Source organism: Sorex fumeus, unplaced genomic scaffold, assembly GCF_029834395.1.
Source record: "Sorex fumeus unplaced genomic scaffold, SorFum_2.1 ptg000130l, whole genome shotgun sequence".
NCBI lineage: Eukaryota > Metazoa > Chordata > Mammalia > Eulipotyphla > Soricidae > Sorex > Sorex fumeus.
In genome coordinates, this window is record NW_026606187.1 from 3607729 (window position 1) to 3751907 (window position 144179).

The following is a 144179-nucleotide window of genomic DNA, read 5'->3' on the forward strand; positions in this document are numbered from 1 at the left end:
AGGAAAGGATACAGAGCATCAGTGAGCAATAGAGAGATGCAAATTCAAACCACAATGGCTTAGCTCGACACACAGAATAATCCCCTTACCTGTCCTTTCCCTTTTTACAGTCTTAGTGGTCCCCCGCTTGAAAATGCTATACTCAATAAGCTGTTGTGAGAGAGAGACATATTCATATTCAATATGTCAAAGTTCATATTCACAGAACTTTCATTACCTTATTCTAACTCTTCTAATTTTTTTTTGTTATTGGTACTAATCTTAAACTGTGCCAAGTTTCTAAGTTAAACTTTATCATAGGTATTATCTGTATGGAAAAAAATACACAACATGCATCATGTTTTATATTACTAGAAGTTTGAGACACAGTGTTGGAATGTCAGACCTGTAGATAAGAGGGAACTACTATTCTGATCAGAAGGGCTGATCTTTAAGAAGGAAATAAGCGATTTCAGCAAAGGTTGACAAGCAAGTCTGGCCAGACTGTTTAGCCCATTATCATATTGGAAAAGTGGTTGGGAAGGTTTTTACTGATTTTTAAATTTTTAAAAAATTAAAAAAAAAATTTTTTTTTGCGCGCGCACACACACACACACACACACACACACACACACACACACAAGTGCTCAGGGATCATTCCTGGCTCTGAGCTCAGGATTCCTATTGGTGGACTTTTCTATGAAGCAGGAAGTGGGTATGGAGGAAGCAAACAGATATCCTGAGGTAAAGATCTGGATGCACAATCCTTAAGACTTTTAAAGTATGTCTCTTTAAAGACTTTTAAAGTAAGTCTCTTCCTCCATGAAGTTTAATGCCACAGATAAACTGTATGTCAGTTCATGGACAAGAGCCCTTTGAAGAAAGGGCTCATTTTTGTCCCTCTGGGGGCACCATGTCCTCCACCAGGGATGAATGCCTTCGAAGCAGCCTAGTGAGCACCTGGGGACATCTTTTGACACCCTAGAGGGATGTGTGCCCCCTTGAAACACACTGGTCCAGCCAAGCATCTATTCTCCACTCCTCAACCATTTTACATAGTCTCTTATAAGCGGAAGTGTTCTTACTTCCTCTTCCACCATTCCACCCCAGGTCCCACTCACCTGGCATCAGGTCCCAGCTAACTTGATTGCTCATCTCCCCAACACCTGCCACCTTCCTGGACTCACCTCAAGATACCAAAATGGTGATATTCTCTAGCAAGGGCCCAGACCGGACGGGGCTCTGGAAGCAGAGAGGTTAGGTCTATTGGGTATGTTTGTCAATCGTTACACCTTGCACATAACTGGCACCAAAGAGCATCAATGAAGGAACCAAACAACCAACAACTTGTCTTCTTGCCTCCTCCCACACTGTCACCTGTACCGGTGAGCTACTATATCCCCATAGTCGTTAAAACAACTGCTGTTAATTTAGCTCACACTCCCGCATATTGGTTGGGCAGCTTTGCCGGTGTAGCTGCTCTCACCTGGGCTCATGTACACATCCTTGTTTAGTTCTGAGTTGGCTGGGACCTGGGTCTTGGAAGAGCATCATCTGGGACAGCTTATGTCTGCTCCATCTTCTCATTCCTCAGGTGAACTGGGCTTATTCTCATGGTCACCAGTTTCCCTAGAGTAGCTAGAGCAGGCGAGCCCCAATGCACATGCGTCTATCCACTTGCTGTCTATGTCTCATTTCTTATCATCACTTGGCCAAAGCAAATCAAATAGCCACTCCCCAGTTGTAGAGTAGGGCATCAGTCTCTGCAATCTATGACAACGTGTCACCAGCCAAGGTGAAAACTGCCCTGTGTGACTCCTTTGACTGCACACAATTTCTGTAAGGTTCCTTTTAGCCTGATTTCACCGAGATATCCCCAGGCTCCATCTCATTTCCACTCAAGGACCCCTCCTCCTCCCTTTACTCCTCTAAGTTCTCTTCCTTCTGTCTGTGGAAAGCTGTGATCTGCCCTCAGACTCAAACCTCCAGCACTCAAAGGCATTCACCATTGGGAAACATGCGTGGGTAAAACCCAAACAATAGCCCTGAGCTCTACCAGATCACCGGCTTACTCAATCACTGAGTGTAGCAAGTTCTATTTGCAGACCCAGCAAGATGATTTCTCAGACATTGAGCTTACCGAGATCCTTACATCATGTTTGGAGATAGGGCAAAAGTTTCCCTATCTCCTGTTACCTCCAGCATTTGAGATGCTTCTCATAAGCAGAACTGCATTACTGCCCATTGCTGTATAGGAGGCATCATTCCCCCTTCCCCCTCCTTGGACCCTCTATAAACTGACAAATGTTAAGAAAGTGTCATCCCCACAATCTCCTGGAATGACTGTCATTGTTTACAGTGCCTAAATCCCTCTCTTTCCCCACTTCTAGCCAGCTGGATTCCAAGTCTATTTTCCTTGAGTAGCTATTAAGTCAAGTCTTGATAAAGGTATAATTACATCGTTTTCAATTTTACTTTTTGAGTCATCAAGTAGCTAATAAAGCCTACTCTATTAGCACCGTCATTATTTGGTTTATTTTTTTCATGTGTTTCCCTGTCTCTCCAACAGATTAAACAACACAGGATGTGAGGGAGCATGTCTGCTTTGCGCATCAATGAATGGTCCTTGAATAGTAGAAAAAAGGAGCCAGGAGGATTGGTCCATGGTTGGAAGCCTGACTCAGCTGCTGGGGGGAAAGGCAGTTGGGATGGAGGACCATTATGATAATAGTAGGTGGAAACAATCACTCTGCATGAGAACTGCATAAGAACTGCAACTGTAAAGAGGCACAGAGGCAGATTGTCGGGGTTGAAGGACAGGTGGAGGGAGGGGAACTGGGAACACCAGTGGTCGGAAATGTACACTGGTGAAATAACATTGTGTGACTGAAACCCAACCATGAACAGATTTGTAACTGTGTATCTAAGAGTGATTCAATTAAAAAACACACACACACACACAAAGAAAAATGATATGCCTAAAAAAGTGCCTGATACAGAGCGAGGTGCTGGGCAAGTATTTGTGAGGTGAATGCGGATGATAAATTCAAGCAAAGACAGCAACGCAGCAGGATGTGAGTTCCTACTGGAGGGAAGCTTCCATAGCATGATGAGTTCTTCTGAAGAGGTGATGTTTAAACTAAGTTTTGCAGCTGAGTCAGTACGGCGACAGCCAGTCCAAAGACCCACTGAGCGCTTGGGGAAGGAGAGAGCTCAAAGGGGTGGAACATATGTATCTTGCATGCATGAGAGTGTCCAAATCTATTTTATCACATGGTCCCCCAAGTATGGGCCAGGTATAGCTCTGGTGGCCCTCTGGCATTAATGGGTGTCACCAAGCAGCATAGCATTGCTGGGCCAGAGCACGAAATTGTCAGCCCCCCCCCCCACACACACACACACAAATCAGACCTAGAATGACGGAAGGAGTCCCCAGATCCCTGCCGGGGAAACCCCCTATGTCCACTAAATGCCTAATAGGTTAAGAAGGGAGAAAGCAGAGGAAAGAGGAGTGTCATAGGTCAGGAAGAGAAGCTTCCAAGAGGTGAGGATGGTGACCCATCCGTATGTCTTGGATGTCTTGGAGAGTTTTTATCCCCACACTAGGCCAAGGGACCAGGTGATGTTAGAGGTCAAACTCAGGGCCTCACACATGCAAGGCAAGTGCTCTAACGCTGAACCACATTCCTGGCACAGTCTTGGAATGCTGTAGACACTAGGAAGTTGAATTTCTTACCTAAGGGTAAGGAGGTTCTTGGGGGGGTTTAAGAAGGGGTAAGAAATGGCCCGTTGGGCATTGAAAGCTGCTATCTCTGAAGTGCTGCCTCTAATAAAGGCTTTTTTATTTCCTTCTGTAAGTTTATGAAAACAAAATCAAGCTTGAGCACAGAGGAATGCAGGGCTTCCAATTTGCGCCCACAACTAGTACCTACGGGAGAAAATGAAACATGCACATCTGTGTTTCTTCTTGAAAAATGGATGTTCCAGCCCTCCAAAGCATTCATTTTGCTGCCTATGTGGATGCGGTTTTCTCATTATCTCAATTGTTTTTGAGGAATCGAAACCAGGAGGGATATAAGGAAGTAAAATGGGATAAAACTCTATATCCCGTGAGAGTTGGCATTTTATTCATGACCACCTATACCTCCCCTGCACGAAAGGAAGTAAAATTCGCCAAGATGAAAATATGGTTTAACACTGCCTTGAATTTTATAAATTTCCTGGTCACATGCAGGCCATTTTCTTTACGTGGTAGAAGAAACACAGTCAAGATGACTCCACGTTGAGTGGTGGCTAAATCGAAAGCCTCCAGTTTCTCCCATGTTTATCACAGAACAAGACTTGGGAAGCCAGACACTCTTTTTTTAGGCACAGTTTTAAGGTTACCAGATTTGGCAAATAAAGAGATACCCCTCTTCCATGTCACACTGGATTTCAGGTTAACACAAAATGGTCTTTATGTAAAGATGTCTGAAATATTACACAGGACATACTTATACTGAAGAAAAGCATGCATCAGTTCCATGAAATTCCATCCAGACATCATGTACCAATCTAGCCAACTTGCTCACTTCTTACTAGGAAAGGAGGAAGTAGACTGGAGTGCACTGGGGAATTATTTATTCTTGATAAAAAAGAGACCTTTGAAGAAAAGATCTATCTTTTTCTCCCTGCAAGAATGCAGTTGTGATACCTGCCACTCAGGCAGGAACTATGTGACCATATGGCAATGGGGAAAAGGTTGAAAATCAACATGAGGAAAAAATGAGAACACAAAGAGCAAACCCAGATTTTTGACCATAGTCTTCAATCAATATATTACTACTAAAGCTAAAAGCATTCTCCATACCCACTGCTCAGGTTTAAAACAAAATAAAAAAAACTATTTCTCCAATTAAACACTCAGGAGCCTAAACATTCTGTTTTTATTTTTATTTTTTTAAGATCGTAACTCTTTATAAATAGCATCTAAACCAACCCAAAATGGAAAATGAGACATTCTGTTCAATGAAAGAAAAGTAAATCAGCACCCTTAGCAGTGGGCAATGTGTTTCAGTTTTTGTTATTTTGGGGGACAGAGAGATGAGACACATAACATAGCAATTAAAAGCACAACTTTCAGGGCTGTTTAAATAGAGCACTTGTGTATGTGAGCTCCTGGTTTTAATATAGTGCACTTATCCACCCTCACCCATAAAAGAAAACAAGAGCCTGCTTCTATATCCAACCTAAGTAGTTTTGAGACCAGTTCCATCATTTCTGGACAAATGACAAAATTTCCATGTAAATTTATTTCTTCATATAAATAAGAATACAAACAAAGCACACTGTAAAGTTGCTAAAGGAGAACTGGTACAAGTAAAGCGAAAAGAAACAGAAATACATAATCAGTCTATGAGGTTTTTTTTGGGGGGGGAGGGGTCAGGGAGATAGACATGCACACTCACACAAGCTTATCCGTAGGAAAGATTCCTTGACCAGAGAGGCAAAAATGATTAAACTGCTTCTGTTAGGTGATGCCATGGCTTTCCCACTGAACATTTTCCATGCTTCATGGAAAAGTCTGTTGTAACTGTTACCAAGGCTTTAGGGATGAAATCTGGGGAGAGCGAAGTGTCAGGAAAGAGACTAGCAATAGATAAGGTCCAGCTGCCTGGAACATAGATTTTTCACAAAATAAGACTACACATCCCGAACCATTGCTAAGAACTTGATGTTCAGTTGTTAAGCAATGGGGCATTCCGGAAAATCAATTATCACGGGCACGATGTACCCAAGGAGCGGGAGGAGATATGTCATGAGATAGAGGAGTCTGAGCATGAAGGTCACATAGATAAAGCGTGAGATAGATCCTCTGATCCTCTGATGGAGTCAGTCTGGCAGGAGAACATGAGACAGGAATAAAGGAATTATGGTGGTTGGGGGCTGGAGCGATAGCACAGCAGGTAGGGCATTTGCCTTGCACATGGCCGACCTGGGTTCGATTCCCAGCATCCCATATGGTCCCCCGAGGACCGTCAGGATTAATTTCTGAGTGTATGAGCCAGGAGTAACCCCTGAGCATCGCCGGCTGTGACCCCTCAAAAAATGAAAAAAATTATGGAGGTTGAAAAAAAAAACCATGAAGTAGGGAGTTAATAAATGAAAAATTCACGTGCAATGGGGGGAATCACATGGAAAGAAAGCAGGACTTGTTAAAAAAAATGTAGGAGGTAGGAGCGGAAAGAAACTTATTGGCTCTAGAGATGTGGAGCATTTGAGGAGTGAAATAACCTAAGATAAATAAGATAAGCACCTGTAGAAACAATGTGAGAGATACAGTCTTTGAGTTAAGTTCTGGAATAAAAGTTTCTGGTAAGAACTACCAGCTAGAAGATCAATAATGAGAGAGTACTTACTTGAGCAGCACCTGAAGCAAACTGGACCTGAGAGGGAGAGAGAGAGAGAGAGAGAGAGAGAGAGAACAGCAAAATGTTTTTCTCAACTGCACATAGAACATTCTCTGAGACAGAGTACACGATAGAACACAAAAGTAATCATAAACTTTAAGTTAGAAAAAATCATACAAACGATCTGTTCTTGCTGTAATGAAATGAAACTGGAAATCCACAACTGAAGGAAAACTCAGCCCCGATCTGAGCAGGCTTGGGACCTCCACCCAGATCCTCCAAATTCCAGTAGGTGGGGGTCACACCCACCAACTGGCCCCCTGGCGCCGTGTAATCCCATCAATGGCCAAGACTCAGAGACTGTAAAACCCAGCTCCCGGAAGAGAACAGCGCAGAGTCTCCTGCCCCTGCGCCTGGCTATCCTCGCTGGGGCCTCTTGGAGGGAGAGGATTGAGTTTCCTTCCCTGCCCCGACCAGGGCTCCGGCAGCCGAAGACCTCCAGAACCAGCCACCACCATGCTGAGACCACTCTCCACACGCATGAAAATACCAGCAGAGGAACAAAGGCATGCGGGTACCGGGGCTGAGATCTCCAAGCCTGCTCAGATCGGGGCTGAGCATCCTCCACCCAGATCCTCCAAATTCCAGTAGGCAGGGGTCACACCCACCAACTGGCCCCCTGGCGCCATGTAATCCCATCAACGGCCAAGACTCAGAGACTATAAACCCAGCTCCAGAAGTGCGCGGCCACATTTGTGGCCATGTGACATCTTACTTTCTCATTCCTACTTTGGACAAACTGGCAGGCTACCGAATGTAACCTGCCCACACGGCAGAGTCTGGCAAACTCCCCATGGTGTACCCAATATGCCAAATACCAGTAATAATGATGGGTCTCATTCTCCTAACTCTGAAAGAGCCTTGAATATGGCACTTTTTAAAAAATCTCAGGGCTAGGACGAAGGAGGCGTTACTGGGTTCTGCTCAAGGCAATCGACGAACAACAGGATGGTCGTGATTGTGAAGGAAAACTGAATGCTCTTAGCCAAAGGATCACAGAAGACACACAAAAAGGAAAATTAGAAAATGGCCTGAGAAAACCGGCAATGAAACACAACTACCAAAACTTATGGAATACTGCAAAGTGAGTGCTAGGAGGGAACTATACAGCTGTGACTGTACATCTGAAGATAAAGAGGCCAGAGGCATAGCTTAAGGAGCCGAGTACCTGCTCTGCACACAAGAGGGCTCAGTTTGATGCCCAGCTCAATAGATTGTTCTGAGCACTGCAAAGCTGAGTCCTCATGCACAGAGCTTGGAGTAGCTCCTGAGCACGATCAGGTCTGACCCCCAAACCAATCCCTACCTCTATCCCCCAAACAGGAAAGAGCTCACCTAAACTTCCATTTTGAGGAATGACAAAAAGAGCAAATCAACCTAATGTTAGAAGGGAGGAAATAAGGATTAGATCAAATAAAATAGAGAACAGAAAAATAAAGAAAATAAAATGAAAGCTTTTTATTTCAAAAACTCAACCACATTGATAAATCTTTAGTTATATTTTGGGACAGTGAAAGTGAAAGTGAGACACAAATCAGATTATTAAACTCAGAAATAAATGTGAGAACTAAATTATTACTGAGCAGAGATAAGAAGAGTGAGATGGTTCTACTCTCTATGAACAATTAAATACCAACAAATGGGTAGTCTAGATAAAATGAACAAATTTCTAGACATTCTTTTACAAAGATATAGAAACCCGAACAGACCTGTCATTATATGGGAATGTAATCAATACCAAAACACCTTCCAACAAAAACAAAATTAGCAAGCACCCACAGCAAGGAAATAAGATGGGAATTTTAAAAAAGTGTGAACCAGATAGTTTCACTTAGCAGAGTTTTAAAACTCACCAGTGAGTTCTACAAAACATCACACACACACACACACACACACACACACACACACACACACACACACTTCCTTATTACGTACAGGTCCAGGGAACAGATACAGACATTTCAGGGCATCATTTAGCTTGCCCGAACAACCAATATGAGGACATAAACAGGCCAGTTTGGCAAGGGCAAAGGGCAGAGGAGTTGAGCTGCTGCCAACGTGCACACAGAACCCCCCACTGGACCAAGGGCATGAACCTGATCCATAGGGAGCAAGACAAGAGCAACTTTGGGTTCGGGAGCTCTGCTCTAAGCTGCTGGCAGGGTACACACTGGCCCACTGGAGGAAAAGATGAGCCACACGTGGGCACTTGGCAACTGAGATTTATTGAAAACAACAGGTCAACAGGAGTCGGCATGATGACTTGGCAGCTGAGCTCTGAGACGAAGCCTGGCCGCCGCCACTCGGGGAACTCCGGGTGTCAACTCCAGGGAGGTTGAGTGGCCATGGCTTCTGGCTCCACGCAAGCCTTGAACAGGTTAACAAGTTATGTCCTTCAAACCTGAGGGGAGGAAACACAGAGCGCTGTTGAGAGACTCATGTCTGGAACCAAGGACACGGGCAGGAGGATGAAACTGTGCAGACCCCTGGCCCACAGTGCCTGGTCCCGGGCACCGCCCTTACCCTGAATGCTGTGGCTCTGGCCTCCTGTTTTGTAAGATGAGATTTCACAACGCCGTTGAGACGGGGTGAGACGGTGCTTACGGGGTGGTTTTAAAGGGATTAAGAAAGCTTTCGAAGTTTATGGGGTCTCTGCAGCCAGGGCCGGAATGTCTATCCTTTAAGTGCCTGAACTTTGAGCAAAGGCACACGTGGTTCTTCAGCAGACAGAGGTCTTTGCCAAACAAAAGCAAGCACTGATATTGAAAAGCAGTCAAGTGGGAAATGGGGACAAAGAAATCTCTTTTGCAAAACGTTCCGCATCCCATCATGGCTTTATAAAAAGCTGGAGTGAACTCATTTGTGCTTACAATCTACGTTTGCAAAAGTGTTTTGGTCATAATTTCATGCTAGAGTTTTATAACCATTAGTATTATGCTTGTGGAGTCTAATAGCAAGGGCAAATGCCCAAATTATACTATTACACTAGAAAGATCAGTAATCAAGTTATGTAAATTTAGAGATCAGCTCTGCTAAAAATAAATAGAAAAAGTGAAAGAAAAAAAGGATGTTAGAGGCTATCTCAGAATGATGATGGGCATTGTCCTATTTTTATTGTCCTATCTTTCAGAGTGTTTCCTAAGTCTTAATAAAAATTACACTGATTTTAAGAACCAGCGAGGAAAGGTAATGCGAAAATACACAATAAAGTTTAAATATAAAACAAATCCAAGAAAATAACATTCTCTGGGATGAACAGTACAGCTGGGTAAATCTATCAACTACTGAAAAGAGAATTCAAAGGTGAAGATTAACAAATTAGGGACAATCTGGAAATTTTACAAAGGAGACGGTGTATGTCTCTGCTGAGCTGCTTGGCATGGGTGCCGGCCCACGGCTATATTATTTGGACACACACCTGCAGGAGGCCGTCTCCAGTAGGCTGAAAGGCAGCTACTGAAGACCTATCTAAGCATCATTTCTACAGGCTGTAGACACAAGGGTAATTCCTAGGAGAAGCAAGAGCGACGTGAGGCAGCCTGTCAAGAGAGAACTGGATCAAGACCAAAGTATTTAGAAATATGAGGCCCAGATCCATTCTCTCTCCAACAAAAGCCCTACTCTGCCCTTCTGGAACTTCACATTAATCACAGGAGAGGAGAGGGAGAAATCCAATGCATGGCTGCACAGCTATCAGGAATGATGTCTGTTTACTATCGACTAAGCCTGGTTACACGTTGACTGAAAAAACAAACACTGGCTACTTTTATTGAGGTGATTATTAATAAGACTCTCAAGGTCTTATCTTCCAACTGAGGAAATTCCAGAATAGTCCTTTCTAGGGTGTAGGTTGGTTAGTTTGTTAGTTTTGGTACATGCGGTTTATTTGAACAGCTCTCCTAGTTTCAGGGCTATGAAAACAGAGGATGTAAGAGCAACTTCTCTGGAAATGCACATGGATACACGTATACAACCCTCTAGTTCTTTCGGGGCCCAGAGTAGCAGGCACTCTTTGAAAACACAATGTTCTCAGTTTCCAGATCACATCAATAAAAGCCCAACTCCATACCTAATTCAGTTCCACCTTTGGTCGCCCAACACAGGCAGTAATGCTGCATGAGCTGCTCAAGAAGCTCCATCTCGTCCAGGAACTCAAGGGACTCTATTCTGTGGGGAGAATGAAAACAAAACCATGACAATGCATCCAATTTAAAATAAGGACAATGGGTCACCGCTAGGGAGATTAGCCGAAGCTGACTACGAAACAATATGTACAATGTGGTTCCAGTCTTATTTTTACTGAAAAGAAAAATACCATAAACAAAGTCAAAAGACAAATAATATGATAAAATGAGGAAAGAAGCGTTTGCAATACAAATGGTAAAGGGTAGATTTCCTTGCTATATAAAGATTCTTTGCACATCAATGACAGCTTTAAAAAGTCATCTAAAAGACAGATCAATAATTTTTTCTCTCTCATTTATGAGAAATGTAAATTAAAGCACAAACCACCAGCTTTCAAATGGAGAAAGATCAAAGAAAGCTGACACTTTAGCAGGGACACTGGAAAAAGGTGCTCTCCTGCTTACTTCCAGTACTACAAAATGTGAAACTTCTTTGGGGGGGGGGTCATTTGATTAGATCTACTAATGTTTAAAATCTTATTCTGTCGGACCTCAGTGTTTTCAATGCTTTGATTCCATTGACAAAGATAATAAAAACTAAAAAACAACAGAGCCTCAAAAAGTTCTTTCATGACAAAAGAAACTCAAGCTAGAATAAAAAGACACACTACAGGATGGGAGAAAATACTGGCACACAATACTTCAAAAAAAAAAAAAACAAAAGACTAACATCCAAGATATATAAAGCACTCAACAAAGCTCAACAAAAAAACCAGCAACAATCTCATCAAAAATGGGGAGAGAAGAACACTTTTCAAAGCAGATACACGGACAGCCAACAAGTATATGAAAGTGTTCACCCTCACTTATTATCAAGGTAATGTAAATCAAGGTGACAATGAGGTTATCACCTCACACCAGTGAGAATGGCATAAATCAAACAGGCTGGAAACAATCGGTGTAGGCAGAAATGTGGTGAAAATGGAACTCTTATTCACTGTTGGTGGGAATGTTTTCTGGTTAAACGTTTGTGGAGACTACGGGGATTTCCTAAAAAGCAGCAGTACAGAGAGTCCATGTGATCTAGCATTTCTACTCCTTGGCATCTACCTCCAAAATAGAAAATATTCACTTGAAGAGACATATGCACACTTTATTTTTAATGCCTACAGTACAAGCGCTAGACTACTGAAGCAACCCAAATCCCCCACACCAGATGAATGGGTGAAGGAGTTATTGGAAATACACACACTGGAATACTACACAGCTATAGAAAAAAATGAAATCAAACAGTTCACTCCAACTTGAAGGAACCTGGAGGGTATAATGTTAAGTGAAGAAAATCAGAGGGAGGACAAATGATCTCATTCATCCGTTGTTTACAGAGAAACAAGACAAGGGAGTGGAAGACTGAAAAGGGTGACAAACTCTTGCTCCTGAAATACAGAACTGAGAATGCTAAGTAAGGGCAGTGTGGGATAGCAGTTACTGATGAGGAGGGCTGGATGCTACATCAGGTGGAGAGCTTTGGGCACTACGCTGGAGACAGGTCAACTGTGTACATTAAAACGATACACATTAAACTATTATAAACATGACCCCAACCATAATTAAAAAAACCATTACCAAGTGGAGGCTGTTGGGAGTATTGAGACATTGGCAGAGTGAGGCTGATACTGCGGAGTTGGAACACTGTTTGCCTGGAACTACATCACAGTGCCTGAGTAAGTAAAAGTCTGGGAAGAAAAAAACAGGCTATGGTATACCCTGGGCCGGAAAGGCTAACCCTCACAAAGAAATAAGTTTACATGCTCTGCACACTGGTGAAACCAAATGGACCATGAGCACTGCCAGGACTGACCCCCAAGCACTACCAGACCCGGCCCCTAAAATATAAAATGGGCCCCGGGGGGTGGCCAAGTACATACTGTGAATGCAAGAGATCTAGACTTGATACCTGACACCACCATAAGTAAGACCCTCAAAATGAAATGCTCATCCTTTTAATAATTCTGTTTTAAAATAAATTCACATTTTTTGGGGGTCACAGGACAGAACTGGAATTTCTGTGATAAACTTTGTCTCCACACGCTGATTTTTCAGTGATATACACATGAAACTTAATGTGTGAATGCAACATTATTTCAATGAAAGAATTTATACTAGATCTGTGCAAAGAAGTATTTTTAAAAAACAATTGCTGCAGCAGTATCAGAAGAAAGACAAAGCACCAGATGACTGCACTTTATATGCAGAATATAAAGAAAGCAAACAGACACACCACCCCTTGGATTCTGAAAACAGGACTAAAGTTACCAGTAAAAGCGGGGTGGAGGGTGGGAATAAATGATGGCAGGGGATCCAAGAGACTGTGGTCCTCAGCACTTTGCCAGCGAGGATAAAATGCATTTAAACAAGTGTGAACCTACACACACACACACACACACACACACACACACACACATATATCAAAATATATATATTTTGATATATATATATATATATAAAATCACTGTCACTGTCCTCCAATTGTTCATCTCTCTCTCTCTATATATATATGTGCTATAAATATATCCAGCTCTATAAACCAATGTACCTGTTTTTAAAAATTGCATATGCATCGCAAATAACTGCAATCTGCATGAAATGGGTTAAATCCTAGCTGCTTCAACTTGGGGTTACAACTCCACTGGAGGTGGCATGACTGAATGTGTGGAGCAGAGTACAAAAATGTTGTCAAGTAAATTTATGACCATTAAGTCATATTTGATTTGCACGCCTATTTTATGTGAAAATTTCTTGGGAGAAAGAATTGGAAAATAACATATTAGAGACATCTGGAGTGAATGTGGGAAGCTGCTAATCTACTTCCGTTCTTGAGAATTGTGCTCAATTGCTTACTCATTTCATGGCCTTTCAACAGTGGTTTTATATACTTTGTCTAGCCTTTGAAGTTCTTAATGATATAAGTCAGATACCAGTTACTTTATGATGGACCACCTTTAAGGCAATGTGTTTATTTTGCTGACATATTCATCAAACGTGCCTTGAGGCTTGTTACATGTTACATAACAATTAGAATACTTATAAAACTGCTAAAAGATGCAGATTTCTCTTTCTGCTTGCAGAAAACCTTTTTTAAAAAATAGAAAATAAATATCTTTGCAGGAAATTTTTTTTTCTTTTTTGATGAAAAGAGGTCTTAGGCAAAACAAAAACAAAAGTTCAAAATGCCTTGGGTTAAATAAACCAACATTATTAATAAAGAGTATGAATTGGAGGTGGAGAGATAGTACAATAAATTGAGATCTGCCTTGCATGTGGTCGACCTGGGTTCAAATCCTTGGCATTCCATATGGTCCCCTGATCACTGCCAGGAGTGACTTCTAAGTGCCGAGCCAGGAGTCACCCTTGATCACTGCTGGGTGTGGCTCAAAATCAAAACAAACAGAGAGAACATAAATAGATGTATTAACACAGAACAGCCTTTAAGTATTACAATGGAATTTAAAAAGCAAGTAATTCAGTAAGTAACATGCACAGCACATTACCTATGTAAAGAAAAGTGGGGCAAAACATGTTTTGTATTTGCAGATTACTTCTGGGAAACATTAAATAAACTTGCTGGTCTCTAATTACTGAGGAGACAGCAAACAGACACTCTTCACAATAAACACTCTATCCTAATTTACTGTTTCTTTTTCTAATCAAACGCGTGTACTTCTTACAAGTAAGTACAAGGTAACTGTAAAATGTAAATATGTGCAAATACAGAAACATGCATAAATATGTGAAAACAGCTTAAAATAGTTTTTTTTTCTGCCGAAGTTCAGGCAGAATATTTTTTTTTGGATACTTCCTAAAAAGTAACAAGAAAATAAAAATGGTCCATATTCCCACTATTTACTATGCCTCTTACCAACCTTCTGGCATTTCCCATTTGTTTGGACGCCGTTGTGAATGCGGGTGTACACGTGCCTTTGCCTGTATGGGCACATTCATTCCTGTCAAGCTACGCAGAACGAAGGGCCACTGCTGAGGTGAGAATCATTACCCATAAAGTACTGTTTGCTTCCCCAACTAGTATTACCAGATGCTGTGCGGGACAAATTTCCTGGAGAAGACCACCACCATAAGAGACACTCCAGGATGATTACCAGGCTCCGGCTGGGGGAAGATGCTTACTGGGGGCTGCTCGTTAGACCCGACCCAGGGCAGGCACCTCTGGAGGTGTTGGGAGACAGGAGCCTCTCACATGGTACTCAGGGGTCCCAGTGGCTACACTGGTGGTTCTCAGACAACCAAGGATGCGGTATAGCTCTGGCCCTGCATGCCGGGGATCCCAAATCACCCCGATGTGCCTGGGGCAGCCCAGTGGCGCCGGAGGCCTCCAGGGCTGCACCCAGGGATGTTGCAGGGACCATGGGGTGCCGAGCATCAAACCGGAGGTGTGCCCTGTCAGCTGCCCACCTTGGGGGGAGGAACAGTGCCGGGGGCACAGCACTTGCCAACTCTCCCAGGCCTGTCTTAGAGCCCTTTTCACGCACAAATCTGAAAATTTTCTTTTTATGTATGGAAAAAGCCCTTTGTAAGTGCAGACACGAATTCTGACACATCTGTAGCCTGGGAGGGCCGTGTGCAGCCTGGCCCGGGGAGAACAAAGCCCGCCTCAGCTCCTGAATGGTCACCTAAGGAAGGGCTTCTTTTTTTTTTTCTCCTAGTGACTCCTTTCGCCTGAGGGAAAAAATATTTAAAAAAAAAAGCAAACATGTTTTTTTCAGGGGCTGAAGTGATATAGTACAGCAGGCAGGGCGTTTGCCTTGCACGTAGCCAACCCGGGTTCAATTCCCAGCATCCCATATGGTCCCCCAAGCACCACCAGGAGTAATTCCTGAGTGCAGAGCTGGGAGTAACCCCTGTGCATTGCCAGGTTTGACCCAAAAAAGAAAAAAAAAACCCAAAACAAAACCAACTGTTTTCCAGGCACCAGGTTTTACAGTACCGTTGATAGCATTTTATGCATACAACTTGCCAACGCCATTCCCCCCGCCCCCATGACTCCCCACTGTACATCTCCCTCCATCACCCTGCCACGGGAAGCTCAGTTCCGTGGACCACTTCTCATTTTCTGTTGCCTGTGGCCATTCGTTGCCCCCTTTCTATATTGCTTTTATGTCCCACTACAGGAGAGGGAACCTTCTGGATCTGCCCCCTTCCTCTCTAACCTACCCAGCACACTGCCACCCGAGAAATGTTTTCCTGGCCCTGTTTTTCTAGGTATACAAATCAACCACGGGATGACAATTAGAGAAACCTGCGTTATAACAAGTTTTTAAGATTTCTCACAACCTCCCCTTGAAGTTGCCACGTGGGCTTGGCGTCACAGTTAAGCAACTCGGCTCTAAAGGATATCTTCTGCCTACAAATGGCCAGGGGTCACAAGAGACAAACGCCTGTGGAGAACGGCGGTGTTCTAATGCCAGTCCGAGGGCCAGTGACAGGTCTGTAGATGCAGAAAGGTTGAAAACCACTGGCGGAAGAATAAGCTGTTTCCCCTTGGGCCCAACACAAACCACGGACTCCGTGCTGGGAATGTGGAGGAATTGCTGGAGGATTTCCATCACGGATGCCAGAACAGGGCTATTCAAAAACTGTGGTTTGCCGTGGAACACCAAAATCAATTTGCGGGAGAGGCAAATTCTGGAAGAATTTAGGAAGTACTGAGATCATAGCTTTGTAAAATTCAAGTCTCTGACACATGCATGATTTAGAAGTGAGACTTCTACAAGGGTAGTAAGAAGCTCTGTGAAGATGCAAAGCCTAAAAAGTGCTTCCCTTATCTTTAAGAGAACAAAACCCATAACCCCATGCCTCCAAAGGCAAGAAGAAAGCAAAAATCAGGAAGTCAGGAAGTACATAGTAATAAGGAAGGAAGGAAGGAAGGAAGGAAGGAAGGAAGGAAGGAAGGAGAAAAAGCTATCATTAGCAATATCCAGAAAAGTACATGGTAACGATCTGTTACTATTGTGTTTTTTTTTAAATATTAAAAAAAAAACACAATAGTAATCACATGAGCTATAGTTACAAAGCTTCCATGTTTGAGTTTTGGTCATACAATGATCAAACACACATCCCTCCACCAGTGCACATTTTTCACCACCAATGTCCCCAGTATACCTCCCCTTTCCAACCGTCCCCCTGCCTCCATGGCAGACAATTTCCCCCAAACTCTTACTCTACTTTTGGGCATTATGGTTTGCAATACAGATACTGAGAGGTTATCACGTTTGGTTCTTATTCTACTTTCAGCACACATCTCCCATTCCGAACAATTTCTGTTACTATTGTGACAGAGAAATTGAAAGAAAAAAATTGGGTCAGGGAGAGGACTCAAAAGATCAGAGGGCATAAATTGTTGTTCCCTGAGCACTGAGCTGGGAGTAGGCCCCGAGAACCACTGGCTGTGGTCCCTAGCACAAAATCAAACTACACAGGACAATTAAATGCCTGGCTACACACAAAACTTTTCAGTCACTAAGCTTTATTATCATTGTCCATCTATCCACACAGCTTAAGAAAGAACATGAGACCATGCTCCATAAGAGGAAACGGCAAGCTTCACTGTTTAGTTATCAGAGACAAATATGATCTATCGCTAACTTTCACAGAGAGCAGTTTACAGACCGACACGTGTAATATGAACCTGCTGCTTCAATCCAACAGCAATCTCTGCATACATATTTGTCTTTACAGACACGAAGAACACAACTCCTGCTTATTAACAACAGCTCACTGACGGCAGGGGCTACAAAGCACAGTTACAACTAATTTATACTCCACTGCTCTGGGAAATTTTTTTTTTAGCACGTGCATGAATTTCTTTTACAATGAGACAAAGGTGATTTCCAAATCTGTGAGTGGAATCTTTTCCCGCCTTAAGAGTCCTCCATTATTCCCTACCCCCTAGAATTTCCACTGCACTGGTTGCTCTGGGAATTTTCCAGGTGCACTTGCTTATTCTCACGAAGGCTGTTCCTTTTGGCATACACTTGACCTTAGGTAGGGGCTAATGGGTTATCTACAAGGTGCTATCAGTGTTTAATATTCTTAGCAAGCGACAGCACAGCAGGTAGGGCATCTGCCTTGCACTCAGCCGACCTGGGTTCAATTCCTCCATCCCTCTTGTAGAGCCTGGCAAGCTCCCGAGAGTATCCCACACAACAGCAGAGCCTGGCAAGCTCCCCGTGGCGTATTTGATATACCAAGAGCAATAACAAGTCTCACAATGGAGACGTTACTGGTGCCCACTTGAGCAAACTGATGAACAATGAGAGGACAGTGCTACAGTGCCACAGTGCTTCAACACTTTGGAACTCTAGGGCTGAGAGACCGTGCAGGGGGTAAGGGGCACGCCTTGCATGTGGCCTACCCCAACTCAATCCCAGCACTGTCTGGTTCAAACACTGCAGGGAGCAGCCCATGAGCGGAGCTGAGAGTGGCCCCCAAAGTGCAGATGTAGCACCCAGCCTCCCATCACCCCTCCCAGACCACCCCCCCCCCCCCACCAAGGATACAGGCTCTCTCTGAATGCCCTTACAGCCCAATTAATCAGCAGGGGGGAAACTTTCCCCTAGCCATACCTGCTCACTTCAGCTCGTGGCAATCTGCTGTACAATTCCATCATGTCCACCGCCAGGGCCGTTTCCCACCCATTCAACAGGAGGCGTTCTTTCTGAAGTGGGCAGCGAAGAGAGAGACACCACAGAGAGCTGCCTACAGGCCCTGGGACACGGGGCACACTCCATCCCTCCTAGACCCACTCCGGCTACTCTCCCGGTCCCGCGGTTTACCTTGCAGTTTCCTAAATGGAGCATCAACCTTACACAGGGAGTTGGGGGGTGGGGAGACTCACCGAAGCATGAAGAACAACAAGGTGCCTTATCAGAGTGGCATGGGCACAACCCTTGAAAATGGGAGCCTGCTGGGAGTGGTCTCTTCCAGCGAAACTAATGGTTCTGAAATGGGGGTGGGAGGCTCCCGATTCAAACACTTTCTCCATCTTTTCATATCAGCTATACACTTTTTAAACCATCGGAGAAAACTGAAAAAGGATGGGTATTTGAGGAGATGGAGGGTTACTACTGATTTACTACTGATTTATAAGGGGCAATAGTGGTATTACTGTTAGCTTGGGGTGAATAAAAGTTCTTACTGGTAGAGTCACACTGCAGCATTTTAAGGGGGAAGTGATCAACTGCCTGGGGCTTCCCTTAAAACAGTCCAGCGACAACTGCAACAAAAATCTGGCTGATAAATACGGTAATTGATAAAATATCAGTAGTACTGAAGATGAGGGAGGGGACACTGGTATTTATTTTGCTCCTCTTTCACCTTCCGTGCTATTTAAAGCACCATTTAGTAAGTTCTGGGCTGTTCAAAGCGTAACTGGCACTTTGCCTCGAAGTGGCAACACAGAGCATGGATTTCCCTAGCACGAGGCACTGGTGGCCACGGGGAGCCCTGCCCACCTCCGCAGCAGTACGTCGGGAGGGCACCTATCTTGGCTGAGGAAGGGCCCAAGGGGTGTCCCCATCTCTGCTGGCTGACCTGTGACTCTAGGGACTTGCAGGTTTCCACTCCTGCCAGGTCACACTGCCGTCTCCGTAGGTTTTCAATCATGATCTGCCCAAACCGGTCATTCATGTTCACCTGGGGAGTGAGAGAGGAGGTCTGGCATCACCACAAGGCTCAGATTCTTCTGGAAGCAATACAAAACACCGCTGTCCTGTTTACAACCAGTCAAGGCCAAGCCTCGCTAGTACCCAGCACACTGCAATTACGGGGGCAGCACTAGCACAGCAGCAAGGGGAGGTGGTACAGTTGTTTCAAGGGCCGCCGGGCAGCATACATCTATTGGAAGTACCGCCTGTGACCTACCTAGTGTCCCACAAATATCTGCGTGTACATATGCAAAGATGAGGGATGTTACTGCAGCATCACATATAATAGGAAGATTCTGGAAAGAACTGAAATAAGCAATCAATGGAAGATGAAAAATTGGGGCACATTCTTCTGATGAAATACTATACAGCCATGAAAACAAGAAGAGAAACAGATATGAAATGATCTCGAAGACAAATTCTTAAAAAGGAACTCTTAAAAAGGGGGGCTGGAGAGATAGCTCAGGGGCTTTAGGCGCCTGCCTTATATGTAGCCAAGAGATACTGCATAAGGTCCCCCAAACATCATCAGATGTGATCCTGGAGCACAGAGCCAGGAGTCAGCCCTGAGGAACACTGGGTGTGGCCCAATCAACTCCACCAAAATAAGAAATAGGAGGATATGTGGGGAAAACAAAAACAAAAAACAAACAAACGAAACCTCTCATCAACCTTTAAGTGAAAAAAATCTTGGGGGCAAAGAGATAGTGCAGTGGGAAAGATGTTTCTCTTACATGACACCAACCCAAGTTTGATCTTTGGAGCTGCATATGGTCCACCAAGTACCCACCTGGAGTGATTTCCCTGGAAAGAGCCAGGAGTAAGACCCAAGCACCACCATGCATGGCCCAAACAAAACAAGACAAAAATAAGAAAATACATACATTTCTGAAATACTTCCTTGATCAGAGTGCTGAAGATTACATAGGACAGAGGTACTTTTCCTTGTATTATTTACATTTGACATGTGGTTTTAAGTTGTTTTGTTTTTGTGTGTCTGAGAGTAAGTTTTTAATTAAAAAAAAAACTAAAATATCATCTATCTCCCTATTATAGACAAATACTACAGCATACTATTAGATGACTGCAGAATATACACTATTATTTCTCTCTAGATAACATAGCAAATAAATTATATATGGTGTTAGAGTAAAGCAACAGCCCAACTTCCTCTCTTCAGAGGACATATAATGCCACGTGGCACAAGTGACCAGCCCGCACACTCCCTGTGGGGGGTGAGAAAGGGGCCAGCACACACTTTCTCATTTTATTACTTGGATTAGGATCCTGGCTTGACAATTTCTGTGGAGCGTGGGCAAGATATTTAACCTCTGTTAAATTTACTCCTTTTACCTGTGAAACTGGGTACGTCCCCATGGGAGTACCTTGTGTGAGCTGTTATGATTATTCAAGCTAAGGAAACTAAGCCTGAGGGGTGCTGATTACTCTTCCCCCAACTTCCTCTCTGCACACAATTGAAAATCCAGTCTCACTTCCGACTCTGCAAAACCAGTAGCTTCCTCAATAACATGGACGCCAATTAGAATGTATCGTGCATGCTATACACACAGTGTATTGTTAAAATGAACCAGAGAAAAGGAAATGTTATGAAGAAAACCATTATGAGGGGCCGGAAAGACAGCACAGCAGGGATGGTGCTGGTCTTGCACGAGGCTGAGCAGGGTCAATCCCTGGCGCCACACTTGGGGGGATATTTGTGCATAGAACCTGGAGCGAGGGCCAAGCCCACCATGCATGGCCCAAACAAAAGACAAAAATAAAATATATAAAGACCATCACACCTGGTGGTTTCCTAAGCACCACCGGGAGTGACCCCTGAGCACAGACTCTGGGCAAGAAGCCCTAGGCACAATAAGCTGTGGCCAAAAAAAATCAAAAAGAAAACCGTAAGAAAATCACCCCTAAATTTCCAAAATACTTACCGGAAAAAATTTACATATAAGTGGATCCATACGGCTCAAACATACATTTCGCTCAAGGGCCACTCTCTAGGAAAGTACCTGACAAACAAGCAAATTCTAAGAATTTTTATTAAAAGTATGGAGATTATCAATACCTAAGTTGTGCTATCACTTTAGGAAATAATGTGAAGCAAGCAAGATATGCAAGAATGCTGACAATTCTGTAACTGCTATCAATTACGCTCCATGTTCACATATTCCCCCCAATGTAAATAGAGCAAGTAAAGATGGTAGGTGAGATCTGAACATCTGGAACACGGTCCATTCCCAGCAGGCCCACCCCCAGTGGCACTGGCTCTCAATCCAAGTGGTGCTGAATCAAAGAACGCACAAAGGCAGCAGGCGAATGAAGGAGCCCACGTTGGAAATGTGTGGAAATGTGGAGAGTTAGAGTTCATTTTCTCCAGGTTTGGTATCATGAAAGCCAAAGAACTGCCAGAACTGAGCCACATTTCAAAAGATAAAGAGGCCAACAAGTACAGCAACAGGTACAGCAATCACCGGAAAGTGACTCTGAGGAAAGAAAGAAAATGCCAAAAAAAAGGAATTGCCCAGACAGGAACCCGAACTGGGGCCGGAGAGGGGAGAAGGCCAGAAGACCAAGTTATGGGGGGGGGGGGGGGGTTGAGAGCGAGTGTAGGATGCAAGGCAGCTGAATGGCATCTGGGCACCATGTTTGGGCATCTGAGTGCCACCAGGGCTAACTCCTGAGTACCATGGGGCATGGCACAACATCCCATCTGCCACCTCCAGGCCCTGCGAAGGAGCCCTGGGCCTCATTCCCTAGACATCTGTCCATAACTACATGACACTGGGAAAGAACTACCTATCGGTAACACATTTTAAATAGGAAGTGAAGGAAAACAATAAAAATAGCTATCAGGTACTCGGCGCTCATGCTGACTACTATATGGCATCTCAGAATTCCCTGCTAAAGCTTAGCAGGCACATTTATCCCTTAAAAACAAAACACAAGGGTTTGGAGAGATTTAAAGAGATACACATAGTGAGGTGTATGATTGGGCAGCACTGACTACTTCTACAACCCTACGTTGTGGGGGACTATCATTATCCTCATTTTTTCGGTTCAGTAATCAAGACAGAGATAGCAGTCATGTGACTTGTGCAGGTCACACAGTCAGGCATCGTACCTCCTCCAGAGCACGGATTCCCAAACCACCATGCAACTCCTCTGGAGGTCCATGGCCAATAAGAGGTCGGGACAGGATTCAGCTCCCAAGCCCAATAATTCCATAGCTCTTAAAGGTAACCCTAGGGGGCTGGAGAGATTACGGCAGATAGGGCAACTGCCTTGCATGTAGCCAATGCACGTTCAATCCCTGGTATACCACAGGGTCCCCTGAGCACTGCCAGGAGTAATTCCTCAGTGCAGAGCCAGGAGTAACCCCTGAACATCACTAGGTGTGGTCCAAAAAAGTTAAAAACATGAAACAGAAAGATAACCCTAGATTAAAAGAGCAAGTGATCAATGGATCAAACTCAGTGATATCAGACCTTAGAGTGTTTTGTGTAAACATCTTGCCTTTCTAAACTCTTTTGAAAAGCCAGAGCATTCTGGCAACTCTCTGTTCCCTTCCCAGGCAGTTCCAGTGACTAGAACTGAGCAGTGACGGGTGCACGGCTGGCCAGCTCTTCACTGACCCCACCTGGAAAACCCGTCTCCTTCCTCCAGACACATCACTGACCCGCCTTGGAAGGCAGCCAGGCTCACTGTCCCTAAACTGCTGACAGCCACACATTCCCGCCACCAACATCTGGGATCTCAGAGCAAGCCCGGTGATGGAACAGGACGGTAAGACACCTCTTTATGTGCAGAGAGAGGAGTTCCAAAAAGTGGCGAAAAGTATAGTGGCAACCAAGAGATAAGGAGTCCCGGGGCCGGTGAAACTGAGTAAGAAAGGAGTGGTGTGGGCAGCTGAGCAGAAGGACAGGATCGGGCAGCGGCCCACGTGGGGGAACCCTGTGCAAGAGGCAAGGCCTGTTACCTGTTCGTAGTTGATGAACATGGCTGTCTCAAAACGGTCGGCTGCCCACTTGATGAGGTTTGCTGACTGCTCCGGAGTCATGTAAACCAGCACACATTCCGTTACCAGGAGTGTTGGTAATCTTAAGAGAAGGGAGGAAAGAACGTAAGGCTCCGAAATACATTTCCATCAAATTAGAACTCTGCACGGTCAACTTCCTTGCCCAGGGAAATCTGCAGCAGCAAACAAGGACACAGTCTTATCAGGTGAGTGCCAGGGGTGTCATCCTATCATCACCTGGAGTTTCACATGCTACAACGCTGAACAATGGGAAGTGACTGGTCTGGTGTATGAAAGCCGATTCACTGCACGATGAACTGAAAACAGGCACGGACTCTCCCCTGTCCCACATCACGAGGTAGAAATGGGTCTCCCATCCAAGTGGCATCTGCTTCCCTTGCCCTGGAGTCTGGATTAGTCATGGAGCCTGCACTGGCCAAGAAAACAGCTGCCAACACAATGCGGACAGAAGCTGGGAAACCACATGCATGTTGGCGACTGCTTTCTCAGTGCGCTCGGAAGCCGAGAAGCTTTACTTTTGGGCCTTTTGGGGAGGGAGGGCCCTGTGGCCCGGAGCGAAGCAGCCCAGCTCCCAGATCACCTGCCCACTGCCCACAGCTGAGGAAACGCCAGGGGCTCAGCACAACTGCCTCCCCACACCAGACACACTTCACTGAGATCAGACGAAATCTGGGAAAGTCACAGTCACCTGAGCAAGTAAACTGTGAGTGGTTTTGCATCACTGAACTTCCAGTGACTTTTGACACATCACAAGCTGACTGACACAATGCGGACACTTAAACACAGAACAAAATGAGCCTTCTTAGACAAATGTTGACCACTAAGGATGTGAAACGACACAGAGATATCGGCTAGTACATACTGAGTTACAGACCCAAGGTCATACATCAGTAATTAAGAAGTGACACATTTTCACAGAAAAATCCCATTTGGAAGTCCTCATTTTGAAGAACCCTTGCAACTCCAAATCACGCAGGCCAGAGGACAGAGCTGTCGGTGCGCATCTGTTCTGGGTTACATGGTCTAGTTCTTTATCTTAGACTACAAGTTTCGGGGAAGTGGGGAGCAATTTTTTCTCCCCTCCCACACACCTGAGACAGTTATGCTGATAAGACCAACACGGTCTAAACAGATTTTGCCATCTTTAGATCTCTACTGGCTTATAGCTCGCTCTTCTTGTTTCATTGTTTTATGGGCCACACCCGGTAGTGCTCAGGGGTTACTCCTGGCAGGCTCAGGGGACCATATAGGATGCCGGAGATTGAACCTGGGTTGGCCTCCTGCTAGGCAAGTGCCCTCCCTACTGCACAATCTCTCAGCCTCCTCTACCTGGCTCCTTTCTCCTCCTTTGCCTCCATCTCACTGGTTTCTCTTTCCCTGTCTGTCCTTATCTACGTTCCTCCTGGATAAGAGATGATTTCTGCCATAGAGCAAGTGGGCAAATTTTCTCTGGCTTTATTCATGAAGGATCTTGGAAATCCTCCCAAAACCCCCCAAAAACCAACCAAACCAAACAATGTATGATGGGACCCAGAGACACAGCTCAAGTGGCAGAACACACGATGATCATGAGCATGGCCTTGGCACCATGTGGCCATCAGAGCACCACCGGCTGTGACCTCTGTTGGGAGCACTGCCGGAGTAGCCCCCAGAGTGCCTGCTCTCGAGAATCTGCTACCGGGGCTGGAATATAGCTACATGGTAGAGAGCATGCACCACATGTATGAGGCCTGGCCCCCAGCACCAAATTTGGTGTAAATTCTGGTGGTTTTCCCTGGCCCCCAAGTGCGGGGGACTGAACCTGAGACCTCACACATGCAAGGCAGATGCTCTGTCGCTGACCTACGTCTCAGGTCAGGATCCAACTTTCAGATACCTCAGTGATATGTACAAAAATCGTGAAAACACAGTAGTTGAGAGCTTGACTTTATACATTTGGTACTACACTGTGCAGATTATTCTGCAACTCCTTTTTTGTTTTTTTAAAACGCACCCGGGGCCATACATTGTATGTCAACTCATCCATGTTCCTGATGGTTGTCTTCGTTTTTTCAGATCTAAAATGAGGACTGCTGGGGCTGGAGCGATAGCACAGTGGGTAGGGCGTTTGCCTTGCACCCAGCCAACATGGCCGACCCAGGTTCGACTCCCAGCATCCCATATGGTCCCTCGAGCACTGCCAGGAGTAATTCCTGAGTGCAGAGCCAGGAGTAACCCCTGAGCATCACCGGGTGTGACCCAAAAAGCAAAAAAAAAAAAAAATGAGGACTGCAATGAGTATTTTTTTTGGGGGGTCATACCCGGCAATACACAGGGGATACTCCTGGCTCATGCACTCAGGAATTACTCCTGGCAGGGCTCGGGGGACCATATGGGATGCTGGGAATCAATCCGGGTCAGCTGTGTGCAGGGCAAATGCTCTACCTGCTATGCTATTGCTCCAGCCCCAGCAATGAATATTCTTGTACGCACAAGCAGACCCTCTCCGAGAGCATGCAGCTGAAACTGGAATGGCTATCTCCAAAGGGACCCACATTTACAACTAACTAGTGCGTACAGCTGTTCCTCACATGGTAATTGACTCCTACCCATGGCACATAGACAACTACTCCTCTTTCCCCACATCCTTGCTAACACTCAGTACCGTTAAGACCTTTACACTCGACCAACTTGGAGAGAGCAACACAGAATGCCACAATTACCACCAAGATTTAATATTCTCTTCAAATACACCTCACTTTTCAATTCCCCTTCTCTTAAGGGGAACACCGGGGGAACCACGCAGCTTCTGGGTACAAACCCAGGGCTCCTGCCTGCAACCAGAAGCCCCAGCCCGTTATCTGTCCAGCCACGCAGCTTCTCATCTTTATCTGCCTGGTCACTGCTCCTCTGTACACTTTTCTAAAGGACTTTTTATTTTTTGAACACTATTCTTTGTATATTCTCAATTATAATCTTTTCTCCACATGCTTCGATTCTATGTTCCTAAGCATATAGCTATCTTCTTTTGTTCTTTACATTCTGCACCAGTATGCTGCAACAGCAGGACAGGTGTTTCTGGTATAAAAATAAACTTGAAATTTCCTAAAAAGGTCAGATAACTACCCAAGATAGAAACGAGATGATGAAAATGAAGTGAATAGAAAAGTGGGACACTAACATCACGATGTATTTTCACTGGCCTTATAATTTATGTTCACATGAAAACACCAACATACAACGTTCTAAAAAAGAAAAAATCTCACTGTGCATTCATGTTACATTTCTTTAGTTTCTCTTCCAGTTCTGGTATATCTCGGAGATCTGCTCCAATAATGGCGTATCTCTTTGAATCCAATATACTCCCATCTGTAAACACAAGAAGAGATTATAATTTCAATAGAAATAAAGAAATTTGAACCACATGAGGTTTATTTTCTTAAATACACTGGAGTTTTTTTCCATTATAAAAATAAACTAAGACCAAATAGTGGTTGTTAGAAATAAGGGCAGTGAGTGAGGGTGGGTAAATATGGTAAAGGGAGACCACTGTATGGTAGAGAAATGAACTACTAGTGATACAGTAAATAGATGTGTTGAATTTTAATTATCTGTACATCTGAAAATGTTACAATGCAATGTTACTTTAATAAAAGTAGTATTTTACAATGAAGACCGAGCCTTTTTAAAACTTCAAGGATCTACAGATCCTTCACTTGACTTCCTGTTAATCATCGATTTGCTCGAGCAGGCGCCAATAACGTCTCCATGTGTCCCTGTCGCATGCTAGTGTAGCCCAATGGCGGCTGTTCGCTCTAGGAACACAAAGAGCCTCAAACCGATCGTTCAGGGTCTTGATGAAGAAGTCTGACCATCTGGTAGATGGGCGTCCACAGGGTCTTTTGACGTCCCATGGAATCCAGTCGGTAACTGCTCTAGTCCAGCAGTCGTCTCCAAATCTCATTATGTGTCCAGCCCATCTGATTTTTCGACGTCTTGGCAAATGAGACAGCATCCCTGATTCTTGAGCATCGACGGAGGTCGGAACTCCAGATTCTTTCTCTCACTTGAGTGAAGTGTGATACTCCAAGCATAGCTCTTTCGATTCCTCTTTGGGAGACCCAAATAGAGTTCTCATCCTGTTTTCGTAGGGCCCAGGTCTCTGAGGCGTGTGTTTATGCAGGAAGAATAGTGGAATCCAAGAGATGTTCCTGGAGCCAGAGGTTCTTCATCCTCTTAGCTATTTCTTCGACGCTCTTGAAGGTGTTCCAAACTGCTGTCTTCTTGCTGTGCAACTCAGGTGCCAGGTCATTTGTCATGTTGACTTCTCGACCTAGGTACACAAAACTGTTGCATTCGGAGATGGTTGTTCCGCTGAGAGTGAATGGAGCGTCAGGAACGAGGCTGTTTCTCATAAACATCGTCTTCGTAAGATTCAGCTGTAGTTCGACCTTTCCACACTCACGGTCAAAGTCGGTCACCATTTGTACTGCTTGGCTAATGTTTGGTGTTAGAACAATGTCATCAGTGGTGGTGTGGTTGCCAACCATCTGTCTTCACTCCCATTCCTTCCCATTCCAGTCGTTGCATGATGTTCTCAAAGGTGGCACTGAAGAGTTTCGGTGAAATGGTATCACCCTGCCGAACCCCTCTCTTGACATCAATGATCACTTCTTTGTAGAATGGTGAGATCCTGGTAGTGAATCCATAATACAGCTCACAGAGGATCCTGATGTATTGAGTTTGAATGCCCTGATTGGCTAGGGCTTCAATGACCGCTTCCGTCTCAACAGAATCAAAGGTCTTCTTTAAATCAATGAACGTTAGAGCGGCATCTTGAACTCCCGAGAAACCTCAATGAGCTTGGTTATCGTGTGGATATGATCCCCTACCGGTACCAGATAAATACCTCACCGGCAGACCTCTACTACCTCCACTACCTCCACCACCCAGCCGCCACCACGCTCCAGGATGCTTTCCGGGCCCTCACTCACGCATGACTGAAGCCCCACAGAACAAGATAAGCGGAACTCTGAGACCTTGGACTCCAGGCTCAAGGAACCCAGGGACAGAGATTCTCTGCTTGCTCCCACCAACCACAGGTGACAAAGGGATTATAATCAGGAGCCCCACCCTACACTGCCCTGTCTGCTTCCACCAACCACCAGATCTACAGAACAGCATCAGTAATTCATTCCCCCTCCCACCCACCCCCCCGAGTCAGTCATAAAAAGAATTAACAGGATAAATAGGGCTGGAGGGTACTTGCCTTATATGTGGTGGACCTGAGTTCAATCCTAGCACCTGATATGCTCCCCACAGCCCAGCCAGGAGTGATCCCTGAGTGCAGAGTCAGGGGTAAGCCCTGAGCATTTCTGGGTGTGACCCAAAGTCCAAACTAAAAAAAGTGAAAACACGTTTTTGGGCAAGTATAGAGGATATGGAGCGAGAGTTGAAACAGATGTGGGGAGTTCAGAACCCCCATAATCTGTCTGAATTCCATGAATTATCTAACCTCTAAATTTCTGAGTTTTCTTCTCTGTATATTGGAATACGAGTGCCCACTTAATATATTTTTGCAACAGTAAGTTACTATGTCATTTTTAAATGCATATAAACTAATAAAAAATAAAAGACATTGTTACGATGGTTCAAAGAAACATTATTTATGAGTACATGCTCATAAAAAAATCAGAGACGAAGAAAATCACATAAAACCACACCTTACAAAGATAACTATTAAGTGTTGTGGCGTATAACACTCCAGTCTTTCTCATTGTTACACTGTATATCTACAACACAAACACCTCTTACATACACTCACTGCACAGAAAAAAAAGAAAATGGGCCACCAATATTTGAGATTATTTTTCCTACTTAACAATGGCACCAAGGACACCCTTTTCTGTCACAATCTCCTATCATTCCACAGTAGAGACTAATCTAGTACTCCATCACCACGAGACACGGTATTTCCAAGTTTTCTCCGTCTTCAACACTACAAGAAGTACCCCTATTTTACGTCAAATTCTCTTTTAAAGTAGATGACTATTAGTAAAGAAAACAATAACCCTAATAGGTAAACTATGAGACCTCCATAAAAAATAACTTTTTAAAAGATGATATCATTACAGTGGCTCCTAATCCATTATGAAGTTTCTTTACATTAATCACATCACGACCATCCTGTTATTCGTCGACTGCCTCAAGCAGGCCCCAGTAACGTCTCCTTCGTCCTAGCCCTGAGATTTTTTAAAAAAGTCCTATCAACGGCCAAGACTCAGAGACCATAAAACCCAGCTCCCGGAAGAGAACAGCGCAGAGTCTCCTGCCCCCGCACCTGTGCCTGGCTGTCCTCGCCGGGGCCCCTTGGTGGGGAGTGGGTTGAGTTTCCCTCCCCGCCCTGACCAGGGCTCCAGCAGCCAAAGACCTCCAGAACCAGCCACCACCATGCTGAGACCACTCTCCACACACACATGAAGGTACTGGCAGAGGAACAGAGGCATGCGGGTCCCGGGACTGAGATCTCCAAGCCTACTCGGATCGGGGCTGAGCATCCTCCACCCAGATCCTCCAAATTCCAGTAGGTGGGGGTCACACCCACCAACTGGCCCCCTGGCGCCGTGTAATCCCATCAACGGCCAAGACTCAGAGACTATAAAACCCAGCTCCCGGAAGCACACGGCTGCATTCGTGACATCTTATTATCTCATTCCTACTTTGGACAAACTGGCAGGCTACCGAAAGTAACCTGCCCACACTTCCTTACATTAAAGGGAAATTAAAAAGAAATTGGTACAGATTAACAAGTTGGTGACTCTTAAAAGGTTGTGCCAGTTGTGAGAACATAGTTTATCCTGCCATATTCAAAGTCAGAACACCAGCTAGGAGGAATCTGAGCTGTAGATTTCAATTTGAACTGAATCCTTGGAATTTGGTTTTTCTTGGCAAACAGTATCATAGGAATGTTTGGGAATATGACTACTTGGAAGATCTGCAGATGACCTGTAGGTCTAGAGAGATAAAAAGATTCAAGAAAATGTAAGGCAAATGTGCATATATACTATGGTATTTATAAACAAAACAGCTTTATTTTTTTCAGACACTCCTCTGAGCTGGATGGAGTGGCATTCATGAGGGCCCCTTACACCTTTTCCACTCATGAACACTTTTTACCTGAGAATTTTTTACATGACCCTGAGTACAGAGGTTAGATTAAAATAGGTTTACAAATCAGTAGTCAGTATATATCATAAAAAAATTATTTTAAAATAAATCATCAAATGATCTGAGACCTCACATGGGGCTGAAACTTTTAATTCAAGAATATAGAGTAAATCCAGGTTCCTCAAGTTTGAAGAGGCTCTACACCACTGAGTTTCTGGTCCAGGCCTTTCAAGAAGAGAAATCTTGAAGAATCCTGCATTCCTAACAAGTTCCCAGTTGGTATCGATTCTCGTGGAGCCTGAACTAACTTTTGGAAATGAGCATTGATGAAGAGAAGTGGAGAATACACTTAATAAAGATACAATCAATTTGTGCAAGCCTGAACTGTTTTTCAAATAGAGGGTTAAGAAGTAGATTATAAGAAAAGGAGTGCAAGCTGTCTGATGGTTTACCCGAGGCATTTTTCCCTTTACTTTTTCTAGAGAACCATGGGCAGAAGCAAAATATCTGAACAGCAAATCTGTACCCTGCTGATAACCCAGGTTCTTAGTTCCGAGAATTCACAGTGGAAAGTGCTGAACCACAGCAGAAGTAAACTCCTCTTATAATGCTCATAATTTAACAGATTCAAAATATACGTGGTTACAAAACAAAGACAAAATAAGCCACCATCATCTCATCAGAACATGCTAAATATCAGAAATTTATAAAGGGCAAATGGGGATCCTCAGCCAGCCTTCGGGTATCATCATGTCCAAAGTAGATAAAGAATATAAGAAATATGAAGGGACTTGTTGCCCTATTATGAAAACAGTAACTCTTAAATACCTGATGCCCTCCTGCAAATAGCATTAATAAACACACCGAAAGAACTTTCTATCCAGGACCTATATTAAGATTCTTTAGAAATTTGCTTTTGGCATTGTCTGTCCCCAGTCACTGCCCAAGGACTCTGAGAAGCTGAAGGACTACGCAGGCGCAGACTTGAGGCCAGCTCGATCCCTAACGGTATAGAAAGGAGCAGAACCCTATGCTCCGCTGGCCACCTGGACCACCTGGGCAGTGCCAGGGAGAGTGACCTCTCTGGGCAGCCACGTTGGAATGCAGGAAGATTTTTCTGAACTTGCAGTTCCCAAGGACCCCATGCCATTTAGGGGAGACATCTTCCTCCGAGATCAGAATCTCAAATGCGCACATGATGTAAAAATAGGTCATGAGCACTGTTAAAAATCAAACCTTGGAGCTGGAGTAGTAGTACAGGGGTAGGCGTTTGCCTTGCACGTGGCCAACTTGGGTTCGATTCCCAGCTTCCCATGTGGTCCCCTGAGAACTGCCAGAGTAATTCCTGAGTGCAAAGCCAGGAGTAACCCCTGTGCATCATTGGGTATGATTCCACCCTCACCAAAAAAAAAAAAAAAAAAAAAAAAAAAAAAAAAAAAAAATCAAGCCTGAAGAACAGGAGGGCTGAAGAGGTCAGTGGTTTGGGGGGGTGGGGGGGGGCGGAAAGGCTGCCACAAGCTGCATGCTGGAAGCGTGGGGTCACATCGTGGCCCAGGGCCTGTGTGTAATGACAGGGCTTCATGCTCTGTCACCTCTGAGGTGTGGCCTGTCCATGACTGTCCTAGGAAGGAGGGAAATCTCACTTTTATGCTAGGGGGACAGAAAGCATTTGTAGGGGAGACAGTCACAGCACACTTCAGTGAAGGTCACTAGTCCGGAAAGATGGGCCATTTTAATGAAAACCACTACTGAAAAAAGATCACAGGAGCCACTTGAAGACATCTGCAATACTGGTTTGAAAAAAACAACGTGCTCACCAAAAAGAAATTCACTTTTCTTGCCCCTTCCCATGTCCATCCCCCACTCTGCCCTGTAGTCTATTTCCTATGGGAAGGATGGGCGGGAATTCAATGTATTACTTGACAAAGAAACTTCTAAAGAAACAGAGCACATTTCACCCTGTTCTGGAAAGCCAACAAAACCCCTGAACCGCTACTAAAAATTCTTTTTCTGATTAGTACTTCTTCAGATGTTTTCTAAAAGGACTTAGGAGGGAGAGGTCCCCCAAACCTAATACCATAGTATGGTTAAGAAAACTAAAACCAGGGCTGGAGCAATAACACAGCGGGTAGGGTGTTTGCCTTGCATGCAGCTGACCCGGGTTCGATTCCCAGTATCCCATAGGGTCCCTCAAGCACCGCCAGGAGTAATTCCTGAGTGCATGAGCCAGGAGTAAAGCCCTGTGCATTGCCGGGTATGACCCAAAAAGAAAAAAAATCTAAGAAATCAATTTCTTTTGGGCAAGAAAGAGAATTCGGTTATGATAATCCCATTCCTTCTGCCCGTCCCTTAATGACGGTCCCTTCCTACGTGCTGCCAGTGTGAGCACTTGGTTCCTGACTGCCTTGAAGCTGTGGCTCCCTGTCAAGGCCCCTTCACTCTGAGACAACATCTGGAGTGTCTGGAGACGCTTTTGGTTGTTGGGCAACAGGAGGATGCTACTGGCATCTAGTGGGGAAAGGCCAGGTCTGCAGCGACTCAACATCCAGGACACAGGCCAGTCCCTCCCAGGAGGAAATGATTCCTTCCCAAATGTCAATGGCGGAGCCTAAGAAAGTCACTTAGAATCATCACTCAATATTAAAAACGTTTAAGCCTTTAATAGTCTAATTGCTATCTCCTTGGGAAAACAGATGTGCTGAGTTTTCCGTCCCAGAACCGGTTCTGAGGGTGAACCCCCAGGGGAGCACCAACAGTGGGCTCCAGTCTCAGTTCTAACACTGAAGTCCTACTCTGTAGCTCTGGGCCCTCAAGGTCACTTTTCTGATGCATGTAATGTGGGCAATGTTGACTCTAAATTATGGAAAGGACTAAAGACAAAGTGCCGAGTTCTGTGGCACGCAAGGTGGAAATCAGGGTGGCAGAGCAAACCCACGAAAGGGCAGAGGAAGACACTGCAGTTACCAGAGAGGAAGCAGACACTCGACATGGACGAGAAATAAGCAACTGCTTGCTCCAACAGACCAGAGTCTCAACAGTAGACTTCTCTGTTCACCTCCTGACGTTGACTGCTCTGTAAAACCGCTTTCTGGAGACTGGGTGGTGAGGAAAAGCTGAGGGCTATTTAATCTGACTCCAGGGGGAAGTCACGAGATGTTCAGTAAGAGGCTGTATATACAATTAGAAGTAACTGGTTAGGGGCTGGAGCGATAGTAGAGCGGGGAGGGCGTTTGCCTTGCACACGACTGACCTGGGATCTTTGATTCCCAGCATCCCATATAGTTCCCTAAGCACTGCCAGGAGTAACCTCTAAGCATTGCCGGGTGTGACCCAAAAAGGGAAAAAAGAAAAGTAACTTTCCATTCATATGTATTATTTCTTCTTGAGAAATGACTAGTAAGTTGTTAAGACATAAATACTTACAATGTTTGAGCCCAATTCATTAATAAATAGAACTGCTGATATGTTTTTGGAGCACTGTGAAAAATTACTGAAACATTTAGAGCAATGTGATCCAAGAAAGATTGGGACTCCTTGGCCTAGCTTGCCTGGTACAAGTGAAGGTTTTCTGTGAAGACAAGACCACAATGATTAAATCCAATGAGCCAAGCTAAGAAGTTCCACCCAGATGATACCAGCCCAAACTACCATGCTGTAGAATTGTGAGCTAAAAAACACTGTGGTTGTTTTAAACACACTTGCTTTGTTTTGCTTTGCAGTGGTTTGGTACAGAGTAAAGGCTCGAGTAAAGATTTAATTATCTGCCTCATCAAACTCATGCCTAGCCTAAGTGTTACCCAGTCTAATACAATAAATATACCAAACCTACTATGCACACAAGTAACATAACCTCTAGGCAAGCATTTTGAGAGAAAGAGAGAGACAGAGAACACACACACACACACACACACACACACACACAGAGAGAGAGAGAGAGAGAGGGAGGGTGGGTATTGAACTAGAGAGTTGAACTAAAGCAAATTCCACGAATTTATGTCTTCAATGGGAGACTTACAAATGACTCCAAACTCTTGTTTTAGACTATAGATCTTCCTAGAACACTTCAGTTAAATATCTGTATGTCATGACCCCTCCATCCACCCCCCCCCCACACACACACGAAAACTGAAAATTGTGAAAAGGAGGATCTTTGGACTATACTGAACATTATGTTTGTTCTATTTTTTTTTCTGCGTACAGTCAGGTTCTGGGAGTACACCGATACCAAGAGAACACACAGTCCCTATCCTCAGAGATTACATGGAGCAGGGGAGACAAGCGAGGGGACAAGGACAAGTAAGGCGAAAGCTAAAAAGACTGAACGTCTTGACCATGCACTTCCAGTCACAACAGCCTGCGGGAACCCCCCCCCCCCCCCCACCTCTCCATGCTTTTCATCTAAGACCCTCCCCACCCTGCCAGCAGGATTTCCCCCTCTGCCCCACCCCCCGGCCACACACATATACTGCTTTTCAACCCTAAGACCCTCCTTACCCTCCCTCTGCCTCCTAGTGCCCCTCAGCTACTCCTTAGGGCTCTGCTGAAATGCCTAATATCTCTCTGAAAGCCTTCACACTCCTGTAATTCCTCACCGGGGATAAGTTACAGAGTCATTCAAGAGTTTGAAGTGCATGTGCTCCCTCAGTTGACCACGTCTGTCTGCCAGCCAGGTCCTTCTTTAGGAGCTTTCATGATACCAGAGGAGGGAGGGCCACAATGAATCATTAAAGAAATAGAGACTCAAAATAAGATCATAATCTGAAGTGTCACGGAAAAGGGACAAAAAAATGGGGAGGGTGGTACAATGCTAGAGGAAAAGGGACCAGTCTTTAGGCTGGTGGCCAGGTAGGGCTCTTTGCAGAGGTGCTGGCTGAGTGGACAGTGGTGAGGAGTCCATATGCAACAGGACAAGGGGAGTTCTGGGCCAAGGAAAAGGGAAAAGGTTTCAGGGTGACATTAAACTTGGTACACTCAGAGGCAAGCATGGGAACAGCACAGTGCGGATGGAAATTAATTCCCCAGGCTGCCAGCCCCGTGGGTCCCACCCACCCATGGGGGAGTTAGCAGGGAAGTAAATGAACCTGATTTACATTTTTGTTTTTTTTTCCCCAAGGAAGCTTGGGGGCCACACCTGGCGATGTGGCTAACCACGCCAGACAGTTCAAGGCCAGCGTCCAGCTACACTGGGTGGCATGAGCCCTGGGGGGAGGGAGGGAAGGAACTCAAGCTGGAAGTAGGGACTCAAGCTTGGGGGCTTTGAGCCATCTCGCTCCTTGACCCAATTTACCCTTGGGGGGGGGGGGGTTGGGCCTCACCTGGAGATGCTCAGTCGTTATTCCCGGATACTCATGGGACCATATGGAGTGCCAGGGATCAAACTGGGGTATCCCATATGCAAGGAGACCACTTTACTATCGCTAAGGCTCCTGATTCACAATTTTGGGGGAGAGGGGACAGGGTTGGGCCACATCTGGTGCTGCTCAGGTATGACTCCTGCCATCCTGGAAAGTTCTAGGGGTGCTGAGGATCACATGTGTTGGCCACCTGTACCCTGTCCTATCTCTTCAGTCCCTGATTTACTTTTAAAGATATTATTCTGACCTTTCTGACTTGATTTTTATAGTCTGCCTGTATTCTGTCACAGTCACTGTCCTCCCGTTGTTCATCAATTTTGCTCAAGTGGGCCCAGTAATGTCTCCATTGTGAGACTTGTTGTTACTGTGTTTGGCATATTGAATACGTCATGGGTAGCTTGCCAGGCTTTGCTGTGCAGATGAGATACCTTCCATAGCTTGCCGGGCTATCTGAGAGGGGTAGAGGAATCGAACCCGGCTCGGCTGGGCCGGCTGCGCCCAAGTCAAACACCCCACCGCTGTGCTATTGCTCCAGCCCTGTATTCATACGCTGCAAATTTTGACCCTGTGAGTATTCCTCCCTGAAAAGTATCACCCATAAGGGGCCAGAGTGATAGAAGGGTTAAGGGCTAAGGAGCTTGCCTGCCTGCACGGGGCCCAGAGCACTGCCATAAGCGACACTGAGCAGAGTCAGGGGCAGTCCTCGGGTTCTCCCCGGTGAGACCCCATCACCCATTCAAAGATGACATTTTTCTTCAAAATAAGGAAGTACTCAATAATCAATGAGGAACCAGTTTTATCTGTCATATTAGTTTATTTTTTTAACTGAAAATTGTGGCAATTCTTACAATTGTCACCTTATAATTATTACACCCTTACAACATGAGATACTTCTTTTTTTTTAAAGTCAGACAAAACCACAAACATAGGATGACCTCACTCGTACACACCCTTACAACATGAGACATTTCTTTTTAAGTCAGACAAAACCACAAACACAGGATGACCTCACTCGTACGTGGGATACCAATAAAAAGCAAGACAACAGAGAAGACAAAGCCAACCCTTGGCTCTGGACCACATAAGCAAGGCTGCCAGAGGGGGCTAAGGTAACAGGAGCAACAAGATCAAAGGACAGGAGGGTCCAACGGACTGAGGCAGAGCAAGATGGGCACCTGGATGGTGCAACAGCCTGCTTCTGAAGACAAGTGAAAACATGACTGAAACACGATGATCAACCTTACCTGAGGTCAAATATATAAAAATAAGCGCCCCCCCCCGGCAAAAAAAAGGGGGGGAGGAAACAAACCAAAAATGTTTAGGAGTTTCAAAGGATCAATGAAATTATTTTATTACCCCCTCTCTTTTCTCGTTCACACTTTCTTTATTCTTAGCCATTCTATTCTTGTGGTTCGGGAAAGGGGCCTCCCAGCAGGGTCCAGGGTCACTCTCAGCATTACTTGGCGTGGTGTGGTGGTGCAGGTCTGATGAGGTCGTGCTCACACCCAGTGTTGCCAGGGTCTATCAGGGCCACCTCAAGAGGTGCTGCGGGGCTGAGGGCCAGGAATAAAGTGCTGGGGACCAAAATCAGTGCCCTGATGCCTGTACACAGTGTGACATCGAGGTAGGGTGGGAGGGCATGTGCAGATGTGAACACATACACGGACCACCTTGAAAAGGTGGACCATAGTTGGTAGTCTGCCTCACGAGCTGGGGGAGAAGGTGCTGGAATAGAGAAGGGATCACTAAGTTAATGATGGTTGGAGGGATCCTTTGGGATGGGAGATGTGTGCTGAAAGTAGATAAAGGACCAAATGTGAGAACCTCTCAGAATCGGTATTGTGAACCATAATGCCCCAAAGTAGAGAGTATGGGGGAAATTGCCATGGAGGCAAGGGGAGGGATAGAAAGGGGGGGGGGCGTGGTTTACTGGGGACATTGGTGGTGAAATACCCATCCCTCCACCAGTGCGCAGTGGGATGGATGTTCGATCAGTATGACTGAAACTCAAACACGAAAGCTTTGTAACTGTATCTCATGGTGATTCAATTTTTATTAAAAAAAAAAAGAAAAAAAAGGAAGAAAGAGACGCAAGTCACATAGTCCACAGTGGATTACTTCAAAGAAGGATACTTGCCCATTTGAAGCGAGTCCTCCGAATGCAACTCTATAATGGGTTTTGACAGGAGAGGTTTGTACCTATGGGACGAAGGGGAAAAGGAGAGAGGTGAGTCAGGGAGCTCCCCTGCTGCAGGAATCCCACACTCCAACATCACGTCAGAAATGGCTAATATGTACTGGTCTCATTTAAAAAATACTCCAAGGAGGCCTTCTGCTTCATTATTCAATCTTAGGGTGAACAGAGTGGAAATTCCATGGGGCCAGGTCTCACTCGGGTTAGGTTACACTCAGAATCCGACATAAAATCACAAACTAACAGTGAATTATTTAGACTGAGAAATGGGAAAAGACAGGCGAGGAAGAAAGTTCAAGGCAAGTTCAACTGGCTAGAACGCTGAGCGTTTACTAGCTTATCTCTAGTTTCTTGTCTCAAACAAAATGTCAAAAATCACATTTATAATTTCTCATAGGTAAACATACAATCTCTAACTCAGGCCAACAGTTCAGCAGCATTTCTGTGTAACTCCCCCAGTACAGGACATGCAGTTAGAAACCAGAGCAGGATCCCGAGTCCCTGTAACCATCCATGACACAACGTGTCCCCCAGCCCAGGAGGCCAGGTGTGCATTTAATAGGGAGCCCATTTACACTTATTTCACTAGGCGTTCTACAAAGCCTGGTGGTCACTTGTAGCCTCCAGAGTCTCAGAGTGATCACCCATCTTCTAAAAAACACCTTTAATACCATTTTATGCTTGGTAAGGGTAAGAAATTTCTCTCCAAAGGATAAAGTAGAGTAAAATTTGGAAAAAAAAAATCCTAGCTTGTACAGATTAGGAAATTTCTATATGGAAAGTTGTAACTTTATTATATTTTATGAAAGAGCCAAGAGTTAGGATTTTATTTAAATGACAAATTGAAGAAAAAAAAAAAAGCAGAGCGTGTGGTTTAAAACTACAAAGAAACCTTGACCTTGGACCTGAAGTGAGGATTTAAATCTTAGCTCCCGTCTTCCTATTCTGGCAGCTTTTGGGAAATTAACTAAACTTCTTTGCCCCTCAAGGTTTACTCATCTGGAAAATGGTTAATAATAGCCCCAGATTCATGATTCTGTTTGGGACTAAATGATCCAATCCAACCCCTGGCATAGCACAGTTTCTGAGCATTGCCAGAAATAACCCTGGAGAACCCCAACCACCACTGGAGTAGCCCAGGTATCCCTCTGGGATTACAAGATCCAATCAGTAACACATCCTTTGGCCGCAGAATTGAACTATTGGCTCAGTTGGAGAAAAATCACCAGGAGGGGTCCTATGGACCCCTGAGCTGGGGAAGTCCCCAAACCATCATAAAAACAAACAAACAAACAAAAACCTATAAAAAAAAATCCCGCATTTTTAAATTATTATGTCAAACCTTATGTGCAATTTCAAACAACCAAACTCGGGCCTCCTGTGTACAAAGCATGCACTCAAGGGGCCGGACTGATAGTACACCAAGGGCAGCTGAGACGGCACTCACTTTGCAGGAGGCTACCTGGGTTTGATCCCCCAACACCCGATACTGTCCCCCAAGCACTACCAGCAGTGATCCCCGGGCGCAGAGCCAGGAGTGAGCCCTAGGTTCAGCCGGGAGTGGTTCCCAAATGAAACAAAACAAAAACATGTGCCCCTAAGCCACTGAGCTATCTCTTTGGATAGAAATTGCATTAATAGCAGGGAATGCATTAATAGCAGGGAAGGAACAATTTCTGAGGACTCTGGGCAAGGAAATGGGATGAAGTCAAAGGAAAGCCCTCTGGTGAGGTCTGCGCCATTCCACCGGCCACTCGCCAAGAGAAAGTTCTAATTTCACTGTTTTTTTTCTTTGGGTTAAAGCGTACCTTATGTTGTGCAGCTTTCTCGTGACTATCATTGGAAAGTCAACTTCAAAATATTTTTTTGGAAGAAGATCTTCATCCTGAGGAAAAAAAGACAATGTTCTTTCTTTTGTTTCATTATCATTATTATTGTTAAAGGGGTTACTGGTTTGTTTATTGTTGGCTTTTTGGATCACACCCGGTGATGCTCAGGGCTTACTCCAGGCTCTGAATTAGTCCTGGTGGTGCTCGGGGAACCCTATGGGATGCTGGGGATCGAACCCGGGTGGGCCACGTGCAAGGCAAACACCCTCCCCACTGTACTATTGCTCCCTCCCTAAGACAATGATCTTTAGATAACTTTTTTGCTTCTTTTTTTATTTGGGTGGCGAGGGAGGACTGGGCCTTCAGGTGCTTTCAGAGCTTGGTGCTCAGGGGCCACTCCTGGCGGTGCCTGAGGGACTAATATGCTGTGCCAGGCATTGAACCTGGGTCAGGCATGTGAAGGGCAAGTATCCCACTCACTGGACTCTCTCTCCAGTCCTTTCTTAATTTACTCAAATTTCCAGATCACTTTCATTGTCCAGGTTGTGGGCCCTGGAGAACAATAGGGTTCTTCAGAATTCGCAGTCAGAGTGATGATGTGGTCAGAAATGTATTTCCCAAATTACTATGTCTTTGCCCGGAGAGTGGATGAAGAAGTAAACTTAAATAACTAATCATCAAGGTAAGAACGAACAAAAAGACTGAATTGCAATCTGGCTACTAGGATGCAAGGAGTTCAGAGTTTTTCTGGAAAGAGAAGATAACAAGAGCTTTCCAACAAGCAACCTGAGACCCATCATGCAGGAGATCAGCACGCAGGATTCTGACTACTCATAGCTTTGCCGAAAATAAAGCGACAGCAAGCATTAGAAAACAATATGTGCGGTGAGGGCAGGTATTATTTGGTCACATCATTATTTTATTTTTCTCCCGTGGAATGGCAAAGAACAGGCACTCTGCAGCCCACCGTGTGACAGGATCTAACCTGTTATCAGCCTGCGGGCGGCTTTGGAAATTCATCAAATGCCAATTTCCTCACAGGTAATGAAGAGACACTGGTAACTTTATGGGACTGTGACACCCTGATGCCATAGGTGACACCCTGATGCCATCTGGCTGTCCTTAAAGACACAGGGTGGCCACCCCTCCCACATCTGCCCTCAGTGGTCTATGAGGCCTGGGACACTGTCACTGCCAGCCAAGGCCACCCTGGAGTGCGTCTTTGGGACACACGTCAGGCCCCCTCTAAGGAGAATGGATGCCATTCTCCACATGCGATATCCCCGTGTCTGGGGCTTTGTCTCTCCATTCTGAGGTTCGAGCTCCTCTTCACTGAAATACTCCTGAGTCTGATTGCCCGGTGACATGACGGCGGCAAGACACTGTCCTGACCGCTGGCACTGGATTCACAAACTGCCCCTCCAGGTACTTTGGTTAAGAAGGAAGTAAAACAGAAACTGATCTCATCTGGAACACAAAAACATCTCACACACACACACACACTCTCTCTCTCTCTCTCTCTCTCTCTCTCTCTCTCTGTCATTCTCTCACTTCTTTCTCTCTCCTCACCTTGCTTCCCCATCTGCCTTTCAAATTTAACTGATGCCCATATTCCCCCAGAGTCTATTCAATACTGTGGCTATGCTGAGCACTCTCAGATGCCTGGAAAAACCCTGCATATTACAGCCACAAGCCCCTCTAGTTTTTTAGGTGACACACCTCATGCGGCCTGTGGCAACATTTCTTCTTTTTCTTTTTCTTTTTTTTTTTTTTTGGTTTTTGGGTAACACCCGGCAATGCACAGGGGTTACCCCTGGCTCATGCACCAGGAATTACTCCTGCAGTGCTCAGGGGACCATATGGGATGCTGGGAATTGAACACGGGCCGGCTGCATACAAGGGAACCACCCTACCCGCTGTGCTATCGCTCTAGCCCCTGTGGCAACATTTCGGAGTTAGGTACCCCACAGCTCATGTGCCCCTTCTAAGAAAAGCAATGCCAACGGTGAGGAAGGTGAGGAAATGACAGTTCTTCACAGAAATTTCTTGCTTTGTGCGCACCTCACTCACAATAAACACCTCCGATTTATCCATCATGGACCCACCCACGTGAGGGAAGAAAGAGCAATGTTTGTGACCAAGTCAAAGGGGTGTGAGACCGACAGGGGCTGTCCAGCAGCCCCCAGCACAGACTCCTCCCCGGCATTCTCTTACAGCTCCACTCTCCACAACGGTCAAAAGAGGACAATTCTCCACAGTGAAGATCCCCTTTAGTCATCTCCACAACTACCACATTACCACAGAACTGTGGAATCAAATATGCGTCCTACCTCTAGAGCACGTTTCCATGCCACTGTGTAACAGGGGGACGCGGCCATCCCACCACTCAGGGCCGGCCAGAGCATGAGCACAGGAGATAAGGTGCTTGCCCTGGAAGCAGCTGTGGCAGCCAGGACACGGGTTCAAAGCACCACATACCACATGTGCTTCCCCAAGCACGGTCAGGGGTCACACCTAAGCACAGAGCCAGGAAGAGCCTCCAGGCAGGGCACCCCAAGATAAACAACACCCCCACCCAAGAACCCCTCCCCCAGCTTAGAGCTCGTGAATTCACCCATGTAAAAGCACTTCGTTAATGAAAGCTTGTACCCTGTGTAGGCAGGAGACAAACCACAGTGAGGCCCCCATTTCTTGCCTGAGTGAGCTCTTCCTGTTCCTTCCCAACGCTGTGCCTGGTCTTCTGAATCCTTCAGGTCAGTCTAAACTCGAACCCGGGACTTGGATTTCCCCGCATCTGTACCCCAGGCGTCCTCTAGGACCCTGGGACGCTCACCATCCCTGAGCCTCTTCCTGTTCGTCCCCAATGCTGTGCCTGGTCTTCTTCCTCCCCCAGGTCAGTCATTCGAACCTGGCTGCAGGTAGTTTACTCATACCCAGCAATCTTGTGTAACATCTCAGTCTCCATACCTCCACACCATCATGAACAAACAAGGCAAATCCCCACCATGAGGGGAGCACGATGAAAAGAGTCTAGAAGCCTCAGTAGGTGCTACTCACCTAAGGGACCTCTGAGATAGAATTCAGATATGAAGTAATGAAGATGTTCAATGAACTCAATGAAACAGAAAGACAGATATCCAGTAAATTGAAGGAGGACATGAAAGAAACAATGGATCAGACAATTGAGAAAATCCAGGAAGAAATGAGAGCAGAAATTGGAAAGCTACGCACAGAAATGTCATGAATAAAAGATTCGGTAGATGAAATAAAAAACTCAACCTGTGCCCTCAACAGCAGAATGGCCACAACTGAAGACAGAATCAGTGAGCTGGAAGATCAGCTGCATGAAGCCTACAGGCAACAACAAACAATGGCAAGAGACCTCAAAATAGCTCTAGAGCAAATCAGAGTCCTAGGAGATGATTCTAAGAAGAACAACATTAGAATCATTGGAGCACCAGAAGGTCAGGGAAACAATCCCAATGAAAAAGCCATGGTTAAACAAATCACTGCTGAAAAGTTCCCATATCTGGACAATGCAGCCATTCAGATTCAGGAGCCCGAAGGGTGCCAGCTAAAAGAAATCCTAACAAAAACACTCCAACACATATCATAGTTAGAATGACGGTTGCCGAGAATAGAGACAAAATACTGCAAGCAGCAAGATCAAAGAAGGAAATCACATACAAAGGAGCACCCTTTAGATTCACAGCAGACCTATCGGAGGAAAACCTTCCAAGCCCAAAAGCAATGGTGGGATATAGTGAAAAAATTCACTGAAATGAACGCTTCACCAAGAATAATCTATCCAGCTAAACTGTCACTCAAACTCGAAGCTACGCATTTCTGTGCATAGCTTTCCAATTTCTGCTCTCATTTCTTCCTGGATTTTCTCGATTGTCCGATCCATTGTTTCTTTCATGTCCTCCTTCAATTTACTGGATATCTGTCTCTCTGTTTCATTGAGTTCATTGAACATCTTCATTACTTTTTATTATGTGGATAAACAGCAGCTCAGGAACTTCATAGACTCAAAACCAAACCTAAAAGAAGGGCTAAAGAGGCTATTATAAGACAAACCCTACAAGCACAACAAACCCTTACAGAAAGATGACACAAAACCCCATAACAATCTCTCTCAATGTCAATGGCCTAAATTCACCAATTCAGAGACACAGAGTGGCAAAATGCATTCAGAGACAGAACCCAATATTCTGCTGCCTACAACAAACTCATCTGAACGGTCAGAGAAAACACAGATTAAAAGTTAAAGGATAGAAAACAATCCTTCAAGAAAACAGCTCCCTCAAAAAAGTTGAGGTGGTCATACTAGTATCCGACAACATAAATTTCAGGCTGAAAAAGATTAGAAGGGACAGCGAAGGCCATTTTCTATTTATCAAGGGATATGTACAACAGGAAGAAATCACACTCTTAAATGTATATGCACCTAATGAGGGAAGAGCTAAATATTTAAAACAACTGCTAACAGATTTTCAGGAGGACATTGCTAGCAACACAATAGTAGCTAGAGACTTCAACATCACCTTATCACCTCCGGATAGATCAACAATAACAAAACTCAGCAAGAAACATTGGCCTTGAAGGAAGAAATAGAAGAGAGAGTGCTTATAGACCTATACAGGGCTTTACACCCCCAAAAGAAAGAATACACATTTTTCTCCAGTGCACATGGAACATTTTCCAAAATAGAGCATGTGCTAGGCCACAAAACATACCTCAATAGAATCAGGAAGATAGAAATAGTATCAACAATCTTTTCAGACCACGATGCACTGAAGATAGAAGTGAATCACACACAGACACGAAGAACCAAATCAAACACCTGGAAATTAAACAACTCAATGTTGAACAACAAGTGGGTCAGGAAAGAAGTCAAGGACGAAATCAAAAGATACCTGGAAACAAATGAGAATGAAGACACGAGCTACCAGAACCTATGGGATGCAGCTAAAGCCGTGTTAAAGGGAAAATTTATAGCTCTGCAAGCATTTCTCAGGAAGGAAGAAGAGCCCACATAAATAACTTGACTTCACAGCTCAAGAACTTAGAAAAGGATCAACAAAAGGAGCTCAAATCAGGCAGAAGGAAAGAGATAATAAAACTTAGAGCAAAAACAAAACACGGAAACCCAAAAACCAATCGAAAAGATCAATGAAACCAATAGTTGGTTCTTTGAAAAAAAAAAAAGCAAGATAGATAAACCACTAGCAAGACTCACAAAGAAAGAGAGAGTATCCTAATAAACCAAATCTGAAATGAGAAGGGATATATCATAACAGAAACCCAAGAAATTCAAAGGATCATCAGAGACGACTTTGAAAGTCTGTATGCCACAAAACAAGACAACCTAGAAGAAATGGATAAATTCCTGGATTCCTATAATCTCCAAGGCTGAATCAAGAAGATCTAGAATACCTAAATAGTCCTATTAACATCAAGGAAATTGAAGCTGTAATCAAAAGTCTCTCCCCCCCCCCGCCCAAAAAAAAGCCCAGGTCCAGATGGATTCACCAGTGAATTTTTCCAAACATTTAAAGAGGACCTATTGTCAGTTCTTCTCAAGCTTTCCCAGGAAACTGAAGAAACAGAAACTCTCCCACCCAAACAGTTTCTATGAAACCCATATCTCTCTAATACCAAAAGGAAACCAAGAAAACACAAGAAGAAAAAAAAACTACAGGCCAATATCCCTGATGAACACGGATGTGAAGATTCTCAACAAAATACTAGCAAACAGAATTCAACAACTCATCAAAAAGATCATGTACCATGACCAAGTGGGATTCATCCCGGGGATGCAAGGATAGTTTAACATTTGGAAATAAATCAACATAACTCATCATATCAACAACAGAAAAGATAAAAACCATATGATCATATCAATAGATGCAGAGAAAGCATCTGACAAGATCCAGCACTCATTTATAATGAAAACCCTTGCCAAAATGGGTATAGAAGGGACTTTCATCAATATAGTTAAAGCCATCTACCACAAGCCTACATCAAGCATCATTCTCAATGGGGAATCATTCTCATCGTGGTCTGAAGAGCCATCTGAGAGCCTTCCCTCTAAGATCAGGGACAAGACAAGGATGCCCACTCTCTCCACTGATGTTCAATATAGTACTGGAAGTACTATAGTACTGGGAGGGATACTGGGATCATTGGTGGTGGAGAATGGGCACTGGTGGAGGGATGAGTACTTGATCATTGTGTAACTGAAACCCAAGCACAAAAATTTGTAAGTCTAAACTGTACCTCATGGTATTTCACTAATAAAAATTAAAAAAAAAAAAAGAAATAGAAGGGTTTTTCATTCCATATTCACACAACAAAAACAGTCACGTCTTGGTGCATATGAGTCATTTAAAATTATTAATATATTGTTTGATAATACATCACTGTATCACTGTCATTGAATTGTTCATTGATTTACTAGAGCGGGTGCCAGTAATATCTCCATTTGTCCCAGCCCTGAGATTTTAGCAGCCTCTTCCAACTTATCTTTCCAACGCTGCCATATTGGAGGCTCTTTCAGGGTCAGGAGAATGAGACCCATTATTGTTACTGGTTTTGGCATATTGAATACACCACGTGTAGCTTTCCAGACTTTGTTGATAATAAATAAATATTTGGATATATATAAAAAAAAAAGAAGAAAAAGCAAAAGGGTGGGAGGCATAGTGACCAGAACATCTTATCAGGTGAGCTGATTAGGGGCAAACTGACATAGATCAGGTTATGCCCACATGCTCCTACTTATCTTGGTGTACTGCTACCAGGAATCTGGGCAAATACACGAACCCAGTGGTGCCACATGATGAACCTGACAGAAGAACCAAGGAAAATCTGTACCCACCTCCAGAAGGGAGATAATGCAATCAGCAACATCTTTGCAGGTTGAAGGTTTGAGGGGTCAATTCCCAAGGCAGGAGTCAAAGGCCAGCAGGGACTGTAACTAGACCCAGGATTCTTTTCTGGTTACTTGGGAATGCTGGGGACTCAGCGGAAAAAGCTCCCCCCCCCCCACTAACCTGTGAGCTGGAACTCCACAGCTGGACCCACAAATGGCCCTCTCAGCCCCTCCCCACTCCTTGCAGAACGTGTTATAACACTTGCTTTCTACACTCCCAGGGGCATATTTCTGAAATCAAGCGTGCTGTCATGATCACCAACACAGTCTGCATGAGAAAAGCCTGCTGAGAGCATCTCTAAGCTCCTAAGGGTTCGAGGGCTGGTGCAGAAGATGGCTGGTCTTGCAAGACCCAAGTTCCCATGGTCACTGAATACTGTCGCTGACTAGTAAGGAATGGGCTGCCTTGTTACCCATTAAGGGAGACCAGCAATTATGAACCAATGAGTGCAATTATACCTGCTCTTAGGCCCCAAAAGACTGCTCAGGGAGGAAATCAAAGAACAGCAGCTGAACGGCTGTGCCTCATATTATATATATCACCCAGAGCAGCGACCTCGAAAATGTGACCTAAGACCCTTGGGGCTGGAGAGGGAGTAGGTAAGGCACTGGCCTTGCGCATGGCTGACCGGCATTAGAGCCCCAAAGCTACACACAGTCCTCCAAGTCCAAGAAAGAGTGAACCGGGAGAGCTGAGCCAGGAGTAAACCCTGAGCACTGCTGGGTGTAGTCAATAATCACTGTCACTGTACTCCTGTTGTTCATCGATTTTCTCGAGCGGGCCCAAGTAACGTCTCCATTGTGAGACTTGTTGTTACTGTTTTGGCATATCGAATATGCCACAGGGAGCTTGCCAGGCTCTGCTGTGTGGGCGAGATACTCTTGGTAGCTTGCCGGGCTCTCTGAGAGGGGCGGAGGAATCGAACCCGGCTCAGCTGGGCCGGCTGCGTGCAAGACAAATGCCCTACCCGCTGTGCTATCGCTCCAGCACGTAGTCAATAATAATAATAATAACAACAAATAATAAATAAAAACTGACCTAAGGTGCTAAAAGTTTATGCCAACAAATTAAAAATTGCTTATCATCAAAACTGAGGGCTGGAGTGATAGCACAGTGGTAGGGTGTTTGCCTTGCGCGCAGCCAGCCCGGCTGAGCCAGGTTCGATTCCTCCGCCCCTCTCGGACAGCCTGGCAAGCTACCGAGAATATTCAATATGCCAAACACAGTAACAAGAAGTCTCATAATGGAGACGTTACTGGGCCTGCTCGAGCAAATCGATGAACAGCGGGAGGACAGTGTTTTTGTTTATCATCAAAACTGTAAACACATGCTCTCTTTTTTTTTTTTTGCTTTTGGGGTCACACCCAGCGATGCTCAGGGGTTACTCCTGGCTCTGCACTCAGGAATTACTCCTGGCAGTGCTTGGGGACCATATGGGATGCCAGGGATTGAACCCAGGTTGGCCGCATGCAAGGCAAACGCCCTACCTGCTGTACGATCGCTCCAGCCTACACATGTGTTCTTTACCCCAGCTACTCCACTGGTCCAATAGTTCTCTCCTGGCAGATGTCCACATGTTCAGTGAGAAATATTCACAAGGACTTTCTTACTTAGTTTTGCAATAGCATAAAATGAGAAACAATCCACCTAGGCCCCGGGGACAGTGGGAGCAGGGGGAGCTGTGCAACATACAGGGACCATATCCCTGGGATATGGAGCCGGAGTGATAGCACAGCAGACAGGGCATTTGCCTTGCATGCGGCCGACCCAGGTTCAATCCGCGGCATCCCATTTGGTCCCCCAAGCACTGCCATGAGTAATTCCAGAGCACAGAGCGAGGAGAAACCCCTGAGCATCGGCAGATGTGACCCCAAAAAAGCCAAAAACAAAACAGAACATCCCTGGAATATTTTGAAGACAGGTGAGACACTTGAAAAAGTTTTGCGAATATTAGAACAATGAAAACAACTGAGAAAAGTGGAGAGGAAATTTATCATTCACCTTTAATCTCCAGAACGTGGTATCCATCCCAGCCCCCAGGTTGATAATTTGACAGTTACATTCCGTCTTCCGTAGAAATGCCTTTAAGAGCTGACTGACACCCTGGACTCGAGCGAAATAGCCTAAAAGACAGAGAGGGGATGGTCACTGGGTGACGAGAGGAGCGATGGCCGCGCAGCACACACTGAGAGGAACATTCTGCCCTTCCTGAGGCCACTGGCTTCCTCGCATACCTGAAGGGGAAAACGGAAGCTCCAAATTCTCTTTCGTTTTATATTTCAAGTCATATGAATCAACGTGCTTAATGATGGAATGATCCTTAAATACACACACACAGGTATGCGTTTAATGAAACGATCATGCAGCAATCATCACAAACTGACTTACTGATTTATTGTCAGATAATTCCATCTGCCATTCCTTTTAAGTTCTGCCGGAGCAAGCAACATACAATGAACGTGTTAAGTGCCTGCCAGGGTGCGGGCTGAGGGGTGGGAGGGAACCTGGAGACACTGACGGAAGGATGGTCACACTGGTGGTGGGTAAGTGTTGGAACAGTGAATGCCTGAAGCCAATTTATTCTGAACTTTGCAAATCACAGTGTCCATAAACCTGAAATTTTAAATTACATGTAAGCAGCACTGTACTCCCATTTTTCATCAATTTGCTTGAGTGGACACCAGTAACATCTCCATTGTGAGACTTGTTGTTACTGTGTTTGGCATATCGAATATGTCATGGGGAGCTTGCCAGGCTCTAATGTGGGGGTGGGACACTCTCGATAGCTTGCCAGGCTCTCCGAGAGGGGCAGAAGAATTGAACATGGATCAGCTGCATGTAGGACAAACACCCTACCTGCTCTGCTATTGTTCCAGCCCTACATTTAAGTATCACTTGATCACTTGATATCCCGTTACTCATCGATTTGCTTGAGCGGGTGCCAGTAACGTCTCCATTCATCGCTGCTGCGTGCTAGCGTAGCCCAATGGCATCTGGTCGTTCTAGGAACATGAAGAGCCTCAAACCGATCATTTAGGGTCTTGATGAAGAAGTCTGACCATCTCATAGGTGGGCGGCCATGTGATCTTTTGATGTCCCATGGAATATTTAAGTACAAATTATGTATATGTATAAATTATGTCTACATAATTATATGTATATAATTTATACTACATGTAAGTATAAGTTAAGTATACTTACATGTAATTATGTACTTTATATTTTATTAATAAAATAGATTCATTAAATATTAAAATATATAAAGCACATTTATAATTTATTAAAATTCTCTGGAGCAATAGCACAGCGGGTAGGGCGTCTGCCTTGCACGCAGCCAACATGGCCGACCCGAGTTCGATTCCTCCGCCCCTCTCAGAGAGCCCGGCAAGCTACCGAGAGTATTCGATATGCCAGACACAGTAACAGCAAAGTCTCCAATGGAGACGTTACTGGGCCCGCTCGAGCAAATCGACGATCAATGGGAGGGCCTTTACCTTACTTACTTACTTACTAAAATTCTCTGTAATTTAGTCATCATTATTTACAATACTATTAATGGCAGGGTTTCAGGCCAACATTATTCCAAGCCCCCACACTCTCTTGAGTGTCCACTTCGCTCCCCCTTGTCTCAGGGAACCGCCCCTCTGGCACCCTCCCATCCCCTGAGCCACAGCTGGTCTTTGGCTCTCTGCCTGCTCAGCTTCTTTTAATGCCTGAACCTTTAAATACTGTGATTTACAAAGCTGTTCATAATACAGTTGTTTCAGGGGTTCAATTCCACCAGCGTGACCTTCCCTCCACTGATGTCCCCAGTTTTCCCGCACCCCCACTCCCAAGCCTGCCCCCTTAGCAGGCACCAAATAGTTAACTCTCTATTGATTGTCACAGCATCTGTCTCACAGTGTGGTTACCACAGTCCCTGTCTGAGGATGCTGAGCTGTCAGGTGCCAGCCAAGCCTTCACTACTGCCTCACTCGAGGGTTAAGCCGGCTTCTACGCAACCTTCCCTCTAATCTGCCGTATTTTGACTGGGGCCATCAGGACTGTGAGATTAGGAGCTGTGGAGCTGGGGTGACTCAGCACCTGGCATCTCCTCGGGATAAGGCATGGAGATAGGCATTATATAAGCTAGAGGAAGTCGGGTGTGAGTGAGGCATAGGGACTCAGCCTGCTCACACCCCACCTCGGCCTAGAGACCAGTCCACAGAACAGGCTCTGCTTCTGTTAATCAGTGTGAAGGAGAGGTGCTCCCTTCATAAATAGATCTGCAAGTATGTGTACACACACACACACACACACACACACACACACACAACGTAAAACATTTGCTTGTGAAACATATTTTTGCAAATGTTTAAAACTTTAAATGACAAGCTGTTTTCTCAAAAGGGGGGGGAGGGGAAATCTGGGTTATATAACCAGGCTCTTCTTTTCACCTAGAGGGTAGTTTATAAAAGATTTGCTTTGTGCAATAAGGTAGCCACGAGCCCCCGAGGGCTGTTTCATCAAATTAAAAGTGGGAAGGGGCAATAGTACAGGGGTTAAGGGACCTGCCTTGCTTGCAGCTGACCCAGGTTCAAATCTCAGCACAGCATACGGTTCCCTGAGCACTGCTAGAGGGTGGAGCATACCCCTTGGAGGGGCAGGGGTGAGACCCACCCCCATCTACTATGCATCTTATGTTCCATGTTGGAGGGGCTGTTCTGTGTCTGTCCCACTTCCATTGGCTAACTTCACTCAATAGGATACTTGCTGGCAAGTTACAAGATTTCATCTTTTCTTAAAGTCTAGCGGTATCTATTGTGTGTTCATAAGTTTCAAATATACAATTTAAATGTCCTACACATACACGAACAAAAGTATTTGATTTGACATCAGGACACTTGATCTAGGGGCTGGGAGTTAGGTCAGAAGGCGAGAGTGCATGACCTATATGTGTTATCACAAGTCTTATGGCTAGAGCCCTGGGCACTTCCTGGTCACCTTGAGCATCACTTGGCAGTGGAGCTTGGGGGCTCTCAGCATCTGGATGCTTTGGCTGAGCATTGTTGAAAGTAGTCCCTGGGCCACCTAAGTACTGCACGGGAGGCTGAATAAAACCACAAAGCATGCACACAGAAATGCAACACCTGATTTAAATGCTTTTCTTGGAATTGGCCTCTTGATCTGTTTTTGCTTTTTTTTTTTTTTGTCATCTTGCTGTAACAAATGGTACAAAGTATGTTTGCAGAACTCAAAACTGAGACCACACAGAGAAGAGAATTTTAGGCCAGAAAATTGGGCAGGTATGAGTTTCAAAGCAAAGGAAGCTGTGTTCCTAACCACATTCCTGCAATTTTCACTCTGGCTAAGTCAAAACGTGTATGGCTTCACAGACTAGGCCGAGGATGGCAAAAGCAAACGCTGGCTAAGAAATTGATTTGTTAAGCTTTGAGGTGGGGAGCTGGGGCAGAGGAGATAGGAAATTAAAAAAAAATGAAGATGAACTTTGCTCTTCTTGTAAAACGTTTTCATTCTGTGGTGCTGAAGCTCAAACTCGGAGCCTCACACAAGCAAGGCAGGGACCAATGAGCCAAATCCCTGGTCCACAAACTCTGTTCTAAAGCACTGCTGGTGGAAGGGGACTATGTGAAGAATAAAATCGGAAAGTAGCATTTAGAAACTTTCATTCATTTGACAGAAGAATGTGATGGCTGTTGAATCTGCTAATGATAATTTGGGTTCATATTTGTGAAGGTGCTTTTCGATCATTTTTCTATTTAATTCTTCAACTGCATTTTATAAGAATAGACACAATTGGAAAATAAATTATCTAGCATCTGCCCCTGGCAGGTAGGCTTGAATGGCGGTGGGAAAATTCAAGCAAAGCATAATGCCCCAAATTAAAGAGAGCGTACTGGGGAAACTGTCTGCCATAGAGGCAGGGTGAGGTCTGGAGAGAGAGAGAGAGAGAGAGAGAGAGAGAGAGAGAGTGTGTGTGTGTGTGTGGTGGGGGGATACCGGGGACATTGGTGGTAGAAAATGTGCACTGGTAGAGGGATTCAGCCATCATTGTATGTCTGAATCTCAAACATGAAAGCTTTATAACTCTATCTCACGTTGGTATAATAAAATTAAAAAGTAATATGGAGTTCAAGCCCAATTCAATCAGCGTAATCAATGGCTGAACAAATAGCAGTATCCCTATATTATAAAAAAAAAAAAATAGCCACAACTGGATTGGACGCTGGTGGAAAAAGTGATGTTCACCATACACTATTTGGAAAGAGCTCTTTCACTGGGCTGCATTCCCCGATGAAAATTCCAACCTGGGGGAGAAAGAAAGAAGCAAGCAGGGTGGACACGTTTCCAAGGCACCGAGTTGGTCTCCAGAGGGTCCCTTACCTCTCTGGCACCGCCATCACGAAACCAAACTCGGGAACAGAAAGGAGCTTAGCCAGGCCCAGCCCAGATCTCCTCGGTTTCACCCTGTGCTAACAATTAATGCCATGTCCTTATGCTCACAGGTCACCAGTTTATATTTTCTTCATATTTCATGGCAAACTAAACTACAGGATCCGTCTGCAGAGACAAGATCCTCTGCACACACTAGCATTGGGGGCATCTGGTCCATTTGGAAAATAAATTATTTAGCATCTGCCCCTGGCAGATGGGCTTGAATGGTGGTGGGAAAATTCGAGCAAAGCATATTGCCCCAAATTAGAGAGTATTGGGGAAACTGTCTGCCACAGAGGCAGGGTGAGGACTGGGATGGCAGTCCATCCAGCTGAGATGGCAGATCCCAGATTGGCAGCGCTGAAGTCCTCCTCCTGTCGGAAGTCCTGTCACTTCTTCGACAGGAATTACTTGTAGATTCTAATCATATCACTGACACAAGAGGCAACTAAACTAGTCCCTTACGTGAAAAAAACAGTTCACTGGAAGATGATAGGCAAGTGGCTTTTTACACATAGGACCTTCACTCCTACTAGTAACTCAGAGGAAGAGAACATGAAATGACTCTGATACCTCTTTTCATATATCAGATTAACAAAGATTAAAAAGTGTCTCCTCCAAAGACTGGAGACACAGCTGAAAGGACTGATTCAGCTCTTGCTCAGCACGTGGAGGCCTGGGTTCAATCCCCAGCATCCCAAAGTGCCCTGGAGACCACCTGGAGGGAACCCCGAGTCTGAGAACAGGCCCCGAGCACTTCCAGGAGTGAGCCCCTCACCCCCACAGACAAAACTTTCACCCCATGTTGGTGAGGATGTCAAGGATATTAGCACTTTCACCAAAGATTGGAGACACTGCACACTAAAACCCTTCAAGAATAAATCCCCAGAGAACCAGAGCAATAGCACAGTGGGTAGGACATTTGCCTTGCACACAGCTGACCCAGGTTCGATCCCCGGCATTCCATATGGAGTTCCACCAGCAGCACCGCCAGGAGTAATTCCTGAGTGCAGAGCCAGGAGTAACCCGTGAGCATTGCTGGGTGTGACCAAAAAAGAAAAAGAATAAATCCCTAGGGCTGGAGGCATGGTTCAATAGCAGAGCACAGGCCTTGCCCGTGTGAGGCTCTGCCTTCTACCCCTGGTCCTCAAGCACCAGGGACTACAACTTGCACAACAATGGAGACCAAAGACAGACAGACAGACAGTCAAAACACATGAAGAAATCCCCCACAGCCCAGGCCTCTGGGTTTATGAGGACAAGCTGGGGTGGGAGGTGGTCACTCACCTCTGTTAATTTCAGGGGCCTTCCTCTCTTTACACAGCCTCACAAAATGCTGGATGTAAGGGTCATGCCAGTATCCGATGCTCACTGCAAACCTGAAAGAAAGATGAGAAAGGAAGTAGATCAAAGAGTAGGTAAAGGCCAAGATTTCAAGGTGAGGTACTCAGAGGCCAGGCCAAGAGGAGAATAACATCTCCCCTCCCACCCCAGCCAACATTAGCACACTCAGTGCTCTGTGACAAATTTAATACCCATTCCTCACCTTGATATTCATTTCACACTACCCGCCATACACCCCGAAGTAGTCTCCTTCATTAATTCTTTTCCCAGAGTTCTAAGTAGCAGAAAACTTCGCCCATGCTTCATACAGAAAACCTGCAACTTTTCCACACTCCACAAACTCAATGACTCACATGACTCGAAGCACTCCACCCAAAATATGGTAACCAGAGACCTTCACAAAATTGGAAAGTGTCACAAAGCACCTACTAAGATAGCTATCCTAACTCTGTATTAGGCACCAGTCATTTCTAGTTCTTTCAGGAAGTCACAGTAGGGAAACCAAGAACAAATCAAACAGTTTTAGCTTGGACAATGTTATTGGAAGCCTGTAAAATCTTAGAACGCCGAAGGTTGTGTGTCTGCGGGCTCACTGGATGGCACTGTCTCACTGCCCATGTTTGGTGCTCTTGAGCCGCTGTGTGTGGCCTGGATCGGGACGGTTCTGCCTCCTTCTCTCTTGGGCCCCAATATGGAACCCCTTCTCCTTCTGGCTCTGACTCTGGATCTCTGGAGCCCAAGCTCTCTCACTTCTGACTCTCCTCCCTCCGAGCTTTGAATTCTTAGTTTATACAGCAATCAGGTAGGTTGGTGACACAAAGGTGGGTTGAACATTAACAAATCAACAAAGAGAGGTAAGACCACTCCTCCAGGAGATTAACTCAAGGATAAAATCTCATCTAAAGAGATTACTCCAGATTACTAGGAGATCCGCTCAAGGATGGGATCCTAACAAGGGTGTGTTCTTTCCTCAGTTAGTAATCTACTTAAATAGTTGTAGTAAATCTACTTCTACTATTTCTAGCAATGTCATTCTGTATGAGCACAGTAAGAGATATAAACTTAGTTTGGTTCTTCCTGAGAACATCTCACTATACATTCTGCAAGTCCTCAGGCCAGGTTAGTCTTCCTAGCCCCAGCAGAGTCCTAGTCTCATCATTACTTTTGGATCATGACAGCATTTGTCCATGATCATGTCCTCAACTTACAGTTGAGTATTGTGGCGCTTTGGCCTGGCCCATTTCGATGCCCGGGTAACTCACAGCTTGCCCTGGGTCCATTCAGTCCCTCGTTAGGACCCTGCTTTTAGGGTGCTAGGAACTCAGGGCAACTGAGTCAAGAAAGCAAATGCCTAGGAATAAATATTATTCGGAGTCAATCAACTCCCAAGATACAAAGCATATTAACTGTCTTCCTGTGTTCATACAGAAAGGACATTGCTTTAAGGTAAACTATTCAAAAGATATAAGGAGAGGAGAAAGGCACTATTAACTTATAATACAAGTTCAGTGCCCTGGGATGGGTGTGACCCGATAAACGTAAACTACCCGAGGAAGGACAAAACAGTGTCATCCTACAGAAGCCTACATGCCCTTTACCCTGGTCTGTGCTATGCTACGAGGAGTCAAAGTTTTAGTGCTCCAAAACTGGGGGCAAAAGCCCAGGTTAACCACCAGACGTCTGAAACTGTGCACGGAAATCACTAGGTAACTGACAAGTCCCAAGTGGATATGAACCCCTGCATCAAGCCAGATCCCAGAGAATGGGTCTCGAGCCCTGTCTACCTCTTAACTGACTCTTTATGTTCTATATTGTCACATTTAAGAAAAATTATTCTGGGAGTCTGATATTTGCAGTATGAAGCCCCCTTTCTTTCTTGAAAAGTAGGCTGAAAAGGTGTGTGTGTGTGAGTGTGTGTATAAGAGAGACAGAGACAGAGATAGATCTTGCAGCTAGGTTCGGGTTCTTTGATAGCTTGTGAAAAAGAAAAAAAAGGCAATCTGCATAAGGATATCAAAAGACCCATCTCATGCCATCTAGCAGTGAAAGTCAAACCTGCGATTGAAGCAAGAAGGGTAAGGCTGCTGGTGACTCTTCTGAGCAGCCCCCGGGAGGGCGGGAACAGACTCTCCCTTTCACATGATAGGGCTGGGGCCCATCACCAATTGGCACCATCTAACTACCTTCCAAGGATTAATATGATGAACTACGGCATCCGCTGTATACAGAGATCAATAACGCGCAAAGGGTAAAGACAGAAAAGGGATCCACATTTGAAAGCAGAAGCCAGTGAGAAAGTCTTGGGACGAGGCCTTGGGACGAGCACTGCCCAACATGGATCAAGACCATCGGAATACCGGGGACCAGAATACAGTACTCTTGGAGGGAAATTTCTTTTGTAGTTAAGAGCCTCTTGTATTTCTTACACAAAATATTTCCCTCCCCAAGACGACCAAGACAGCAGTTTTCATAGAGAAGCTTTTTATTTTTTGATTTCAGCTTTTTATTTCAATTTATATATATTTTAAATTTAATTTTTTGCTTTTGGGGGCCACACCCAGCGATGCTCAGGGGTTATTCCTGGTTCTGCACTCAGGAACTACTCCTGGCGGTGCTTGGGGAATCATATGGGATGCCAGGGATGGAAGCAAGGTTGGCTGTGCACAAGGATAGTACTCTACCCTCTGTACTATCTCTCCAGCCCCTATTTCAATTTATGATATTTCCCAAATGGATGAGACTGTCCTCCCGGTGTTCATCGATTCGCTCGAGTGGGCACCAGTACTGTCTCACAACAAATTATGAGACTTGTTGTTACTGTCTTTGGCATATCGACTACGTCATGGGTAGCTTGCAAGGCTCTCCAAGAGGGGCGGAGGAATCGAACTCGGGTTGGCCATGTTGGCTTCATGCAAGGCAAACGCCCTACCCACTGTGCTATCTCTCCAACCCAAATGGATGAGCCAGAGCTCAATATTCATTTTCACTTGCATTTCCAGTTGATACAGAATTACTGAAGAAAATATTTCTGTCCCCCACTGAAATGACTTAACAGTCTGGAGTGGGAGGTGGTGGAAATCATCTGATTAGTATCTGGTTATATTGGGCCTCTTTATCCTCGAATACGAGCCATCTCTACGCTAAGACCACAGTGTTTTCATACTGTAGCCTTACTAGAGATCGTAAGATCAAGCAGTATTGGGCACTGTAAGCTCTCCTCCCTTTGCTTGTTTTGGGGTCACTCCTGGTTTCATTCTCACAGATCACTCCTGACGGTGCTTGAGGACCGTATGTAGTGCTGGATTTCACCAGGTGCAAGGCAAACACCTTAACCTCTATACTATGTCTCCAATCCATAGTTTCTCCAATTTTATTCCTTTGAAGATAATTTTGGCTATTCTACGGATCCCATATACATTTTAAAGTCAATCTGTTAATTTCTTTCTTTTTTAATTACAAGAATTTGGGACTGGAGAGACAGTATACTATATAGATAGCACAGCGTAAAGGTACTTCGTGTCTTTCATTAAATTTGTTTCTAGACAGTCTTATCTTGGATATTACTTTAAGTGGTATTTCAAAATTCCATTCCTATTATGTAAGCATATTAACAATATGTTTATCTCACTAAGTACTCTTATCCAGAATATATAAAACTCCAATGAGTCAAAACTAACAAAGAAACCATCAACAAATATTGAAAAAAGAATGGGACGTAGAGTTCATAAAATGAAATACAGGAATGCTCAATAAGCACACAAAAATTGGTGTTCAATGTCATTACTCACCAGGAAAATGCAATTTAAGGCCATAATGAGGTGTCATTTTATACTTACTGACACCAAATATCAATACTGAATTATTGATACACTACTGTGAGAAGTATTAAGTTGATAAATCACTCTGGAAATCAATTTGGCCATTAAATATATACCCATCCCATGAGAAGCAATTTTATTCCTAGACATTTATCTGAGACAAACAAAAGACTTAAATAAGAATAGTCATTGCAGACTATTCACAGAAACCACAAAATGGATGCAATACAAAACCAAACCAATCTTCAGGTGGCTGGATGAACAAGTCATGGGATACTCACACACCCACACAAAAATTAAAGGACATATCCCGAATTCTGGGGTCACCTGCACCTAACCCTGAGTCATGAAATTCTTTATTTGGGGGGCTCTCTCCACTCTGGAGAAGGCTATATTTTCACCTTCAATTTGTTACACTCTCTCCCTTCTCTCCCTCTTCATAGTTCCTAATAAAGCTATTTTCTTTTCTATCTCCTCCTGAAATAAGGTCAAGTAACAGAGGGAGAGAGGCAAAGAGGGAGGGAGGGAGGGAGGGAGGGAGGGAGGGAGGGAGGGAGGGAGGGAGGGAGGAAGGAAGGAAGGAAGGAAGGAAGGAAGGAAGGAAAGATTCCTTTTTCAAACTAGTGAGGTTTCACTCAGTGCTCTGCCTGACTAGGCCTCAATTTTGGCTTTTAAGACCCAGGGGGAAAAAATCCCAAACCCACTAATATGTCTAACAGTTCAAAGGCACATTCTTAGCATGTCTCTTATTTTGCCAGAAATAGCCCAGGCAGCCCAAAGCTCTGATCTCACTGTTCCAGACAGCACATGGAGTCAGGGTCCTAATTTCCCAGTTGGCAAATCCAAATGGGCTTCACATGGATCCACAACTCTCTCTTCCTCTGCGTCTCGGAGTAATGTCTCACTTCTAGTTTTACTGAGCCTCTGCCTGCCACCCTTGTCCCCGGCCCCCAAGCCCCTACCCGAATTCCCATAGGCCTTTATTCTCTTTTTTGAAACATTCCACAACAAAACTTGGAGCTTAGTTCATTCTGGACTCTTCCTCATTGGAGCAGCACTGATTACTCTCTATCGTCACCATTGCCATCTTGGGTTTTGACAACACAAAAGCCTGGCTGGGTCTCCAAGGGCATGTGGAGTGGAAGATGACAGAAAGAAGGAAGCTGACGGTGACATTTGCCAGACTTTCAAGTATGGCAACCAAAGTCAGAAAATGAGTGCTAGTGAGGAAAAGGAGACTAGCCAGAAGAGACAGAAGGAACCTGGTAGTGTTTCAGAAATAATTCGGTGTCTTCTTTGAAGTAGTGCTAATACTTAAGTGTCAAATACTTAAGTGTCAAATACTTAAGACCAAGACAGATTCCCCACCTCTCTGTCCCTTTTTACCATTTTCTCCCTCTCTTCCCTCATCTCGAGAATCTCTAGAGAAATTCTGGAGGTAAAAATAAGAGTTGCAGCAGACTCCCTCCATCCACGGTCCCTTTCCAATACTCACACATCCCTTCTTCCCAAGAGGCCTCTATACTCGTGTTTGAAGCATCATCGACTCTATTAGAGAGTCTCATCTCACTACAATGTTCTGCAGTTCAAGATGGACCTGTATTTTCTTACGACACCTAATAACAACCTATGCAGAAAAATATAGGGTAGAGTTCCTCAGGTAGGCTTCCCTTGTGAGAAGGGGGAGACGTAAGTCTCTTGCATTCCTTTCCTGATTCTCTCCACCCCCCCTGCCCCCCCCCCCCGACTCACAGAGGCCATTGCTGTACAAATAGACTAAGAAAGAAACATCGGATATTTCAGGTAGAAACCTCTTCTTACTCTGGGAAGCAAGCTCTGAGGACAAAGAACCTATGAGTCAAAGAATTCAGGCTCAGAAAAGAAAAGAAAAGACAAAACAAGACAAAAAACCTAAGTTGCAAGCTTAAAGTAACACTGCTGAGTTAAGACATGTAAGAATTTAGTATAAAGATCTTAAGCATAGACAGCCATAAAAGTGCTAAGAGCAAATATCACCCATGATTGAGGATAGTCTTACAAAGCATCACCCCAAATCTCCATGCCATAAAGTTAAGACTGTCAGATTTTACCCCACAAAGATTCACAATTTCAGTGTTATGAAATATACAAGTGAAACTGAAAGACATGTATCCATTTGAGAAAAAAATACTGCCATAACTACAGAGACAATAGATTACTATCACTCATAAAAGTTCTAACAGATCATAATAAAAATACAAATAACTAAAGAAGAAAAAGACATTATACAAAAATGGTTTATGGGAAGAAGGTTCACATGAAAAAATTAAATTTCTGTCTGCAACATGAATGGACCTAGAGTATTGTATTAAGCTAAGTGAAATTAAATCTGAGGAAGATAAGAAACATGACTGCACAGATGTTATGTAGAATAAATGGGCAAACAAAATGAAACAAAATTAAACTTCCATTCATAATATCAATATAGTGATTACCGGAAGGGAAGGGATAAGAAGGCAGGTAATTCGGTAAGCAGGGACAATGAGCACTGGAGAGAGCACTGGACTTTTATTTTTTATTTATCTATTCTTTTAATTAGCGAAATACCATGAGGTACAGCTGCAGACTTAACAAACTTTCATGCTTGGGTTTCAGTTACACAATGATCGTGTACCCGTCCCTCCACCAGGAGAGAGCACTGGACTTTTAAAGTTTATTCTGTTTTGGTTTTGGAGTCACACCCAGAATGGCCGCATGCAAGGCGAGTGCCCCATCAACCGTACCATCTCTCTGGTCCAGCGCTGACCTTTCACTTGTAAATGTGATGTAGTATTTACACACGGTAATACACACCTAAACCTTAGAAGCTATATAAGGCAGGTTATTTCACAAAGAGAAAGGGAGTGAAGAAACAGAGATGCTCCGTCCACTAGCTAAAATAAATACAAGTTAAAAAGATATTTTCTGGGGTGGAGAGATAGTACAGAGGGTATGGTCTAACAAATGTCTAGCCAGGGTTCTATCACTAACACCACACAAGGTTCCCTGAGCCCAGCCGTGAGTGATCCCTGAGTATAGAGGCAGTAACAAGCCCTGAACACAGGCCCCAAACAAAAACTCAATATGCAAAATGCTTATCACAGTATTACTTTAACAGCAAAATCAAAACTGTCTGAAAACCAGAACAATGGAAGAAACGCCAAACACTGTCAAGTAAAACCACACCACGCAATTCTGTATAGCTATTAAAAACAAATGAGGTAGATCTGCTGAAAGTTACAACATATTTAGATTAGGCTATTGGAGAAAGGTAAAGTCACTGTCATCAAAAAAAAAAAGGACAAAAACTGCATGAAAGATCATTATCTTCTGCAGCTATCTCTCAGAATTTAATTTATCATGGATGGTTGCCTTTAATACACAAATACACGTGTATTTGTGTATTAAAGGCAACCGTCCATGATTTATGATTTGATTTTCGGAGAGCCCGGCAAGCTACCGAGAGTATTCGATATGCCAGACACAGTAACAACAAAGTCTCCAATGGAGACGTTACTGGGCCCGCTCGAGCAAATCGACGATCAACGGGAGGGCCTTTACCTTTACCTTTCCTCATGGGCAAGCTTAGTATCTAACATATCCCCCAATGGCATGCTTTAGTCCTAAGAAAAAGTTTCTGTGAAGAATGAAAGTAGCAAATGAATGTGGAGAAAAAGGAAGTCACAGCTGGTGGGATGTGGTCTGGTTCAATCTCTGTGGGAAACAGGATGGCAATGTAGCAGAAAAGTTCGAGTAGACTTAGGTTAAGACCCAACAACTCCACTCCTCATAAGGAAAAGTGGGCTGATAAGCGAATCACGCGGGAATGGCAGGCCGTGTTAAGGGCACAGGTTGAAGGAATGCACAGTAGCACCAAGTTTTCCTGTCTTGTGATTTCTGCCACCAGTCGGGATAAATTGGATATTTGGCTCAACTAGGGCTAGGGATTTACCAAATGTGGAATCAGGGAAATAAACGCATTGTTGAGAAAATTAACGGCTGCTGGGCAAGGAAATCTATGCCCATCAGTGTGGATAAATACATGACAGGGACAGCAGAAGTACCCGGTGGAGCATCTGGAATGAAGATGTGGCTGCAGAGCTCACCTGTGCAGTGGTGGAGCACCTGGGTACCAATCCTGTGAGTCAGGGTTAGAAGGACGACTTCCGGAGGGGAATAAGAAGTATTATCACTGCAGTTAAGGTGTTTCAGAATATAGAAGGATCCTCCAATGTCGGTGAAGCCCACTAGGATGATGGAAAGAACTGAGGTCGTGAGGAAGGCTGTGAGCAAGCCACATCTTCAAAGAGAGAGATGAACTAGCACAGCATGGAGAAAGCAGCAGGAGGAAGAACAGTGCCCTGCTGGTCCATGACCTCAAAGAAACGGGATGGGGGACAAACAGATGGGAAGCACACCCCCTGAACTCCTGGTGTGAGACTGCAGGGGCACCAGTTAAGAAGTTTTCAAAGATGCCTAGAGAAGGACCAAGGTCCAGGCAAATAAGAAGAGGTGAGGAACTTGGGGAGGCTGGTGGTGGCGTGGTAGATTCAGAAAGCACAGTAAGGGGTTGAGGGAAGTGTGGGGCTCACGGGCCAACGTGTGAGCGGAGAACTGACTTAGGAGACATAATGGGAAGAAAGGAGAGAAAAGGGTGTAAGGAGAATTAACGATCGCAGGAACTACTCAACAAAAACATGCTCAATCGAATGCAGTTATCAGGCATCAACTCAACACACCAAATCAGAAGAATTCTAACTACAGGACTGTAGGGGTGAGAGCACAAGTGAATAATGATGATGCTTCCATGACAGTTACTGCCACGCTTCTGCATCTACCATGAGCCTTTTGGTCACTGTGTGTCAAACATGATTGGAAGTGGAATCCCTGACTCAGTCCTCCCACAGCCTTCATTATTGTCCCTGGAAGCATTCTGAATCAAAAAAAAAGGAACAACAAACTTAAAACAGAGTCCGATAGGAGTCCTGGGGAGCTAAGGGGCTTTTTAAATGTTCCTTTAGTGATCTATGACTAACTCAGGATTGCAGGAAACTTTCTGCTATACAGTTAGTAAATTCAAACAATACTCAGAACACTCAAAAAAAGAGTAAAAAATCAATTTACTGGGGCTGGAGCGATAGCACAGTGGGCGGGGTGTTTGCCTTGCATGAGATCGACCCTGGTTCAGCATCCCATTATGGTCCCCCGAGCACCACCAGGAGTACTTCCTAAGTGCTTGAGCCAGGGAGTAACCCCTGTGCATCGCCGGGTGTGACGCCAAAAAAAATAAAATAAAATAAATTTACTAAAGGCCTGACTTTGTGCTAGACCTCTGCTAATTGCTTCCCATCAAGGATTTCCCTAAATCCTCAAACCCCAGAGTTATGGAGTTATATTACCATTGTGAAATCCCATTATGAAGCCAAGGAGACAGAAGCAAAGAGTTTACCTGTAATTTATACAAGGAATCTCTATAGTATGACTTCTGGATATAATTTATGGTCTTAACACATCACAATGAAGATGCAGATCACAGTATATTTACACATAAAGACTCAGTCCCCCAAATATCTTAAAACATTAACTCACAGGAATCTCACAATTTTGGGAGTGGGTGGGTGGGCGAGGGAGGAGGCTGGTCACATCAAGCTGTGGCTTACTCCTGGCTCTGTACTCACTCCTGGAGGTGACGGAAGACACCACATGCAGTGCTTGCCGGAGTTTGAGCCTGGTAATCTAACTGAACCTCACTAACCTATGTCGCCAAAGACTGCCTGCATGCCTTTCATACTTAATTAACCAGCTTAACATCAGTTCATGTCAGACACTGTTTTCGGTCCTTTATTAGTATCAAAATAATTTCATCTTTGAGACCACTCGTGAAGTGGGTGTTACCCTTATGGTTTTACAAATTAGAAGACACAGAAGAGTTGAGTGATTCCGTCAAGTCTCAACAAGTGACAGAGCTAGGATTAGTTAGAAAGGGCCTGTCTCCAAATTTACACTCAGAATCACCACGCTTGTCTCCAACAGCCTTCAAAAAGTGCAAATGTCAGACCTAAACTTTGGTTGTCTGCAGTCCTTGTGACCCCCTACTCCAGCACACCCTTCTTGCTTTTCTAACGTGTATATTCCTGAACATTCCCCTACAGAAACCTTTAAAAAAAAGAGTCTTTTCTGCTTTCGGCTTAAATGACACTGCTTAAACTGCAGCCACCAATGGCCTGCTGTAATTCTCTTGCAGTCAACATAGAACTGTAATTAGAGCGCGGGTAATTATTTCCATCTGGTCTATTTTTTTTTTTCCCAATTAGGCTCTGAGTTTCAGCAGACCACACATCCCATTAGTCTTGTTTATCAAGTGCTCCAAATACTCCACCAACCAACCCAAACGGAGGGCCTGGCCCAAAGGAAGATCAACAATTTGTGTTGAAGAATAAATGAATGGATGCGTCGATGCATGGAGTACACATTAAGAATCGTAATTTTCATTTTCTTTTCTATACTTTCAGATGTATAGCACGTATCTACGCTCAAAACGAACACCCCCCCCCCCCTTCCTTCCTCCCGCACAACCTTTACACCCTTAACCTTGTGTAGGCTAAGAATACAGGGAAGAGTTCTGGAAAAATTCTGCGACAACTATTTTGTGGTCCTGGGCAGTCCATCATCTCTTCCCTCCCTTCCCCTCTCTCTTTCTATTGGTTTTGGGCTACACCCACTGGTGCTCAGGGCATACTGCTGACCGTGCTCAGAGTTCAGTCCCGGAGAACTTGGGGGCCCATCAAGGGGCAGCCAGGGCTCGAACCTGGACTTGGACTTCTACTCCGACCCAGTCCATCTCTCCTCTTGGCTGGCCCGAGTTCCAGGTTGCACAGTGGGGCATCCCTCCCACGGGCCGCGCAGGAACGACCAGCTAGCCCCTCCTCAGACAACCCATCCCGGCTGCAACTCCTTCGTACTCTCCGGCGCCGTCTTTCCCCCGGGGCGTCTTCGTTTCCCGGGAAGGCCAAGGCCCAGCAACGACCGAGTTCCAGGCCGTTCAGCATCCCCCGCCACCGCCAAGCCCCGGCTTGCAACCCACCCCGGCGCAAGATCCAAGGGAGAAACCCTCGTGAGCTCAACCAGCCCCTCTGCAGCGGGCCGGGGGCTCCGCCCGGGCTCCCGGCGCCCCCCGCCGCCCCCGCAGCCGGCCGCGCCCCCGCTCCCAGCAGCACCTCTTGCAGATCGAAGCATCTTCGCAGGTGCCGCGCACGCCCTCGTCGTCGGCGTCGGTGGAGGAGGAGGGGGCGAAAACAGTCCTGTTCAGGCTGGAGGCCATGGGCGCTGGAGGGAGCGGGGTGCGGGGCCCACCGCGGACATGGGAGCGGGGTCGACAGGCTGCTGGGACCGTGCGAATGTCGAAGACGAGCGAGAGGCGCTGAACTCCACCCGGCTCAGCTGCTGGTTCGCAGCGGGGCCGCCCACGACGGCGGCTCCAGCAAGCGGCCCGCTGATTGGCGCCGGCCTCAGCCCGCGGAGGCGGTCATTGGATGGCTCCCTTGGCCCCGCCCCCAGACCCGGAAATTCGCCGCGTGAGAAAGGAAACGGAAACGGACCCGAAGATTGCCGCAAGGCTTTCGGGGAATTGTAGTCGGAGGCGCCCTGCGCGCTTACAGACGCCTGTGCTCCAACCTCCCCCAGCTCCACCCCGGTTTATTACTTGTTCCATATTCTTATGACTAACTCGGGGCGGAAAGAGCTAGCAGGAGGCTCATATCTAGGGCGAAGGACAGAGAATCCAGATGCAGGATTCAGTGGCATTCAACCATTGAGTGAATCCTTACTGAGCACCAAGAACTGTGCCAAGGGGCTTTGAATATATAAAATTTAGAGACACTTATTAGCAAAGCACTGTAGCACTGTAGCACTGTCCTCCCGTTGTTCATCCATTTGCTCGAGCGGGCCTACAAGATCAAAAAAAAAACCTTAAATGACACACGATGTAGTTAAGGAAGGACTTCGTGGAAAATAAAATAACAATAAAAATGGATGAAATAGAGCTATCACTTTGGGTTGAAAGATTGATGACTGGAACCAGGGTATTTGTACCCTGTGGAGAATCAGAGAGTATGATACTGGTGAATACATAATGGGGAGGATCATAAGCACGTAAATGACTTATTAAGCTGGAGGGCATTAATATGTGGATTTCAATTTATGCATATTCAAGATATTCATCACTGTCACTGTCCCCCCGTTGTTCATCAATTTTCTCGAGTGGGCCCATAACATTGTGAGACTTGTTACTGTGTTTGGCATATCGAATACCACACAGGTAGCTTGGAAGGCTTTGCCATGCGGGCCAGATACTCTCAGTAGCTTGCCGGGCTCTCCAAGAGGGCCAGAGGAATTGGACTCATAGTTGATATTGGATTTCTTATAAAACATTCAAAAGTAAATATTAAAAATATAGAAAGAAGTGTTTATTCAATTTTATTATCAACTGATGATGGGAGCTGGAATAGGTGCATGCAAACTTTTAAAAAGTGGGAATACAAACAGCAAAATAACTGAAAAAAATCGGCAGATACATCTGGGGACAAGATCAGATAACAAATGCCAACCTGGTACTCAACAGATGAAAATAAGAGTTCCTTGATACCAATAGGAAATGACAGTGGGAAATAGGCTAGAGCGATAGCACAGCGGGTAGGGTGTTTGCCTTGCACGCAGCCAACATGGCCAACCCGAGTTCGATTCCTCCACCCCTCTCGGAGAGCCCGGCAAGCTACCGAGAGTATCTCGCCCGCACGGCGGCAAAGCCTGGCAAACTCCCCATGACGTATTCGATATGCCAAACACAGTAACAACAAAGCCTCACAATGGAGACGTTACTGGGCCCGCTCGAAAAAATGAATGAACAATGGGGGACAGTGACAGTGACAGAGAGTTTTACCAGGGGATGATGAGTGGTCCAGTGCCAAAAGGGTAAAGCAAGTAAGTGAGAAAGTTATTCTTCTCACTTCTCACCCAGTCTTCCAGCTGGGCTGTGTACACATAGAGTGGGTGTTGGTGGGTAACAAGTCTTAACCACAAGGAGTATAAGGTATTGGTCCTACAGGTTTGGATGTTAAAACTGAGTTTGATATGTGAAGGCAGATGCTTTGATCTACCTTCTTTGCTTGATGAACAAAGTGCATTTTTTTGCTGACCGCACCTTGGTCCATAAAAGCTGATGATTCAGAGGACTTTAGTTTTCCATAAAGCCTCTCCAGATATACCACTTGCAGGTCTGTGTGGGGAGATAGGGTAGGTACTTCTCACCCTGTAAACTCCTGGGACTCTGAAAGCTTTGCAGCATGGTGGTAATCAGCCCAAGGTCTGGGGGCTACCACTAATTCCTTGCCTGCTTTGAGCACAGATTTGTATGTTAAGGGTGAGAAAATAATGCTTAGTTATATTTCTGGTTAGCATAGCTAAGGACTCCTTCAACATATGTCAACATGGTGCTCTGCTTTTGCCTACCATTATTTCCCTGAAGCCTTCCCCAAGGCACACGGCCGCCACCTTGGACTCCAGCTCTTTCACCCAGGTTTCTGTGGTCATTGAGGTCCTCCTGGAATCACAGGACAAAGGCGTGGTCCCAGGATTCCTTGGCTTGGTGCCATAGCTCCCACTTATCCGCCTTCAGGTGGTCCTTCTCCTTCACCAGAGTTTTAAATGGAATCCTGTCTCTCATTGTGGTACTGCTCACAGTTGCTGAAGTCTTGAAGCTGCTCCTTAAAGCTCTCAGCATGGTTTCAGACTGATTCCTCTAGTGCATCTGGTTTGTCTTCTCATCTGTCCTTTGGGTGCTAGAATGGTCTGTGAAAGGTCTTCAGCTTTGGATAGTCTCTGCTCCTTCAGGGTTAGACAGTCCCTGACTCAGTAACTGAGAGGACTTGTCACCCTGTAACTCCTGGGATGCCTCAAGGTTCTTTATTCCTCTTCATCTGCCAGAGCAGGTAGACTTTCTCCTAGATCCTTGACACTTCTCACTGAAGCAGTGGAAAAAACAACTGACATCCAGTGAAACTTCTCCAAGTCCAGTCCATGGCCTGCACACATTGAGCCCAGAATACAGGCCCCGGTGGGTTGGTTCCAGGGGTGCTTACCAATTGGAGCACACCCTGAAGGCCACTTCCCTACATTACAGAGCTGCCAAAGTCCACTTCCCACTTATCTCATAGTGTGTGGTCAAGCTACAGCCTTAGTCACAGGAGCTCCAACAATCATCTTCGAATTTACCACACACAATGGATCACCAGTTTCACTTGTTTCAATCTTCTCAAAAGTGCTCTATTTTCTCTTTTACAGAATGTTATGTTTCTAATAGTAGCTCCAGTTTGTTCACGTTCTCCACTATATAACTTTCTATTGTATTCATTTCCCAGACACACATCCTGTCCTTCACAGAGGAGAGCGTCCATGCTGAGTGAAGTCAGCCAGAAGGAGAGGCAGAAATACAGAATCGGGGCTGGAGAGATAACACAGTGGGTAGGGTGTTTGCCTTGCACGCGGCCGACCCGGGTTCAATTCCCAGCATCCCATATGGTCTCCTGAGCACCGCCAGGAGTAACTCCTGAGTGCAGAGCCAGGAGGAACCCCTGTGCATTACCAAGTGTGACCCAAAAAGCAAAAAAAAAAAAAACAGAATGATCTTTCTCATGCATGGGACATAGAGGTAACAAATGACCAAAAGTAAGGGAATCAAAGAAGTGGTCTACAAAACAGAGCTCACCATGTTGGAGAAACTTGGTAAGATAGAGGCGGGGGCGTGTGAAGACAAATGGACACCTGATGGGGGGGTGTGGTATTGGAATATTGTATGGATGAAACTCTACCACTTACAATATTGTAAAATTGTAAATCACATTGACTAAAAGAAAATTAAGAACAATTAATATGGCCTTTTAAGTCTTACATATTTCAGTCTAGTTCTTAGGGGTATGATGGGTTCTTTTAACAGGTCCAACCTACCCATGAGATAAGACTGGACGGATTACTGAGTTTTTATGTGGGTAATAAAAATGTTAGAAGATAGAAACCGGAGTGATAGTACAGCAAGAAGGGCGATTTGCCTTTCACACATCCAGCCTGTCTTCTACACATGACACTCTATATGGTACCCCAACCCCACCAGGAGTGACCCCTGAGCACAAAGGCAGGAGTAAGCCCTGAGCACCAGTGTTTGTGGCCTCTAAACCAAAAAAATCGTTAGAGGGTAGATGACAGATGACATGACAATTGCCTAGCATGAATAGCGGGTAGGACCCATGTGGCTTGCATATGACTGACCTAGGTTCGATTCCTCTGTCCCTCTTGCAGAGCCTGGAAAGCTACTGAGAGTATCCTGCCCTCAAAGCAGAGCCTGGCAAACTCCTCGTGGTGTATTCCATATGCCAAAAACAGTAACAAGTCTCACAGTGGAGACGTTACTAGTGCCCGCTTGAGCAAATTGATGAACGACAGGAGGACAGTGCTACAGTGGACAATGCTACAGTGGACAGTGTATACTTCATGAAGAACATATGACCATACATATAACCAAGACTATCCGATATTACTGACCTCTGTTCTCATCCAAACCCCAGTTCAGCTTTTCAAATTTTACAAGTATCCGCAAGGGGTTACAATCACTCAAATCTACAAAAAACAACTCTCAGGTGATGCAACCTAACTATGTCTAGTCAATCACATATTTCCTCCAGTCTCATAATCAAATTGGATAGGGATTTCACAGAACCTTGAGGTAGGGACATAAAAGATAGGTTTCTAATTGGGTTAAGATAAAGAAAAAAACTAAATATTTAGGTTAACTTTATGTTAACATAACAGGGCTATGAGATCCAGAAACACATCTGAAAGACCCACAATCTCAGCCAATGTATAATTATGACTTTGGGGGCCATAACTGAAGATGACAAATGACAAGTCTCTATGTTTCTGGGGAAGAGTTTGATTTTTGGAAAGCTAAGATATGGCATAGCACACAATCTGGATAAGAGATCTGAGGAGGTGCCTTTTAGCATTATTTCCAAAAATAATATTTATTTATGGATTTTACTTTGCCCATTGAATGTCCTCACTTTAGTAGAAGTTATCATTTCTCACAGTTTTTGCACCAAGTCAATTCCTGACTTATAAGAGCTATGAATGGATGATTTATTCTGACTTTCACATATTGTATACCATAAAAAGTTAAAAGTTGAAAAAAAAATCCAACTGAGATTTTATCAGTTGCTGGTTTAGGAGCTGAACTTGTACTTAAGTATTTACTCTGCAGTCAATTTCATTTTTATTCTGAGGATGATAGATGGTATTGCCTTTCACTTGTTCAGTTTCACTGCCAACTTCTTAAGAGGTGAAGAAATATTTATTGTCCATACAAGTTCTTTCTTCCCTCCCAGAAATCTTAAGGTAAGGATTCAGTTGTATCCATGAATTGACCAATGCATACAAAGGAGAGAACTAAAGTTTCCCAAATGGGGACAAAAGTCAAAGTCCAACCTATTTGCAGCTGTGTTGCAGCTCTCTACTCAGCTATCATTCCAGTAAACAAATACTAAAAGCATGTATGAATTGTGCACTATGTACCTTGCCACTCTCCTATGAATGCAACAGTAGAAATTTATCTTCATGTGGAAAATCAGACCTGACCTCCTCATCACAAATCAATGCATTAGGATGAAGTAGGGGTTCATTCTGACTCATTTCTCTCATGAAGCAGTGTTCCTTTCTTTACCTTGGGCTAGAGGTCCTTTATGACTGGACAAGGGATGGAGACTGTCCCAGACTCATTTCTGGAATCCAATGTTTAGTTTATTCACATCCTAATTCCTCCAGATTTGAATGAGATTTCTCCTCAAACAATCCTGAACCTTAAGAAAAAAAAATTAATACCACGGCACCTACAAATTAGTGGCTCAGAGCTCCATAATCAACAGACACTTTGTAGAATAAATTTCATTCAAGTACTGTCATGTAGGATAACATTGGTTTGTCCTTTCTGCCTCGCTGCAGGGAGCTTAGATTTTGGGGTTACTCCTATAACAGTGTTCCCATTCCTCTGTGTTTACTTGTAACCTCTTTCTTTGTGCTCTGTTGACTTGTAAATATTGTTTTTCTCATCTCCTTAAGTACTTTGCATAATTAATTCAGAGCAATGACAGTTAATGTTATGCTTTAGTAACTTGGGAGTCAATTGGCTCTGAATGATATTTGCCTCCTGGGCATCTGTTCTCTCGACCTAAACCTCAGTTGCCCTTACTTCCTGGCACCCCAAAAGCAAGGTCTCGATGAGGGACTGAATGAATGGACCTAGGGCAAGCAGTGAGCTATGTGCTACCCTAGCATTGAAAGGGGCCTGGCCAAAGTGTCATAATGCTTAACTATAAGTTAAGACCATGGCCATGGACAAATTGTGTCATGATCCAAAAAGTAATAACTAGATTCAGACCCTGCTAGGGTTAGGAAAGATTAATCTTGCCTGAGCACTGTAGTCTGAGTCTGTGGCGAGACGTTCCCAGGAGAGCCACCCTGCAAGCCTCAATGTGTCTCTTAATGTGTCCATACAAAAATAACTAATATTAATAAGTAGAATGAAGATGTTAATTAAGAAGTAATTAAGTTATTGGACTAAGGAAAGAGGAATACCCCTTGGTGGTATTTCTACCTTGGAACCTGATGGGCGTTCAGGAATGGCTTTCTTATGTTGATTTTGCTACCTGACTGGGTGTAGCATCAGCCCAGAGTGCTGGTGTTGGAGAGATGAGAGAGTTGGAGAGAGATGAGAGAGAGAGCAGGGCAGCAAGATGGGGCATGGGAAGACTAGCAAGGGGAACAGAGGGAAAAGAATATAGGGTAAAAATACAGGAGCAGGCACATGGAGAGAGAGAGCCCAGGCTGTGAGATGGAGCACAGAGAGATGAGCGGGAGAGACAAGAGGGGATGGGAATGAGGGGCAGTTTGAGACTAGAATTGGGGGCTCAGAGAGACTGGAACATGCACTTGAGGAGAATGGAATAAACGGCAACTGATCAATCAACTGGCTTGGCCCTTGTTTCCTCCGTCTGCCCCATATCAGCCCTACAGTCTGTCTTGGCTGGGAAAGTGGCCCGAGGCCCCCCAAAACCCGGGCTCTCCCCCTCACTGCCCAGAGATTATACACTGTCAGAAAAAAAAATCCAGCAGCAATAACCCAAATGCAAGAGTCTGAGATTCCCAGCAAAGTTCCCCCAAGGCTGCACAGAGCTCCACCCCATCACTTGAGCCAAAATGAAGCGTCTTATGCATCATCGAGGAGGCCCACGCCTTGCAGAATCCCCCTTTAGCTGATGTGCTTCCAGGTCCCTGGACTGAAGTGCAAGTTCTGCTGAAACTTGAACATAAAAGAAATGGGAGACTAGCACCCAAGAATAGTAGAGTTAAGTACCAGGAGGTCTGCTCCATGGCTTGGAAGCTGGTCTCACATGCTGGAGGAAAAGGCAGCTTAGATAGAGAAGGGAACACCAAATAAAATATGGTTGGAGGACCAGCTTGGGATGGGAGATGCGTACTAAAAGTAGACTATAGGTCGAACTATAGGTTGAACAAGATGGCCACTCAATGCCTCTATTGTAAACCACAACACCCAAACAAAGAGAGAGAACAAAAGAGAGAGAAAAAAGAGGTGGGGTGGGGTGGGGGATATTGGGGTCATCGGTGGTAGAGAATGGGCACTGGTGGAGGCATGGGTACTCGAGCATTGTATGACTGAAACACAAGCATGAAAGTTTGCAAGTCTATAACTGTACCTCATGGTGATTCACTAATAAAAAATTTTTTTAAAAAAGAATGTGCAAACTCTCTGATGGCTATTGCTGCCTATGAAAAGAAACTTTCACCTCATTACCATTGTAGGAACTATGGGGTTCTTGAAGCAGGTGACACTGTAGATGTACTACTCCTGCTAAACCTGGAGCAGTCAGTGGGTTTTGACTGGGACATATCTTCTGTGGCCTGGGACACTTTATTGTTTTAGCCTTCCAAGCAGTACTTAGAAGAGGGTCAGGGGTCCGGGGCTACATCCAATAGCGCTGGGCTGGGTGGCAGGGAATTACCTGCAGTAATGAGAATCAGACTTGTGACATGCAAGGCATATGCCCCTTGATATATCTCCCCAGTTTAGATATTACTTTTTGTTTGTGTTAGAGTTATAATATATATATATATACATATATACTGTTTTTAGGAAATGTCTTATGACTGCAAGTTTATAGGTGCAGAGCAACAGAATTGACTCACCAAAATATGTCAAAAAGACTCTCTACACTTCCAAATTGTCTTTCATTAAAGTCTTAATATGAAGTAATCACTTAATCACTTAACTTCCCGTTAGTCATCGATTTGCTCGAGCGGGCGCCAGTAACGTCTCCATTTGTCCCGTCGCATGCTAGTGTAGCCCAATGGCATCTGTTCGCTCCAGGAACATGAAGGGCCTCAAACCGATCGTTCATGATCTTGACGAAGAAGTCTGACCATCTGGTAGGTGGGTGGCCACGTGGTCTTTTGACATCCCGTGGAATCCAGTCAGTAACAGCTCTAGTCCAGCGGTTGTCTTTAAATCTCATTACGTGACCAGCCCATCTGATTTTCGACACCTTGGCAAATGAAACAGCGTCCCTGATTCTTGATCCTCGACGGATGTCAGAACTCCGGATTCGTTCTCTCATTTGAGTGAAACGTGATATTCCAAGCATAGCTCTTTCTATTCTTCTTTGGGAGACCTGAATAGCGTTCTCATCTTGTTTGCATAGGGCCCAGGTCTCTGAGGCATATGTTAATGCAGGAAGAACAGTGGAATCAAAGAGATGTGCCCGGAGCCGGAGGTTCTTCGTCCTCTTAGCTATTTCTTCGACGTTCTTGAAGGCGTTCCAAGCCGCTCTCTTCCTCCTGCGCAGCTCGGGTGCCAGGTCATTTGTCATGTTGACCTCTCGACCTAGGTACACATAGCTGTTGCATTCAGAGATGGTCGTTCCATTGAGAGCGAATGGGGCGTCAGGAACAAGGCTGTTTCTCATAAACATTGTCTTCGTAAGATTCAGCTGTAGTCCTACCTTTCCACACTCACGGTCAAAGTCGGCCAGCATTTGTGCCGCTTGGCTGATGTTTGGTGTTATTAAAACAATGTCATCAGCAAAGCGGAGGTGGTGTAGTTGCCGACCATCTATCTTCACTCCCATTCCTTCCCATTCCAGTCGTCGCATGATGTTCTCGAGGGTGGCACTGAAGAGTTTCGGTGAAATGGTATCACCCTGCTGCACCCCTCTCCTGACATCAACGATCACTTCTTTGTAGAATGGTGAGATCCTGGTAGTGAATCCGCAATACAGCTCACGGAGGATCCTGATGTATTGGGCTTGAATGCCCTGATTGGCTAGGGCTTCAATGACCGCTTCCTTCTCAACAGAATCAAAGGCCTTCTTTAAATCAATGAACGTTAGACAGAGCAGCATCTTGAACTCTCGAGAAACCTCAATGAGCTTGGTTATCGTGTGGATATGGTCGATGGTGCTGAATCCTTTGCGGAACCCTGCTTGCTCGCATGGTTGTCCTTCATCTACTGTTCTGCCAATCCTATTTATGATGACTCGAGTGAACAACTTGTAGATGACAGACAATAGGCAGATCAGGCGATAGTTGCCAATGTCATGGATGTCTCCCTTCTCGAACAGTAGTACGGTCCTGCTGGTTTTCCATTGGGACGGAACCTTGCATTCAGACAGGTAGCGAGTGAAGAGCCGAGCCAGTGTATTGATGAGTACTGACGGCAGGTTCTTCAGGTGTTCAGGTCTGACCTTGTCTGGGCTGGGTGCTGTTTGTTTCTTTACAGACGAAATGGCGTGTCGGATTTCGGAAGGGAGAACGAACGTTGGGAACGACATATCCATCCTGTGGAATTTGGTATGTTGGCAAGTGGACATGGCTATCGAAGAGATTTGAGTAGAAGTCATGGATAATCTTCTCCATTGCCGTTCTGGAGGATGTGATGGATCCATCAGGACGTCGGAGGGCAGTCATCTTGGTCTTATAGTTGGCGAAGGACAGGCGGGCGTTACGAATACTTTTCCCGGCTTCTGCCGCATCTACCAGCACTTCTGCTCTTCTCTCTTTGAGGTCTTCCTTGATCGCATCTCTGCACTGCTTTGCGAGCTCGGACGTTAGCTTGCGGTTGCCTGAGGCATGCGCCAAACCACGCTGGCGAATTAGCTCAAAGATATTTTCGAAGATAGGCGATTTTTTGTGGCTATCTCTCTCTTGGCGTTCCTCGCACATTCATGGAGGTGCTGAACCAGTCGATCGTATTCCTCGTCAATGTTGTCAACAATGGCATCTTCCCATGTTGCAGCAATAGTACCAAAGAGTTCCCAGTTGGTGGTCATTCTGGGAGTTCTCTTTTTGAACTTTGCAGCCCTTTCTCCCCGCTCTGTGAAGTAGAATTTTGCACGAAGGAGACGGTGGTCCTATCCCATTCAAAATTTTGGGACAACAGCGACATCAGTCAGGCAAAACCGTCGATTGAATATGATGTGGTCTATTTCGTTGTGGAATCGTCCACCGGGAGACTCCCATGTCCATCGTTTAGATTCTGCCTTCTGGAACTGTGAGTTACCATGAATGGTCTTGGTTGACATGATGAACTCAGACAGATGTATACTAGTATCATCATCTTTTCTAGTACCTCCTTCTTGATCATGAAAGCTTAGTATGAAGGATTGGGCATGAAGGATTTGGAGCCTCACCCAGAGGTGCTCAAGGCCTATTCCTGGTTTTATAAGACTCGTCTGTTTTGTTTAGTGAACACACCTGATGGAATTCAGGTGTTACTCCTGATTCTGTGCTCAAGGTCACTCCTGGTGGGCTCATGGGTGCTGAGGATTGAACCCTGGTTAACCAGGTGGAAGGCACTTAGCGACTCTGTTTCTCCAGCCCCTGGTTTTGTGCTCAGAAATGATGTCTGGGGGTGTTTGGATGACCATATGCAGTTCTGGGGATTGAGCTACGCTCATCAGGACACACAGCAAGTACCTTAACTCTTGTACAATCAAGCCCCAAACTGTTTTAAAGTTGCAAATAAGTATTTGTGAAAATGTAAACCCAGACAGAGCCACTCATGTGTTGAATTTGACTGTGTTTCTAAGCTAATGCTTTCACTGAACAGTGATTGAGACAAATGGAAGAAATAATTTACATTGGTATTGGAAGTAGCCAGAATCTTCAAATAATTACTCTCTTTACAACCAGACGCGAAGTTTCTGGTGAAGTTTCTGCTCTGATGTAAGAGAAAGTGGGGTTTGAGATGTGTGAGTGTGTGTGTGTATGTGTGTGTGTGTGTGCTATATCCACTGTGCTCACTTTTAGGGCTTACTTTTAGCTTTGTGCTCACAATCACTCCTGGGGTGCTCAGAGACCATATGGGGTGCTGGGGATTGAATCTGGTCTGGCTGCATGCCAGGCAAGTGTCCTACCTGGTGCTGTGCTATCTGTTCAGAGCAGGAAGTGATATTTGAAATGTTACTACATCCATATACTATCCTCAGATTGGCAGTGGACATAATGCTGGCACCCAACAATGCACATTGCTTGTGCCATAGGGCACCACACAGATCTCACGTGAATTTGGTTCAAGTCTCAGACTTGTCCAGAGGATTCCTCCATTAGCGGAAAGATTACTTTTGATTTTCCCAGTTTGACATATCCTCAGATCTGAGAAGGTACCCAGGAAGCTTCACCCAGAAGCACTGGTGCTGGTCTCAGAAGCCCAAGTGACTGAAGGGCAGTAGATGGAGGTGCCACTCTCATTGGGAGGTGCTGAACAGATAGCACAGCACTTGACATCTGCATTACCGTGTGTGTGCACACAAGTGCATGGGTATAGGGATGAAGGCCACACCATTTCTTGAAATGTCAGGAAAGTGTGGCCCATAGTTGTATCAGAATAGCTAGTACATATGTTTATTGAGAATATGAATCAAAATCACTATGTTCACTCACTGATAAGTATGCTTCTTGTTTTGATTCTAGGAAGTAAATGGTATGCTACATATCCTGTAAGATCAAGGTGAAATCCCTTTCTGCAGCAGACCTTGGTTCAAGTCCTAGTTTCAGCACTTCCCACCTATGAGACAATTACTTCCCCTCTCTGTCTCATCCACGAAATGAGTAATATGGAGTGTTAAGTCAATGTGATTGTACACTATGGGAGTTGGCTGTGGGCACCTTCTACAGCTCTTTTTGATGCCTCAAAACATTTTATTGTATATTAATCAGAGTGAGTGCTGAGCCTGACTGTAAGGTTGATGTATGTAATTATGGCTGACAGTCGAAGAAATCCTGTAAACTCTGGGCCCAGTAACCTGCATCAGATTCTGTTCCATTTCTGTCAATCCCAGGATGCAGGACACTGGGGCGCAGTACAGTGCCTGACACCCAGTCTTGAACCCTGCTGGAGACCTGTGGTATGGTTCCACATTGGAGTGAGGTAGACTACTAAGACTCAGCTCCCACAAGACAAGACTTGGAGATAATTTAGGAAAGGGCAGTGCTTAAATTTTTTAACTGTTTTTTGGTAACACAGTTCCAGCAGTATTTAAGTTTTATGGTTCTGATGTGCAAAGTGATGTGCACTACAACACCTCCAAAGTGCCCAAGACCTTCCATTACCGTGTCTGTATCACCTTTGGTCTACCTCTTTCTCCCTCCTCTCCCCACTGTTTGTTACTCTCAGTTTTGTAATCTAAGGTCATAAATTTGAAATTTTACCTTTGACCTGGATTGTCTATGTACCACAGTGAGAATATCCAGTTATTTTTTCTTCCTGTATCTTATTTTACTTGATACCTTCCAATTCCACTCAGGTTATAGCACATTGCATGATTTCATTTTTTCTTGCATGTCATTATTATTCCAGTGTAGTGTGTGTGTGTGTGTGTGTGTGTGTGTGCGCACGCGTGCTTGCACATGTGTGCCTGTATACATGTCACTTCTTTTTTCTATTTATCTGCTGCTTTTTCTATTTTTCTATTTTTCTCTGTCTGTGCATATATGTCATTTCTTTTTCTATTTATCTACGGCTGGAATTTGGGTTGTTTCCATAATCTGGCCATTACAGTTAGTGCTACAGTGAACATAGTTGCTGTGTAGATCTTCTGGAATTTATTATTGGATCATGCTAAGAATTGGAATCACTGAGTCATGGATATTCTATACTTCATTTTTCAGGTATCTCCATACTGTTTCCATAGAGCCCACAAAGGACCATATTCCCATCAATATCTTTCCCCACATCCCTGACAACTCTGGTTGTTGCCAGTCTTTTTGACATATGCCATTTTAAGTGAGATATCATCTCACTTCTTCCCCCGCCCTCAGAATTCTGCCTTTTCAGGACTATGTAGGCAGCATCTCACTGTACAAGCCCAGGAGGTACCATTTGGATCAGGAAAATTCAGATATTGAGAAAATGATACAAGTAGCAAAGATTTATTAGTGATGGACTATGGGAAACATAGTGAGCAGGACTGGGCAGGAAAATGTTCAGATATGAATGCAGACCTGATGTAATTTCTCACTAATTGCTTGGCGTGGCTCAGGGTCCATCATCAGTGGATACTCCTGGAAAGCAAAGAGATTTGGGTTTACTTCAATGGCTTCGTGTTTTTGTACATGCATTTTGTCTACCATAATGTGGGCTCTGAAGAGCACTTCAGAGTGACTGTATCTTTGGCTTTACACGACTGTCGTCATATCTTAAAAGACAGATCCCTAAACTTACATTCTCATAAGTATCTTTTCCTTCTGTAACTGTCGTCCTGGATTTTAATATGACTTTATCTTATTATTTCAAACAAAGTTTGAACTTCAGGGCCTATGCCGTTACATTCTTAGATTGATTTCACTTGAATGAACAGTTTTGATGATCTGTATGAGATATTTTTGTTTCCACAGTGAGTCTGGTGAGTGTCCAACATGGGCAGACATAATACAGTGACTTTATTTATGGACATAATCATGTCCCCTCAAGACTTTAAACAAATACTCTCTCCTCCACAAATGAAAGCAAAACAGGTTTGAGGCAATAGTTCAATAGAGAACACATGTTCTGAATGCAGGGGACCCAGGTATTGCGTGGCTCTCTGACTATATTTAGGAGTAACTCCTAAATACAGCCAACTGTCATCCTTAAAGCAATAATAATAACAATTTTTAAATGTAGTCAGCTTGGGGCTGAGAATGGAGCTCAGTAGTAAAGCACTTGCATGCATGAGACCTGGGTTAATATTCAGTTCTACCGGAAAAAAAGAAGGAAGGAAGGAAGGAAGGAAGGAAAGAAGGAAGGAAGGAAGGGAGAGGAGGAAGAAAGAATAAAGAGGAGAAAGAAAGAGGAGAAAGAAGAGGAAGAAAGAAAGAAAGAAGAGGAAGAAAGAAAAAAGAAGAGGAAGAAAGAAAGAGGAGAAAGAAGAGGAAGAAAGAAAAAAGAAGAGGAAGAAAGAAAGAGGAGGAAGAAAGATAGAGGAGAAAGGAAGAACAAAGAAAGAAAAAGAAAGAATAGAATAAAGGAAGAAGAAATGAAGAAAAAGAGAGAAAGAAAGACATAGAAGAGAGAAAGGAAGAAGAAATAAAGAAAGAGAGAGAGAAGGGTGGGGTGCCATGACAGTTCCCTGGGAGCAGGAAGGAGTGGCGTTTTTGATTAGGAGTTAAGTCACTACCCTGCACGGGAATGCTCGCTGCTTCTCTGGAATCTGCATCCCAGGTCCCCATCACATTGGTTTCTGTCTCCTGGGTTCCTCATAAAGATTGTTATTTCGGCTATGTTTTTTAATTACCTCTATATGCAGTTACAAAGCTGTTCATGATTGGTTTTCAGTCATACAATGTTTCAACACCCGTCTCTTCACCAGTGTACATTTTCTACCACCAGTATCCCCAGCTTCCCTCCTGCCAACAGTCTCTCTCTCACCTTTTGGGCATTCATTCTGGTCTGCATACTGAAAGGTTATCATGCTTCTTGTTTCTTTACCTACCTTCAGCATTCAGTTTTTGTTTAGAGTGATCATTTCCAAATATCATTATCATAGTGATCCCTTCTCTATCCTACCTGCCCTCTCACCCCCCACTCCCACCCCCCCAACCATGGACCAGTCCTCCCAGACCTTGTTTCTACTGTCCTTGGGTATTAGTCTCATACTATGTTTTTTTTAAATATTATATTCATTCTTGAAGATGGAAAAAGATTGGTCTTCAGTAATAATTACACACCAGATCCTTTCCTAGGCACTAAAAAATCATAAGACCTCAACTGTACCCTGAAATGCATTCATCACCACCTTGTACCTGAGTCTCATGTAGGTGTCTTCCATGACCCGTTCAGCCAACTCCAACTTTCTCTCACCAGATTTAATCTGTAGGAGAAAAACACACCTATGTTTAATCGTGGCCAACTATTCTATATACAGAGGGAAAGGGGCAAAACATGAAACAAAACATGTCCAGATGTGATGGGTTACCTTATCCGAGCAGAGATCTGAAAAAGTCTATACACACCACACCCCGTGTTTAGCTTTTGGGGGCCATTACAACATCTGCAGGGGGTGTGAAGGGGTCAACTCCTGGGGTCGATTGCAAGTTACCTGCTTCTGGAAAGTGGAATCTGCTTGTGAGAGTTGGTTTTGAATTTCCTCAGCTTGTTGCCTATAAGATATGATTGCTTCCATCACATAAAGTATTAATATTGAGCATGACTTTATGTTGGGGGGGGGGGAGGAGATGGAATGCTCTCCAGAGATTTTGTGGGGCCTGTTGCCATACTGGGAATTCTCAATCTGGGTTGGCAGACCTGCAGATTTCAGTGGTCAGCTTGGTGATACCATGCTTCTCCATCACTGAAATTGTCTGTGAAGCTAGGGGAGTGTTGGCTGCAGTTCCAGGCGTTTAATTCAAGGCCCCCTGCGTGCCGGGTATGAATTCCAACCTTTTGATCGATCTACCCAGCACTGAGGATTATTTTAAGTCAGCTCCCTAATTCTTTTTGCAGTATATGTTTCTTGATATGTTTTACCTATTCATGTGTTTCGCCATTATAGAAGTATCAAGCATTGCTAATTAGTTTATGTTTTAATATCTTCATATGAAATGGTTCTGAGTTGTTATAGTTTACCATTATCAGAATTTCTCTGATTTATCAGTAAATGAGCATCTTTCTTCATAGGGTTCTATTCTCCTTTTACTTATATGCCTATAATATATTTTGTACTATAAATAATTATAGTACCAGCATTGCAAAAAAAGAGAGAGATCCAAATTCTAATTAGAGATGTGACCTAGCCTACTGTTTCAGAAAGAATCTGACAGTTTACACCAGCCCGAGAAGTGCTTGCTTGTGCTAAGTTTCCCCGGTCTAGAGAACATTATGCATCCGGGAATTTTAGTAAGGTATTTTTTAAAAACTAAAAGTGAACTGTTTTCCTTCTGTCAGTTCTCTTTATGTATGTCCCCTGAACTTCTATTCTTATTACTCTGTTAACTGAATCTAAACATTCAAAAAAGGTTAAAAACAAAAAGTCCAGGTGGTTCCCTGGCCTCTTCTAGTTTGAATTTGAACTCACTTGTACTTTTTTATCTCATCTTCAAGTGATTCCAGCAAATCCTTTGATGTACATAGTTGACTCTCCAGTTTGACTCTTTCTTGTTGTTTCCTTTTTAGCTTCCTTTCATGGAAAAGAGGCACAATTGTCCAATAACCTCTGTGAAACTGCCCTTCCAACCTCCCAACAGTCTGAGGGTCTGGATTCATCATACGCTTTCACTCAGGCGGATGGTGGTTCCTCTGCATTTGCCATTTTCTACCTACCCATTTGTAATAAAGTAATCAAAAGCACATAAAAAGGTACTGCACATGCTCCTAGATTCTGTATGAGATGCTGAGAGCTCATATTATTTAAACACATAAATCTATGCTTGACCAACCCATCACAACTACATTATCTTTTTTTTTTTGGTAGGGAGCACACCTGGGGGTACTTGGGCTTATGCCTGACTCTGCCCTGAGGGTTCACTCCTAGTGGGCTCAGGGGACCACAAGGGTTGCTGGGGATTGAATCTGCATCAGTAATGTGCAAGAAAAGCTCCTTTCCTACTTTACTATCTTTCTGTCCCCACAACACATTCTACCATGAAACAGGGTTCACGACTAGTCTCACTCCTGCATTGGGACTCCTAACTTCCATTTTCAGGCTTTTCTCTGGCACATACAGCAGTCACAAAGAGAATCTTCCGGGACAGAGCCCTCAAAAGACTGCTGTTCATTACCAGACATGTCTAAGGTTCAGGAGTGAAGCCCCTGCCTCTTCCCTGGTATATTTATTTAAGGAATCAATATAAATTCTTGTGCTGGCAACATTTATTAACTGCAAAAGAATTGGTCATCCACAGCCAGGGTGGTATCTCTAGGAAATACAGTCAGATGTACAAGAGTTAATCCCTGAATGTCAGTCCATTTGAACAAGAGCCAGGTCATGAAGAATAAAAGCAGCAAGAAACAATGGGTTGAAAAAACTTCATGGTCTGTGTCACCATCAGAAAACTAGGTTCTGAATGAAAGTATTTCAATATGACACTTGATTTACTATAGAACAACACACAAAATTAGAAGACCACATAAAGTCAAGAGGACAGAAATTAGACTATCTTCTTAGACTATGATGCACTGAAAATAGAAGGTAATCACACACAGAAATGGATAAATAACTCAAACTCCTGGAAATTAAACAGATCACTTCTGAACAACCAGTGGGTGAGAAAGGAAATCAAGAGGTTTCTGGAAATCAATGATAATCACAATACAAGCTAGCAGAAGTTGTAACAGTAAACGCAGCATTAAGAGGAAAATTCATAACTATGCAAGAATTCATCAGGAAATAAGAAAGCACCCACATAAATAATATAACCACATATCTTAAGAAACAGGAAATTGACCAACAAAAGGACCCCAAAGCAGGCAGGAGGAAGAAAATAATAAAACTCAGAGCAGAAATTAATAAATTGGAATACAACAAACAACAATCCAAAAGATAATGAAAACAAGAGCTGGTTGTTTGAAAAACTAAAGATTGATAAACCACTAGCAAGATTCACGGAGAGAGGAAAAAACCCTAATTAACTGAGTCAGAATTGAAAGGAGGAGACTGGTCCAGCCTTTTAAGAAAATAATATGGGTAATTATTTCTCAAAAATCTAGAAATTGAGTTCCGATTTGACTCAGCTATACCACTTCTAGGAGTATACCCTGGGGCCCAATAACACATGACACAAACATCATCTGCACTCCTATGTTCATTGCAGCACTATTCATCATAGCCAGAATCTGGAGACAACCTGAATGCCCAGAAACAGACGAATGGATAAAGAAACTATGGCACATCTACACAATGGAATATTATGCAGCTATTAGGAAAAATGAAGTCATGAAATTTGCCTTTAAGGGATGGACATGGAGAGTATCATGCTGAGTGAAATGAGTCAGAAGGAGAGGAACAGATATTGAATAACTGCATTCATTTGTGGTACATAAAAATAATACATAGTAGAAGACTAAGGGAAAACAGGGTTTAGGAGCACTGGTCAATGGTAGGAACTAACCACAAGTGTGTAGGGAACTGAGGGTAGATAAGATAGAGAAGAGACCAGTATGACAATAATAGCTGGGAATGATCACATTGGACAAGATCTGAGGGTTAAAAGTAGGTAAACGGATTTTCTTGATAACCTTTCAGTATCAATATTACAAACCACAATGACCAAAAGGAGAGGGGGGGGAGAGAGAGAGAGAGAGAGAGAGAGAGAGAGAGAGAGAGAGAGAGAGAAGAAAAGTATCTGCCATAGAGAGAAGCAGGTGGTGGGGTGCGGGGGTGATGGGAAGGGAACCTAGGGACACTCATGCTGGGAAATGTACACTGGTGGAGGGATGGATATTGGAATACCATATGACTGAAACTAAACATGAACAGCTTTGTAAGGATCTATCTCACAGTGATTCGATAAAAAAAAAATGAAAGAAAAAAGAACTGAAAGGGGAAATGTCACAACACATACCACAGAAATTCAAAGGATCACCAAGGAGTACTTTGAAAATCTTTCTGCCAGAAAACAAGAGAACCTAGAAGAAATGAATGAATTCTTGGACTACTGTAACCTCCCAAGGTTGAACTAAAAGATGGAATGCCGGAATAGACCTATCACTATCAAAGAAATTGAAATGGTAGTCAAGTCTCCCCAGGGGCTGAAGCAATAACACAGCTGATAAGGCACTAGCTTTGCATGCAATCGACTTGGGTCTCATCCCCAGCATCCCATATGGTCCCCACCACCCCTCCCCCGACCCACCAGAAGTGATCACAGAATACAGAACCAGGAGTAAATCCTGAGTCCACTGGGCGTGCCCTAAAACCAACCAAAAAAGTCTCCCCCCAAACAAAAGCCCAGGTCCAGAAGGATTCACTAGTGAGTAAGATTAGGCACAAGACAAATTTGCTTACTCTCATCATTTCTATTCAATATAGTACTGAAAGAATTTGTCACAACAATTAGGCAAGAAGAAAGATATTAAGGGCATCTAGATAGGAAAGAAAGAAGACAAGCTTTTACTCTTTGTGGATGACTTGATACTATATTCAGAAAACCTTAAAAATTCTACAAAATAGCTCCTAGAAACAATAGATTTATAAAGTCTCAGGCAACAAAATTGACATGCAAAAGTCCATGGCTTTCCTATAAACAATGAAATCCCACTCAGAATTATGCCTCATAAAATAAAGTACCTAGGAAACAGCTTAACCTTACAAAGCGCTACTTAAAGAAATGAAAGAGGAAATGAAAACACAACCCCTGCTCCTGTATTGGGAGGATTAACATCATCAAAATGACAATACTCCTAATGCATTATACAGATTTCCTACAATTCCTATGAAGATGCACATAGCAGTTTTCAAAGAAATAGATCAAACACTCCTGAAATTCATTTGGAAAAATAAACCCTGTTTCGTACCCCCACGTGCAATAGTCAAGGAATCCTTGGGGAGAAGATGGGAGGCATAACTTACCCAACTTCACACAGTACTACAAAGTAGTAATTAAAACAGCATGTTTATGAGCTTTTATTTGACCCAACAATTCTACTGCTGGGAATATAACCAAAGGTCCCAAAAGCACAATGAAGAAAATATCTCTACCCTCCTATGTTCATTGCAGAACTATTCACTATAGCCAAAAATTTGAAAACAACCCAGAGTGTCAGGAACAACTGCCTAGATAAAGAAGTTTTGGTACATCTACACAATCAAATACTACTTAGCCATAAAAAAGATGAAGTCTTACAATTTGCTGATGCATGGATGAATCTGGAGAGTATCATGCTGAGTTAAGCGAGTGAGACAAAGAGGAACAGACACAGAATGATCTCATTCATATGTGGAATACAAAGAAATATAGTAGTCAAATAACTAATTCCCAAAGACAATAGGAAAGAAAAGCAGGAGAACTGGTCCTTAGTAAGAAGCTTATCACTGTGGAAGCTTATCACAGTAGTTCAGACTTTGGAAGGAATAACACAAAAGCCAAGTATAAGGGATGATAAGAGCTTTACTTTTGTATGTGGGTAAGAGGGTCTGTGGTTTTTGGTTCCCCACTAAGAACCACAGGAAAGTAGGAAAATATAAAACACACGATTGAATTCATCATCGTTCTAACAACACAACAGAAAGACATGAAACCAAGATGAAGAAGAAAGTTCAGTCCAGTTCTTGGAAAAAAATTTCCCAGATAAATCTACAAAATTTAAAACAATCTCAACAGCCAGAAAACTGAATCACCTTTTTACACATGTGTTGACTTAGGACGAAAATGTGGACTTGGAGTCTGGTAACAAAGGTGAGTCTTAGTGATGCCACCAGCTTTGGTTGGGCCCTAAGAGACTTACTGGGTAGGGATAAAGATATACTGGAGACACACTTGCCTTTGTAGAGGTTGGGCTTGGAATGAATGATGCCAGTTACAACTGATTTCAAGGCATCGAGACTGCTGGCACCTCTGAACACCTACCAGAAAAAAACTCCCATATTTTGTCAACATAAGTCGATATTTTTCTAAATATTTTTGACCATGCAAGGCCTGTCACTGAATAAAAAGTTATTTAACACAGATCTAGACAAGGCAGTATGAAAGGATTCAAACTCAAAGATGGGCCTAGAGTAGAATCTGAGATGAGGAGATTAATGCCCATACATACTCACTACCCAAATATGAGATAACTGGCTAGATCAGAAAGAAAAAATGCAGATTTTAGAAATCAAGGTAGCTAGGGCAGACACAATATGTACTGAAGGATCTAGTGTAAATATCTTGGATCTGATGCTAAGAGAAATAAAGTTGTGCACATTAGAGATATAGTCATTCATACAACAATATTTGTTAGAATTCACACAAAGCACCTTACTTTTCTATCTTGGCATTTTTCTGTTGATATAATGTCAACAAGAAGTAATTTTTATTCTTCAGTTGTCTGAGTTCCACTTTTTTGTTTTTCTGCAGAGATCTCAGCCTGCTACAACTTTCTTCCAGCTTCCTTTTCATTTCTGTGAAGAAAGACTTATTTTGCTATCTGCCTGCATGGGTTCGGTCAAAAAGGAGATGGGCAGAACCTTCAAGGCAGCAAATTTGCCTTCCCAATACCAACTCATTCCCATATTAGGAGATTTCATTTCTTCCCATTAATCAATATACCTTCCTGGTTGTGTTTACGAGATCTCAGGTCATTCCATTCTGATCTCTCAGTTCCAGCGTTCACTTCTGACTGTTTGATAGGTGTTGGAAAAGATGACATATGAAACAAACATCAGAGGCCACGGAGACAGTACAGGGTTAAGGCTCTTGCCTTGCATGGCTGCCTGGGTTGGGTCCCCAACACCACACAGTGTTTTCTGACCACTACTAGGACTGATCCTTTAGCATCAAACCAATAGTGAGCCTGAGCATCACTGGGTATGGTATAATGCACCCCCCCTCAAAAAAATGCTGAAAAGAAACAAACATCTGCCTTAGCTACCCCATGTTTCATGTGAAAGTGATTAATCCATTTTGGACTCACACACAAAAAAAGTGTAGCACACAACAAAAAGAAATGCAAAATAAATAAAAGGTCCTAAGCTATACATTTTTGTGTATCCGTAGAATTCCTCCTTACTGAATAGTGGGACAGATGGCCATATGTCAAGGAGAAAGCAAATAATATGAAAAATGGCTTTGCTTAATGTCTATCAATATAAAGTTTAAAGAAATATACAAATTTGTTCATATTTATGCATATATAAATGTATCTTTATATTTTTTCTAATTGCCTCAAACTCATACCAAGTTTCAGCATTATGAGGTATCTAGAGACTGAGCAAGTTGTTTAGATACTTTCCTTTCACATCTTTTCAGTGAACTACTCGACATAACTTGGGAGGTAATGCTGAATGTGAAGGGATTTTCTAAGTTATAAAAAAAAAAGAGGGGCAGGAGCAATAGTACAGTGGGTAGGGTGTTTGCCTTGCATGTGGCCGATCTGGGTTCGATTCCCAGCATCCCATGTGGTCCCCCAAGCACCGCCAGGAGTAATTTCTGAGTGCAGAGCCAGGAGTTACCCTGAACATTGCTGGGTGTGACCCAAAAAGCAAAATAATAATAATAAAATTAAGAACACTTCCTAATCTCTGAAACAGAAAAAGTTTCTGGGATATGGTTGAGTTCCCAGCCCACACTCTATCACACTCTACTGTGGTACATAAAAAGAGAATGTGAACACTTATTTTGTCCTACCTAACACAAGTTCATACGTCAAAATGAGACAAAGTCAAGTTCTTACCAAATCCTGATTCTTGACATTCATAGCTCTTTGAGATTCCAATACAACATGTGCATTTTGAAGCATGCTGTTTAAGTGGTTATTTTTCCAGTCAAATCTATTGATGTTATCCTGCACCAAAGTATATTGACTCAGAAATAATTGTTCACCAATTTTACTACTTCTTTTCCAAGAAAATACAGAAAAGAAAAAAGTTTTACCCTATACATGGCTGCTTCATTGGATATCATCTTATTTTGACTCTTAAATTCTTGGAGCTGTTTCTTTGATTCATGGATCTATATATACATATAAAAAATCAGAATTTAAAGATATTGCTGTCCTAGATAAACTTTCATTTCAGTGTGTGTCTCCTTGCATGTATGCACACACAGAGTAATGCTTTAAATATGAAAACTTTGTAGACTTGTTCGAAAGAGTACGGTAGGTTGAAAAAAGAATTACCAAGATATCTGCATTATTAGAGATGGTAGTCAGTGTAAGTAGAATTATGAGTATAATCTCACCTTTTGCTTCCAAGTGGATAGATTTACTTCTATTTCTGTGTTGTCTTTCATGAAAACTTTGATCTTCTCAGTTATCTGCTGTGAACTAACTAAAAGGAGATGGAACAATTCAATTTCTAAGATATTTAGGCACACAGAACAATGGAATAATACCGGAACTGGAGTGGTAGCACAGTGAGCAGGGCTTTTGCCTTGCATGTGGCCAACCTGGGTTCGATTCCCAGCATCCTATATGATCCCCGAGTAATACCTGAGTGCAGAGTCAGGAGTATCCCTTGTGCATAGCCAGGTGTGACGCAAAAAGCAGAAAAAAAAACCTCAATATATTAGCAACATGAAAACATAATCTGGCATGAGTGACAAAGACTTTTTCTTTATCATCGTGCCTATAGAAAGCAACTTTTGGTGTCAGTTTAAATATCAGAAATTTTTAAAATAAATTATAGTCTTATTTTATTCAACAATGAGGAAACACAATAAAATATCATTTCTTAGCATCTCCCCCATCTATAATCACATTCTTAGGAAATTCAGTAATGTCATAGCTGTGCTTTAATTGAGGATAAAACTGAAAAATAAGTACGCTCCCAATCTGCATTTTCTTCTACAATTATTAAGGTAAATAGACTCTCATAAGAACAAAGTAAAGATCATTAGGTTGTCCAGTTTTTTGCTCCCAGCCCCTTTCAGTTACTATTTGCAATTTCACATTAGAAAATGCAAAATGCTGACTGATTTTATTCTCAAAGGCCTCCAATATCTCCCTATTGGTGAGTAGAATAGATTCATTAGATCCATTTGAGGGGCTCAGAAGGTCAAAGTCTTTGTAATCACACTTGCATAAAATGTGCACTCAGAGAAGAATAAGGTAAGGCCTAGAACACAGTTCAAAGTTCCAAACTCATCTGATAGACGTATACTTAATTTTAAAAATTTATTTATTTATAGTTGAATCGGGCTGGAACAATAGCACAGCGGATAGGGCGTTTGCCTTGCACGCGGCCAACATGGCCAACCCGAGTTCGATTCCTCTGCCCCTCTCGGAGAGCCCAGCAAGCTACCGAGAGTATCTTGCCCGCACGGCAGAACCTGGCAAGCTCCCCGTGACATATTTGATATGCCAAACACAGTAATAAGTCTCACAATGTTACTGGGCCTGCTCTAACAAATCGATGAACAAAGGGAGGACAGTGATACAGTGGTAGTTAAATCACCATTAGATACAGAGTTATAAAGCTTGTTACAATGTTATAACACCTGTCCCTTCACCAGTGAACATTTTCCACTACCAGTTCCCCTGCCACCCCACCCACCAGCCTCCAGTCTATGACATGCACTTCTCTCTCTCCCTCTCTCTCTCGCCCTGTCTCTCTCCTTCCCCCCTCCCCCCTCCCCTTTTGGGCATTATGGTTTGCAATATAGGTGCTGAAAGATTATCATGCATATCCCTTTACCTACTTTCAGCACTCAGTTCTTGTCTAGAGTGATCATTTCCAATTATCATTCTCATAAAGGTTCCTTCTCTAACCTAACTGCCCTCCACCCACACATACTTATGCCAAGATTCCAACCATGGGCCAGTCCTCTTGATCTCTGTTTTTTCTGTCCTTTGGATATTAGCCTCTATGTTTTTTTTTTTATTCCACAAATGAGTGCCATCATTCTATATCTGTCATTGTCCTTCTGTTTCATTTCATACAGCATGATACTCTCCATGTCCATCCATGTACAAGAAATTTCATGACTTCAAAACCTAGCAAGCTACCCGTGACTTATTCAATATGCCAAACACAGTAACAACAAGTCTCACGATGGAGACGTTACTGGGCACACTTGAGGAAATTGATGAACGGCAGGACAGTGCAGTGCAGTGCATCCTCATTTTTCCTTGTGACTGCATAGTATACCATTATTTTTGTACTAGTTTCTTTATCTGATAGACATTTAATTCTCACATGTGCAAAATTATATCTCTCTGTCCAATAGGAGGACTCTGATGCATTGAGGAGTGACAAACACCAACATTTGAGAGACTAGTGTGTCAAGCAGTGTCCCTGTTCTCACCAGTCAACGCCCTTCAACCAGCCATCTATGAAGTTTCCTATTTGACATCCTCTTCATTTCCTCTTGTGCTTTCTGGCATGAATGGCTCCCTCCTCTTTGTACTCAATGAACATAGTTTAAACCTCTATTAGGTGGTGCTGGAGCGATAGACAGCAGGTAGGGTGTTTGTCTTGCAGGAGGCTGACCCAGGTTCAATTTCCAGCATCCCATATGGTCCCCTGAGCACCGCCAGAGTAATTCCTGAGTGCAAAGTCAGGAGTAATTCCTGAGTGCAAAGCCTGGAGTAACCCTTGTGCATTGCCGGGTGTGACCCAAAAAAATAACCCCAAAACAAAAAAACCTCTGTTTGGAGACATACTTCCTGGTGATATTGTGGCTGTTCTCTAAGTATTAAGGTTACTGTTTAGTGTTTTAGCATTTAGTGTTTGTATCATCTCTATGGACTGGAGTGATAGCACAGCGGTAGGGCGTTTGCCTTGTGCGCAGCCAGCCTGACCGAGCTGGGTTCGATTCCTCCGCCCCTCTTGGAGAGCCTGGCAAGCTACCAAGAGTATTTAATATGCCAAACACAGTAACAAGAAGTCTCACAGTGGAGACGTTACTGGGCCCGCTCGAGCAAATCATCTCTACATTTTAACAAGAGCAAGTTGTGTGGAAGTACTACCAACCTCACACTACCATTTTCATTTACTTCCTAAACATTGTTATATAAAATTAAACTCATTCTCTTCTCTCTACCCTCCTGAAGTTCCTCCTCCTTATCTCTTTTTAAGTTTCTTATTTTGATGCTAACTCCAAATCATTATTTCCTTTGCGACACAGGAAGATTAAAGTTTTCAACAGTTTAGAGTGCTGAAAGGAGGTAAGGGGAAATACCTTTCAGTTTCTATACTGCAAACCATAATGCCCAAAAGGAAAGAGGGAGACAGAGAGAGAGAAAGAGAGAGACAGAGAGGGAGAGAGAGAGAGAGAGAGAGAGAGAGAGAGAGAGAGAGAGAGAGAGAAGGAGAAAAAAGTGTCATAGAGGCAGGCTGGAAAGAAGTGGTCCTAGGAAGGATGAGTATTGGAACCTTATATGACTGAAACCCAATCATGAACAATTTGTAACTCTAACTCACAATGATTAAATTAAAAAAAAACAAATAAAAAATTAAGTTTCAACAGTTCGGAAGTTAGAGTTTAAAATTTTTCATGTTTACTCAGTTGAATTAAACCCATATCAGATACCCATAAAGAAAAAATATCACAAAGACAACTGAAAACAAAACTCCTACCTTGACACATCTGAGGCTTAACCTAGGACAAGGGAAAAAGGAAAACCAAAATTGAAGTAAAAAAATTATTCATATTTCCTACTAACTTAGTTAAAATAACAATTCATTGAAACCGATACCAAATATATACATATGAAAACACACATATAATGTTATTTTATGTATATTCAATGTAAGCAAATTAATTTGTGATTTAGACACAGAGATTAATGACAAAATCCAGTGATCAAACAAAACAATTATAATCATATACACTATAGAAAACATGTGAATATGATCTCTTTCCCTTTAAATACCTTATATATAACATTTTGGGACAGCAGTTGATTATGGTAACTGAAATTACAGAAAGCAAACCGTGGATGAAGAAGAACTACTGTCATAATTTTATTCAGTGTGATGAATTAGTACAATTAAAAAATAGAAAAATTTTAATTTAAGTCACGATACTTTATGAAACATTTCAACCAAAATACATTTTATTGAATAAGAATCAGTATAATTTTGACAATGCATGTGGTTGACTTTTTTTTTTTTTTTTTTTTTTTTTGCTTTTTGGGTCACACCCAGCGATGCACAGAAGTTACTCCTGGCTCATGTATTCAGGAATTACTGCTGGCGGTGCTTGGGGGATCATATGGGATGCTGGGAATCAAACTCAGATCGGCCGCATGCAAGGCAAATGCCCTACTCGCTGTGCTATTGCTCCAGTCCGTGTGTGGTTGACATTTTTATAGACAAATGCATCATTTATTTGGATTTTTGTTGTTCAAGCTAATAACAATTAAAAAAATTTTAAAAAGTAATGTGGAGTTCATGCCCAATTCAATCAGCTTAATCAATGACTGAATAAACAGAAGTACTCCTACATTAAAAAAATAAACACAAACACACACACCAACATAAACCCACCGCCTAACCCCTCAAAACTTGTACTTAGACATATAATGTTACGATTATGGAAAATCATAGCAAGAGCAAATTTTGGAAGAATCTGGAGACTAGGGTGTGGTAAGAAAAGATGACTCCTTACTCAAAGAATAAGGAAAAGGAATAAAATAGTCTTCTCTTCAGAATACATACACTCAGCAAGAAAGTGCAGTTAAGGGGCTGGAGAGATAGTATGGCAGGTAGGGCATCTGCCTTGCACATGGCCAACCTGGGTTTGATTCCCAGCATCCCATATGGTCTCTCGAGCACCGCCAGGAGTAATTCCTGAGTGCAAAGCCAGGAGTAACCCCTGAGCATCGCTGGGTATGATACAAAAAGCAAAAAATAAATAAGTAATAAATAAATAAATAAAGTGCAGTTAAACATATAAAGTATTAAAGTATATCTATCTAAAATCCTTGAGTCAGTAAAATTGTCCTTGAAAAAGAATACTACAGGGCCAGAGTGAATAATAATACAGTGGGTAGGGAGCTTGCCCTATACACAGCTAACCCAGTTTCAATCCCCAGCACCACCCCTGTGCTCCATTGAGCTTACGAGAGTGATCCCTGAGAGCAGAGCTGGGTCCTGGTTCTGCTTCCTGCTTGCAGGGCAGTGTCCAAAGACTCATCTTCATAATACGGTTGGACACCAACAGAGCACTACCAGGTGAGGCACTCAAACAGAAAAAAAGTGCTACAGAGTAAGGATAATTATCAGAACAGGTAGAAAATAGGGCATTATTTTGTGGTAGTGTGGTCAATTCCTCAAGATGTACCAATCCTTAATGAGCATACGTCGAACAACAGAGTATCAGTATATACTTCTAAGAACAGAATATCCTCCAAAACCTGAGAAAACTGCTAGGAAAAAAATCAAAGGAAATTCAGTTTACTCACACAAGTAATAGTTCTCCAGAGAAAGATGGCAAAGGCACACATTCCTAAGTAGGCAGCAACAAAGGTTATCTTCCACAAAATTCTTCCAGCATCAGGTCCAAGGTGAAAATCATCAGGCAGAATATGGACCAACTGAAACAACACTGTAATGAGGAACTTCCAAGATGCTTATAATACATAGCACTGTAGCACTGTCCTCCTATTGTTCATCAATTTGCTCAAGTGGGCACCAGTAACGTCTCCATTGTGAAATTTGTTGTTACTGTTTTTGGCATATCGAATACACCATGGGGAGCTTGCCAGGCTCTGCCTTATAGGCAGGATACTCTCAGTAGCTTGCCAGGCTCTGCCTTATGGGCGGGATACTCTCAGTAGCTTGCTCTCCAAGAGGGATGGAGGAATCGAACCTGGGTTGGCTGCATGCAAGCAAACGCCCTACCCACTGTGCTATCACTCCAGCCCTTATAAAACATATTTCACAAAAAATAATCACTTTGGAAACATGAATCATCCACCAGGTGATAACCATAGCTCTATCTCCTCACATAAGAAAGGGAGGAAAAATAATAGAGAGTAGGAAAAATTTGTTACGGGCAGTAGTGAGTTCACTTACTAAATTAACATACTGCTGGATTCATTGTACATACACATGTCACATACCATCAAACTGTATTTATTTAAAAGGCACTGCTAATACACAAATGGTAACACATGTAAAATATAGGGGAGATCATGGAAACATTCAAAATATGTTGGTAGGAAGTTGTAATGGTGGTGGGATTGGTGTTTGAATATTAAATGTAATCAATTATTGTGAACTATTTTATAAAAGGTAAAGGTAAAGGTAAAGGCCCTCCCGTTGATCGTCGATTTGCTTGAGCAGGCCCAGTAACCTCTCCATTGGAGACTTTGTTGTTACTGTGTTTGGCATATCGAATACTCTCGGTAGCTTGCCAGGCTATTTTTAAAATGTAGAAGAGATCTAATCGACAAACTTTTGACATTTCATTTTGCTGACACACATATTATAAGTATTTTAAAAATAGTTAATAAAATAATAAATGCAGAAGATAATTTAAAACTGAAAGGGTAGTAAATAAAAACTTACATTGAATAGGAAGCTGAAGACTTTCGTGTATTCATGAAATATTCGGATACATTTTTTTGAAATAAAACTAAACAATTGCTCAAACTGTTGAAAGGGGGAAAATAATAGACAAAAAATTCTCTTACAGATCCAAAGGAGAAAAATATACAACAGAGATGTTTATAGACAGAGGCATAACTATAATACTGATATTATTTCACCTAAAATTATTTATAGAATATTTTTAGACCATTGAGAGTTTTCTTACTGTTTGATTCTAATCCAGAATACAAAATATATTTCTGAAGTACATAAGTTTGCACAATAGAGCATGCTCATTGTTTTTAAATTTTAAGGTAATCACTCAATACCTAATATCATAAAGAGCTCATTTTAGTATTTCATTTTATTGTAACCAAATCAACAAGCACGACTGATTAAAAGGCCCTCCCGTTGACCATCGATTTGCTCGAGTGGGCCCAGTAACGTCTCCATTGGAGACTTTGTTGTTACTGTGTCTGGCATATCGAATACGTCACGGGGAGCTTGCCAGGCTCTGCCGTGTGGGCAAGATACTCTTGGTAGCTTGCCGGGCTCTCCGTCTGCTTAATATGTGAATTTATACAGAATCTCTGAAATGTACGGTCACTAAAACCGTACATGATTTAGTCAAGTCAATCATCTTTTAGATATGATTTGTATTTTAGGTGGGAAAAAACCTACCTTGTCACTAACTAGTCACATTTCCAGACACGGGAATTCATGTTTCAACTCATTCTCTCTGACAACCATTTGTACTCAGCAATTGATACTTACCTTTGAGATGCTCCCATGGCCATTGTCATTACCATGGTCATTGCTATGGTAAGCAAGGGAGAAAGTGTGGAACATAAGAAAAGTTCATTAATCCAAATGCTAACAGATGAAGGGGAGATTAAATGATTTACAAAAATGCAACCTCTGTCAAGGCCCAAAAAAAACCCACAAAAACCAATCCGTAAAAGCCCATGATCGTGATGTTGCCTTTGGGACGCAAAGGAAATTGGCTCTTCTGTGATCAGAGATGCTTACATGCCCATTGCTTTCTCCCTCAATGCCAGGGTTTTCCTAGGCCACTGAACCTTTCCAAAGCCTTGTCTAAGAATCAGTACATGCCAACCAAAACCAACCTACTTGTCATTATGAGGTGTTTTATGTCTCCCACTCCCTCTACCAATATAATTTTCAGTGAGAGTTAAATTTCACAGTAGCCATGTTATTTTCCTTGGGTGCTTGAATCACTCTAAGGATGTCATGAATCCTTTCTGTTTGGGGCCAATCCCATGAACATTTTACCTATGGAAGGAGAGAGTCAACTCCTAAATCTGTCACTCCTCCTGCTTTACCCATAATCACAACCAAACAAGTGGCACAACTATAGTCACTTATTTCCAAGTCTGAGGGCTTCTCAGGTTCCACCCACCTTGTTGGACAGAGTTCCAGGGGGCAACCGCCAAGAAAAGAAGACAAAGAATGACAAAGAAGTCAAGCCAAAAAGTATAGAGTACAAATGGCAGTTTACTTTTTTCTATAATCGTTGGATATCACTGTCTCCAGGGCTGCAAACCTTTGGAAATAAGAATAATGTACTTGTAGGAAAACAAATTCCATAGAGGAGAGACCCCAAATGTGCAGAGCTAGAAACAGAATCTGATGGAGCATCCACAAGACATTTAATGATCAGGAGAAAAAAGTAAATAAATTTGCCAAGGTATAAGTCACACATCACCCAGTTCCCCGCTGGAAGACTTCCATCGAAATTCTTTCAAGCACATTCACAAATCCTTTTTGATTTCATGACTATTCCCAGGTTTCTGTCATATCAACCCTGTGGCATTGGCCCACACAGCCTAGCAGAGCCCAGGACTACTTGTGGAGAGGATGTCCAGAGATTGTCAGGCCATTCACAAAGCCACTGTCTCAGGAAGCACAATCCTGCTCAATGAAAACTTGTTAGTTAGCCACAGTGGGAAAGAGTTTAGTGGGCAGGAGGAAGCCATGCCTTTTTTTTTTTTTGGTGTTTTGGGTCATACCCGCGATGTACAGGGGTTACTCCTGGCTTTGCACTCAAGAATTACTCGTGGCGCTGCTTGGAGGACCATATGGGATGCTGGGAATTGAACCTGAGTTGGCTGCATGCAAGAAAAATGCCCTACCTGTTGTACTATTGCTGCAGCCCCAACCATGCCTTTTGAAGATATACTCACATAGGATAAGTACAGGGGGGACCAGAGCAGGAACAACCAGACACACAGCCTCGGCATCTCCATGTCCTGTCTTCTCAGGGGAACTGAGGTGTACAAAAAACAGTTTGGGAGGCTGGAAGAAGGGACCTAGGAGGGTCAGGGGTAATCCCATGTGTCAGCCCAAATGGCAGTTGCTCTCGGAACCTTCTAGTTTTAGGCCCCTCCCAACTGATTTCTAGTTTCAGGCCCCTCCCAACTCAAGTTCTCGACTCCCCACTCCCCCACTTCTGGGAGCTCCTGTCTTCCTTTCTAGAGGGAATCGTGGGAAAACCATTCCCAAAGTTTCCATGGGCAGTGGCTGATACATGTATAAATCTAGTAAGACAACAACTTACAAGAGCAAATACACATCAGAGCTTCACACTTTCTCTGAATAACAACCACAACAGGCAATGTCCCTGACATACAGATCCTATCTGCCTCAATCTTGTCTTAATCTTGAAGTTATGCCATCTGTCTGCAGCCACAACAAAAATAAATGTTATCATGTCCATAAATAAAATGTCTTTCTATTTCAGAGGAACAAAGTCACTCCAGGTGTATTTCTGGTCAGACTAGTATGCTAGGAGTCACTGAGGAAAAGCTCATTAGAAATCTCCGTATGTTTGGCATTGAGTTTAGAAGTGATTATGTAAGTGAAAGTGAAAAGATCCCGAAGGGAAAGAGGCTATAGTGACTCTGAATGTGAGCACGATGTGGCAAGATATTAGTCTCCTCTGGCAATAGCAATTTCATTTTGTTGTTAATATTGTGTGCTCCTGGGGCTGGAGTGATACTACAGCAGGTAGGGCATTTGCTTTGCATGCAGTTGACCCAGGTTCGATGATCCCCACCATCCCATGTGGTACCCAGCACTGCCAAGAGTGATTCCTGAGTGCAGAGCCAAGAGTAACCGCTTAGCATCGCTGGGTGTGACCCAAAAAGAAAAGAAAAAGATTGTGTGCTTCAGAATCACCCCAAATCAATCAATTGACCCCAACTGGCCCCAGTGAACTCAAATCACTGCCAATAAACCCATTCATTACTGAAATGGCTGGCAATGTCATTTACCTGTGATAACATGCCATATCTATCTGCATGTTGCTTGAGCTCTACTCTAGGAAGCAGGGGAGAGGGAAGCAAGGGGGAAGCCTTGCTTCCCCTCATTGCTCCAGGATCTCTGGGGAATCCAGAGATCTTGGCAGCATCAGGAGAGCCATGTGGGAGATTCGTGCAGATCAGTGGTGTTCCAGGGCCCCAGGTGTCTGAAGAAGCACTCTCTGGTCTCTTCTGGGTGCCTCTCCTGAGCTGAGTTTCCTTAGGGGCCTTGTGGCAGGATGGACTCGGTGATTTTCCAGCTTAGGTGGACTCAGGGCCAACTAGCACCATTGCTTAGAATCCCACTGATAGTGTGGCACCAATTCATGGTAACAGGAAACAGTTGCTAGCTGTTTCAGTGTGAAATCAGGGTTTTTCCTCATATATATATGAGAAACAGAGACTCGGGGGCCTAGAGGAGGTGAAGTCCTGGGTGCAGTTTAGGGCTCTGGGTGCCCCTAGCTCTAGTGCAGCAACTTTGTGCAGGGGATTTCTTCTGGTACCGCAGGTAGAGCCAGGAATCTTGGGCATGAGACCAGCTCTGAGGCTTTTCTTCCATCCATTAAGAAACATCCAGCATGGTGCCTAGGACAGTGATGAGCACAGAGGATTCCCAGGCCAAGTGCTTGTGCCCATCAGATTGTCATCTCGGAGGAATGTCTGTGCTCTTAGACTTATCGCCTTACAAGCACTCAGCCACTAGAGGCAATAAACATATATTGTAAGTCCCTCCAGCCAAGGATGGCTGCACCTGGCACGTGTCCCTACCATCTCCATCCTCTGCACAGACAATGATTCGGGTTGAAAACAGTCAGGAAGGGGTTGAAGCGATAGCACACTGAGTAGGGTGTTTGCCTTGCACGCAGCTGACCCGGGTTCAATTCCCAGCATCCCATATTGTCCCCCTGAGCACCACCAGGAGGAATTCCTGAGTGCAGAGCCAGGAGTAACCCCTGAACATTGCCAGGTTTGACCAAAAAAGTTAAAAAAAAATAAAAGGAAAAAAGGAAGCAGTCAGGGAAAGGACTGTACCCAGGCCAAAGAAGGGGCATAGCAGATAGTAGAGGCCAGATAACATAACACATAGGGCTTTTTTACCTTGCATGTGGCCAACTTAGGTTCGATCCCCATATTGTTCACTGAGCCTTTTCAGGAAGGATTCTTGAGTACAGAGCCAGGGGTAAACCCTGGGCACAGTCAGGTATAACCCAAATCACCCCCCGACACACACACACGCACACACACACACACACACACACACACAAACACCAAAGAGAAGTGTGCTGAGGTGGACACGGCTTGATGATGATAATGGCAGGTTGTACTCTGATGGTTTAATTCTTATCAGCTGACTCAGGGCAGAGGCCTGAGAGTCTCTCTCTTTTCTTCTCCTTACATTTGGATCTGCTAAGACCCATTCTACCACCATCCCCACCCCCAAAGGCTCATTGTCAAAGTCTCAGGCTGTGCTCTGTCCCCATAGTCACTCTACCCGGACCCTCACTCACTCTATCTTTGCATCTCAGAACCCAGGCACAGAACTGGGAAAGCCATGACATGCAACAGAAACCCCAGGCTGGGATTGGAACCAGATAGCAACCCCTTCCCTGACAGCTTAGAATCTGACATGCCAGGTGAAGTCACACCTGCCTGCCATGATTTCACTGCAGGTCTAGGGTGGTCCGGATGTGTGAGATAAAGTGTGTCCGTGTGTGTGTGTTTGTGTGTGCATGTTTGGGGGGGGGGGTGGGGAGACAAAAAGAGATAGGGAGATAGGGAGACAGAGAAAGACACATACACACAGACAGGGAAACACACACACCAGGGAGACAGGGACACACACACACCACATACACACATACACACACACAGGGAAACAGGGAAACAGGGAGACACACACACACACACCAGGGACACAGGGATATGTACATACACAAAGAGAGACAGACAGACAAAGAGTCACACACACGCACACAGAGAAAGACAGAGAGACAGAGAGACAGAGAGAGACAGAGAGACAGAGAGTCTGTGTAACATATCTGTCAATAGATGCTGGATGCACTGTCCCATGCACTGACCAGGCAGGAGGGTCATGCCTCTCTCTGCTGCGACCAGGGTGAATCACAATGACAGCATTTTGCACAGGCTTATGCAGAATGAAAGCACAACACTGGGTTACCTTAGAAGCTGATGTCGACACTTTATTATTTCCTGCCTTGATCCCAGGCTTTCTCTGAGCAATCTAAAAAAGGAATGGCTGTCTTAGAGGAAGAACGGAGGTAGAGACTAATGTGAAATAACTAAAACACCTGGTATCTTCTTCCAAATAAACTCTGTCTTCATGCCTCTCTTCACCATCAGTATAGGGGAAACTGAGGCAGCCAAGAAATTGGTCACAGTCACTGGTTTCAGAGTTCCTTGCTCGTTACATCTGACCAAACTCCTTTTTGCGAAGCTCACTTCGTCTAATCTTGCCAGTAACAGTTTTGGGCAGCTCGGGGACAAATTCCACCTGGTTTGGAAGAGAATAAAGCCGTCCTGACTTAGTCCCATAAGTCAGTTTCTACACTCCCGCCCCAGAATGTCCTCCTTGTCCCTGAAAAGTGGCTCACAAAACTAGCACCCCGTGGTGGCCTGAATTGGCCCTGTCACAGCCTCCTCTGCCCCCAGACATTGGATGCAGACCCAGATGTGCTTTGGCTGATGATGATATGTAAATGCAAGTGAAAAGTGTCACCTCTAAGAGAAGAATCAGCAACTACGGGGACTGGCCACTCCCAGTCCATCCCTAAAAGCACTTGGCAGAGACCTCCATGGTGACATTTCCTTTCTCCTGGTCCCTGCTGAGGGCCTGTGGTGCAGAAGCCACAAGGGGCCTATGATGGACATGTGGAATGAACCAGAAGGAGCTTCCTTAAAAGTCACAGGCACTTGGGGCTCTTTGCTGCTCATGGGCATATTCAGCCCTTCCGAAGCAGCCTTGCCTACTATGCTGTTCTCCCTAAGGCAGCCCGGCCTGGGGGAGCAGGAATTTGTTATCAGGGATGCATGGGTTTGGGAACTGGTGGTTGGGCCACACCTGGTGCTTCTCAGGGCACATGCCTGGCTCTGTGCTCCGGGGTTTATATGCCATGGCTGAGCACTGGGCTTGGGGCATCAATGCGCAAAGCAGGTGCCTTCCCTGCTGTATTACTCTCTGACCTCAGATTTTTGTTTGCTTTTTGGGTCACACCCAGCAATGCTCAGGGATTACTCCTGACTCTGCACTCAGGAATTACTCCTGGAGGTGCTTGGGGGACCATACGGGATGCTGGGAATTGAACCCGGTCGACGCGTGCATAGCAAATGCCCTATCCGCTGCGCTATCGTTCCAGCCCTGACTCCAGATCTTTGAACTTCAGTTTCCTCTACTTGAAACTGGGACTCGTAAGTCTCAGGTTGAAGAGACGAGTAAATAAACTAATAATTCCCATAGAGCACAAAGTCTAAGGCCTGTTACACACATACTTGCTGCTCAATAAAGGTTAACACTAGAACTTCAATATTCGTGTAGATTACAAACATTCAGATGCTACAGCAAAGTGTTATCATGAAAGACGGGAACAAACTTTGGTTTCAAGTTTGACCAAATGTATCCTGTCAAACTTTTGTTAAATAAATAGGACAACGATGTGAATATTCTTCCCTAGGCTCTCTTTTCAATCAATGATATTTTGTTTTAAAAATCAAAAGATGTATTTCATCATTTTAAATTACAGGACAATATTTAAGTTCATGAATAATTTAAGTATGGTTGGAAATTTTGTAAGTTGCACAGGTCATTAAAGCAAATGAAAATAAAAAGTTACATAATTATAGCATTATGTTGTAAATTTAATTATAGTTCTGTTAATCACTTGGCATATATAGACAATGGCTTGTAATCATGATTACGATCATCCTGTTGTTCGTCGATTGCCTCAAGCAGGCACCAGTAACGTCTCCTTCATCCTAGCCCTGAGATTTTTATAAAGTGACATATTCAAGGCTCTTTCAGGGTTAGGAGAATGAGACCCATCATTGTTACTGGTATTTGGCATATTGGGTACGCCACGGGGAGTTTGCCAGACTCTGCTGTGTGGGCAGGTTACATTCGGTAGCCTGCCAGGTTGTCCAAAGTAAGAATAAGATAAATATATATATATTATATATATAATATATATATGGGGTCACGGTCACAGTCCTCCCATTGTTCATCCATTTGCTCGAGCGGGCCCAGTAATGTCTCCATCATGAGACTTGTTGTTACTGTGTTTGGCATATCGAGTACGTCATGGGTAGCTTGCCAGGCTCTGCCGTGCAGGCGAGATACTCTCGGTAGCTTGCCAGGCTCTCCGAGAGGGGCGGAGGAATTGACTCGAGTTGGCCATGTTGGCTGCGTGCAAGGCAAATGCCTTACCACTGTGCTATAGCTCCAGCCCAAGATATATATATATAATATATGCACATATATTACTAGAATATTACTCAAAACTGAGTTGGGGTAATAACTGGAGGCTAAACAATTGTAAATGTTACTAAGAAACATAAAAACAATACACTATATGACATTATATCAGGCAAAAGGGATTCATTACTACTTTCATCTTTCTTTCTTTTGTTTTGGGGTCACACCTGGTGATGTTCAGGGATTACTCCTGACTCTGCACTCAGGAATCACTCCTGGTGATGCTCAGGGAATCACATGAGATGCTGGGATCAAATCCAGGTCTCGGATGGCCATGTTCAAGGCATGTGTCCTACTGGCTGTACTGTTTCTCCCACCTCTCTACTATCTCTCCAGCCCTCTGAAGCAGTTTCTGTTAGGTAACATCAACATCAATCAGGACAAAAATGTGACTTTCATGCATCAAAATAAAAACAAAAATCACTCTTGTTGCCATATTACAATAGTAAACACTTGTAATATAGAATATAAATTTCTTATTATCAATAATGTTTAAAATGCTTTCGAAGGGGCTGATTCAGATTTCTTTGTCAAATTTTGAAAAATTGTATAAACTCTGGTGGACATCATTGTGAGTTTGACCGGGTTTTAAATTTTCTTAAACTTTTTAAAACTTCCAAATAGCAGGTGCTTTTTGGGTTCTTTCTCTTTTTAATTTTTTTTTAGTTTTTGGGCTTTTGGGGTCACACCCAGTGATGAACAGAGGTTACTCATGGCTCATGTATTCAGGAATTACCCCTGGCAGTGCTCGGGGGACCATTTGGGATGCTGGGAATCAAACGGGGGTCGGCTACGTGCAAGGCAAACCCCCTGCCTGCTGTACTATCGCTCCAGCCCCTCGTTTTCTTTCACAGGAGAGCTAGTTCATCAGATGGAGTTGATTTCTGCTTCCCTAAGCTGTCCTGCCTTAGGGGGAACAGCTTAGCTGGTGGGGCTGGTTAGGAAGGGCTCAATATCCCCATGAGAAGCAAAGAGCCCATTTGCCTAATTAATTAACCAATTCCCCATATCCCTAAGAAGAAGTAATTCTTCCGCAGAGAGAAATCAATGCTGTTGCTGTGTTAGCTTCACCTGGGCCCCTTTACAAATCTCAGAAGGACAAAGCCTCAGGACTTCCCAGAGAGACAGGACCCCATCCAATTGTCCCCACTCACCTTCCTCGGGTACTTGTATGGGGCTGTCACTGTCCTCACGTGCTCCTGAAGCTCCTTGGTGAGCTTTGCTTGGTCATAGGACATGAATTCTGGGGTCAGAACAATAAATGCTTTTACCACCTGCAAGGCAGAAGCAGAGGAGAGGAGCAGGATGAGTGCCGGTGGATTATAGAGCTGAGAAAAAGAAATTTTTATTGAATAAAGGGTAATTGATAGCTATTGACAGTTGAACCTCTAGAAAAGACAAAACAAGTTCAAATTCCAATACTTCTGATAACCACGCTTTGTCTTGAAAAACTGCTAAGCCTCTCCTCACCCCCATTTCCTTCTCTGTGAAGTGGAGCTATACAGGTTTATGTAAAAATGCTATGTAATAAATAACTATAAAACTTGATGTTAGGTTAATTCAATTAGTATTTCTATCATACTTTTTACTGTTATAGCAACAATACAATTATATACAAGTCCTGTGCCTAAACACTTGTGAGTATTTGATAATTATTAGAAATGTATTGGTTTTGTTTTGCTTTGTTTTTTTTTTGGGTGGGGGGAGACACACCCAGTGATGATCAGGGTTTACTCCTGGCTCTGTACTCAGGATTCACTCCTGACTCAAGGAATCATATGGGTTGATGGGGATTGAACCCAGATCAGCTCTGTACAAGATAAATACCCTATCCACTATACTAGTAATCCTGACTCATAGAAGTGCATTGCTTTTATACTGCACTGGAGCACTGGAGCACTGGAGCACTGTCCTCCCGTTGTTCATCGATTTGCTCAAGCGGGGCTCCAGTAACATCTCCATTGTGAGAATTGTTGTTACTGTTTTTGGCATATCGAATAAACCACGGGGAGCTTGCCAGGCTCTGCCGTGCGGGCGGGACACTTTCGGGCTTTTATACTATTACTTATAATTTATTTAATTATAAGGATATTTCACATAGTTGGTGCTTAATAAGTACCTGTTGAATAAAAGAATGCGTGTTCAGCGGCCAGATTACTTCCATTCCCTTTCTTGCTCCACCACTAACTAGAAATGTGACCTGGGCTCATTACTAAAACTCTTTTTGCCTGTTTTCTTACCATGAGACAAAAAACTCTGTAATTCATTAGGCTACTGTGAGGGATAAATGATCTACATACAGTAAAATCTCATTAAACATTAGCTGCCATCATAGTGAACGTTCAAAAATCCTTGCTTTTGAGCCTACGTGCAACAGTGCCCCCTGGTGTCCAAACGATATTAACACACAGGCCCACACACAACGTCCTGTCTACTCTCCAGGTCCACAGCTGGGTAGATAGCCCAGAAGTTTCCTCTGGTTGGTCAGTGTCCCCACACAGACACCGGGACCTCGCTGTATCCTCCTCACCTCTCCTCGCTTGGCATCAGGACTGCTGACCACAGCTGACTCGGCCACTGCTGGATGCTCTGCCAAGGCATTCTCCACCTCCGAAGGCCCGATGCGGTACCTAGAAGGTGAAGGGTTCCTTCTCTGGTTCTGAGCAGTTGCCAGAGTCTGGGCAAATCAAATCCCAGGCCCTCAAATCCCACCTTCCGCAGGGTCACATTTTCCCTGGGTACTGAAGGTAATTGTCACTAGGAGCCAGGAGATAACAGGAGAGGGACTGGAGCGATAGCAGTGGGTAAGGGTGTTTGCCTTGCACGCAACTGACCTGGGTTCGATTCCCAGCATCCCATATGGTCCCCAGAGCACAGCCAGGAGTAATTCCTAAGTGCATGAGCCAGGAATAACCCCTGTACATCGCCGGGTGTAAACCTAAAAGCGAGTGAGTGAGAGAAAGAGAGAGAGACAGAGAGAGAGAGAGAGAGACAGAGAGAGAGAGACAGAGACAGAGACAGAGACAGAGACAGAGACAGAGAACAGGATGTTCCCCAGGGATGCTGACCTCATCATCCCATGAAGGAGTTTCTGCCTTCAGAGCTCTGAGGCTTGGATCAAGCAGCCCACCCCAACAGGAAACCTCTTCAAAGATTCAAATTTTACCTTGTACACTCAAGATACTAATGCAAATTCTGCATCTTATTCCTCAATTTTAAGGGGTCAGAGAGATAAAACAGCAGATAGACCACTTGCCTTACATGCAGATGACCCAAGTTCAACCCCAAATACCCTCTATGGCCCTTGGGGCAGCGCCAAGAGTGATATCTGAACACAGAGTTAAGAGTAAACCCTGAGTACTGTCAGTTGTGGCCTCAAAACAAAACAAAAAAGAAATTGAAGCCTAAGTAAATTTTTTGAAAACAGAGAGAACTAGTTACCCAAGTGTGGTGTGTGTTCTTCCTTCCTTCCTTCCTTCCTTCCTTCCTTCCTTCCTTCCTTCCTTCTTTCTTCCTTTCTTCTTTCCTTCCTCTCTACTTTATGGGCTCACTCACAGTTTTGTGCTCAGTGATCATTCCTGGAAATGCTCAGAGGCCCATATGTGGTGTTGGAGAATGAAACAGAGCCTGCCATGTGCAAGACAATAGCTTTAACCCCTGTGGTTCAAATCTAGATTGCTTTTAATCTCTGAAATTTTAGACAGCCATCTTCATTGTCCAGTGACTCACTTTTTCATCTGTAAAATCATCATAAAGATCATATTTACTAGCTCATACAAAGCGCTAAGGAGAATTCTTTTAGGTAGCAAGAACTCCATAAATGTTAACTATTCTTACTAGATCGATGGTTTATTGTGACGTGTTGTGCCTGACCAGAGAAGAACAGGAAAGAGAAACAGCTTTCTAGCAAACATGGTCCAAAACGAGACCACTTTTCCACATCCCAATTTAAACTGCATATCTAGAGGGTTGCCTTTAGCCTTTCTTCAACTCCATTGTGATTGGTTCTTTTGGATGCAGGGAGTGGTGCACAGTTACCTCTGAGCTTTCTGGATGCAGTTCTGTTGAGATCTAGGTTGAGGGTCCCATCACCAAGGCACAAGACATACTGGGCATGAGAGGTGATGTCTCCTAGCTCAGAGCAAGTTCCACCTACCCAGAAGCATTAATGACATCATCATCCCTGCCCAGGAACCAGATGTAGCCCTCTTCATCAATAGTGGCTCTGTCCCCAGTGTTGTAAAAGTCCCCACACTCCACTTCAGTGGTCTTCACTGGGTCATTCTGCAAAGAGAGTGGTGTTAGTCGATGAGTTTTGAGATGCAACTCAGTTGGGTTGTAACTGAGAAATTTTGTACTCTCTGCCTGTTTTCACTATATGTTACAACCCAAGAAGGGAGACAATATTAATGATAAGATCACCTAAATTATAAGTTTAAAAAAGGATGCTTTTGGGGGATACTTCAGCACAATATAATTCACCCCAGAACACAAGCCTTATTTATTTTATTCACTGTCACAAACTCAGCATCTAGATGGTCTGCATTGAAGGGAGGGATCAAATATTTGCTGAATGAGCATTCACCCTCAAATGCCACCTAATTTTGATACTTGTGGAATATTTTCCAGGCTGGTACTATAAATTTAAGCCCTTTTAAGATAATATATTTTCAGGATGTTATTAAAAAATGCAAAGATAAGGGAGGCAGGTAGATAGAGAAGGACCCCCGTGGCAGTGAAATTCCTGGGATAAAACCAATAGCCTCAAGGCTACAAAAGACACCTTGTGGACACGGGATCTGAGAACTGATAAGAACCTTATGGAGCACCAGCAAAGACCCCACCTCTAAGAGAAACTCCAGGAGAAACAAGAACCAGAAAAGGAATTTCCAAGAATACCACCAATGACTCCTAACACTTCCCCATTGGCAACCTCGCTAGCAACAGACTCTTAACTTACCTCAGTAGAAAGCCCCAGGTGGGGCAGCTTGGAAGAAACCCTACAAAAGTCAACTTGAATAAAGAAAGTGTGCGCGTATACTGCCTGTGCCCATGTGCTGTGGCCAAGCACATGTGGTACCCAAGTACGTGTGTCACCCGCATTTCCCTTCTTGAGATGTGTACTTTCATATCTCACACTGGGATGTGTACTTTCATATCATTCACTGGGATGTGTCCTGGAGCTCTTTGTTTCCCAGCCACTCGGGGGTGGCAGAGGTGAATTGGGAGAAAGTGGCCGATCTTCTTCTCGAAGCTTCCGTCTCTATTCTCTTCACTTCACATAACTCACCCGGGGAACCCCCCCGGCACGAAAGAGATCCAATTTAGCCTTTACCCAGATTCCTCATCAGTGGTAACATTTTGAAAAACTACTTAAATGCCCCAATCAGGATATTAGTATTTACACAATATGACAACCTCACTCAGATTTTTCCCACTTACACATGTGTGTTGAATGTATTCACCACACTGAAGCTTTATTACGTGTGATGGTTTTTGTACCCACCACAATCCCCTCAGTTATCAGGTTGCTATTCAGTATGCATAAGAGTCATTCTCTCTCTCTCTCTCTCTCTCTCTCTCTCTCTCTCTCTCTCTCTCTCTCCCCTTTCTTCATCCCTAATCCCCTTGACAATGTCTGAAATATTCTCCATTTTTCATCATTTTGTCACTTAAGAATTTCACATAAAAGGAATTATGTAGTTTGTCACATAATTTGAAACTTCTTTATTCTATAATGGTTTTCTAAAGATTAATCCAGGCTTTTATGATCATCAACACTTTGGTCCTGTTTGTTGCTGAATCCAATGTCATGTTAGGGATTAGCGATTTGCTTAATCATTAATCCACTAAAGGACTTTGTCATCATTTCTAGGTTTCAGCTAGTGTGAATAGGCTTCTGTGAAAACTCGGGCACAGATTTTGTATGAAGCTAAAATGTTAATTAATGAACCTAGTGGAAATGATCAGACACAGAGCTTAAAACACAAATTATGTACCTCCGCTGACCTCTATCTCTGGCACTAGAGGCTGCTGGTTCAGAACCTATTTCACGGAAGAGTAAAGCATTACTCAGGGAGTACCAAATATTTGCTCAAGGCCACTCATTGGGTAATGGGTGGGTTGCTAGTTGACTTTGTGTCTTGTGCTGCAGCATGTACATGTAACCACAAGCTATTCATTGCTATCTTTCCTCTTGTGAAACATAGAAGGATTTTCAAATATTACTGAACAAAAGTTTAGAAAGAGAAAATCACATCTAAGTTGCTCTGGTTTGACCAAAGGGAGAGTTTTGATTTGGCTGTGACTTGATTTTAAAGTTCTGGAACTACCAAGAGAAAGGCAAATCTCTAGATAAGACTTTTCAGTGGGAACAGCATTTAGCTAGACTTTCAAAAAGTGGGTTTATTCCTTGTTATTTTTACACAGTGTAAAAGAATCATCATAGAAAATCATCAGTGCCAGCTTCAAGAATCCTCAACAAGAATGGGCACTGGTGGAGGGATGGGTAAACGATCATTGTATGACTGAAATGCAAACATGAAAGTTTGTAAATTTGTAACTGTACCTCACGGTGATTCACTAATAAAAAATAAATAAATAAAAAGAATCCTCAACAAAGGATTAAATTCTGAGTTATAAGTGAGTACCTTTATGTCCTGTCCTTACCGGACCTTTTATACTTTTGTTGTTGTTATTGTTTTTGAAAATGCCAAAAGAAAAAAATGGGTTTGTCTTCTATTTTGGCAAATATACTGTACTTCATTTGTAATATCAGATTAACTTAAAAATAACAATTTAAAATAAAACAATAAATTTATGTAAAAAGAAAAATGAAATTAGAAATAATATGGATGGAGTGCCTTATGGGAAAAAAATGAATATGGACCTAATGACTGAAACTTAGGACACATTGCAGTGGAGACTTAGCAAATCCCTACCACTGTATGTTCTAGCTGAACTGCTATCCGGCTCAGGGATAATCATTCCCATTGACTGACAGCTCCATGGATGGGATTCTCCAGAGGGAATGAATTTCCTTGATGTTAATCATCCTAGCCAAGTCAAAGACTAGAACTGGGTGGAGGGCTTCACACAACCTGAAAAAGAATTCCTATTTGACCTGGGGGTCTCTCTGTTCCTTGGAGGTGAGGTCTCAGAGACACAGACCAGCCTCTGGCAGAACCATGTCATGTCCACTGTGAGAAATGAACAAAGTTCACCAAGGCACTCCAGTGAGTTCAAAATCTTGACATCCTTTAAAACACAGGATTGGGGAGTGATAACAAAAAAAAGTCATGCTCTGCTTTCTTAACCTAGCAGAAACATCCCCAAAACCCTAGAAACTGAATTGAATTTAGGGGTGCTTTGGGGAGGAATCAGGATTATAACAACTGAACAGAGAAGATGGATCAAAATGCTCATGAGCGTGTGTGTGTGGTAGGACTAGATTAGATCTCAGCACTGCATGGTCCCTTGAGCACTGCAAATAACAACTCCAGAGAATTGTGCCAGGAATAGCCCCTTGAACGCTCCTGGATGTAGTCCTAAACCCAAAACCAACTGAACCCAATCTCTTTTTATAATAACCATTCAGATATCTAATCAAGAAAAAAAAACATATTTAAATTGGAACAACAATGAGATATCATCTCATGTCACAGAGCCTGGCACACATACAAATCAACAAGAACAACCAGTGCTGCTACGGATGTGGGGAGAAAGAGACCCTCATTCATTGCTGGTAGGAATGTTGACTTGTCCAACCTTTTTGGAAAACAATGGTCATTCCTCAAAAAAACTAGAAACTGAGCTCCCATTTGACCCAGCAATACCACCTATAGGAAAGACACACAGCAGAAACACCATCTGCACTTCTGTGTTCACTGCAGCACTATTCACAATAGCCAGAATGTGGAAACAACCTGAATGACCAAGAACAGACATATGGATAAAGAAACTATGGTACATCTACACAATGGAATACTACACAGCTGTTAAGAAAAATGAGGTCATGTAATTTGCCTATAAATGAATAGACTTGGAGAGTATCATGCTGAGTAGAGTGAGTCAGAAGAAGAGGGACAAATATAGAATGATTGCATTTCTTTGTGGGATATTAAAAAAAACAGTATGACACTAATAACCAATATCAGGGAAAACAGGCCAAGAGGACTGTTCAGTGGTGGGTCAATGGTGTGGGAGATGGATGTAGTTAAGACAGGAAAATTTATCATGACTATACTAGTTGGAAATGATCACTCTGGACAAAAACTTAGTCTTGAAAGTAGGTAAAAGGATATACATGATAACCTTTCAGCATCTGTATCGCAAACCATAATGCCTACAATAAGAAAGAAAGAGAGAGAGGAGAGAGAGAAAGAAAGAGAGAGAGAGGTGCTTGCCATAACGGTAGGCTGGAATGGGGTTTGACTTGAAGGGTTGGGAGGGAAACTAGAATTACACTGATGGAGGAATGGGTGTTAGAACATTGTATCACTGAAATGCAATCATGAACGATTTTGTAATGCTCTATCTCATGGTGATTCAATAAAAAAAATTAGAGAAATAAACATATTTAACTGATTGGAAAATTTTTGATATTTGAACACGTTGCCCATCTTTTCCTTCAGTAAGGCCTTGAACAGACATGAGATCATTTGACTGTGCTTCAGATCTTATCTGCAAATTATACTATGTAACTTTTCCAACTTGCCCAAAGTATAACCAACTACTGTCCATTTTACATAAAAATACTGATGAGAAAAGCCGCAGGCACATCTTACTAAAGCTATAAGGCAAGCAGTAAAATTTTTGGAGAGTTTTTTTTGTCTATGTGTTTGAATTTTGCTGTTTAATTTTTAAATTAGAACTACTTATAGCTGAACACAGGATCATAAATAATTTTGTAATTTCACAGTGACTGGGCAAAAAAAAGGAAAGAAAAGAAAAGAAAGGAAAATTTAGAAAGCCATGCCTGGTCAAATCTCAGACTCAAAAGCTCTTTTAGGCTTTTAGGCTTGTTCTTCAATCTATGTTTTGCTTTGAACACTTGTGTCACTTGCTTGTCTCTGCTTGCTTGTAGCTTTTTTCCCACTCTGGAAAAGCCCATGATCTCTGTTAAACCTGTATTTCCTCTTTTTCTCTCCCCTGGCATGTTTCTAAGCAAGGTTTGTCCAGTAAAAACTATCTTGTTTCTGAATATAAAGTAACAGTACGGGGGATTAACTCCCAGGGGTAGTAGAATTAAGGACCAGGAAGTCTGCTCCATGGCTTGGAAACTGGCCTCACATGCTAGGGGAAAAGGCCGCTCAGATAGAGAAGGGAACACCAAGTAAAGGTTGTTGGGAGGACCCCTTCGGGTTGAAAGATGCGTGCCGAAAGTAGACTATAGACCGAACATGATGGCCACACTATACCTCTATTGCAAACAACAGCACCCAAAAGGAAAGAGAACAAAAGGGAATGCCCTGCCACAGAGGCGGGGTGGGGAGGTGATGATGGGGTGGGGGTGGTGGGAAGGATATTGGGAACAGAGACAGAGGTAGAGAGAGACAGAGAGAGACAGAGAGACAGATGGGGGGGGGAATACAATGGGCTCAACAGAGCACATGGCCTTCTCCAGGTGGAGAGAGCCCCAGTTACACATCTCAGCATTAGATCTGAAAATCAAAATTTCTAGGGGAGATGCAGGCACCACATGTGCTCGGGCACCACATGTACTTGGCAGCAGCACATGGCTCAGGCAGCATATACATGTGCTTCCTTTATTTAAGTTGGTTTTTATAGGAGTTCTCCCAAGCTGCCCCACCAGGGGTTTTCCATGTAGATAGAGTCGTGCTGGAGTGATTTCCAAGGGAGTAGATTTGGGATCCCTGATGGTCTTCTTTGAAATTCCTTTCCTGGCCTTTGTTCCTGTTGAAGCTTCTCTCTTGGTGGGGAGGGGAGTGAGGATGGGGGTAGGAGAGGGCAGTCTTCTTGGGTCTCTGTGTGCCAGGTAAAGGTCTTATTAGGCCTTAGTTTCTGTGTCCACTAGGTGTCCTTTGGCAGCCCTGAGGGTTTTGGTTTAGTACTTCACAGGACTTCCACTTTAATGGGGACCCTTCTCTATCTACCCACCTACCTGCTTCAAAATAGTGAAAGAGTTTTGCAAATGAGTAGCAGTGATGGTTGCACAGTATCATGATATTACTCAGTACCACCTAGTCTTAGTGCTCAAAATGGCTATTCAAGGTAAAATTTATATTATATATATTTTAACTCAAGTAGAAGAGAAAAATGCAACTAAGTCTTAAGGAAAGAGCAACAACATGTCATTTGAACATGTGGAATGGGGGGGGGTCATAGATATATGCTTCCATGATGTCATTTCCAATAAAAAGCATCATTGCTCTGGACCACCAAGTTCACTTGTTGGGGGGGGGGTTTGGGAGCCACATCCCACTGTGATTAGGGCTTACTCTTGACTCTGTGCTCAGGGATCACTCCTGGTAAGGCTCAGAACTGGACTTTAGAGAATGGACTTAGACTCTGAGATCAATACCTGGGTCTCTTCCCCTTTCCACAGTCCATTTCAGAAGCTTAAATTTTTCTCAGCAGCCAGTTCTATCCTGGGAGGGTTAGGGTTTATCTGCTCAAGGATTGATATAGATTATTTCATGGTTTACCTGTTCTGTATTAGCTGACTTTATCAACTAGGAATCAATGCTGAGAACACACTGGTTTGAATCTTAGATGTGTTTTGTATTTGTCATAGGGGGAATACAGAATACTTCCAACCTTCAGTTAATTTTTCTTTTTTGTATTTTTTCCTTTTTCTTTTTCTTTTTTTTCCCCTTTTTTCTCCCGACCTATACCTAGCAGTGCTCAGGGCTTACTCCTGGCTGTACACTCAGAGATCACTCATTTTGGGGTTTGGGGGTCCATATGACACCAGAAATTAAGCCCAATTTGGCTGCAGTACAAGTACACTACCAACTGTATTATCTCTCCAGTCCTGAAACCTGCTGTTATCTTTAGCACACGAAGATAATGGCACTCTCAAAGTCTCAGTGCACTCACTAATTTGTACTCACCCCGTTGGTATTTGTATTGGTCTCTTTGAACTTAATTAAAATCTAGGATTCAAAATATTCCACAGATCATCATTGGACATCAAATCTGGTGATTCTAAAACATAAGTTATTTCTACCCAACAAGTCAGTCCTTAGCTGACAGGTTAAGACTTTGTGCTTCAGGATTAGACACCTTCAATACGCTGAAGTGAAGAAGGAAGATATGAAGAAGTCTCAGGAGACAGTTATCACCTATACAGGTCCCTGCAGGAATTTTTAAGGGGGGAAAGACGCAGTGACCTTACCTCGTAGCACATGAAGATGCCAAAGGGTTTGACGGGCTTGATTCTGATGCCGATATTTCCTTCAGTGTTGGGTGGCAGGATGTTGCCCTTGTTGTCGATGATCTAGAGCAAGATGCCTATGAATTCCACCTGCAGAACTCCCCAACATGCGTAATTGACTCAAATACTGCCTGACTTATTCATGTGAGACTATGGAGATGGTTGTGGGAGAGGGTATCGTGGGAGAAAATAGCATAAAATCATACAGTCTTTGAAATTGGAAAATATGAAATACAAATTATGGGATCTATCTCTTCCATAGATGTAGAGGCATCAAAGATCTTCCTGTGAGCCAAAATCAGGGATCAAGAAAAATTAAAAGGGGGGCTGGAGTGATTTCACATTGGGTAGGGCATTTGCCTTGCATGCGGCTGACCCGGGTTTGATTCCCAGCATTCCATATGGTCCCCCAAGCACCACCAGGAGTAATTCCTGAGCCAGGAGTAACCCCTGTGCATCGCCGGGTGTGAAAAAAAGCAAAAAATAAATAAATAAATAAAAGCACCAACTGATGGATACAGTCACCTGCATAGAATCCAGACACTCTTTCCCATGTTTTGCGTGAGGTTTCTGCCTTGGAGCTGCACTCATGCCTTGAGACTATGGGTCTCAACAGAAACATCCCCAGGACACCAGGGAAAATAGAAGGATGCTGGGGCAGGGACCTGGCTCATTGTCACCTAGTGTCACAAAGCAATCCAAGTCTAGCTGAATCCTAACTTCTCTCTGTCACCTGCTTTTAGGGTCAGACCTGAACATCGTAGGGTAAGAGAGATTTCCCCATGGAGCCTGGCTTGCTCTTCATTCCCCGAAGAACACCACAAGATATTCCCTGTTTGCAAAAGAAGGAGAATTATAATTGTTCAAAGTGTCCAGGATAATAACAAAGCAGCAAGCATCATCCCATAGTGGCCCTGTTCACATGTGCCATTTTATGCGTGTCCCTGTGTATAAGCTAGAAGGCCTGGTTTTTAGGCTCCAGTAACCAATCTGACTCTATCCAGCAGATATTTACAGGGTAGTTCCGTGCTTGGTTCTGGGTCTACAGGATCCAGCGAGGAACTCAAGAAAAAAGAAATGGGGACTGTGGGTCTGTAACATGGGATTGCCTACTGCATGCCAGGGATGTTTCCATTTGGCAGGGAAAGTCCATGAAACTGAGTCACATTTACGTTGTGCTGTTCAGCAGTGATAGGATGTTTAGTGATGCTCTTTGAGATCGTATTGTATGTTTGTATGTGCTGTGTGTCTGAGTGTATATGGTACGTACAGAAAGATTCTTGTCTCTCCTCATCCCTGGTGCTATTCCATGATCAATACATGTGTGCCATCCCCAGAAACACCAGAGATGAGCTTCTAGGGACACCTCTGTACTGTCCATGTGATTGGTGTCCTGGAAGGAATAGTGAAGAAGCAGGACTTCCTGCTGTGGACCTCTACGAGTCTGGAGAACACTTCCTATCACACTGCCCCTGAGTTCTTCTGGCTAATATTCACAGAGGAACGGTGATGTGTCCAACATCCCCCTCTATATTGTTGCCAAACTGTGCCTAAGCACAATGGTTTCTTGATAGATTATCTTTTTGAAAATAGGGGGAAGTTAGCCTAAACTCTGTCACTGTCTCTTGGCATTCGAGAAGTGTCTACAGTGGGGTCCTGGGGCATACACTTCACATGATTCAGCTCATCTGTTGGACTTGGTTGCCGAGAACAACCTGGTTCACCCAGCGAGGACCCCAACCTACCGTTTCTGACTGTCCATAGGCCTGGTGAAGCTCCAGGCCTGTTTGTTTGTTCCACTGTGCTTGCTCTTCGGGCAGCAGGGCCTCCCCACCAGTACAGCAGTGCTCCAGGGTCGGGAACTTGAGACTTAGGAGAGAACAACGCAGTCAACAGGCTCTCACAAAAGGCTTCCTTGTTGCTCTGCCCCAGGCACCATGTGGTGTGTTAAGAGCTCCCAGCTATCAGCAGAATCTTTCATCTTCTACTTCTTTGTTTTCTTACACCCTTCTTGGCATTCTACTAGTGCTCAGGGACAAGAGGAAGTAATTTACTTCCTGTTTCTGGTTTGGTGGGGAAGCTCAGGACTCAAGGAAAGTTCAGGTAAAATTTGGACTGACCAGGAAGGTAAAAATGTGGTTTTCTTTTTTTTTTTTTTGCTTTCTGGGTCACACCTGGCAATGCACAGGGGTTACTCCTGGCTCTGCACTCAGGAATTCCTCCTGGCAGTGCTCAGGGGACCATATGGGATGCTGGGACTCGAACCCGGGTCGGCCGCATGCAAGGCAAACGTCATACCCGCTGTGCTCTCGCTCCAGCCCCATTTTTGCCATGAAGGTAAAAATGTGTTTATAAAAACTCACCTGTAGGAATACATTCTATGTGTCTAAAAGTGATATTTTAAAAAACATAAATCATAAAAAGGAATTTTCCCCCAAACATGCTGAAATCGTGATGGCACTGGCTCTTAGGGAAAGTGAGGTTTTGTATATTGAAAAACATAGTATTTTTGAGTGACGTGTGCAATTTAATAGTTGGAAATACATTTGCTCAGGGAAGATTAAATGAAGTGGAAGCAAGGATCAAAATAATAGGTGATCAAGAGAAGGAAATTTAAAGGGAATAGAAAAATCTTATAAGAACATTATATGAACATTTCTATGTCATTAAGAGTAATGTGATCTAAATACTCGTTGTGTTTGCCATAATTTTCAGTTTACAAACAATCACAAAATAGCATGGATTCCTGAAGAAAATGAAAAGTGATTGTGGTTTGGTACAGACTAATCCAGGTGGCTCTTGTGGTTGAGCAAGTTGGCAGACACCCAGTTTACCTTTTTAACCTCTCCTGGTACATACTGTGCCAATAATGACAGCATGAAGGTTGGTTTCATTAAGGATACCTTCCTCATTCTTCTGGAGCTTTAGCTAAAATATGTAATCTTATAGAGTCTCCCATGGGGTAAATATTTATGCCTGGATTAGATTTAACTAGGTTTGGACAAAGGTCAATATCTGAGGAATGTTGCAATATGTGGTTGTAATTTGCACTTTGAAATCCAGAGGAAACAAAATCCTGCTGGAGAGATGTCTAAGGATAAGATCATCTTCCACTTCAGAGCAGCTTCAGAGAGGTGTCACTGAGCTCTTGGCATTCTAACTTATGTTTAAGACATATTAGTTTTTATTTTGAAGTACCAACTTCAATTTTAGAGTTTCTCAAAGGTACAAAAATGTCATGAAGTTCAAAGACATATTTTAGTTTAACTAGCTTTAATACATAAATGTGGAAAATGAAAAACTAAAAACGCAGGATAAAACTATGTATTCAGTTAGATTGGTAAAAATTAAAAGTATGACAATAATTACTGTTGGAGGTGGAGGTGGAGCAGTAACTCTCTCACTATCTGATTGGTCTTTGAATTGGTTCTATACTTTGGGAAAGAGAGTTTCCCAAACTCCCAAAGATAAAGTACAACATCAGTGTAACCTAGAAGTTTTTCTTCCAGAAAAACTACAGAAATCTCTGCTTATCTGCATCATGGTATACATATAAGAGTTCAAAGCCACATTGATCATTAGCCCCAAATTAATATATACCCAAATATCCAATAATGCAAAGCCAATAAAAATTTGGCATATCAAAAATAAAACTGGATAGGGACTGGAGGGATAGTACAACAGGTAAGGCACTTGTTTTGCTTGGGGCCTATCTGGGTTTGATAACTAACATCCAATATGGTCCCCCGAACCTCCCAGGAGTGATTTCTGAGTTCATAGCCAAGAATAACCCTTGAGTACCACCGGGTGTAGCCCCCAAACAAAAATAAAATAAAACAGGATGTTATACGGTAATAAAAACCAACCACAGCCAAGTAGCAACTAGAATACAATGTTGAACCAGAAGCCAGATATTATAAAAGGAATATAGACTTGCATGATGAAGTTCAACAGCAAGTGAAATAGAATGGTTTGGTCATAGGGGGATTGACTCACACCCGGTTGTGCTCAGGCTCTGAGCTTAAGGATCACTCTGATGGTGCTTGGTAATCATAAGGAGTGCCAAGCATTGAACTGAAGTTGGCTACATGCAAGGCAAGACCAGGCCATGCAACACATCATCAGACACTCCCTACCCGTTCTCCAAGAGTACCACACCACATTTGATGGGGTTCAAAAATAGGCAACGAATCATAGAGGAAAATATATATGTATATATACATATATGCATATATTCATATTTTCTGATATACATACAAAAGCTCATATCACTCAACCTTTAACAACAAGTTAGTGATATCCTAAAGAATGTCTTAATAACCCCTGCCAAAATAGAACAATCTTCATATTGTTTCCCTTATGGATACTTTTTTTGTAGCAATTTCAGCAGTTTTCCATTAACAAACAATGTCACTGTCACTGTCACTATCCTCCCGTTGCTCATCGATTTGCTCAAGTGGGCCCAGTAATGTCTCCATTGTGACAATTGTTACTGTGTTTGGCATATTGAATACATCACGAGTAGCTTGCCAGGGGGTGAGATAGTCTCGGTAGCTTACTGGGCTCTCTGAGAGGGGCAGAGGAATCGAACTCAGGTCAGCCACGTTGGCTGTGAGCAAGGCAAACGCCCTACCTGCTGTGCTATAGCTCCAGTTCAACAAACAATACAAAATATATTACTTTGGTTGTGCTTTAGGACAGGGCTTGGGGATTGGGATGGAAACATCCCAAATATGGTGGTGGGAAGGTGTAATGGTGGTGGGATTGGTGTTTGAATATTAAATATAATAATCAAATATTGTTAACTACCTAACTACCTTGTAAAATTAAAAAATTATAAAATTAAGAAATTATAAAAAAGAAAAAAGACAAGGTCCTTAATTTCGTACGATCTCTCTGAAGATTATTTCCTTAGGAGATAAGCTGTTAGAGAAAAGAAGGACGTGAACATCACACATATCAGCATAGTAGTCTCTTTTAAGAGCAGCAGAAAGGCATGAAGTTCTCTGGGGATACTGACAATGTCTTCTGTAAATAAATTTACAAATTGGCTATTGGCAATCTGTAAATTTATGTCTGATCTGTTTCTGTTTGTGAGGATTTCACAACAGAGATGTTTAAGACAGAATTAATTCACAATGATGCAAGAATCATGGTGTACTTAACTCCTACCTTTAAGTTCCTATTAATAAGCTAATTTGACTGCCAATAATGACCACACCAACTGCACACACACAGAGACACATCGGAGAACAAGAATTAATAAGAGTCAGATCGTGCTAATAAAGTTTCTTAAAGTCTTCCCCCAAAATTGTTGTTACCATGCATATCCATGTTTACCTTACCTGGCAGTATCCTGCTGCAGAATCATCCGGTATACAGCTGGTGCAGCCAAACATTGGGTGATGGGGTATTTTAAGAATGTCTAGAAAGCAAGAAGAGTTTTATTTTATATAGTTAAGTTTTAAAAGATCAGCTAATTATTAAGTATCGCCAATTAGAAATTTCAGTAGCATTTTTAAATTCTAATCAACTTTCAGCGAATCTATTAATTTATTAAAATTAATTAAATGATTTTTTAAATGTATATTCACATTGTCCTTTTTACAGTTCTAGTTTTACCATTGTCTAATGTAATGCTCCACCCACAAATCACCTCTCCTTGCCCTTGCCCCACCCGACTCTAGCATGTTTGTGCCTGTCACCTGGCCACAGGTATGCAGCATTGTTTGGTGACTTGATGAGACACTTACATAAACTAAGCCACTCAGCTTCTAGTTGTCTGACCTGGCCATCTGGTAAAAGAGAATGCTAATCTGGGATATAGTCTCTGTGTTTGGCTCTGTGCTCCTAGAGAAGCAAAATCAGACCTGCAAATAGAAATAAGGTGCCAGCACACAGAGAGAAGCAGGGTAGAAGTTGCCTTGATTGCTGGAGTCTTTGTAAGCAGGGTAGAAGCTGCCTTGATTCCTGGGGTCTTTGTGATTCCTGTTCCACTTGTTTCACTCAGACTCTCCTGTTCCAGAATCATGACAAGCCCTGTGACCTTCCTCTGTGTATTCCTTCTCCCATGAAGTCACTTTGAAGTGGGTTTCTGGTACTTGCACATAAGAGACCACTGCTAAGTCCTTATGGCTTAGAGAAAGTAGGTATCACAGGTCTTTCCTAGAACCTGATGTCCTCATCAAATGTTGATTCTATTTATTATCATTGTAGTTTACGACACATCTCGATACTTGTATGTTTCAGAAGGGTTGTGAAGCTGACAACCTGCGATCTGCCAGTTGTCAGATCTGATGGAGAGACTAAACGGAGGTGATAGGGGTAGAGACAGGATAAAAAGCTTTGTGAGTTGGAAGAGTACATTTAAAATTACCTGAATCCATACATTATATAAAGGAAAACATGGGTGGAACACTCCATGACATTGAAACTAGAAGTGTCTTCAATGATTCAATGCCATTTGGCTAGACAAACTAAAGATAAACAAAGCAAAGATAAAGAAGTGGGTCGACATCAAACTCACAAGCATCTGCACCAGGAAATAAATGAGAATGAGAATTTTAAAATGACAACCAGAGACTGCGAGAGAATAGTTATCCAGACCCAGGTTCGATTCCTCTGCCCCTCTTGGAGAGCCTGGCAAGCTACCGAGAGTATCCCATCCGCACGGCAGAGCCTGGCAAGCTACCTGTGATGTATTCAATATGCCAAAAACAGTAACAACAAGACTCACAATGGAGACGTTACTGGTGCCCGCTTGAGCAAATCAACGAACAACGGGAGGACAGTGCTACAGTGCTACTCATCTGACAAATGGTTAACCTCCAAGATATGAAAGGCACTGATAGAATATAGGAAGAGGAAGAGAAAAAAAATACTCCAGCCCCATCAAAAATGAGGAGGGGAGAGAGAAACATAAACTTCCTTAAATGAAACATAAACATCATCAAAAGGTAAATGAAAAATTCTTCGCTTCACTTATCAAGAGGACAACGCAAATCAAAGCACAAGAAAGATATCATCTCATACTGGTGAGATGGTCACATATCACAAAGAACAAAATTAACCAGTGTGGGCATGGATTTTGGGTAAAAGTGACCCTCATTCACGTTGATGGAAAGGTTGACTGGCTCAATTTTTTTGGAAAACAATATGAATGATCTTCAAAAACTAAGAATCAAGCACCCATATGCCCAGGCATCTACTTCTTGGCATCTACCCCAAGAGCCAAAAAAAAAAAAATCCATTAGAAATGATAGCTGCTGCACTCCTGTTTATTGCAGTACTACTCACAATAGCCAAAATATGGAAATAGCCCAAGCGTCCAAAAACAGTTTACTGGATAAAAACAAAACAAAACAAAATTATGGTGCAGACACACAATGGAATACTACTTGACAATAAGAAAGGATGAAATCTTGAAGCTTGCTGCTCGGTGATTAATCTGTAGAAGTATGATGCTGACTGAAGTTAGTCAGAAGGAGAGGGACAAACAGAATGATATATCTCATAGGTGGGGTAGAAAGAAATACAGTAGGCTTATACAAATGCTAATAGCAAAAGAAACAAGAGAACTGCCCTTCAGTAAGCTTATCTCAGGAGAGAGATGCAGGTACTAGTATTGGAGAATACTGGGGGCATACTTAGGGAAGGGGTAGTGTTATGCATGAAACCTTATCAGATTGCAAGCCAAGGTACCGAAAATTAAATTTTAAAAAATTGAACAGTCTTTGATTTTCAAGGCAGTGCCTCCCATCATTAATGAAAATGGAAGAAGTATTTTATTGTTTAAAAGTATCAAAGGGGAGCAGAGAGATCGTACAGCTAGTAAGGCCTTTGTCTTGCACACACGGTTGACCCAAGTTTGATCCCCAACACCTTGTATGGTTACTGGAGCATCACCAGGCATAATTCCTGAATGCAGAGTCAAGAGTAAGCCCTAAAAACTGCTGGGTGTGACTCAAAACTAAAAGCACAAAAAAATTTAACAAATGTACTAAGTAAAAATACAACAGTTTTCAACTGATTTCTAAAGTGTAAGTTGGGGGGTATGGTGCCACCAGCAGGTCAATTTGTACCTGTGAGGCGGGTGCATCACCAGCCTGATGGCGCCTTCAGACTTCCAGATACCCCAAAACTGTTGCTGTGCCTTTGGCCAGACTCCAAAAACTTGGGCAAAGTTTACCAAGAAAGTAAACGGCCAAAAGTTAGGTATATGGGAGATACACCCACAAACCACCTCGGGCTCAGCTATATAATTGGAGGCAAGGCCTCTCTGGTTCCTGATTGAACTGCTTAATGGCAATGATCCCAGAGACTCAGAAACAAATCTCGAAACTCAGCGGCTTTTGGCAGAAATGTGTCCAGGCCCCGCAGTAGGTTACTGTTGCCGGGTCACCCCAGGGAGGAAAGGGTGCTGTCCCTCCACCTGCTCCCCGTTGGCGGCTCAGTGACTGCCATCCTTCAGAGGCCATTGGACAGTCAGGTTTGGGCCTGCAGTGACAAGACACACGGGGCCTCACAGGATGGGGGTGTAGCCGGCCCTTTCCTCCCTGTCCCAATGAGACCCCGAGTCACCACCCATGAACGGCCTTTCTGGTTCCTGATCAAGCTGCTCAACGGCCATGATCCTGGAGACTCAGGAACAAATCTCGGAACCCAGCAGGTTTTGGCAGAAAGTCCTCCGGATTGAAGTATTAAAATTTCAGAATTTCAAAATTATGTGGCCACTACTGTAGCCACACGACATCATTTGTTATTCAAAACCAGCAATAGAAAACAAATTGTCTACTGTTGCCTTTTCAGCAGATCTGAGTGTTGGGTTATAATCCCAAATAATAATGGTGGGTCTGGTGTCAAAATATTAAATGTGATCAAAGTAGAGAGAGAGCAATGTGGAAATCAACTTCCCCACAGGTAGGGGGAGGGTGTGGGATGGGAGTATAGTGGTTTTTTTGGTGGTGGAGAATGGGCACTGGTGAAGGTTTCATTGTATGACTGAGACTTAAACCTGAAAGCTTTGTAACTGCTCTCACGGTGATTCAATAAATAAAATTATAAAAAATGAAAAAAAAAAGTGAGATGGAGTTCATGCCCAATTCAATCAGCTAATCAGTGGATGAATAAATAGCAGTACTCCTACATTAAAAAAAAATAAAGTGTAACTTAGAAAAACTAATTCACTGAGATAATTCAAGCATAAATATTCAAAAAATTTTTTTGAAAAAGCAACTTATAAACTCTTGTTTTACAGATAAGAACAAAAACAAACAAAAAACCCAACCCTCTCTTTGTAGATTAAGTTTCAGACTGATAAGTGAAAAAAGAAAAACGTGAAAAAAGAAAAACGTGAAAAAAGAAAAACGTGAAAACAAAGTAAACTGGGAAAAATGTCAAACATGGGAAAAAACACTAGATCTGTCACATTTGAAGGGCTATGCATTTAAATCCTTCAATATATTAACAACACACACACACACACACACACACGTAGAGACATGCATACAGGTTCCTGGACCTTGCAGGATTCAGAACTCAGGAGGCCTTAGCTTGTTTCAGTGCTTTAATTTTTCAAAATGAATATTCTGTGTCTCAAGTCTACGCAGTTCAGTCCATAGGTCTGGGGAACACTGAAATATGCATTTTCTTTATGATTACCTCTGGATATGATTCTGATACAATGACTGGTTCAGAACTTCAAAGCTCTTTGAGAAATTCAGGACCTAGGTTATATGATTCTAATGGACTCCTTTGCAAAACAACATCACGGTATCATGGTCCTCCCGTTATTCATCAATTTTGCTTGAGCGGGCCCAGTAATGTCTCCACCATGAGACTTGTTGTTACTGTGTTTGGCATATCGAGTACATCACGGGTAGCTTGCCAGGCTCTGCCGTGCAGGCGAGATACTCTCAGTAGCTTGCCAGGCTCTCCGAGAGGGGTGGAGGAATTGAACTCGAGTCGGCCATGTTGACTGCGTGCAAGGCAAACGCCTTACCGCTGTGCTATTTCTTCAAAATACAAATTTTGAACTTCAAATATAAGGTTTTTTTTGGAGTTTGTTGATACTAGAAGATTAGTCTTACCTGAATAATTGTCTTAGGGTCAAACTGAGGCATATGGTGAATGAACAGAGTAGACCCTGCTGTCCATGGCTCAATCAGTGCCCCCAAAACAGCTAGAATCCAGCCTGGATCTGATAGGCACCACATGATATCAGATGTCTTCAGCTGTAGTAATTTCCTGCTAACTCCAAAATACAGTAATATCATCAGCTATACAATGATGTAAGATATTATTAAGTGCTGGGGACTCTTCTTGATTCAAGAAGAACCCCCCCCCCCTTCTTGCCCTTCATTCTTGTGTTTTGTAAGGAAAATCAGACCCACACCCATATCCACTCCCCAGAGTGTTGCAAACCATATTTTCTTGTCATCTACAATGTTGACTGGTTAACACAATGAATCACACTGGTTCTGAAGTCTGGGAACACTATTACTCTTTTTCTATGATTCAAATCTGTTATAGGTAGAGTCCCAGGGAATGCTAACAGCTGTTCGGGGATAATGAAGAATGTGCCTTTCTGAGAAAAGCATCAAAACACAGCAGAATCAGAATTGATAGATGGAGAGACAAAAACTAATCTGAAGGTCAGGATGCTATTGCTGAAACAAAGTCTGGGTGGCTCTGTTTCATGATCAAGTAAAGTCCCTTACTCCCTCTTTGACTTCATTGGACCTTGAGAAGGGGTATTGTGGAGAGAAGAGAGAATACCAATCAGTACCCCATCTTGGCTAAGTATACTGGAGTTAGGCAAAGGGAAATAATTAGAAAATGGAGAATTGTAAATTTCTCATTTTTATCCTTTCTGCTTCAAAACTGACCTCCTTTATGTTTATGTTTCTGTGTGTGAGCAGCTTCTTGAGAAGTCACAACTGTCCCATTAGTTCTAGCTTGTAGGGGCCATCCATGATCCCAATTCATCAGCCCTCTCAGAATTGTGACACATATGTGGGAAATTATAAACCAAGGGGTAGACATTTCTTCTGAGTGTTAAGTCCAGCTACTTATAGGATGTATCTCAAGGGTGTCTCTCAGGCACTGCAATCCTGTATTACTCTTGCTTCCCTCGAATTCACTAATTCTTCTCTAGTGTCTCTGGATTTCATCCAATACCATTATTATTCCAGAAATGGCCTGAAGCAGCTCAAGAATCAGTCTTGATCACATCTTGATCACCCTTCCCCATCTCCCACATCAAACCAAGAGAGCTTATACTTCTCACTTGAAAAAATCTCAAATGCACTGACCTCCTTTATGTTTATGGTACCTTATACAAGCCACCTCCACCTTGCATCTAAAACCCTCTCAGTTGCCTTCTTACTCCATTATAATATTTATGACCCATTCTCGATCCTGCAATCAAGTGATAGTTTCTTTCTTTTATTTTTTTTTGGGGGGGGCACATCCAGTGATGCTCAGGGTTACTCCTGGCTCTGCGCTCAGGAATTACTCCTGGTGGTGCTTGGGATCATATGGAATTCTGGGGATTGAGTTTGCTTCAGCAGCATGCAAGGCAAACACCCTAGCCACTGTTCTATCTCTCTGGTCCCCAAAGTGATAATTTCAAACAAATTTGATCTTTCATGTTGATAATACAAATCTGATTAAGTATTTCCTTGATTAGAATATTTTAGTTCCTCTCTGTTTTTTTTTCCTAATAAACCCCAATTCTACATTATGGAGCCCAAGACTCAGCATGGATTATGATGTAATCACTTTTCTAACTCCTGTCCTCTGCTGCCTATTTGACATTAAGAGAACCAGTTAATCTAGTCTGCATGGTTCTCTAAGGGTGGCTTAAGTACTCGTGTCTTTGTATTATTTCTGATTTCATACAAAACTTTCCTTCTTTCAATGCCCATTCTTCTGGGCTTGGCTGTTCAGTTTTTATCACTAACACTCTCTATAAAGAAGTGTTTTTTGCCCTTTGTCTGGTAAATAAATTGAAAATATGTTAGAAATTAATTGGGTTTAGACATTACTAATTAGAGAAAAGAGGTGGAAGAAGAGGTTTAATTTAAAATCTATTAAATGCCTAACCCAAGATTATAGTTTTAACCGCTATGATTATTTGTTCAAGATTATATAAGACTGGGTTGGTTTGACTTGGTTCCAGGGATTATTTCCACTCCAGTTTATGATTGAAAACTCCACGTCTGCAAGAGGAGAGGACCTGGTATCTCAAGTTACACTGCAAGAACATTCTGTCTTCTGTTCACCGGATCCTACAAGCAGTGACAGACAATGCTGCCTCCACCAGTGAAATCCCTTCACACCCCAATATGCCTCCTTGCTCCTTTGGAGACTTTGTCAGCAAACATAGCATTTCCCATCTTCACCTTAGGGAGAACAGATGGAGGATTCTACTTAGATCTACACACACACACACACACACACACACACACACGTCCCAGATGGTGATTTAGTCTCTAAATAGGTGCCCTCTTTCTTACCAGGACGGGAAGGAGGATCGTAAAGCAAGTCCATGGTCATGTTTTGCCATCTTGGGTAAACCTGTGGTCCCACTGGTGAAGAAGATGACCATAGGGTCTGTGATCTTTGACTTAATGCAGGTGTGGTCAGGTGATGCTTCCCTGTGAAGGGATCAACCACAATACGAGAGAAGTCAAGTTTCATCTTCCTATGCTCTGAGGGTAGGTTAAAGCAATTCCTTCGGGTCAGAAGATGGTGTGGGGGTATGAGGGTGGATCCTGGTCCTCCTGGTGCTGGACATCAGAGCTTATGGGTGAGTTGGACAAGTAGACTCTGACATTTGCTCCTTTATAAAAGGGTCAATTCAGTGGATTGTCTTTTAAGTTGAACATTGAAATATCACTCTATCAAATAATGGTCTGCGTGATTTACAAAGAAAAACTCATTCACTCTTCAAAGGAACCCTATGAAGTGAATACGACCTTTTAAATGCTCATTTTGTAGATGAGAGTCTGCAAGTCAGGGAAGTTAAGTAATTTGTCTGAAGACAAATGCCTAGTAGGCAGCAGAGCTAGGATTCAATGCCAGAAATTCTGATCATTGAATGTGCTGTTGATTACACTGCCTTTAAAGAAAACATTCATGGACTAGTATTGCTAGGAATGTAATCTCATTACCTGGTGTTGTGGGTGAGAAAGTCAAGGAGAATGAGGTAGATGCAATGTATATGCACATCTCTGGCATGAGCTAGATATGGCTGGAGAAGCAACCATGCCCTCATTCTGCTTGTGTTCTTGAGCTTCTCCTAGACTGAGTATCTTTTTTCTTTTTTTGCTTTTGGGGTCACATCCGCTGATGCACAGGGGCTACTCCTGGCTCATGCACTCAGGAATTATTACTGGCAGTGCCCGGGGGACCATTGGGATGCTGGGAATCAAATCTGGGTCGGCCGCATGCAAGGCAAATGCCCTACCCGCTATGCTATTGCTCCAGCCTCTAGACTCAGTCTTAAACCAACTATGGTAGCAAAGATATGCTTCTTCGGATATCAGTCAGAGAAACTACAAATAATTCTGATATGGAGAAAAATACTTGTTCTACCGGTCTTGCTGAGAAATGGTAAATTTGCTGACATTTTAAGAAAGATTTAAAGAGAAATATTTTTGGATGGAGGTAAAGGAAGAGGGGTAGATAGAGCCACACCGAGTGGTGCTCAGTTGTTATCCCTGGCTCTCTGCTCAGGAGTGACTCTGGTGCTCCTCAGTGGACCATATGCTTTATTAGGGAGCAAATGGGTCTGCCATGTGCAAGACAAGGATCATAACCCTTGTACTATGTTTCCCAACACTATATTTCTCCTAAAGATTATTTATTTATTTATTTATTTATTTATACTTTTTGGGTCACAACCGACAATATACAGGGATTACTCCTGGCTCATGCACTCAGGAATTACTCCTGGCTGTGCTCGGGGACCATATGGAATGCTGGGAATCAAACCTGGGCTGGCCACATGCAAGGCAAACACCTTACCCTCTGTGCTATCCCTCCAGCCCCTCTTAAAGATAATTCTCTTTTTTTTAATCAATTTAATTTTTTTTCTTTTTGGATCACACCCAGCAATGCTCAGGGTTACTCCTGGTTCTGCACTCAGCAATTACTCCTGGCATTGCTGGGGGATCATATGGGATGCCAGGGATCAAACCTAGGTTAGCTGCATGCAAGGCAAATGCCCTCCCCGCTGTACTATCGCTCCAGTCTAATTATTTATGTAAGCTATTTCCTGTTTAATTCCCAGAATTTAGAATCTAGCTGAAGACATTAAGTGCTGTAATGTTTCTTTTGAGGGGGAGTTGAAGTGAAGAACTTAAAAAATGGAGCCATTATTTTAAGAAAACAAACCTGATTCCTCTGTGTGATTTGAAAAATGCCTGAAGACTTTCAAGATTGAGTTTGGGAAGGGGTGAATGGGGCCTTTCTTTTTCCCAATCTGTCCCTAAGTTTTCCTGTAGGTTGTCTTTACTAGACCCACTTTAGGAAGATGGAAAGTGTTTGCTCCTAAAGCTTTCTACCAGCCACAGACTCATTTTTTCCTGTGCGGTCTCAATTTTTGCTATGAAAAATTCATGTTCATATTTCATCTGATGTAATTATATACATATATTTACACTCACCAACTGCCACTGGAGCCATGTAATCCCATCAACAGCCAAGATCCAGAGACTATAAAACCCTGCTCCCAGAAGAGAACAGCGCAGTCTCCTGCCTCCATGCCTGGCTGTCCTCACCGGGGCCCCTTGGAGGAGGGTGGGTTGAGTTCCCCTCCCCAGCCCGAGCAGAGCCCCAGCAGCTGAAGACCTCTGGTTCCAGCCACAGCCATGCTTAAGACCACTCTCCACATGTTCGGATGAACCTCACGCATGAAGGGATCGGCAGAGGAATCCAGGTGTGTGGGACCCGGGGTGTAGATCTCCAAGCCTGCTCAGATTGGGACTGGGGCCTTCTCCACCCAGATCCCCCACCTTCCAGGCGTTACACCCACCAACTGCCCCCCCCCCCCCCCCCGCCCGGCGCCATGTAATCCCATCAATGGCCAAGACCCAGAGACTATAAAACTCTGCTCCTGGAGGCCTGGGGCCACATTCGCAGTTGCACAACATCTTATTATCTAGGTTTTACTCTGGTGAACCTGGCAGACTACCAAAAGTATCCTGCCCACACGGCAGGGTCTGGCAAACTCCCCGTGGCATATTCAATATGCCAAAAACCAGCAACAATGATGGGTCTCATTCTCCTGACCCTGAAAGAGCCTAGAATGTGGCACTTTTTAAAATCTCAGGGCTAGGACGAAGGAGATGTTACTGCTCGAGGCAATCGATGACCAACAGGATGACAGTGATACAGTGATATATGCACATATATATGCTGTTTTCCGGATAACCCTAGCAGTGTGCTGAGAATATTTATGGCTCAGTTCTCAGTGCTTGGCTCACTACTGGTTCTGTAGTACAAAGCCATGACCACGTAGGGCCATGTAGTATAAAGGCTCAAATTTGGGCCTTGTGCAAGCAAAGCATGTTCTCTGGTGTGATAGGGTCTCTCTCCATCTTTTCATGTATCTTTTATATAAAGATTCACTACTTTGGAAAGATACAACACAATACCCTGCGTCTTTTACATCTCTTGTATACAACCCCAGGGGCAATTATACTTTAGAGAGAGGTATGTGGAGGTTCAATATTCCTATTTCACACCTATTTCACAGCTGAAGCAGTTGTGGCCAGAAGGGAAGGAACTATCCCAGGTCATTGACATGACAGGGAGGGAAGGTTTCCGGGTCAGATCTGGTTGCTTATCTCCCAGCACCTGGTGGGCAAAGGGCCTCCTCCCAGCACTCCTCATAATGCATTCATCAGACTGAAAACTCACCTTATCAGTGACCGGAAGTCCTGCCACCCCTCACGGCTGTGATCAGACACCAGGAGCTTGGCTTTTAGATTTGGGCACTGAGAAGCAACCGATTCCACCTCTGAGGCCAGTGTATCTATGGTCACAATTCCCTGTGCTTTAGATGCTTGCAGTCGATAGAGAATGTCCTTGGCTTTCAACTGTGTGGTCCCTGGCATGAAGATGATCCCTGAGGAGGAGGAAGAAAGCTTTATTTTCTTTTTTTATCCCCAGAAGTGTCAGGTGGGACTTACCAGTAGAGAATCTCCCTAATCTTGCAGGTGTGGTCCCCAGCCGAATAGCATCTGTACTACCTGGAAAGTAGAATCTCACCCACCACTCCAAATCTAGTGAATCAGACAGGTGGACCCACTTCACACAACTTTACCTGGAACCTGGAAATATAAATTCCTGTGGAACAAGGTCCCTCATCTAGGGCTAGTCACCTCCCTCACCTTTTCTCTGACTCCTCGTGTCTTTCTGATAGTCCCTTATCATTTTGAATCTCCTCTTTTCCCTTCATTCTTTATATCCAAATTTAACCACATTGTCCTCTGAACTTTCTTACCTTCTTTTCCTTCTCCTACAATTTGTTCAAGATTTTCCCTCTTCCAGTTGGATTCTAATCTCTACACCAGGTGCCCTGTTCTGAGTCTTCCTTCTCCCCATCTTCTGTTCTACCCCCTGCTTGATGCTTCCCTTCACTTATCTTTCCTTTGCTAACATCTTCAGGAAATTACCAACCCCCCATATCAAAAGAAACTTTTTCTCTCATGGTTTCCCTCTCTCAGACTCCCCCATTTTCCTGAGTGGCCATTCTTTAAAAAAGAACTTTTTTGAATTTTTGTTTTTGGGCCACACTCAGTAATGCTCAAGCTTACTCCTGACTCTGCACTCAGGAATAACTCCTCGAAGTGCATGGGGAACCATATGGAATGCCAGGATTCTAACCCAGGTCAGCCATATGCAAGGCAAGTGCCCTACCCGCTGTACTGTGGCTCCAACCCCTTGATGGCCATTCTTAGTGAAGGCCACAATAATAATAAAGACCACGATCTAAGCTTTTATATGTTCCATACCCATTTTGCCATTTTGGTTATGTCATTTGTTTTTATTTCTCTTCTCTTAAGGGGTTCAGCTCATGTCTTGAGGTTTTTTTTTGGTTTTGTTTTGTTTTGTTTGTGGGACTATACATAGCTCTACAGACTACATGACTTCCTTTCTCTCTCTCTTCTGTTGGTCATTGCCATTGTTTTTGAGTCCATATGACTATGGAGATCAATCAAAAATATTTATTTTAGTTTTTAGGACAAACCCAGAAATGCTCAGGGTTTACTCCTAGCTCTGTGTTTAAGAGTAAGCCCCACTTCTAATGGGACCTGGGGGAACAATTTGGGGAATCAGGGACTGAACCTGGGTTGATCACATGCAAGGCAAACATTCTACTAGCTATACAAACTCTCTAGCCCACAATCAACTATTTAATTTGTGAGAAAACACAAGAGAAAGGCAGAGACTGGTGATACAAAAAGAAAGAGAAAGAATACTTGAGAAAGAGATGAATAAAGTATGGTACAAATGTGTATGACAGAAAAACTGATGTGCTTGTGCAAAGAAGTAAGAAGACTTCTATTGACTCTAAGTTGTTTACAGTATTAATAAAAGGGGAAGAAAAATCATTTTAGAAGAATTCTAATAATAGAGTACACATACAATGTACATATAATTAACTAATATAATTAATAAAGTCGATATTAATAGAAAATATTCATATAAAAGCATAATAATATTCAATAATGGAGCTACAGTGATAAGTAGAAGAGCACAGGTCTAGAATATATAAAGCCCTGGCTTCACTCCTTGGTACTACATGACACACCAAGCATTGTTTGGTACTGCTCTGGTGACTCATGAACACTCTTGGATAAACTGGGAACCTCTGAGCACTGCCAGACCCATACAATAAATAATCAAGCATATACCTCCAGGTCAAGCAACACAGGAAGTGGCCCTGGCACTGCCAAACTGGGTAATATCTATAAAAATAATCAGTTCGAGTCTCATGGGAAGGGGTGTGGTACCCGGCTCGTCCTTCAGGCCCTACCGAGGTCACGAGTTGCCCCCCATGAGCAGCTCTCCAGCACGGCCATAACACCAGACACACGGAAACCAATCTCGTAATTATCTGGCTCTTTGCAGAAATCCCTCCAGACTTACCTAGTAAAATATCAGAAATACAAAATCGCATGACGTCATATGGTTCTCATAACCAGCTATAGAAAACAAATTATTTCACAATGCCTTTTCTGCAATTCTGATTGTTGGGGGGAAATTCTAAACAATAATGGTGCATCTTTTGTCAAAATAATGAATGTAATCAAGTAGAGAGAGTTAAGTAGAAATCATCTTCCTCACAGGCATTGGGAGGGGTGGGAGGGGGGTATATTGGGGTTCTTGGTGGTGAAAAATAAGTACTGGTGAAGGAAAAGGTGTTTGATCATTGTATGACTGAGACTTAATCTTGAAAGCTTTGTAACTTTTCCCACAGTGATTCACTAAATAAATATAAGAGAAGAAAAATAATAATCAGTTCACCAAGAATAATCAATAATACTTACATCATAGGTTGATAGATTATTGAGAAGAGGATATTCACACAGTCTCTTAAGTATACCACAGATTATGAATGGACAAGTAATCTTAAAAAAGGTGAAAACAACCATAGTAAAATGATTTAACACCAATACTCATAAAGTATTGGTATAAAGTTCTCATAAAGTATATCCCTGATGGGGCATACTGAGAAAGGCATAATATTACTCTTCTAACTTTCTGTTAAAAGTACTTAACTAGCATATAATCCTGAAGATTATATTCCATGAAGAAAGAATAAGAAATAAAAGCTTTGAGTACTTCTGCAAAAGTTCTTGTTTAGACACTTGAAATTTGACATTTGCCATGCAGAAAAGTCATTGTGGACTAAAAAGACTGAAGATGCATGGTAATTATATGCAATGCATGGGCCTAAACAGATTTTGAATTTAAAGAAAAAAATGTCTGTTAAAAAACAATGTTGGAAACTTAGTCCTATACTAAGTTCCTCTATGGCTGGAGAGTTTCTTTTCCATTTTCTTCTACTTTTCAATAAACCTTTCTATTAAAAAAATCAATAGTGGGACAATTGAGAAATTTAGATTATATATGGATGTAAGTTATGTTCATGACTATGTTGTATCAATGTTAGACTTGTATGATAATTCTATTATGGTTGTGTGAAAGTAATATGACAATCTTAGCAGAAGAATGACTTAGTGTTTATCAATGCTTATCTGCTATCAAAATAACTGAAATTAAATATTTATTTCTTGTTTGTTTAAACTCTGAGCCTTATACCTAAGTGTCATGTAGTCTAACCCTAAGTCACATACTTAACCCTAAAACTGACTCTTTCTTATTTTTTCTGACATTCTAAGCGGTTCTCTGGAGGCCTTGTGGCCCTCTTTTCCAGCAATTCTCAGCCCACACCTGACAGTGCTCAGAGGACCACGTGCTTAACTAAGATTGGTTACACACAAGGTTTGGTACCTTAACCAACCTCTGTACTATCTCTGTAGTTGTGCAACTGAGTCTTACATGACACTGGTGGGGAAGGGTGCAAATATAGCCAGATGGTTCATCTTCTAATAAAGGCAAGAATGTCTGAGACCATGCAAGGCCGTTTGTGAGTATTCTTGTATGAATGAGAAAGAATCCTACATTGCATTTGACATTATACAGATGAGGTATAAAGGGAGTGTCAAGGCATAAAAGGACATTTGAAAAACAGAAAAAATGAGAAGAAAAAGGAGAGGATAAAACATATAATCTTCCTCAACTAGTTAGTGCTAGCCCATTCCTGAGGAATACTGTGGTCTCACTGAGTCACTAACCGGTTCTGATGCAGCCTACAGCCACCAGCCACCACTCAGGCACTCGAGGCAGAATCAGAGCCAGACGGTCCCCCTGTCGCAGGCCACAGGTCTGTGTGAAGACATTGGCTGCACGGCGGGTCAACTCTGCCAACTCTCCGAAAGTCCATTTGATTTCTTTTCCTTCATTATTCACCCACCACATGGCTGGGCTTGACTTTCTCTTGCCCTCCTGGTCAAAATCAGACACCAAGTGTTATTTCGTACTTCAGAGGCAAAGGGCACTTTGATCAATCCATCATCACAATTCAGTGTGACCCCAGGTCAAGGACCGAGATCACATTCCAGAGCTTTTAGAGAGCCCGGGAAGTGGGTGAGAGGAGGTTTCTTCTGGCTTCTCTTGTTACACTAAATCACGTATGAATGTCATCGCATCCATTGAAGACTTAACCGTTCCCTTGTGTGTCCTTATTCCCTATAGATAAAGGGTGTCATTTTGTGCCATAGTTATTTCATTTATAAAATGGAAACAATACTACTACTTAGAATATAATAAAGTTTAAATTAGTTATTTATGTGAGTAAAGTGTATGTGGAAATGATGGATAATAAGTTCTCATTACATTATTATGACTATTGTTGCCAAAAATACAAAGGAGAGTAATTAAATTCTCGAATTTGGGGAAGAATTTTTTTTTTTAAATTTAGGCAACTCAACTCTAAAGGTGAAATCACCGAGAAGTTAGATAAAAAAAAAATTTCAGACATTCATTCCTTCATAGAACAATCAAGTAAACAACACCAAACTTAAAATTGCATTGTGAACCCCTGTGAAAATTTAGACTCAAACTGCCGTATAACCCAAAGAGTTCTCAGTAAACTTAGAATCGAATTCCCATATGACCCAACAATTTCACTGTTGGCATCTATCTCCGGGACATAAAAACACTCTTTCAAATGATCATCTGCACCTCATTATTTATTGCTGCACTCAGCACAATAGCTAAGCTATGGAATTGACCTAAGTGTCTAGTGACAGATGGCCAGAAGTAATGGGTGAGCAGGCATCAGAGCTTCAGTCATACGGGCGACTAGTAGAACCATATATTCAAAGCACTGATTCAACAAGACTGAAAACATGAGATCCAAAACATGCAACCACTGACACTTTGTAATATCCCTGTCAAGTTGACAGGAAGGAATGGGGTGGGGGTTGGGGTGGAGAGAGAATATGGGAACATCGGTTGACAGAAACTGACACTGGTGATGGGATTGGTGTTGAAATATTATATGCCTAAAACTCCACTACCGATAATTTTGTAAATCACAATTCTTTAATTAAAAATATTTTTAATAGCATTGCGAGAACTCTCGAAACAGCCAGAGTCTAGGATCTTTACCAACCAATAATGTGCAGACAGTAAAATGCTATTCTTAAAATCGCAGAGAATTTTGTGATGAGTCTGCTCACCCTAGTCTTAGACTTCTTCTGGGGTTATGCAGCATAGCCAGAAGGAAGTAACCCTATTGTCAACCCCTTCCTTGGGACAGAAGCAAATGATGCACCTTGTTTGTGATGTTCTGACTTGCCTGGGGGCTTCTTTCACGAACTTGCTTCTATGTGATCTGGAACCAGAAGTGACTAGAGACATAGTTTGAGTACCAGAGTGCAGATATTTGCAAGCACGAGAAGGTAAACCAGAGTGTAAGAGAACAGCTGCAGACCTCTGACCAACTAGGGTTAAGTGGCCTCTTGGCAGACAGGGATACAATTTAAAAAAAAAATCTCAGGTTCCCAAAAGAACCAGAGATGCCAGAGATGAAACTTGTCAGAAAATTAATAAAATTAAAATCAGTTATGTATATGGAGGAAACTGGGAGAAGAACATGAACGTACGGGGGGGAAAAGCACAGGCCAGAAAAGAGGTGAACAGATGAAAGATTTTTAAATAAGAAAATTAATGAAGTTCTTTCACTGCTTGGAGCCAACATGAAAATACTAAGAGCAGTGATCACTTTCTTCTAGCATCCAAGTATTGTGCTAACAGAGCATATGGAAACAGGGTCCATCCAGAGGAGCAAACCAAATCTCCAGAAACCAGCCGCAAACCCTTCCTTTACTAAACACATACTTTAGAATGGCTGTCTTGGGGCTCGAGGGATACCACAGCAGATAGGGCGCCTTGCATGTGTCCGACCGCGTTCGATTCCCAGAATCGCATATGGTCCCCCAGGCACCGCCAGGAGTAATTCCTGAGTGCATGAGCCAGGAGTAAACCCTGTGCAACGCTGGGTGTGACCCAAAAAGCAAAAGAAAAAAACAACAAAAACAAACAAACAAACAAACAAAACACCCGCTGTCTTCAATATGGCACCGAGCTAAAGAAAAACACAGGAACTAAGTAAGAATATCAACAGAGATAAAATTACTTTTAAAAAGATCTCAAAGGAAAGTCTAGCTCTATAAAAATATAATAATTGAATTGAAAATTTTACTAGAGGGGCTAACAACAGATTTGAGCAGGCAAAAAATAGATCAGTAAAATGGAATACAAATTATTGAAAATTATTGAGTCTGAGAAACAAAAAAAAATTAAAATGTGAAAAATATTTAAGGACTTACGGGACAGGATTAAGTAGAATAATATACCTCTTTAGGAATTCATAGGAGAACAGAGAGAAAAACTGTACATAAGAACATTTCTGACCTGAAGAAATAATGGTTGAAGGCTTTCCAACTTTGTGTAAAGACAAAAATAAGTGTTTCAATAAACTCTGAGGTAGAAAATTCAAAGTGATCCATACCAATACACAATATAACCAAACTTAAAAAATTAAAGACAAAGAATCTTGAATGTATCAGGAAAATGACTCAATATGTATGGGAAATCCTTAAAAAAATTATCAGTGGCTTACAGACCAGGGGCAGTAAGTTTATAAATTTTAAATGCTGGGAAATATATCTGTGGACCAAAAATCTTATATTGGCTGGAGCGATAGCACAGCGGTAGGGCATTTGCCTTGCATGTGGCCAACTTGGCCGACCTGAGTTCGATTTCTCCACTCCTCTCAGAGAGCCGGCAAGCTACTGAGAGTATCTCGCCTGCACTGCAAAGCCTGGCAAGCTACCTGTGATGTATTCGATATGCCAAACACAGTAACAACAAATTCTCACAATGGAGACATTACTGGGCCCGCTAGAGAAAATCGATGAACAACAGGAGGACAGTGACAGCAACAGTGACATTACATAATCACAGATCACAGATCACTGATCATCCTGTTATTCGTCGATTGCCTCGAGCAGGCCCCAGTAATGTCTCCTTCATCCTGGCCCTGAGGTTATATTCAAAGCTCTTTAGGAGAATGAGACCCATCATTGTTACTGGTATTTGGCATATTGGGTATGCCACGGGGAGGTTGCCAGACTCTGCGGTGTGGGCAGTCTCCTGCTCCCACGCCTGGCTATTCCTTGCTGGGGCCCCTTGGAGGGGAGTGGGTTGAGCTTTCCTCCCCGCCCTGGCCAGGGCCCCGGCAGCCAAAGACCCCCAAGACCAGCCACCACCATGCTGAGACCACTCTCTGCACACCTGAAGGTACCGGCAGAGGGACAAAGCCACGTGGGTTCTGGGGCCGAGATCTCCAAGCCTACTTGGATTGGAGTTGAGCATCCTCCACCCAGATCCTCCAAATTCCAGTAGGCGGGGGTCACACCCACCAACTGGCCCCCTGGCGCCATGTAATCCCATCAGTGGCCAAGACTCTGAGACTATAAAAACCAGCTCCCGGAGGAGAAGAGCGCAGTCTCCTGCCCCCACGCCTGGCTATTCCTTGCTGGGGCCCCTTGGAGGGGAGTGGGTTGAGCTTTCCTCCCCGCCCTGGCCAGGCCCCCCCCCCCCCGGCAGCCAAAGACCTCCAGGACCAGCCACCACCATGCTGAGACCACTCTCTGCACACCTGAAGGTACCGGCAGAGGGACAAAGCCACGTGGGTTCCGGGGACGAGATCTCCAAGCCTACTCGAATTGGAGTCGAGCATCCTCGAAAACCAGCAAATGTGGCCACGCAACATCTTATTATGACATCTCATTCCTACTTTGACATTACATAATGGTCCAATTATAAAAATATAAACTTATTTGCTAGAGATAAATACATAGACATGTGAAAAACAAATTTTGGAATAGTTTCAGTTCATAACTCCACTTTTTATTCTTTCACTGTATTTAAAAATAAAAAGATTTAAAAGAATTATAAATATATATTAATAAACATGTAACATACAAAGATGTAATGTGAGATATCAATTTAATAAAATGTGGAGAGGAGAGAAAAAGATATAGGTTAGATACATGAAGTTAAATTTGTTCAAAATAGGTTTTTGTGGGGGCAAGGAGATAACTCAAGCTGTAGAGCACACACAAAGCCCTGAGTTTGATTCCCTAAAAAGTGTGACACTATAAGAACGTCTTTGGATAGTCCTGTGCTCCCTAAATATTGTCACATGTAGCCACAGGTACTAAATTTTTTGGATATATTCTCTTTAAAAAATTTTTGTTTTCTGAATCACCGTGAGATACAGAGTCATAAAGCATTCATGGTCAGGTTTCAGTTACACAGTTATAGAATATTCCAACACCAATTCCTCAACCAGTACACAATTCCCACCACCAAAATCTCCAGTTTCTCTCTTGCTACCCACCCCGCAGCCTGTCTCTTTGTCAGGCACTTTCCTTCTCCCTTCCTTCCTCCCTCCCTCCCTCCCTCCCTCCCTCCCTCCCTCCCTTTCTGTTTCTGTTTCTCTCTGTCTCTGTCTCTCTCTCTGTCTGTCTCTCTCTCGCTCTCACTCTCTCTCTCCCTCCATCTGTCCCTCCCCTCCTCTCCTTTTGGGGTTTGCAATACAGATACTGATACTGAGAGATTATCATGTTTGTTCCTTTACCTGTTTTCAGCGCACAGTTCTTATCCAGAGTGATCATTTCCAACTATTTTGTCATAGTGGTCCTTTCTCTATTCCACCTACCTTCTCCTCCAGTACCTGAGGCAGGCTTTCTTTGGATATTTTCTAAAGCCACTAAAGTAGGAAGTTGAACAGAAAAGACTTCAGTTGGATTCATCCTCAAAGGAAGATGGATGACATACCTTAGCAATAGGTGGTCTGTTCCTCACCCTCTGTGTGTAGACTGAAATAAAACCCAAGTTTGTTGAGACAAACCCCAGACTTACATTCTGTTAGTTGAAGGTAAGAGTTAAGTCTGACCTCAGGTGCACATATTTCCTTGGTACATGGTACCCAAACACATGTTGCCCGCATACCCCCCTTGAGATGTGTACTTTCATAATTTATCATTGGGATGTGTATTGGTACTCTCTCTCTTTCCACTCTGGAGAAGCCCACACTCATTCTCTCTCTTTATTCCAATGGGGTTTCTTTCTTTTTTAAAATAATATTTCCCTAAATTTTATGTTATTAAAGCACTTTGAGTTACAAAGTTATTTACAGTTATGCTCCATCATCCATTCCACCACCTATAAACATCCCTCCACCAGGGTTCCCAGATTCCCTCTGCTACCAACTCTACCCCCTGCCTCATGCCCCAGTCCCAGCCCCATTCTACCATCTTGACAGGCACCTATAAGTTTGGTTATTAAAGTTTGGGTCCTGTGGGTTTAGTATTGTTGACTCTGTGGTTTGGATATTTAACTCTATCATCCCTTAACACCATCAATGTACCTGAATCCCCTTGACCCATGCCCTTGTTGATTCTCATCTATCTCTTATCTCCTTCCCCTTCACTCAATTTCCCCCTTCTCCTCCCTGTTTTCTGGGGCCAAGGGGGATCTAGGCGTCCCTCATTTAAACCATTGCTTCATCTGGGGAACATAAAGTAACAAAATCGGAGACTAATATCCAAGTGTGGCCGAGATTAGTACCAGGAGGTTTGCTCCATGGCTTGGAGGCCAGCCACACATGCTAGGGGAAAAGGGAGCTCAGATAGAGAAGGGAGCACCAAATAAAGGGTGTGGGGAGGATCCTCCCAGGATGGAAGAAGCATGCTGAAAGTAGACTATAGACCAAACATGATTGCCACTCAATGTCTCTCTTGCAAACCACAACACCCAAAAGGAGAGAGAGAACAAAAGGGAATGCTCTGCCACAAAAGCAGGGTGGGATGGAGGGATGGGAGGTGGGAGGGATACTGGGACCCATGGTGGTGGAAAGTGGGCACTGGTGAAGGGATAGGTATTTGATCATTGTATAATTGAAATCCAAGCACAAAAATTTGAAAGTCTGCAACTGTACCTCATGGTGTTTCACTAATAAAAAAATAAATAAAAAGAAACCATTGTATCTCCTCATCCAGTTACTCTAAATACCACATAGAAGTGATGCCATCCTGTGTTTGTCCTTTTTATTCTGGCTCATTTCACTTAACTTGATATCTTCCCATTTCCTTCATGTTACAAATTGTGAATTGCATGATTTAATTGTTCCTTATTAGCTGCATAGTATTCCTTTGTGTATATATAGCACATCTTCTTTTGAGTGCATTATTATTATCTCTCTTTCCCTCCCTCTCTTTCCCCTTCCTCAAAATTTCTAAATAAAGCTTAAATACTGACATTAAAATGCTGACCTTGTGATTAGAACTTGCGCTTGGTTATAGTGTATGATGCTAAATAACCCAGTAACTCTCACCTGCCATCTTCATTCTTTTATTTTCTTACAGCACTAGATGTGTTCAGGGACCACAGCTCCAGTGCTCAACCCAGATATGTGGGTTCAGCCTGGAAGTGCTCAAGAGGTTACTGTAGTGGTGCTTGGGATCACGAGAGCCAAACCTGATGGCGTTGGGGATCAAGTGCGAGACCCAACATGCTAGTCACATGCTCTACCACTGGAGTTATCTCCCAGGTCCTGCCACTGTGTTCCTTAAATAAGGTGATCTTATCTACATAGATAACACCATTGAGTTTCAAAAAGGCACGGGAGTGGTCAGACTCAGCATTTTCCCATTAAACAGGTAAAGTGAGACAGAAGCTTCTCTTGGTTCTTTGCTGCTCAGATACAAAATAAAACTAGTGAGGCCTCTTCTATTCTCACCCCAGTCAAAAAGCCCTCCTCACCTTCTCCATCTGAGCCCAGTAGTCCAGCATATCCTTTGCAAAATTAAATTCCTTGGGTCTATACTTGTCATCCCATCTTGGGGCTCCAATTCCAGATAATGACTGCAAGCGCAGGCACTGAGAGGCAGGATGGAAGCCATAGAAAGACTTGTGGATGCTCCGGATGATGCAGGATCTCATCAGCCACTGCATGGTGAACTAGTCCTCTGAAAGCAGGCACAGAATTCCCAAGTCACCACCTAATATGGGAGGACAAGGAATAATGGGTTGTTCATAGAGCACAAATTTCCTCCACAAAACACAGCCATGGGGGGCTGGAGCGATAGCACAGCAGGTAGGGCATTTGCCTTGCACGAGACCTACCCGGGTTCAATCCCCAGCATCCCATATGGTCATCCAAGCACTGCCAGGAGTAATTCCTGAGTGCACGAGCCAGGAGTAACCCCTATGCATCACCGGGTGTGACCCAAAAAGAAAAAAAGACACAGTCATGTGTCTTGTTAACTGACAAAATCAACAGCTTTCTTTCAGCTATTGTTTGGATTTAGGTCAGTATGTCTTTTACGAGCTGAGGAGGTACAGGCAGAAAATGATAGAGAATGAAGGTATCTTTCAGATGAGGTTCATACATCATCCTCATGGGGTTTTCTTCAATTTCACTCCCTTCCCCGGGATTTAAATGCAGAATGTAGCCACATGGCTATTCCAATTATGGTAGAATTTCACCATTTCAAATGCTCTATTCTCATGCCTCCACAATTCTGCAAAACTATCTTCTCATTCAGCCCAATGTTCTCATGAAAAAAGTCATATTCTTAGATTAATTCTGATAAAGTGGATTGGTCCAGATCAATCATTTCCCATAGGTTTGTTTTCATGGTCACCATGCAACTTTGCTCAGGGGTTCAGGAAAACTCTGAAAATGCTCTTCCCATTTATGGAATCCTAAGGGTCGCTTCAGTCTTTGGGTGTGGTGGTGCTCAGGACTCTTTGCAAAGTTGTTATTTGCCTACAGGAATATTTTCTGACCTCTATTGTGTGTATTTTTCTTAAAAATTAACATGTTTCTCCAAGAGGCAGCTAAGCATAGAGGCTTCCCCCTTCATTCTTTCATAGATCATTAACATTTAAGGCAGTTAGCTATTGGCTAAATGTTAAATATTGCCATTTAGCTATTGGCTTTCAAATATCAGTATAGGAGTGGGAATATAGTTCAGAGGTAGAGCACTTGCATTACCTGTGTGAGGCCCTGGGTTTAATACCTATCACCACACATAAAAAATTCATAAGGCTCCAGAGAGATAGTTCAATAGCAGACACTCAGGCTTTGTGTGCCTGAGATTGAATCTATATTCAATCTCCAGAACTGTGTTGTTCCCTGAACACTGTCAGGAGCTACCCCTGAGCAATGAACCAGAAGTAGCCCCAAATACTACCAGGTGTGGCCCCAAAATCATCACTGTATCATTGTATCACTGTCATCCTATTCTTTGATTTACTTGAGCAGGTGCCAGTAACATATTCATTCATCCCAACCCTGAGATTTTTAGCAGCCTCTCCTTACTAGTCTTTCCCCATGTATTGAAGGCTCTTTCAAGGTCAGGGGAATGAGACCCATTATTATTACAGTTTTTGGCATATGGAATACACCACAGCTAGCTTTTCAGGCTCTGCCATGCGGGCGGGATACTCTCAGTAGCTTGCTGGGCTCTCTGAGAGGCATATATATTCATCTATCATGTATGGTGTGGTAATTATGGAAAATGGGTGAGGAGTGTCTTATGATGTGTCGCGCAGCCAAAATAGTGGCCGAGCGGTCCAGGAATATGTTCACTCATATGTGAAGCTCGGCCCGAGTGTGTGGAAAGTGACTGGAGCGGGGCGGCAGTTGGGTAGTGGAGGTCGGCTGCTAGAGCTGGGTCCCTTGGGGCGAGGAGGACGGGGAAGGCTCCCACCCGCTCCCTTCTGGGGTGCCCCGAGTGAAAACAGCCTGGTGCAGAGTCCCCAAATCATATTTTTTTCCTTCTTATATTTATTTATTGAATCACTGTGGGAAAAGTTACTAAGCGTTCAGGTTTAAGTCTCGGTCACACAATCTCTCCCTTCACCAGTACTAACTTTTCACCACCAAGAACCCCAATATATCCCCCAATGATCAAACACCTCTCCCTTCACCAGTACTAACTTTTCACCACTAAGAACCTCAATATATCCCCCTTCCTACCCCTCCCAATGCTTGTGAGTCAGATGATTTCCACTTAACTATTCTCTACATTGATTACATTCATTATTTCGACAAAAGATGCACCATTATTGTTTAGAATTCTCCCCCCCCCCCAACAATCAGAATTGCTGAAAAGGCATTGTGAAATACTTTGTTTTCTATAGCTGGTTATGAGAATCATATAATCTCACGTGGCCACAATAGCAGCCTCATGATTTTGGATTTCTGCAAGGAGCCAGATAATTACAAGATTAGTTTCTGTGCATCTGGTGTTATGGCTGTGCCGGAGAGCTGCTCGTGGGGGGCAACTCGTGACCTCAATAGGGCGTGAAGGATGAGCCAGTACTGCCCCCCTTCCCATGAGACTGCAGTTGCCTCGTCACCACTGGCTCATACCTGGTTTTCCAAGAAGCTGTGAGGCAGCGGCTACCTTGTATGCGGTCCAGATGCATTTCTGCCAAAAGCCGCTGGGTTTCAAGATTTGTTTCTGAGTCTCTGGGATCATGGCCATTAATTAGCTTGATCAGGAGCCAGAGAAGCCATTTGTAGTCGGCGACTTGGGGTCTCACTGGGATGGGGAGGAAAGGGCTGGTTCCACCCCCATCTGGTGAGGCC

The 144179-nt window shown here is 43.3% G+C and overlaps 3 protein-coding genes and 1 pseudogene across 4 annotated transcripts in view; all 4 read right to left on the minus strand.

The window, feature by feature from the left end:
• Positions 1 to 8634: 8634 nt before the first annotated feature.
• LCMT1 (leucine carboxyl methyltransferase 1) lies at positions 8635 to 65821 on the minus strand. The gene is made up of 11 exons (XM_056138877.1): positions 65614 to 65821; positions 54504 to 54595; positions 48783 to 48904; positions 39823 to 39899; positions 37958 to 38019; positions 26566 to 26668; positions 23261 to 23381; positions 19160 to 19261; positions 18193 to 18284; positions 10498 to 10595; positions 8635 to 8829 (listed from the first exon to the last, which is right to left on the minus strand). The coding sequence occupies exons 1-11, from the start codon at positions 65715 to 65717 to the stop codon at positions 8807 to 8809; spliced, it is 996 nt and encodes a 331-aa protein (XP_055994852.1). The 5' UTR covers positions 65718 to 65821; the 3' UTR covers positions 8635 to 8806.
• LOC130046042 (uncharacterized) lies at positions 31375 to 31566 on the minus strand (annotated as a pseudogene).
• A 13150-nt stretch (positions 65822 to 78971) lies between the features above and the next one.
• On the minus strand, positions 78972 to 88656 carry LOC130046020 (transport and Golgi organization protein 1 homolog). The gene is made up of 8 exons (XM_056138948.1): positions 88556 to 88656; positions 88356 to 88466; positions 87233 to 87302; positions 86946 to 87084; positions 82063 to 82164; positions 81088 to 81148; positions 80792 to 80859; positions 78972 to 79072 (listed from the first exon to the last, which is right to left on the minus strand). The coding sequence occupies exons 1-8, from the start codon at positions 88583 to 88585 to the stop codon at positions 79060 to 79062; spliced, it is 594 nt and encodes a 197-aa protein (XP_055994923.1). The 5' UTR covers positions 88586 to 88656; the 3' UTR covers positions 78972 to 79059.
• Positions 88657 to 100652: 11996 nt separating this feature from the next.
• ACSM1 (acyl-CoA synthetase medium chain family member 1) overlaps positions 100653 to 144179 on the minus strand; it is a 59932-nt gene continuing 16405 nt past the window's right edge. Inside the window, exons 2-14 of one of the 2 annotated variants that reach the window (XM_056138889.1) lie at positions 141341 to 141579; positions 134236 to 134446; positions 130289 to 130496; positions 126880 to 127020; positions 124450 to 124609; positions 119707 to 119786; positions 116107 to 116230; positions 115113 to 115193; positions 114323 to 114424; positions 107120 to 107247; positions 105494 to 105593; positions 104118 to 104237; positions 100653 to 100989 (exon numbers count right to left, since the gene is read on the minus strand). In XM_056138889.1, the coding sequence (XP_055994864.1) occupies positions 100903 to 100989; positions 104118 to 104237; positions 105494 to 105593; positions 107120 to 107247; positions 114323 to 114424; positions 115113 to 115193; positions 116107 to 116230; positions 119707 to 119786; positions 124450 to 124609; positions 126880 to 127020; positions 130289 to 130496; positions 134236 to 134446; positions 141341 to 141532 (1734 nt within the window). In that variant the 5' untranslated portion in view covers positions 141533 to 141579 and the 3' untranslated portion in view covers positions 100653 to 100902. The remainder of the gene's footprint in view (positions 100990 to 104117; positions 104238 to 105493; positions 105594 to 107119; positions 107248 to 114322; positions 114425 to 115112; positions 115194 to 116106; positions 116231 to 119706; positions 119787 to 124449; positions 124610 to 126879; positions 127021 to 130288; positions 130497 to 134235; positions 134447 to 141340; positions 141580 to 144179) is intronic. The other variant, XM_056138890.1, reaches the window with a different exon arrangement.

What these genes read in the sequence shown, in the direction of transcription:
- LCMT1 (XM_056138877.1), bottom strand. Translation starts at nt 65,717, where the DNA reads ATGGCCTCCAGCCTGAACAGGACTGTTTTCGCCCCCTCCTCCTCCACC. An exon ending in CCACGTTCTGGAGATTAAAG is followed by an intron (nt 39,900 to 48,782) that starts GTGAATGATAAA and finishes TTTTTTCCTCAG; the next exon opens with GATGAAGATCTTCTTCCAAA. An exon ending in TGTTCATCAACTACGAACAG is followed by an intron (nt 19,262 to 23,260) that starts GTAACAGGCCTT and finishes CTCACTCCCCAG; the next exon opens with GTGAACATGAATGACCGGTT.
- LOC130046020 (XM_056138948.1), bottom strand. Translation starts at nt 88,585, where the DNA reads ATGATATCCAATGAAGCAGCCATGTATAGG. An exon ending in TCGTAAACACAACCAGGAAG is followed by an intron (nt 87,085 to 87,232) that starts GTATATTGATTA and finishes CTTTCTTCACAG; the next exon opens with AAATGAAAAGGAAGCTGGAA. An exon ending in GATGAGATAAAAAAGTACAA is followed by an intron (nt 81,149 to 82,062) that starts GTGAGTTCAAAT and finishes CATATCTTATAG; the next exon opens with GCAACAAGCTGAGGAAATTC.